Below are 129,100 nucleotides of genomic sequence, written 5' to 3'. Positions count from 1 at the left end.
TGGCAACTGCCAGTTCTCTGCATTTACAGATCTGTTTTTGAGGTTTTTGTTTTTTAAATTCCACATGTAAGTGATATCATATGGTATTTTTCTTTTCCTGGCCGACTTACTTCACTTAGCGTATTTTCGTCTAGGTTCATCAATGTTGTCCCAAATGGTAAAAATCTCATTCTTTTTTATGGCTGAGTATTATTCCGTTTGTGTGTGTGTGTGTGTATGTGTGTGTGTGTGTGTGTATACCACATATCTTTATCCATTCATCTACTGATGGGCACTTAAGTTGCTTCTAGATCTTGGCAATTGTAAATAATGCTGTGGTGAACAGTAGGCGCACATATATCTTTTTTATATATGCAGATTTTTTAAGTAAATATATTGGAAAATTTTTGGAGATTTGTGACAATTTGAAAAAACTTGTAGATGAACAGCAGAGCCTAGAAATACCAAAAAATTAAGAAAAGGTTAGGTATTATTGTAAGAATACAGCATGTAATATGTATAATGTATAAAATATGTGTTAATCAACTATGTTATCAGTAAGGTTTCTGGTCAATAGGAGGCCATTAGTAGTTAAGTTTTGGGGGATACAAAAGTTTCCTGTGGAATTTTGGCTGGATGGGGAGTCAGCACCCCTAACCCTGTGTTGTTCAAGGGTCAACTGTATGTATTTTTTGTAAGAGACTTTCCTAAAGGGACGTCTGGGTGGCTCAGTTGGTTAAGCATCGTCCTTTGGCTCAGGTCATGATCCCAGGATCCTGGGATCGAGTCACACATTTGGCTCGTTTCTCAGTAAGAAACCTGCTTCTCCCTCTGCCTGCTGCTCCCCCTGCTTCTGCTCTCTCTCTGACAAATAAAAAGTAAAATCTTTAAAAAAAAAGGGGGGGGGGCTGGGTGGCTCAGTGGGTTAAAGCTTCTGCCTTTGGCTCAGGTCATGATCCCAGGGTTCTAGGATCGAGCCCCACATCGGGCTCTCTGCTCAGCAGAGAGCCTGCTTCCCCCACCCCCGCCGCCTGCCTCTCTGCCTGCTTGTGATCTCTGTCTGTCAAATAAATAAATAAAATCTTTAAAAAATAAATAAAAATAAAAGAGAGAGAGAGAGAGAGAGAGAAGAGAGACTTTTCTATAAAGAGAAAGAAGGAAAAAGCAATCCAGGTTGGTAATACCATATTAGACAAACTAGAATTTAAGGCAAAAAAAAAAAAGTATTAACAAGATCAAGGAAAGCTTTATTAAAAAGGAAAATCCACCAAGACCACAAACAACTATGAACAACATAACAAACGTCCTAAAATTAAAAGGAAAATTAAAAAATTTTACACAGCTCTATCAGAAATGATGGAACAAATGGCCTGAAAGTTAGCCAACTTGTCTAATAGGGCTAGGAGGGCCCTGCACTCAGCCAGCACACACATTCTTTCCAAGTACTCGAGAAACATTTCCACCAGTGAGGATTAACATAATACTATAAAAAAGACACTTTTGTTTTCCGTACATTTACTCAAACAATAAAAATGCTATATTTAAACCATATTTTATTGCTTTAAAATACAGTAGAATATTGAACCATTCGATTTCAAGATATTATTGGACCAGGTGATCTTGTGGCTGCTGGGAGGCTTTGGACGGCACTCCAGGTGGAATGAGAAGGAGTAGGACCACACTCTTTGTCCAAGATGTGGGCCTGGAGCCAGAAAGGATGTAAGTAAGCATCAGTGAGAAGCAGAACAGCTCATGAGCAGGGAACCGATGAAGCCGCCTGCAGAACTTCTCAGTGAAGTTAAAAGAATAACAAAAAATAAACATGATTAATAAATCAATATGAGCTGCCACTACGCAGAAAGGGAGTGAGCGAGAGAGACATTTTGGGCCATTTCTTTGGCCCCATTTTCTACCCTTTTTTTTTTAAAGTTTGTTTATTTTTTAAGTCATCTCTACACCCAGTGTGGGGTTTGAACTCAAGACCCTGAGATCAAGAGTTGCATGCTCTTCTGGCTAAGCCAGTCAGGTGCCCCAAGTTTCTAGCCCTTCTCATATTATTCCTAATGCAGGACATTTGGGCTATCCTAGATTGGTTACTCATATTTACAGTAGTTCTACATTTGGTTTTAAAATCTCAAGGCATAATTTCTAAAGTCACGCATTTGGTTAAAAACGTAAAATATTCTATATGCTTTTCTGAGAGCTTGCTTCTTTTGGGGTTGGAGAACTTTTTTGGTCGGACCTAAGATTGAAGAAAGGCAGTTTGCTGCCCTCAGCCTGTGAAAAGGAGGCTTGTCTTCTCCAGCATGTATGCCTCAGAGCCCTGGTGCGGAGGGACCAGACCCAGACTCCAGGCCAACACGGAATGAATGCACAGTAAGGACACAGAGGGGAGAAAGCGGGGACGACTTGTTTAAATTGCGGTTGTGGCGAAATCTTTGGGGGAAGAAAAATTCAGGAGGAGTTTAAGAGCGTTATTTTAAATGTGTAAGATTTGTGATCGTAGCGTGAACTTAAGTGACTTTGGCAATGAACAAGGTGTATGGCACAAGGGTGAAAAGTTAATCATCATTCTCCTTGTAAATCAGACAGAGAATTTGTAATCAGGGTGTCCGTGACGGCCGCTTCCCAGTTAATTGTAAATGTTCTCATGCTGGAACTTCTCTGAATGAGCAAGCTTCTCTATAAAAGGAGAAAAGCAAGATTCTTAAAGCATCCATGGATGCCGAATCTCCTTCTGCTGAAAAAAAACCTGTCAGGGTCACAGTTATAGAAGATTGTTTCTCCGTTTTGGCTCAGAGCCGATAACCCCTCTCTCTGCTTTGCTAATAATAAACAGCAGTGGTTTGCAGAGAGGTTACTATACTGAATGCGTTTCCTAAATGGTTTCCTTTTCACCTCCCAGCCCCTCGCTTCAAGGACGAAGCAAATCTCCATCCTGCCCTCCACGCTTTATTCTCTCTGATGCTTCCTGAGAGCAGAAAACGTGTCTGTTGCCAGGGGGTAACACTGTGCTAGTAACACAGTGGGTAAAATAGTGCCGGTCCCCTATTAGACGCCATCAGCCCTAATCAGTAAGCCCTCAAAACCACTGCTCTGGGGTGCCTGGGTGGCTCAGTGGGTTAAAGCCTCTGCCTTTGGCTCAGGTCATGATCCCAGGGTCCTAGGATCGAGCCCCGCATCGGGCTCTCTGCTTGGCGGGGAGCCTGCTTCCTCCTCTCTCTCTCTCTGCCTGCCTCTCTGCCTACTTGTGATCTCTGTCTGTCAAATAAATAAATAAAATATTTTTTTAAAAAAACCCAAAACAAAACAAAAAAAAAAACCCACTTCTCTTTCAAGAACCAATGGCATCCCAGGAAAACTGCAGTTTACTGCGGCTCACAGCTCGCTGGAGGGCGAGCTCTTGCTCCATGTCCCCGCCGGCATGTGTCAGAGTGCGGCCTGGTGCTCTCTGTACTTTGTATGACCCAGGCTCCTGAAAAGTCCTGTGCTCAACGATCAGGCCTAATGAAAGGGACCATTGTGATGGCTCCTTCGAGGACACTGTTAAGCGACACCGAAGAGAAACCGACTTTTGTTGTTTCGTGTGAGGGCACAGTGGAGAGGGATAAGGTGGTATGGCTGGTACGACTGGTGCCAAGGACTTGAGTTAGTACTTGCCAAGTGCCAGGAGTCTCGCCCACCCTTGTGTTCGCACCATCAGTGCAAGAGTCCACACGTGTCAGTGCAAAGCGAATCAAGTCTTCGTATGAAGAGTTTTGACCTCATAAGACCCTTGCAAGAGGTTCACGCGAAGCTTTGTGAATTGCTGCTCTAGGCTTTCAGGATGTCTTAGCTGCTGCCTCTGGGGAGTGACAGTTCCAGGGACAGAAGACAACCAACGAGGAGAGAAGTAAACAAGGTGATTTCAGAACGTGATCGATTCTGTGAAGAGAATAAATACAGGGAATGGCGGAGACAGTAGCCAAGGATGGAGGACGGGCTGCGTTAGAAAAGGCCTCTCTGAAGAGATGACCTCTGACCCAAGAACTCAAGGGTTGAAGGGGGTCTGCCATGCCCAAGACTGGGGAATAGGTTTCTGGAAAGGTGATATAGCAAGGGCCCAAGTCCCAAGGCAGGAAATAGCTTGGCATTTAAGAAAGAAGGGCCCCTGGGTGGCACAGTCAGTTAAGCGTTGGACTTGTGGTTTTGCCTCAGGTCATGATCTCAGAGTCCTGAGATGAAGCCCAGTGCTGGGCTCTGAGCTCAGCGGGGAGTCTGCTCAAGTTCCTCTTTCCCTCCTTGTGCTTCTGCGCGCGCGCTCTCTCTCTCTCTCTCTCTCAAATAAATAAATCTTAAAACAACAATGACAAAAAGACAAAACAAGAAAGAGAGTAGTCGGTTCTGGATAACAGGAGTAATTTTTAGAACTCCTTCAAGGTGGATTCCATATTCTTCCCATTAAAAATTATAATTGTATATGCACTAACTTGTTTAAATTTTTTTTTAATTTATTTGACAGAGAGAAATCACAACTAGGCAGAGAGGCAGGCAGACAGAGAGGAGGAAGCAGGCTCCCTGCGGAGCAGAGAGCCCAATGTGGGGCTCGATCCCAGGACCCTGGGATCATGACCTGAGCCGAAGGCAGAGGCTTTAACCCACTGAGCCACCCAGGCGCCCCTGCACTAACTTGTTTAATCCTTCTTACAATCTTATCCCCATTTTGCAGATGAGCAAACTGAGGCATACTGACAGTAGGAAAATGGTGGCAGAGCTAGAACACCAGGAGGTTTGGCCACAGAACCTCTATTCTTTAGAGCCTCTTTTTGAGAAAACAATCACTCAATAGTTAAAAGCTTCCTTGTTAGTGCATTAAAAGCCTTTTTTTTTCTTCCTTCCTTCCTTTTCCTTTCCTTTATTATCCTTTCCTTTCCTTTTTTTCCTCTTTCTTTCTCTCTCTCCCTCTCTTTCTTTATTTGATGATTAATGTATCTAATCTATCCCTCCTTACTTTGGGTTTGGAGAACTGGAAGCCGTCAGAGCCTCTGACACATCACATCCATCACTTGAGGAACAATCGCTCAGTGGAGAGGAGTTTCTCTGAATAATTCCCCTGAAAATTTCTCTCTCATCTTGAGCAGTCACACATGCATTGAGTCTTTATGAAGTTTTGTCTTATTCTAAATGAGACATAAAGAGCAGTGAGCTGTGAAGCCAGTAATCCACTCCATGACAGGTTCTCTGTCTCTGCGACACAGGTTGGTCACTGAATGATTTGTCTAACTTCTGTGCGGTCCTGTCAGGAGGATAAAAAAGTCAAAGGCCCTGCTGCCAACTCTATGCAGAGAGGCCTGAGGTGGTAATTCCCTCTCCAGGAGGGAAGGGAAGTGGACCTCACTGTCAGTGCGGGTAGGAAAGCACAGCCTTTTCCTCAAAGGAGGGCAGCGAGACCACCCATGTCACATTCTTGAGATGTTTGTGCTGACCCAGCAGCATCTCTTTAATCTTCTTTGTGAAATCTTCTCTGCTTGCTTCTACTCAGGCCATCGTCCCCCACCCCCAACATTCCCTGGCTCCAATCCATAGGCATTGGGTGAGGTTGCAAACCTAACTCAGAAAGTCAGATTTGCTCCGTGGTTATAGACACTCTGTCACCTGGACTGCAACAGAACCACACTCCTTACCTAGAGACCAACCCCAGTCCACCAGGTTCTTGCTGTCTACACCTCAGTCCTAATAGCAGACTCTGGCTTCTGTCACCAAGGATCCTGCTTGGAGCTTCTGGAAATAATGTGGTTAAATCAATGCCTGGACCTGTCTTACCTTTCTTGCCTTTCTTGCCTCCTCTGGCAAGAAAGAAAACACAGACTACGCTTGATCAATTTTTTTTTTTAAGATTTTATTTATCTGACAGAGAGAGACACAGTGAGAGAGGGAACACAAGCAGAGGGAGTAGGAGAGGGAGAACAGCTTCCCGCTGAGCAGGGAGCCCAATGCGGGGCTCGGATCCTAGGACCCTGAGATCATGACCTGAGTTGAAGGTAGATGCTTAACTACTGAGCCACCCAGGCCCCCCAAATGCTTGATCAATCTTCTACGTCTGACTTTCGTAACGTGTAACAGACTGTAAGCTTCACAAGGGCAGAGTCTTGTCTGTTTCCACTCATCTTTGGATTCCAACACTGGTAAGATGCCTGGCACACTGCGTATCTTCAGCGATGATCTGTTGAGTGATTGAATTACATGAGAGGTTTAATTGGACGTGCGGAAACAGACACATGAATGTAGTGAAAAATGTCATTCACTTGGTCTTTTCTTTACGGTTCCACTGATTATGGCAGACATGTTGTTACATGTTAGGAACACAAAACCTCTGGCGAAGCCGTCTCACCAAAGGGACTTTCCCAAAGAGGCAGTGGCAGAGAAAGAGTCCTCTGTCCCATTGGTAGCATGAGTTAAGAGTCTTCTGCATGCAGTACTCTGTACTAACCCAGAGAAATGGAAATAAAGGGAGGACATTTCATCTCGGAGCCACAATCTAAAGGCCAGAGAACACGACCATATGCAAAATACTGAAATGTTATGTAATGACACATATAGGAGCAAGAATTTTCTTGTTAATATATCACCTATTATACCCAAACACTGCAGCCTTCTGAGTAATTGAGTGATTATTACTCATGGTGTCTCCATCAGAGTTTCCGTCTGGCTGCAAAGGGGACCCCACCCTCTGCTTGCGGAACTCCCCGTCATGCAGATCTCGGGGAGTCTGTATCCACTTCTTTGGCCAGATGCCCCTGTTAGTCTCTCTTTTAAGAACCCAGTTCTCAGGGGCGTCTGGGTGGCTCAGTGGGTTAAAGCCTCTGCCTTCGGCTCAGGTCATGATCCTAGGGTTCTGCCTCTCTGCCTGCTTGTGATGTGTCAAATAAATAAATAAAATCTTTAAAAAAAAAAAAAAAAGAAAAGAAAAAAAGAACCCAGTTATCTTCCTTCTACGGCTTCATCCCAATTTGCAATTAGATATTTATTTATTTATACTTTCTTTTTTACTGGACTGCAAGCTCCAAAAACACAAGAACTTCTTATTTTTAAGATTTTTTTTTTAATACTTCATTTATTCATTTGAGAGAGAGTGAGAGAGAGCAAGAGCAAGGGGAGGGGCAGAGAAACTGGGAGAGGGAGAAGCAGACACTCCACTGAGCGAGGAGCCCAACATGGGGCTGGATGCCAGGACCCTGGGATCATGACCTGAGTTGAAGGCAGAAGCTTGACCAACTGATCCTCAGGACTTTGTATTTTCATCAGGCGATCTTTCAAATGCCTTGCATTGTGCCAATACATATTTGTCAAATGTATGAATTAAGGATCATAGCCAGGGGCGCCTGGGTGTCTCAGTCGTTGAGGGTCTGCCTTCAGCTCAGGTCAAGATCCCAGAATCCTGGGATCCGCCTGCATTGGGCTCCCTGCTCAGCAGGAGGCCTGCTTCTCTCTCTCCCACTCTCCCTGCTTGTGTTCCCTCTCTCGCTGTGTCTCTGTCAAATAGATAAAATCTTAAAAAAAAAAAAAAAGGATCACAGCCAAATTCCAGCTTAAAATATGTTGATACCTAGCAGATAGGATTGGAGTAGCTCATGACCCCATTAGGATTGGAGTAGCTCATGACCCGATTGGTCACACAGGATTTTTCTCTCACATTGAGCTAAATGACTGTTTTCACCCATACCGGGCCACAGTCTGGTCTAGATGCTAGTTTACTTTTTTTTAACTTTTTAATTTTATTTTTATATTTTTTTAAGATTTTATTTATTTATTTGACAGACAGAGATCACAGGTAGGCAGAGAGGCAGGCAGAGAGAGAGGAGGAAGCAGGCTCCCTGCCGAGCAGATAGCCCGATGAGGGGCTTGATAGCAGAATGCTGAGATCATGACCCAAGCCTAAGGCAGAGGCCTTAACCCACTGAGCCATCCAGGCACCCCTAACTTTATTTTTAATTATAATAAAGACTCTACCTTTTTAAAAACTGGTACTTAAGGGGCTCCTGAGTGGCTCAGTGGGTTAAGCAGCTGCTTTCAGCTCGGGTCGTGATTCCAGGGTCCTGGGATCGAGCCCCGCATCGGGCTCCCTGCTCCGCAGAGAGCCTGCTTCTCTCTCTCCCTGTGCCTGCTGGTCTGCTTACTTGTACTCTCTATCTCTCTGTCAAATAAATAAATAAAATCTTAAAAAAAAAACAAACCGGTACTTAAATTTCAAGTGATTTATTTGCATACTTTATGTTATATTGTTTTCACTGAAATTTTAGAAATACATGTTTTAAACATCCACTGCTTTAGAAAACATATCAGAAATCAAGTAATTGATAAATATGTATCCACTAATCTTTTTTTCACTTGGTTTTATTTTCTATTTTTATTGAGATACAGTTGATATCTCAATTATAGGCAATTATATGTAACATGATGCAGCTGTGAGCTATACAACGGCCTGATTTGATAGACTGCCGTGTTGCAGTGTGATTACCGCCATAGCTAACGCGTCCATCAGTTCACATAATTATCTCTTTTTTTGTGGTGAGAACATTTAAGATCTAGTTTCTTAGCAACTTTGAGGTATATAATACAGTATCATTAACCATAAGCACAGCAATGTGCAGATTGCCAGAACTTACTCATCTTCTAACTGCAAGTTCTCACCCTTTGCCCAACATCTCTCCAACTCCCCTACCCCTCAGCCTTTTAAAAACAGACAATAATTTTATTTTTTTAAAGATTTTATTTATTTATTTGAAAGAGAGAGAGAGAGAGAGCACCATGGCTGGGGGTGGGGCCACAGGGAGGAGAAGCGGGCTCGCTGCTCAGCAGGGGGTGCTCGATTCTGACCTGAGCTGAAGGCAGATGCTTAACTGTCTGAGCCACGCAGGCACCCCAATAGTTTATTTTTTTTTAATTATTTTTAACAATTATTCTTGGGGCCTGGCTGGCTCAGTCAGTTGAGCATCAGACTCTTGATCTTGGCGTTGTAAATTCAAGCCCCATATTGGGTGTAGAATTTATTTAAAAAAAAATGAAGAAATAAAAAGTACTGATTTCTGTTCCTTTTTTATGTGGTATATTTGGATTTGCATCTTTAAATAACTTTAAAGTGCTGACATGCTTTTAAAGATTCATTTATTTGTGAGAGAGACAGGGGAGGAGCAGAGGGAACACTCAAGCGGACTCCCTGCTGAGCGTGAAGCCCGATGCAGGGCCCCCTCTCAGGACCCCGAACTTAGGACCAGAGCCGATACTGAGAGTCAGACGCTTAACCAAATGCGCCACCCAGGCACCCCAAAAGTGCTGACACTTTTAAATAAAGTGATGAGGGATGAAACATTTAGCCCTTTCCAGATTTTTAATACTAACCACACACTCTGAAGTTTGAAAACAAAACCAGAGATTGTGGCATTTTCTGGCCGTTAGAGGGAGCCACTGCTTTCTAGATCTTAAACTCTGTAGAGAAACTCCTTCTGTCATCTTTAAAGTATTTAAATTAAATTTTAGCTCAGCAAATTCCCTCAAAGAGAAAAGATCCTAAGAGGCAGAAAGAAATAAAATCAGTAGTTAATTGATTTACATTCCACATTCAGAAATGCTGGTTATTAGAATTTGAATTCATTTTCAAAATTTTCAGAAAGGTTTAAAGGGCCCCGCTGGGTTTATTAACAACACAATAGTCAGTTAGAAAGCCAGAGAAGGAACCGCTTAAAAGGAAAGAGTGACTAATGGAGCCAGAGCCCTAAAATCCTGGTGACTTAGCAAATTGCGACACAATGCCTGACTGGTTCAGTGGGTTAAGCGGCTGCTTTTGGCTTGGGTCATGATCTCAGGGTCCTGGGATTGAGTCCTGCATCAGGCTCCCTGCTCGACAGGAGAGCCTGCTTCTCACTCTCCCCCTGTTGCTTCCCCTGCATGCTCTCTCTCTCTCTCTCAAATAAATAAATAAAATCTTAAAAAAAAAAATCTATGCTGATTCCTCATGTTGGTCCCGGTCATTACTTCTCAGTCTATAATTGTGCTTACTCTTTCATTTCCTCCTCTAATTATAAAGGAAGCTGCAGTTGCTAAATGTTTGAACCAAAAGGTAGAACCTGTGGTGGCAGAAGTCTGGGCCTTCTCACTTCTCTGTGGTTGCTTTTTTGGTTTTTTCCACATTCTTGTTCTTTTTGTCTACCTTTCCTATCATATTATGGGTTTTTCTTAACCCTCTCCCCCACCCTTTTTTTGTTCTATCACTTCAACCTTAAACCCACCCCTTAAAGCATTGTGGAGCACTTCTCTCCAAGTCAGGAATGTTAGTGCAAACGAGCACGCCCCCAGTGGTCACTGCAATATAACGTAAAGTGAATTCCTCTTTTAAATAAATGTAGCATACAAGTTTTTCTAACTCATTAAAATAGATTTGAGATGAAAATGGAAATTTTTAATAAACAAAATTGACAAACATTTGGTTTTAATTTTCATAGAGACCTGTAAATCCACATCTTTCTAAATTTAGTATAGCCGAAGGATATGGGGAAACAAGTACTCTCTTCTATCGAGCATAGGACTGTAACTAGGCATAGCCTTTCGTTGACCCAGAGAATCCATGTAATCCCAAGGAATGAGGAGTTGATCCCAAGGAAGTAAAGATGTGCATAAGGATTTTTGTCCAGGGAAGTTTATCATGACCCTACTGTTCGTAGCAAAAAATTGGAAAGCACCTAAATGTCTAACAGTTCTTGGTCTGTTGATCTGTGTGATTCCCCAATCTTCTGGAAAGACCTGGAGTTTTTACTCTATACTTTATACCTGACCCTTGGTTAGATGGGTAAGGGCCCTGGAGATCCGTGGACCTGTCTGGTTTTCTCTCATTTCTGAGTACAAACAGCTTAGTGTCACCACTGTTTTTAATCTGCTGCTTAGAACTTCCAACTACTTGTAGTTATAATCCCCTCTACCGGACTAGAGTCTGATTAAATATGATAACTGTGTCTTTTATTTTTTTTTAAAGATTTTATTTAGTTATTTGACAGAGAGAGATCACAAGTAGACAGAGAAGCAGGCAGAGAGAGAGGGAAGCAGGCTCCCTGCTGAGCAGAGAGCCCGATGCGGGACTCGATCCCAGGACCCTGAGATCATGACCTGAGCCGAAGGCAGCGGCTTAAACCACTGAGCCACCCAGGCGCCCCGATAACTGTGTCTTCTAAAAAATTATTATTATTGTATTCCCCAGAGCTGAGCATCATGATTAATAAGTTCTTAGCAAATTCTTATTGAATGAGTGAATAAATGAGTGAGGTATTTGTGATCTGCCTTGAATGTGATTGGCCCTACTTCATGCTGTGGGTCTGTATCCCTCTGCAGAAAGAAATCATTTACACAGTAATACAATGGGGGTGGGGAATGACTATGATTCTTAGCATTTAAAATCTTAACTTAACAAAACCACAGTGGTGGTTTGGCCATCCATTCATTCATCAAATGAACTGAATACGTTCTATGTACCGGGCACTATACAGTACTACAAATAAAAACACAGAATTAGAAATTCAGAAAACCAACTGGCTTGAGTTCTTTAAGATCTCTCAAGGGACTGATGTGTAAGAGTAATAATTTCTCAATTCAGAAAAGAAGATATACCTAAAATACTAATTTCCTCTCTATGGGCATCCCCTTGTTTTATGTGAAGATACCTGTGAAACTAGATAGGCTACCAGAAAGTTTTTTAATTGGCATATCATCAGAAGTAAAGGTGTAGACTAATATAGAAAGCTATTTCTTTCAAGCCTGGAAAGACCTAGAAAATTTTATAATTTTCTCTAGTGAATTGATTATTTGCATGCCACACAATCATTATAAATTCTTACTATGTAATTCCCTTTTTTACATATTTCTGTATGTAAATATAGCAGTCCTCTACTATGTATTATTTCAGAAGTCTCTAAGATAACCGAGTTACAATTTTCATTTGAAGGACACATCCTGTTTGCTTAGATAAGTCTGGGGTATTTGTCTAATTTCAGCCGCCTGTGTGTAAGCCTTAACTTAGCGTGGATTATTCATGTAGATGGCTAGTTCATGCAAGTTAGGTTGATATGTACAGTAAAGATGGAATCCCCTCTCACTGGGGAAACTTCATTTTTTTTTTTAAAGATTTTATTTATTTATTTGATAGGCAGAGACCACAAGTAGGCAGAGAGGCAGGCAGAGAGAGACAGGAGATAGCAGGCTCCCTGCGGAGCAGAGAGTCTGATGTGGGGCTCGATCCCAGGACCCTCGGATTACGACCTGAGCCGAAGGCAGAAGCTTTAACCACTGAGCCACCCAGGTGCTCCTCACTGGGGAAACTTCAAATTCAGTAAATAGTGTTGGGACAGCTGATCATTTGGATAAAAATGAAGTTATATTCTCTACCTAAGACCATTCATGAAAATATATTCTGGAGGCATTAAAGACCCAAACAAAAAACAAAACTCTACATATATTGGAAGAGAATATAGGAGAGTATGTTTATGACTTTGGGAAATTAGAAGTCATTCTAAATGAGACCTCTAAATGCAAAATATGTAAAGGAATAGACTGGTAAGTTTGACTCCATGAAGTCTGATTCATGTGAGCAGCGTGTCAAAGTTGTCTGCTAAAAAAGGCATCCTCAGTGAAGTTCCAAGATTGATAGGTATGAATAACACCTACAACATGTTTAGGCAAAGTCCAGAAACAAGTGACAGATTAGGATATAGTATTTGCCATATGTATAGCACAGAAAAGGTTAGCATTTAGATCTATAAAGCATTTCTACCAAAAGGGAAACCTCAGACCAATGGGACTATGAAAAAAAAATAGGACAAGTTATTTATAGAAAAATAAATATAATTGGCCAATGAATATATGAGTAGAATTATCAAGAAAAAAATGATTATATTTAAAACACTGGGTTAACAATTTTCAATCATTATATGGACAAAAATTAAACATTCTAAAAAAATGTCTTGGTGTGGGTGTGGGAAAGCATACACGCCATTGGTAATGGGAGTATAATATTTATACAGTCATGTAAAGGGGCAATTTGGCAATAGTGAGTAACATAAAAATACATGTATGCTATGAGCCAACAATTCTAGCTATTAGTGTCTGCTTTGGAAAAACACTGGCCCTTGTGCATAAGAAAACATGTACAAACATGCCCGGTTACAGAGTTCCTCATAGGGAAAGTTCCTAGGGACTAGTTCCTCTAGTCATAGCTGAACTATGACTAGAACAATGGCTAACAAAGTGTACATTCAAACTACGTAAGCAGCAGTAGGAGGCCATTTCAAGAACGCCCCTGCAGTCAGTGCTGATCTGGATGGCATCCACCATGTCCAACTGGATGAAAAAGCAAGTTACAGATATATTATTGATGCCATTTTATGTAAAAAGAAAATCAATGACATCACGGAATGAAACTGCATATTGCCTAAGGAACACACGTAAATGTGTGTAAATATATGAAAGAAGGACTGAGAAGAAACTAACCTAATTGATAAGCCAGGTTGGCTTTGGGATGATGAGGGACAGGGATGTGGGTGGGGCTGGAAGGGGATTTGTCCTTGTCCCCTTTTTTAAAAGAATTTATGTATTATTTCAATTTTAAATTTAAAAATTAAGCCATTTTCTGGTGAATAACAACCAAAGACGAAACATGTCTGGTCTTTAAGGCATAGATTGATGCATAAAATATCAAAATTTAAATATGTATACATTTATAAATAGAAATTTATTTTTAAAATTTTTTATGCTTAACTTTTTGAAATAGATTTTACTTCTTTAATTGAGGGAGAACACTCCAGTGCTGGTGTTGGGGGGCAGAGGCAGAGGGAGAAGCAGATGTTTCGTCCTGGGATCCTGGGACCATGACTTGAGTTGAAGGCAGACGCTTGACTGATTGAGCCACCCAGGCACCCTTATAAATTTAAACACACACCTATATGCATATACAGCCTCAAAGAGATTTTCTTTTTGTACCAGCAATAAAAAGGGAGCTCCCAAACCTAAGCAGTTAAGTGTTGGAGCCAAGGGTCTCACAGAGCAAGGAAATGGGATTCGATTTTATTAGTGGAGAATGGAATTTAACCTCTAGGTAGCAGCGTCAGAAGCCGACAGATGTGGAGGAACCTGGTAGACAAGGGACATCAGGCTGGAAAGGGGTGTATGTGCGCAGAATTGACAAAGCACGAACAGCATGTGGCCCCCAGCGCCTCCCCCACCATACAAAAATACCAACTTAGAAAAGCAGAGAGTGAGGGAAATCTAAAAGACTGAACATTTCTTCTTCTTTTTCCGTCTATCATCTTTTTTTTTTTTAAGATTTTATTTATTTGAGAGAGAGAGAGAGCATGCGCAAGCAGGAGGAGGGGCAGAGGGAGAGGGAGAAGCAGACTCCCTGCCGAGCCAGGTAGCCAGATACAGCACTCTACCCCAGGACCCTGAGAACAGGACCTTCCTGAAGGCAGATGTTTAAATGACTGAGCCACCCAGGTGCCCCTTTATCCATCTTTTTTTTTTTTTTAAGATTTTATTTTTAAGTGATCTCTGCACTCAATGTAGGGCTAGAACTTACAACCCTGAGATCAAGAGACGCATGCTTCATCAGGGAAGCCAGCCAGCCACCCCCCTCCATCTATTTTTATTATTTATTTATTTTTAAAGATTTTATTTATTTATTTGACAGACGGAGATCACAAGTAGGCAGAGAGGCAGGCAGAGAGAGAGAGGAGGAAGCAGGTCCCCCGCGGAGCAGAGAGCCCATGCGGGGCTCGATTCCAGGACCCTGGGATCATGACCTGAGTCGAAGGCAGAGGCTTTAACCCACTGAGCCACCCAGGCGCCCCCATCCATCTGTTTTTTAAAACCAGAATATTTGTTGCATGACTACTCATTGAAGTCCTTAAGATAAACTGTTAAGTACCACAAGCACCTAAAACAATTCTACGTAGAAGAGACTGGAAACTGTCTAAATGGACTGTTTAAATGATCAAACCCAGCCAGATTTAAGTAATATTGGGCACTTAGTGAGTTTTCCTATTAAAATCCAGGTATAGCCTCAGCAATAATTGTAGGTAAAATTAAAATGTTATTTTTTTTTATTTGCCTGTCTGAGTTGTAGTGAGTTTTATGCTGTTGCTCTACTTAGTAAAAATCCATTACAATACGTATTGTTGATAGGTCTATTTCCCTCCATGGTTTCAGTGCCTGTTCCAGCCAAAGAGAGTAAGTTCACTATGCTGCCTGGACCCCCATCAATTAGAGTATCCTGAGCTATTTTTGGTTGAGCAGGTACTGCAAGGCCAGTCACTTGTACTTCTTTTTCTTAACTTTCTGTCCTTTATTTTGGGTTCTGGGGAACAGTTTGACCCCAAAAGTCTGACATAGTCTGGGTAAGTGATAGTGTTGGCTCACAGTGAGGAAACGGACTATCATGACTTTAAAACCAAAACTAAAACCAAGTGTTACGGTGACCTGAATTACATGACTGACAAAGAGAAATTGGCTGTTCCCTTCTAGATCTAGCCACATGAGAAAAAATGTGAAGACCTCTAGGTCGATGAGGCAGCTGCTCATCATGGAGAAGGCAGTGTCTTTTTTTTTTTTTTTTTTAATTTCTTTTCAGTGTTCCAGAAGAAGGCAGTGTCTTTTTTAACCACTTTGAAGATCAGTAGCAGAAACATCCAGATCCAGTTGTAATTGTTAGTTTCAAACAACTCAGAGACCAGCAACAGCGTAAAACTGAGTGTTCAGGCAGAGAAACTTGACCTCCAGGGCAGGAATTTTCTGACCCACTCAAAGCATCCACTGAGGGTAGCAACCACCACCCAACTTGCCTTGGGAGAAAAGCTTTAATACCACCAAAGGTTGCTCTCCAAAGGTACACTCCTGCAAGACAATACTACTTTTGTGAGATTGTAATTTGAAGCTCATGCCAACATATCATTCAAAGACCTCATCTCTGCCTAAGCTGTCAGATTTGCCAGTTCTAGGTTATACCACAGTTATTTGCTCAATACAAATTTATACCAGTCATGAGCTTGAAATGCAGAATTTTTTTAAGAGTTTATTTATTTATTTGACAGAGAAAGAGAGCACAAGCAGGGGGAGCAGCAGGCAGAGGGAGAGGGAGAAACAGGCTGAGCTGAAGGCAGACATTTAATCAACTGAGCCACCCATGCGCCTGAGAAATGCATAATTTTCTAGGAAATTGTATTTCCTAGAACAAAACTGACTTCAGGAGAAATGAGAAATCTAAACATTTCTCATTAAAGAAATTGAAATTTCTTTAGCAGTCAAAAAATTTCCAATACCAAAAGACATCTCCAAGCCTTAATCATTTCATAGACCAGTTTTACTGAGCCTTTAATGAACAGGTAATTCCAGTCTTATATACAAGATGTTTCAGAGAATAGAAAAAAACTACTCAACTCATAAAACCATTAAAACCTTATATCAAGGGGCGCCTGGGTGGCTCAGTGGTTAAAGCCTCTGCCTTCGGCTCGGGTCATGGGATCGAGCCCTGCTTCGGGCTCTCTGCTCAGTGGGGAGCCTTCTCCCCCTCCCTCCCCCCACCGCCTGCCTCTCTGCCTACTTGTTATCTCTGTCTGTCAAATAAATAAATAAAATCTTTTTTAAAAAAACCCCACCTTATATCAAAATGAGAATATATAAGGAAAGAAGAAAGACCAATCTCAAAAACCTGGACCAAAAAATCCCAAATTTAAAATATCAGTATAGGAGCACTTGGGTGACTCAGTTATTTTTCGGCTCAGGTCATGATCCTGGGGTCCTGGGATGGAGCCCCAAGTGGGCTCCCTGCTCAGTGGGGAGTCTGCTTCTCCCTCTCCCTCTGCCTCTCCCTTTGCTTGTGCTCTCTTGTTTTCATGTTCTCTCTCTCTCAAAATAAATAAAATCTTGAAAAAAAACCAAGTTTCTTGTGGGAGTTTTACTGCAATCAAATGTGTTTTGCTGAATGCACTATGTAATCCCTGTTTTTACTGGGAGGCAGTTTCCCTCAATGACATCTCAATCCAACTTCATCATTACTGAGTTCTTTTAGTTAATAGAACAGTCTCATTTCAGTTATTAAGGCTGACTCTTTCACTTTGAAACTTCAATTCGTATTCGGTTGAACGCTTTCCTTCCTCATGTCCCGGAGCAGGCTAAATTTGTGGTTCTGGTGACCTGGAACTGGAAATGGAACTGTGGGGCATGGCTCTGTCACATCCCACACCCTCTTTCCTGTTCTTACTCCTGGTTTGCAGAATTCCGGAATAGACCTTCCTTGGTCCTCACCCTGTATAATCCTCTCTCCTTTGAGTCTGAATAAAGCCTGGCAAATATAATGAGATATTATGCCCATGATTATGCTATATTACATGGCACAAAGGAGTTTATCTGAGTTGGCCAGTTCTAACCACAAGAGACTTTAAACTCAGAGTTTTCTTTGGCTGGTCGCAGAGGAGTAAGTCAGAGATTTGAAGTATCGGGGGGAACTCAACACACTATTGCTGGCTTGAAGATGAAGGGGCCATGTGTTAAGGGATGTAGGTAGACTTTGGGAGCTGAGAGGGGACCCACACTGACAGCAAGGAAATGGGGTCACAGTTCTACAACTACCAGGAACTGAAGGTGGACAACAATCTGAAGGAGCTAGAAAGCAGGTTTTAGGTTTTTCTCTAGAGCCTCCAGATGAGAACCCAGTTGGCCAATCTTCATTTGACCTTGTGAGAACTGGAGCAGAGAAACCTGGTCGAGCTTACTTGGACTTCTGACACACAGAGTTATGAGCCAATATATTTGTATTGCTTTAAGCCACTACATTTGTGGTAATTCATTACACAGCAATAGAAAACTATTACAAGACTCCTTTGGCATTGATGGGGGGAAAGAGGAGGAGGGGGAAGTGATCTTTCCTTACACAATTGGCCTTACAATTTGTTGTACTTTTATTATTTGGACGTACTCATGTTTTCTTTACATGAAAAATACCAGCTAGATGATGGAGATGTTTCTGTCCCATTTCTGTTGGTTGTTTTGTCCTCTCTATTTAATGTAAATTGGGTATCAGTTGCCTCCAGGTGGTAGTTATCTAAAAGCTAGTTCTCCAAAGGGGCTTAAGGCATGGTCCTGGCAGGAAGTTGTGGGGCCAGGGAGCGTGGGGAGGGCTTCTGAATAAAGCTCAACTTTTTTTGCTCCAACTCAGCACGTTCCACCAATGGACATCCTATAGTGTCTCTTGCTGCCAGGGTTCTCTTACCATAGCAGTGGCCATGCTGAGAGCTACCAGCAAAACTCCTTATATCCCTACCATCTTCTTCAGGGACCACTGACTTGTGAGAAACTCCAGAAACCCTTCCCCACCAAAGCAGGGGGTGCTACACAACCTCATTATGTTTCTTCTGCTAGTTGAGTGGCTCAACAATGTTCAGACAGGATGTAGTCACAAGTCTTAGATAGGACTGGGGGACCAGGTAGGGGAGTTATAACTCTTCATTCCTCCAGAAGGTAACCTGTTTTTCTCCTGGTCCGCCCTTAAAACTGTCAATGCTAAAAGTGATCAAACTGGTTGAGCCTGTATTGCCCCGTGGGAACCAGAATCTCAGGTCAAGAACTAGACCTTATCTGAACTTAGCCATGGAAAACTGAGTAACTGTTCTCAACAGGACAGTATTTCCACTCAAATCCCTGAGATATGTGGTAACCTCTGAGGACAGGATAAGCTATCAGTTATGCTCCATATCATCCTGCTACACTATTCCTGTTGCAAACTCAGTTCATCAGTGTCCTTAAAAAAAAAAAAAAAAGACCCAGTATAACTAAGTAGAGTCTATCTGAGTAAATACAAGGATGGCTCAATATTAGAAAATCTATCACTGCAGTCTTAACATATTAACAGATTAAGGAGAAAGGCCACATGATCATCTCCAGATACCCAAAGAGGTATTATATGAAATTGAACACTCATTCGTATTTTTTAAAAATTTCCAAAACATGAATGGAAGGAAACTTTTATAATGTATTAAAGGGCACCTACCTAAAACTTACAACAGACCTCAAACCTTAAAAGCATTTTTATTAAAGTCAGGAATAAGATGAAGATGTCCACTATCTTTGCTACTATTCCATAAAAGAATACTTGTTCTAATGGTTATAAGACAAGAAAAGTAGATATAAGAAAGGAGGAGACAAATTGATGATTTTTCAGGTGATATTACTGTTTTCATAAAAAATTCAAGAGCATCTACTGAGAAACTAACAGTATTTATAAAACAGAATACAGCCTTTTTCTTTTTCTTTTTTAAGAATTTATTTATTTGACAGAGATCACAAGTAGGCAGAGAGGCAGACAGAAGCAGGGTCCCCGCTGAGCAGAGAGCCTAACGTGGGGCTCTATCCCAGGACCCCGAGACCATGACCTGAGCCGAAGGCAGAGGCTCAACCCACTGAGCCACCCAGGCGCCCCCAGAATACAGCTATCAGATCAAAATACAAAAATCAATCATCACTGTCCTAAAGAGAAAATGATAAAACATTATTAAAGGATGTAAGGGGAGACCTGAAGAAAAGTGTCATGTTCTTTAGGACAATGAAGAATCCAGACTGAAAAGACATCAAACTAATCTACTGATCCAAAGAACTTTGAATCAAAATTCCAAGAGGATTCTTTTTTATGATTTAGACTAATTCTAAAAGTGACATCCAAGAACAGCCAAAACAATACTGAAAAAGATAAGACAGCTTTTCTTGTTAGATTTCAAAACTCAGCATAAGGCTTACTACCCTATGGCACAGTAATTTCTTTTATATGTATGCATATACATACATATACGGTACTTCCTGTTTACAGATTCATAAATTTATAGTCAGTGTTATAACAACATGGACTCAATAGATGTACACCAAGTTGACAGTTACAGCTGCCTCACAGAAGAAGGGGAATGGGATCAAGAATAAAAATAGGTGAATTTCAACTTTTTTAATATTCCATTTTTTAATACATCTGAAGCAGGAATGACAAATGTGAATTCTAGGCAGTGGTTACATTAGATATTAATTGTTCTGTGGGTGTTTCTGCATATTTTAACCTGACAAGTTCAAACAAACAAAAAAGTCGATTACTTCCCAAAATAGAAACAAAAATATCATCATTTGGTGGGATTTTGCTTTTTATTTTTTTTTTTTTGAAGAATTTTTTTTAAAGATTTTATTTATTTATTTGACAGACAGAGATCACAAGTAGGCAGAGAAGATTTTGCTTTTTAAATAACACTATTCATCTCCAGACATTTGGAAAGAGAGTTAGAATTTGAACTACTTCTGTACTTTTAGACAGCCAAGTAAATATTCTTAAGCTTTCAGCATTCTAAACATTCTGCACATCATTTCTGAGGTAAATCTTGTTTATTTTTCCTCATTCTTTAGGGATTAATCAATTGTCATTAATAAATGCCAGTATGAAGTGGTCTGGGACCAGGACTAAAGTCTATCGTGAATGTGCTTGCAAAGTTTAGGTTCCAAAGAATATTAAGATGCTCAAAGAGTCTGCATCTCTTGGAACAAAGGAGGGTATCAAGAGCAATGCTACTAAAAATTAAACACAAGTCTGCTCCCAGAAAAGCCTGGAGTAAGTATAAGGGCAGAATAATATAGGATAATAGTGGAATGCAGGGACAAAGCAGCAGCTGGTCTGTATTTTTTTAAAAAGATTTATTTATTTGAAAGAGAGAGAGAAAAAAAACGTGAGTCGATGGGGAGGGGCAGAGGGAGAAGGAGAAAATCTCAAGCAGACTCCCCCAAGAGTGTGGAGCCCAACTCAGGGCTCCCTCCCCTGACCCAAGTTCATGACCCAAGCCCAAACCAAGAGTAAGTTGCTCAACCTACTGAGCCACCCAGGCACGCTTGCATTTTTTTTTTCTTTCTCTTAATGGTAAAGTCACAAACAATAGGAACAGATTTTCAAGTGAGAAGATTCAGTGTGATTTCCCATTCCTCATTTCTTCGACTCCTGCAGTATTTGATATCATTACTTGACTTACCATTTTGGGACACCATTTCTGCAACACCATTATATGGCCTGTGTTGGGTGGCTTTCTGGTCATTCCTCTTGTTCCTTGCTGTTTCTACCCCTGCTGCCTTATCCCAGTCTAATGTCTTCTTTGAAGAACTTACCATTTCTTACATGTTGAGCCAGTCATCCCCTCAAAAGCTCCATCTCTAGCCTGGGCTTCAGTTCCACATTTTCTACCACTGAACTCTTTGCTCTGTGGTGCATCATTCAAAACCCAACAACCAGCCAATTTTTCATTTCCTCCAGACTTTTTGTCAGTGGTATCATTCACTTTGGGTGGAAATTCAGTCAGCTGGGTAAGTTGTATGACAGCTGGGGGTATGACTAACTTGTTCACTACCTGTGGCCTTGGGTAGTGCTTGTTACACATGGTAAGTTTTTAATACCAGTTCCTTGAAAGATAGAATCCTTGCCTCATCCACCTCTTTCCCCAACACCTTAAATCCTATCACTTCGTCCCTCATTTCTGTTCTCTTGTGTTTTCTCCATCTCTTGAGATTTTCTTTTATCCTGTGTCAAGCAGTTTCACAACTAGAAACCTCACTGTATTTGATATGATAAAGATGAGATTTTTAAATTTTAAAGCCAAATCAAATCCCTGAAGATAATAATGTTAACAATTAAATCAGCTGAGTAACCAGTATGTTTAAGAGAGATTCCTTTCTATATGCTAGGGAGTGAGAGAAGGGAAAGTTATAACTTTATATATTAAAAAAAAATCCCTATAAAAAAGGAACTAATTGCTTCCTGGCCAAAGAACCTTGCTTCGTTTCTTGTTGTTGTTGTTTGTTTTTACAATGACTTTTTACAGTGCTTTTGGGTTGAGCCATCTGATTCTTACATCTTCATTTTTTAAATTGCCACGCCTATGTGCCAAAGGGGCAAGGCGAGTCTTTCAGTATTTTCCCTGATATATAAATATATATTCTTAATAAGAACGAATGTAATCTAAACTAGTTTAACCCAAAGATTCCAGAAGCATAAAATGTAAAGTAACCGCTGTTCTTTGTCTCCCCCTCCTCCCTCCATCACCAGAGCCACAAGTCTTCTGTTTCTCCAACTAGTAACATTCATATGCATCGTGTTACAAGTCTATATTGTAGTAGTTTTAATCATACTTTTTAAAAAGAAGTCTTGAAATAACTCATTTGTATACAACTCCAGTAGCTGGCGGTGTGGGCTTAATATATCGCACAGCTGTTAATTTTGGTTTCGTTTCTGGTAGCGGCACTTAAATATGCCTGGTGCCTGCCGTTTCCACCGCTGCAGGGAGTTGTAAACACATGACAGACAGAAATAGCACAACGGCCGAAGACGTCCCTAGGGTCGCGCGCCAAACGAGGCGCGGCGCGTGGGGGGCCGAACCGCACCCAGCAGCACTGGAGGCCGACGCAGGGCTGTAGCGCGGGGGCCCCGTCGCCCCTCCCATCCTGAAGCGGAGCGCGCGCCGCGCTCCCGGGCCGCCCCTTCGCGGAGGCGGAGGGCTCAGCCCCCTCCCCCCATTGGCCGACGTGGTTGTGGCTGGGCGCGCGCGCGCGCGTAAACGCCCGGATGAGCCGCGGCTTCCGGCGCGCTCTCTTCGGGCAGTAGGGGGCGCGCATCGGGCGTACCTGGGCTGGCTCGGCTCTTTCTGGGGCTTCTGTGGCCCTGTGTGGCTGGAAGGAAAATAGAGCAAGAGCCGCAGCCTCGGAGGCAGCCCCGACTCCCCTTACTGAGGTTCTGCCGCTTTCGCCGCCAGGAGCCTCCTTCTCTGGACCTGGTGCGTGGGAGCGCCCCGGTGGCCTGGGCCCCGCGAGTGGAATGGTCGCTGAGGCCCAGGGCGTCGGGCTTCTGCGCGCCCCGTAAAGGGAACTTGGGAGTCTCGCGGGTCTCCGCTCCCCCCTACTCCAAGCGCGGAGAACCCCGCTTGGTGAAGAGCAGGTACCGGCCGGGAAGCGCGTGAGCAGTTCTGGGTTTGTTTTGTGACTTGGGTCGTCCCCTGTGCGCTGTCGTTTGCAGCCTCTATCCGGCTCGCAGCCTTTGTGCGTTTGGTGGTTGGGGGGGGGGGGGCGCGGGGCACGTGGGTTTGGGGAGGTTTTGTTGGTAGGACGCGAGGTTGTGGCAGCCGGGGAGGAGGGCGGGGTTTAGGGCCCGAGACTCGGGCGGGCCGGGGCCCGGGGGCTCCGCTGGTGGTCGGGGTAAAGGTCATGTGGGCGGGGGGTGTGCTGCGCTGTGGTCTGCTGTCTCCCGGCTCCCGGTCAGGATAATGACAGGTGCCTGTTCTGTAGCCTGCATGAGCCGGGCGCCGTGTCTGGGCGAGTTTGGGCCGGTTCTGTGGGCAAGTTGACTCAGCTTTTCCCTTTGGGCTGGTCAAGTTCGGACACGTTCCTAAGACGCAGTGGAAGGAGCTAAGCCCTGACTTGTCTCCAGCTGGGGCTATTTAAACCATGCTTTTCCCTAGCTGTGTTCGCCGGCGATTACAGATAGGTACCCGGGGTCAGCGACGTAGAGCACTTACTCTACCCTGATCTAGGTAAGGACCCGCTTGCTACTACTGGCTTTAGTTTTAATACATGCAGTACTTAAGGGCATTATTTATATTCTTTCTGTAGGACTCTGGCTTTTTCCACAGACGTTTCATTATTTAAACTTTTTATCTTGTGTTCTTTCTTTTTCCCACTTGTAGGCAAATGTGCAATACCAACATGTCTGTGTCTACTGATGGTGCTGTAAGCACCTCACAGATTCCAGCTTCGGAACAAGAGACCCTGGTTGGTATTTTTGTCTCAAGTGTAACTTGAGGTGATCTACTAAATTCCATAGACCCCATTTACAGTATTGTTCTCTAAGTGAAACTGTATGTACACAGCTTAAATTCTGCCATTTACTCTGGGGACAAATGTAAAAGCTGACTGTAAGAATCGGTATTTATTTTCTTAGTCCTTTATCACCCTGGATTTAAAATTGAGTTCCATTAAGCATGGATGCTGAAGTTATGTTTGTTACTGACGTTTTTTTCTATTTTGACTTGTCAGCATTTAACTTTTTAGATGTCTAAAAGTCATAAAAGCAATTCATGCTTGTAAAGATCTTAAGCATTACAGAAATGTAAAAAGTGAAAGCTTTTGAAAATTCTAGTCTTTTTTTTTTTTTTTTTAACCATGTCTCCTTTTAGATTTTTCCTGTGTCTCTATATAAGGGCAAATTTTAATCTGTTACTGTCTTGTTTTGTTAAGACAGGTGTGGTGCAAATTCCATCCATGTCAGTGAATCTATAGAATTCTGTTTAATGGCTCCCTAGTGTTCCAAAGCATTAGTGTACCTTTCTAAAAATTTATGCCTCTGCTATAGGTTTTTTCAGATAGGTTTTTTAAAAACCTATTTAGTTTTTGAGTATTACAAATAGTCCTGCTTTGTATGTGTATCCTATGTTATGTGACTCTTGTAAGATTTTGTATACAAAAGTAAACTCCTGGGTCCTAAACTATGCATATATTTGATTGCTATTCGTAACTTGCTAACAAAAGATTGTGAAAGTTTACACCACTGCCAACACTGAATATTATCAGTTTTTTAATATTATTAATTATTATTTTGCTGTTTTTGTGGTAAAAGATTCTATATCATTGTTTATATTTGTATTTCCCTGATCTCTCTTGAGATTGGGCATATTGTCATTTGTTAAATCATTTATTTCTTCTGGATTTGCTTGGTCTTGTCCATCCACTTTTCCTTTAGGTTTATTGTGTTTTTCTTAATTAGTAGTAGTTCTGTGTGTTTCAAATATATGTAACTTTTTTTTTAAAGAAATTCATATCCAGACTTCTTTTATTTTATTTTTAAAGATTTTATTTATTTTTTTTTTTTGAGAGAGAGAGCATGAGAGAGGGGAGGGTCAGAGGGAGAAGATGACTCCCCACTGAGCAGGGAGCCTGATGCGGTACTCAATCCTGGGACTCCAGGATCATGACCTGAGCTGAAGGCATTTGCTTAACCAACTGAGTCACCTAGGCACCCAAATATATGTAACTTTTATCATTTAAAAAGGTTGCATTTAATTTTGTTGTGTTTTCCCTATTGAGAATGTTTTTATGAAGTCAAATTTATTGACTTATTGGTTTTTGCATTTCATATCAAGCTTTGGAAGAAGTCTCCCATTCCAGGATTATACAGCTATAGTCCTGTATTTTCTGGTGGTATTTTTAATTTTCACATCTAGATCTTCATCTGGAATATATCTCTTTGTGGTGAAATGTAAGATTAAGAATGGTATTTTCTCTTATGGTTTTCTTATTGCATGTCTTTTAGGTCTTAATAAAAAACTGATGGCTTTCCATTGCAGATTTTTACTTTGAGTTGTTCTGTGAAGTTTGAACTTAATATAACATACATAAAATTTTAAGAGGGGAAAAAAGTAATTTTTTATCTCTCAAGAGAGAGTTCATTCTTTAAGTAGCCTGAAAGTAAAGTGTATGTGTAAGGATACCCACAAAAAGGTGTGATCAGAAGAGTTAATGATTGAATACCGCGCTTACTGTGTATTTTAAGATTTTTGGTTATTATTATTATTTTTAAAGATTTTGTTAGAGAGAAAGTGAGCGTGAGCAGAAGAAGGGTGCTGAGGGAGAGGGAGAAACAGACTCCACTCTGAGCAGGGAGCTGGATTGGGACTCGATCTCAGGAACCCGGGGTCATGACCTGAGGTGAAGGCAGATGACTGAGCCACCCAGGTGCCCAGTTTTTTGGTTATTAAATAATAGTCTGTTGATTAGTTGGAAATAGGCAATTTTCTTAAATCTGGTTTTGAGAGTTAGATGCCAAACCAAGATGCTGTTAGATTTCAAAGTTAGGCAGAGGACAGGGGTATTGAAGAGAGGTACAGAGGCACCAGTCTGTGTGGAGGTGGCAAACTATAAAGACACTTGAGCTTTAAAGATTTTGATGCAGCAACGGGGGGAAAGAGTATCTTATATTCCTGCCTCCTTGCCAGTTACTTTCTCAATACCACTTGCAAAACCTCTAGATCAGGATCAGGCACACTATAGCCTGTGGGCCATATTTGGCCTTCCACCTATTTTTGTAAATACAGTTTTATTGAAATGTAGCCATGGTCTTTGGTTTACATATCTATACTTCTGAGTTAGACCATCTGGCAGGAAAAGCTAAAAACTTACTATTTTGCTCTTTATAGAAAAAAATTGACCCTTGATCTAGTTGGTAGGTTCCTTGAATACAACGCCTGCTGTATTTATCATCCTCCATACCTAGCACTGTCTGGTGCATGGTAAAAGTTCAATAAGTGTTTTTCAGTAGATATTTGAAAAGTAGACCCACTAAGAGGCAGGATGATGTGGTAAGAAGAAAATGCTGGTTTGTAGTTGAGGGTTGAGAGTTGCAGCCTCAGATCTGCTCTTAATTATCCTTGCTAGTTATTTAAGTCCTCCAGCTTTCAGGAGCCTGATGTGTGGAAAGAAAAGATTGGGAAACAGATCTACCCTGAAGACTTCCCCTTTTCTCTTGGATTTTGGAGTTTAGTTTATGGTAATCTCATTGGAGTATTCCATTTATAGTTAAGTTTGTAAGGTAGTAAGCAGATAATAGAAATGGCTGGAGGAAAAAGAATTAATTTTCACTGCCTTGGCATGGATACTGTGTTTGATTGCAACTAATGATACTTGAGGATTCTGTGATTATTTGCATAGTAGTGAAATCTCAGCATTTTTTTTCCAAATTGCCTTGATAGTCTATGATACTCAGTTTCTATAGACTGTTTCATTTAGTGAAAACATCATGACTTAGTTTTTGAGTTCTAACCTTGTGAGATTGTTAAATATAACTCCTACCTTTACTGAAAATCTTCATGGAAATGCTTGCTCTGGGGCTTACAGTTGCGGAATAATTTTGGAAGTATAATAGCAGCTTTTTGTTCTTTGTAGGTTAGACCAAAGCCTTTGCTTTTGAAGTTGTTAAAGTCTGTTGGTGCACAAAAAGACACTTATACTATGAAAGAGGTAAGCTAAATTAAGAGTTAACAAGATAACTAATATCTTGCTAGTAACATGTAGTCATGGGGAGAAATTGGTTATATTGAGGGATTTTTTAGTAAGCAGTAATACCAAGTATTGTCATTTGGACTATAATTTGAAGCTGAAATTCTAATTGTACTTGAATATCATTTCTCACTAGGAACTGTGAGACAGGGAGGTTCTGTAGGGGTTCTTAGCGTTTTTGTGCTGTGGACCCACTTGGCAGACTGGTAGAGTCTTCTCAGAGTCCTGTTTCTAAATGCATGAACCAAAATGTATAGGATTACAAAGGAAACAAATTATGTAAAAGAGTTATCAAAATAGTAGACAATTTTGTGATATATGTGTTCTTTTGAGTGCAGTTTTTTTAATTAACACATTAAATAAAAAGATTTAGCAGCAGATGTAATAAATGTAATTTCAAATTAGTGAGTATAGTTAGTATTTTCAGATGTTTACAACAAGCATAGTATGATGTGAAAACACTTGTGATTTGTATTGGTGACAGAAATCACAGGTATTACTAATACTTTGTGGTTTGTTGCCTATATTCATAATAGGAAAAGCTAAATTTCAGTTAGAAGTTAGTGAAAATATAGATAGAAATTTTTTTTCCATCCAAATTAATGGACCCCTTGAATTCTATCCAAGGACTTCTTGGGCATCCATGGATCCCAGGTTAAGAACTTCTGCACTAGAAATACATGAGTACAGTATACTGATCTTTCTGGGATAGAGGTGAGCTGATTCATGAACATATGTTCTATTTAATGGATACATTTCAATGTAATGTTCTCTAGCTTTAAATTTGTGCACAGAAGCATGATTTTCAGTGAGAGACTGGGCCATCTTAGGCGAAATTTCATTGTGAATGAAATGTGCCTTTCCCCTATCTCTCCCACTTAGTTTATGGGGCCCAGATTGCTTAAAACACTGAAGTAACTTACCTACATGAGGATAGTGGGTCAGGAAGAGACTCTACACCATTTTCCTTTTCAGCCACACTTTTTTTGAACTTCCTTATGGGATGTTTGGTAGGTGTGAAGGTTCTCTTCTTCCTTTCCCACTTATCAACTTATCTTCAATCCATAGTCACCAGGGAATATTCCTTTAAGTTTGAGGCCTGCTTAACCAGTTAAATCTACAGATGGTAGGGGAGCTTGCAGGGAGGTGTTGAGATTAAGGATATTTTCAAGGTTAAGGATGCATTTAGGGCTGATGACTTGTGTTTGACCTCATTATCATCACATAATTAATTGGTTAAAGAAACAAAAAGCAAGCATTTAGTAGTAGAAAGGAGGAGAAAATCGATTGGGCCATTATAAAGGTGTAGAATGCTTATGCAAAACCATCTAATAGAAATATATATATATTTATTGTCTGAGGTTTCAGTTGCAGGATCTTTGTTCTGGGGCATATGGAAGAGTGATGACAGCTAGTATGGGATAGTAGGAAAAAAACTGGACTAGTAGTCAGAAGACCAGGTCCCATTTCCTTACCTCTAATACAGAAAACAATTCTATGAAATATCAGGAGAATGAGACAGTACTTGTAAAAGTACATCTAAAGTGTAAAAAAAAAAATTTGTGCATATTTAGGTGGTTAATAGGTTTGTATGTGGATGTCTTAAGATGTATCACTTCTTTGTCTTAGTGGGGCATACAGAATTTAACTGGATACGCATGATTCAGGGTTACTATTTTGATTATTATTGCATAGATTATATTGATATTTTCAAGAGTTTATTTTATTCACAGAATTCTTCCAAACTGTTGTGTAGATATAATTGGTCACTTTCCTGTGGTCCTCATTCATGATGACCTCAGAGGCTGTTGAGAGGTGTTTGGGACAGTTTAATATTTGCTAAGTGACTCCAGGTCACTGCTCTATTTTAGTTGATGTTTTGATTTTGCAGCTTTTTATTGCTCTCACTGGTTTTGCATTTTGCTGCCTTTTCCCTTCTTCCTAGTATGTATTACCTAGGTATCAGGGCAGAGTTAAAGTCTGTCATACACATACACTTTATTTAAGTGAGTTGGAGAAACAGTGTCTACTCCCATCAGATTAAAAGGAGAAGATTTAAGAGCTTTTTTAAGAGTACAAGAATGGTTGTTCTTTCAGTTATGGGTCTGGTTGCAGGTTGTTTAACCATCTTTAGATAAATGAGATATTGAATGTGTTTGAAACTAACATTTAATTTTCTTTAATGCTCAGAAATCCCATTTCTATTTCAGGTTATATTTTATCTTGGCCAGTATATTATGACTAAACGATTATATGATGAGAAGCAACAGCATATTGTGTATTGTTCCAATGATCTTCTAGGGGATTTGTTTGGAGTGCCAAGCTTCTCTGTGAAAGAGCACAGGTAAATTCTTCAGCTTAGTGCATTGTAAAAAGCCAGCTGGGCAAACATTTCAGTTTACCTCCATCTTCACCGTCTTTTGTCAGAGAAAAATTGTTGCTGTATATATAAAAGATGCTGAAATTTAATTTAGTAATATAGCATATTGCTTTAGAACCTCAGTTGTGGAATCTTATAAACCTGGGTTTGAGACCGAGCTCTCATTTACTAGCTGTGTGACTAGGTAAATTGACACCCTCTCTAAGCCTCAGTTTACCCTACTTATAGACATAATACAAATACCTCATGTCGAGGTTATAAAGAGACAATGTGTGTGTTTGACACATAGAAATCATTTAAATATTAGTCTCAGGGGCATCTAGGCGACTCAGTTAAGTGTCTCACTTTGGCTCAGGTCATGATGTCAGGGTCCTGGGGTTGAGCTGTTAGTCAGGCTCCCTGCTCAGTGGGGAGCATGCTTCTCACTCTCCCTCTATTCCTCCCCCGGCTCGTGCATGCTCTCTCTCATATAAATAAATCTTTTTTTTTTTTTTAAGGTTTTATATATTCACTTGATAGACAGAGATCACAAGTAGGCAGAGAGGCAGGCAGAGAGGAGGAAGCAGGCTTCCCACTGAGCAGAGAGCCCGATGTGGGGCTCGATCCCAGGACCCTGACATCATGACCTGAGCCGAAGGCAGAGGCTTAACCTACTGAGCCACCCAGGCACTCCATAAATAAATAAAATCTTAGAAAAAAGAAATTGGGATGCCTGGGTGGCTCATGGTTGGTTAAGCATCTGCCTTTGGCTCAGATCTTGATCCCAGGGTCCTGGGATTGGTCCCGCATCAGGCTTCTTGCTCATCGGGGAGCCTGGTTCTCCCTCTGCCTGCTGCTACCCTCCCCCCACCCAGCTTGTGTGCACGTGTGCACTCTCTGACAAGTAAATAAATAAAATCTTTAAAAATAAATAAATGTTAGTCACAGTTACTGTGTGTTAAAGAATATTATTATTGCAGTTACTGTCAAAGACAATCTTTAGACCACACCGTGGTAAAGGCTTACGTTTGAGCCTTACTCTGGAGATTCTGTCATATAGCATTATAGCACTTAATCTGCTGAATTTAACCCAGATAACATTTCTAAAATTACTCTACTGGGAACTGAAGACTTTTTACAGTCTTTCTTGCCTTACATTTGGAATTCCTTTTCCTATTTGGTTTAGCACAGTCTGTGTGGAGCCTTAGCATGCATGTATATCTTGATAAATGGGATGAATACTTTTCACCTAAAACAATTTTATTCCTTTTTTTCCCATTTCTAGAACAGTGGTTCATAGTAGCTTTTCAGTCTGTATTTATTAAATGAATGAAGGAAACTTCATCTTTTAATAGATTTTAAGATCGGGAAAGAAAATCCATTAGGTGATTGGTCAATGGTTAATAGAAGTCAAAATCAAGTTCCCCTATAGTGGGTTTTGTGTGACCTACTGCCTTTTTAGGCAGTCTACTTCTAAGCTTTAAGCACAGGGCTAAAAACTTTCTGTTTGAAAATACATGTATCAATCTGCTTTCTGCCTTCACACCCATTCCCTTGGGTCTTTTGGTAAAGTCCAAAGAAGGCACATTTCAGGAAATGGAGATACTAAGGTTTTCAGCTGGAGAGACCTTCGTGATTAGTAAGAGTAACTGTATATAATTATTGTGCAGTTAATTATCATGATGCTTTTTAGGATCTAGAAGTTTGCCAGTGATATAGTTTGAATACAGTGATTTAAAATTTAGTTTGTGTACAGTATAGTTCATACTAATATGTATTTAAAAGTCTGGTCAAGTCCAGTTTAGTACATTTTTATTTTAAAATGTACATCTTTTCTTTTCCTCCCTACAAGGAAAATATATACAATGATCTACAGAAACTTGGTAGTAGTCAATCAGCATGGTAAGTTAATTTTGAACACCATAAAAACACCATAAAAGTATTTTGAACACATTCTGTGTATGTGGAGTCATTTAACAGGAAGAAATGAACTGCATGAACTAAAACAACGTAATACTAAGGTTCTAATGCATATTTGCGATATGTAAAGTTAAATACCTTATTCCATCAATTTAAGCCTTGGGATGTCAGTATTAGAATTTGTTTTGAAAGATAATTTCTGTTTGTTTCTTTTTGGCGGTGGGGGAGGTTTCACAAACATGTATTAAACACTTTATTTTTAAATTATATTTTTATTTTAATTTCAGTATAGTTAATATACTGTGTTATATTAGTTTCAGCCTTGCAATGCGGTGATTCAGCAATTCCATATACATTAGCAGGTGCTTATCATGACAAGTGCTCTCCTTAATCCCCATCACCTGTTTAACCCATTCCCCTACCCACCTACCCTCTGGTAACCATCATTTGTTCTCTATGGTTATGAATCTGGTTTTTGTTTTGTCTCTTTTTTCTTGGTTTTGTTTCTTAAATTTCATATATGAGTGAAATCATATGGTATTTGTCTTTCTCTGACTGATTTCACTTAATGTTATTTTCTCTAGGTCCATCCATAGTGTTGCAAATGGCAGGCTTTCTTTCTTTTTTTTTTTTAATGGCTGAATACTATTCTATTGTGTATATATACACCACATCTTTATCCATTTATTTATTGATGGATAGTTACGCTGCTTCCATAATTTGGCTATTGTAAATAATGCTGCATATATCTTTTCAAATTGGTGTTTTTGTATTCTTTGGGCAAATACTCAGTAGTGGAATTACCAGATCAGTGATGATTCTGTTTTTAATTTCTGAGAAACCTCCATACTGTTTTTCACAGTGATTGCACCACTTTGCATTCCCTCCAACAGTGCATGAGGGTTCCTTTTTCTTCACATCCGCACCAACATTTGTTGTTTCTGAAAGGTAGATAATTTCAAGGCCATGCTTACTCAACATATGATCAAACCTTGAAACGTATTAAAAGGCTTGGGAAGTAATACAGATACCTAAGTAGGACAGTTTGAATGGATGAGCCCTTTTTTGTTTATTTTTATAATAGATAAAACTTTTATCAATTTATTCAGGTAAGTGGCATTTAATTTCCATACCTGTAGACTTGCAGTTCTTAACTGGTAATTTTTGGGTTACATACTCCTTGGATACTCTGATGAAAGCATTGAGTTTTTATTTCAGAGAGATAAACATACACAGTGATATGCTGATAAATGTTTAACAACCCACTTTTCTGGGGGAAAAGCCCTGCTTTTTGGTGTTTGCTGAGTTCCATGGTGTAAGTAACTCCCATCTTGGCCATTTTCAGGCTACATATATGGAGTTGGTAAGAAAGGTACACAGTCCACTTTGAGTACCAGTAGCTAGCTGGCTTCCAACACACCATAGACCTTTTAAAGCCCAGTCTTGAATTACAATTAAAAACTGTTCTTGGAAGCTTGTTTACTTCCTGAAGTGAACCGGCCACTCTTGTCCTTCCACTAGTCTGTATTGAGACTTTATTGTTATGTTGTTTTATTATACTTGTTTGTATTTCTTTTTCTTGTATCCTGATCAGGTTTGCATTATGCATCAACACTACAGTATTTTATTAATAGGATGTTTAATAAATGTGTTGAGTTGAATCCTCTTCCATAGTTAGGGCTTAAGACCCAGAAAAGGGCATCACTGTCTTATCCTAGAGTAAAAGTGACTGTTAGGCTGGTGATATGTTTTAATGTTTTACAAAGCTCTTTATAAAATCAAATGAAGGCAAATAAAACAACTATATTATTATAGTAGTATTTTCAGTTTTCTTAAATATTATCCCTGATGTGTTCATTCATTCATGTAAAGAAACCTTGGTAGATTACTAGGAAAATTATATTAGTGAGATGGTAACCTGTAGATTACTTAGGTTATTTCCATTCTGGGTTTGTTTCAGGTTTTAGTTAGTAGAATTAACTTCAGAACTCCTGTAACTGTTCTCAACCTGTCACACCTAGTACTTCCTTTTTATTACATCTGAGTTGTAACAGGTCTTCTATTAAAACAAAATATAACCTGTCTATATGTACAACTTAAAATCAGGGGGCGCCTGGGTGGCTCAGTGGATTAAGCCGCTGCCTTCGGCTCAGGTCATGATCTTAGGGTCCTGGGATCGAGCCCCGCATCGGGCTCTCTGCTCCGCAGGGAGCCTGCTTCCTCCTCTCTCTCTGCCTGCCTCTCTGCCTACTTGTGATCTCTCTCTCTGTCAAATAAATAAATAAAATCTTTAAAAAAAAAAATAAATAAAATCAGTATAATACATAACCCATAATATAAAGAAACTATTATGATAACGTGAATAATTCCAGAATATTAATGCATGGGCCTGATATACCTATTAAAATGAAAATGCTTCCAAGGGAATAACAGAGTATTTAGTTATGACCTTTGGCAACTGCATATTTCCTATCTGAAATTTTGACTTGGGAGCTCTAGGTCTGTACATCCATGTACAAATTAAACCCACCTACCTGAATGAGTTTCATCCACTTAATTCATTATCTTTCCTTCTTGATCTGTTTACCTTCTGAAGTTTCTCTCTTGGTGAATGGTACCACCCATTTATCCATCCAGGGCAGAATCTTGGAGTCCTTGACACCTTTCTCCCTTGCCTTTTATATCAGACACCAGGCCTTGTTGGTTTTTACCTTTTTAACTTCTCTGGAATTGATCTTTTTTCCATGCCTTAGTTTAGGCTTTAATATTTTGACATTTGTATTATTGTTGTAACTGTTTAGTACTGGCTTCCCTGCCTTTGCTCTCTTTTTCTTCCATTTTGCCAAAGTGATTTGTTGCTCCTCTGCTTAAAATGACCAGTTAGGAGTTCCTTATTGTTCCCTGGATAAGAAACTTGCTGTGAGCTAGCAGATCAGTTCTATCTATTGGATTAAACCTTTTTAATGGTGAGTGGCTGTAGCAGTGCGACAGGGCAGCTTCTGAAGTGTCGCTGGGAGGAATGCGATGATGCAGGCTAGAGGGTGAAAGTGCAGCTTGTTGCCTACCTTGTGCAGTTTCACAAGACACACAGGGGCCTTTGTCATCCTGTTTACATACCAGGAATAATTGACTCCCTGTAATTCCCCACAACAAAACATTGGTAATTCAGTTCTGGATGCTTTTTTCACAGGGTGTTCCTCAGTCTGGAATAGCCTGTTTCAGTCCTGCTGCTTCAAATTCTACTATGTGAAACTTTCTCTGATTCCTTTTTCCTCAGACCCTGCCCTGTCCCTACCAAATAATCATTGCTCTGTATTCTTCTCTAATTTATCTTATAATACTTCTTTTATCCCATTTATTATACTTTTATTACTCTTAATGAAAACTACTCTGTATTAAAATTGAATTATCTTAGGGCACCTGGGTGGCTCAGTGGGATAGAGCCTCTGCCCTCAGCTCGGGTCATGGTCCTGGGATCCTGGGATCGAGCCCCGCATCAGGCCCTCTGCTTAGTGGGGAGACTGCTTCCCTTCCTTCCTCTCTGCCTGTCTCTCTGTCTACTTGTGATCTCTGTCAAATAGATGAATAAGGTCTTTAAAAAAATAAAATAAAATAAAATTGAATTATCTTATTTACATCTCCAGTATTTAGCATGGGTTTGGCTCCTGGGAGATACACATTTACTGTTTGTTGAAAGGTTAAATTGTGTAAGGAGTTTGTCTTGGACTGACAAACTAGTTTTTTTTCCTATTTTGTGATTCTCTGTTGTTATGTTTTTTCCTCCATCAGAACCATCAGATTCAGGCACATCTGTGAGTGAAAATAGGTGTCACCTTGAAGGTGGGAGTGATCAAAAGGTAATCTTTGAAATGAACACATTCTAGTTTGATGTTTCTTGAAAGTTAGGTTATTTTAAATTATTTTTAGCTTCCTGGTGTTAAAAGTTCGTTTTTGTTTGTTTTTCCCCCTCTTGGATGCTTTAGGACCCTCTGCAAGAGTTGCAGGAAGAGAAACCTTCATCTTCAGATTTGGTTTCTAGACCATCTACCTCATCTAGAAGGAGAGCAATTAGTGAGACAGGTATATATAATTATTTGACACTTTCAAACAGCTTTTCATTCTTTATTCCCCAATAAAATTAATGCATGTAGACTTAATGAAATTGTGCTTTTTTTTTTTTTTTCTTTAGGTGAATTTCTGAGTTTCATTCTTATTTTTATGTGATTTATTTGGTTTAAAAATTGCTTTCTTAGCAACATTTTTCTGGTTGACTATAGCAGGTACAGTTTCCTGGGCTCCACTGGAATTCATAGTTAGCCAGCAGCCTGTTATTCAAGGTAATAGAGAACAAGTGTATAAACTCTTATTTTAAGTCCTTAGTTACATTACCAGTTAAAATATTTGTTGTTTCTAATAAGTGACAAAACACACCACTGAGTTTAAAATAAGCAAAATGATTAACCTCTAGACCTGAGGATGAGATAAAATAGCTAAAACATTTTTACAGAGAAAAGGTAGTGGAGGAGGCTGTTGCCTGGTTAAAAGTCATACTAACTAAAACTGTAAGATTCAGATCAAAGAAGAGTTCAGCAGATCAATGAGATAGAATAGACAAACCTGGACTAGAGTATACATGACGGCAAAGGGCGGTAAGGACAGAGGATGTTTTGTTAAATTCATGAGACTGGAACAAATGGTTAGTTATCTGGGGAAGAAAAAACAAGTTCTGTCTGTACCATATGCCAAAATGAATTCCAAATAAGTTTAAAAGAGAAATGAGAATTATAATGTATTTGAAGGATATTCACTTTAAACTTGACAGTGCTATACCGTTATTACATAAAAAGTTCCCCTATGGGGCGCCTGGGTGGCTCAGTGGGTTAAAGCCTCTGCCTTCAGCTTGGGTCATGATCCCAGGGTCCTGGGATCAAGCCCCGAATCGGACTCTCTGCTCAGCCGGAAGCCTGCTTCCTCCTCTCTCTCTCTCTGCCTGCCTCTCTGCCTACTTGTGATCTCTATCTGTCAAATAAATAAATAAAATCTTTAAAAAAAAATCCCCTATAATTGATTAAAATATCAAAATCCATATAGCCAAAAGGGCAAAAACCCAAGATTTTCATAGTAAATACAAATGACTGATAAATAGGAGGGAGGGGATGGATTTTAGTGGTTTTGCTTTATACACAATAAAAAATACAGAAGTGGGGCGCCTGGGTGGCTCAGTGGGTTAAGCCGCTGCCTTCGGCTCAGGTCATGATCTCGGGGTCCTGGGATCGAGTCCCGCATCGGGCTCTCTGCTCAGCAGGGAGCCTGCTTCCCTCTCTCTCTCTCTCTGCCTGCCTCTCTGTCTACTTGTGATCTCTCTCTGTCAAATAAATAAATAAAATCTTTAAAAAAAAAAATACAGAAGTGTCTTTCCTAGGCTATCAAATTAGCAGAGTTGAATTTTTGACTCATGAATTCTTTGACCATAGCAACAACATTCTGATTTTTCTTGCTCTTGGCTTTTGTGTTCCATCATGTAGTACTGAAAGAGATGGTAAAAGGTAAATTGAATTGTATCTCTTCCCACTTAGCCACTTTTGATACTTGAGATAAAACCCACACTTTTGGGGGCACCTGGGTGGCTCAGTCGGTTAAGCGTCTGTCTTCAGCTCATGTCATGCTCCCAGGGTCCTGAGATCCAATCCCATGTTGGGCTCCCTGCTTAGTGGGGAGTCTGCTTCTCCTTTTCCGTCTCCCCCTGGCTTGTACTCTCTTTCTCTCTCTCTCTCTCAAAGGAAGAAAGAAGAATCTTAAAACAAAACGCCACACTTTTTCCCTCAGCCTGCAAGTCCATAATCTACCTTTAACCTGGTTTTTGGCCTTTTCCCGCCACCTTTATTGTTTCCACTGTACTAATTAATTGGCTCCTCAAGTCAAAAATCCTTCCTTCTTTAAGGATGTTTGCGGACAGATTTTTTTTTCTGCCAGCAGTTCTTCCTATCTCTGCTTATATGATCAGCTCCTCGTTTTTAGGCTGTCTCTAACCAGCCAGAAAAGCGATTCTCTCTTCCTTTCCTTAGCTCCCTGCTTGTTTTCTCATAGTACTCATTATAGCTTGTAAATAATTATGTTTCAGTTGCCCTGATATTCAAAATTAAATTCGAAATTCTGGTGGCAGGGATGATGGCTGACTTCACTTTTGTATACCTACGGCCTAGCACTGTGCCAGACAGTAAGCAGGTGCTCAGATTTGTGGACTAAATCGCTGAATTATGATGAACAGTATAGGGGCATGTGGGTGGTTCAGATGGTTAAGCATCTGCCTTTGACTCAGGTCATGATCTCCAGGTCCTAGGATCCAGCCCTGTGTCAGGCTTCTTGCACACTGGGGGTCTGCTTCTCCCTCTGCCTCTCCCTCCTGCTCATGCTCTATCAAATAAATAAATAAAATCTTTTTAAAAAACGGTAAATTGTATATGGACCTATGTCATAGACACCATATTCTGCAGCCATTAAAAGTAATATAAAAGAAGATTTCAGAGAAAACGACTCCCAAATTGTACATTTTAGTGTGGTTCAAATATGTTTTTAAAAGGAAATTTAAAAAACTGGAAAATTATTACAATAAAATTTTAATGGTAGTCTCAGTGGTAGCACTACAATTGATATACATTTAAAAATTTTCTGTTTTTTTTTAAGATCTCTATAGTGAGTAATACTTTAATAGTCACAAAAAAAGCCCCAAATGTTATTTATGGAGGTAAAAATTATGAATCAGCATGGTTTAGGTTTCAACCAAGATCACCTTTTATAGGTAATACAAACATGACTAAGAACTTTTATTAAGAACTTGTGATCTAGGGGCGCCTGGGTGGCTTAGTGGGTTAAAGCCTCTGCCTTCAGCTCAGGTCATGATCCCAGGATTCTGGGATCGAGCTCCGCATCCGGCTCTCTGCTCAGTGGGGAGCCTGCTTCTCCCTCTTTCTCTGCCTGCCTCTCTGCCTACTTGTGATCTCTGTCTGTCAAACAAATAAATAAAATCTTAAAAAAAAAAAAAAGAACTTGTGATCTAGTTATGGAGATCAACACAGAATTGCTTAAAATATAGGATATAACAGTGGGGAATTAAGAGGAAAAGAGGTCTTCTGTCTAGGAAGGTCAAGAGAAGGAAATGGAGTGAGCAGAGGTGTGCAAGTTGTACTTGTTTCAGGCATATGGATTATAGTTTATTTAATCCCATAACCCTGTTTGGTACTTACGTACAAGGCTTCAGTCAACACCTTGCCACATACATCCTTAAGTGGTTATGCAGGTATTTCTCTTTCAATCTCTAGGATAGAGGTTGCCCACAAAATGTATTATTTTACATTTCTACCAACAGTGTATAAAAATGTCCTCTCAAATCTTTTGAAACTCTCTCTCATTTTAACTTTTCATAATTCTTATGGGTGAAAAATGGTATCTTGTTTTAATTTGCATGTCCATGGTCAGTAAGAGGTAGGAGATTTTTTTCATACGTTTATTAGTTCTTTGTATTCTGTGAATTGCCTTTTCATATCTTAGATTTTTTTTTTTTTAATATTTATTTGAGACAGAGAGCATGTGTGAGTAGGGGATGCAGAGGGATAGAGAGAAGCAGGTTCCTGCTTAGCAGAGAGCCCTGTACGGGATCTCCGGGATCATGACCTGAGCCAAAAGTAGACACTTAACTGACTGAGCCACCCAGGCGTCCCTTGACTTTTTATTTTTTAAATCAGGTTTTGTTTTTCTTAATTGGTGGGAGGACTTGTATATAATGGGTAGTAACTGTTTTATGTATGTTGCGGATATTTTCTCCTAGTTTGAGATTTGCTTACATTTTATTTTGCCGTGTAAACCTTAATTAACATAGTCTAATCTTGGTAAACTTTTTCTTGAGAGCTTTTCAGTGTTACACTTCCTTATTCTGGTATTACAAGAATATTCTCTTACAAGTATTTGGATGGTTTTATTCTTTGTGTTTGGCTCTTTAATTCACTTGGAAATTATCTTTATATTCAATATACTACATGGTAAGACTCATATTTATGTTCCTGACAGATTTGGTAACATTCTAAATCAGAGATAATTCATTATTTAAAAATAAAATAAACCATCACTGGTTTTGATTCCTATTAAAAATACAGGGTACTGAGAAAATTGTGGAATGTTAAGAATACCTTCTAAGTAGGGGGTGCCAAGGTGGCTCAGTCAGTTGGGCATCTGACTCATGGTTCAGGGGATTCAGCCCTGCTTCGGGCTCTGTGCTGAGGATGGAATCTGCTTAAGATTCTCTCCCTCTGCCCTTCCCATTCATGCTTGCTTGCTCTTTCTAAAATAGGTGGATCTTGGGGCGCCTGGGTGGCTCAGTGGGTTAAAGCCTCTGCCTTCCGCTCAGGTTATGATCCCAGGGTCCTGGGATTGAGCCCTGCATCGGGCTCTCTGCTCGGCAGGGAACCTGCTTCCCTTCCTTTCTCTCTGTCTGCCTCTCTGCCTACTTGTGATCTCTGTCTGTCAAATAAATACAATCTTAAAAAAAAAAAAAAAAGTGGATCTTTAAAAAAAAAAAAAGACCATCTAAATAAATTAAACATTTTTCGTTCTTTTCAGAAACAAATCTTATATCCTACAATATGCTTTTTAAAAAATTTTTTTATTTTTTTAATTAACATATAATGTATTATTAGCCTCAGGTGTACAGGTCTGTGAATCGCCAGGTTTACACACTTCACAGCACTCACCGTAGCACATACTTCCCCAGTCCATAACCCAACCACCCTCTCCCTACCCGCCCCCCGCCGCAACCCTCAGTTTGTTTTGTGAGATTAAGAGTCTCTTATGGTTTGTCTCCCTCCCCATCCCATCTTGTTTCATTTATTCCTTTCCTAACCCCCAAGCCCCCCATGTTGCCTCTCAACTTCCTCATATCAAGGAGATCATATGATAACTGTCTTTCTCTGACTTATTTCGCTAACCATAATACTACAGTATGCTTTTAACAAAAATTTAGATTAGTTCATGAAAGCTCTGCATGTATTAAATTAGTTGTGAAATGGGCACCTGGGTGGCTCAGTGGGTTAGGCCTGTGCCTTCGGCTCAGGTCATGATCTTAGTGTCCTGGATCCAGCCCTGCATCGGGCCCTCTGCTCAGCAGGGAGCCTGCTTCCCCCCATCCCTCTCCTGCCTCTCTGCCTACTTGTGATCTCTGTCTGTCAAATAAATAAATAATCTTTGAAAAGAAATAAATAAGTTGTGACTTAATGGAGATGACATTCTGAAAGAAGTTTAAAAAGCTTTTTTTTTTTTTTTTTAAGTTTATTTACATATGTACATAAGTTATCTCTATGCACAATGTGGGGCTCAAACTCATGACCTCAAGATCAAGAGTCACGTGTTCCTCCTACTGAGCCGGCCACATACCCCACTAGCTTGAAAAGATTTTTTAAAATGTAGTGGTCTGGGTGTACCTGGCTGGCTTAGTCAATAGAGCATGTGATTCTTGACCTTGGGTCTGTGAGTTGAAGCCCTATATTTGGTGTAGTGCTTACTTAAAAAAAACCAAACAGCATTTTTTTTTTTTAAGATTTTATTTATTTACTTGACAGAGATCTCAAGTAGGCAGAGAGGCAGGCAGAGAGAGAGGAAGAGAAGCAGGCTTCCCGCTGAGCAGAGAGCCGGATGCTGGGCTCCATCCCAGGACCCTGGGATCATGACCTGAGCCAAAGGCAGAGACTTTAACCCACTGAGCCACCCAGGTGCCCCAAAATACAGCATTCTGTCATAGCTCTCAGTTGGACAGAACCAGTAGAAGTGTTCGCTTTTGAAATAGTAGTAATTGACTGTTTTTCTGTTTAATTTCATTGAAATAAAGTTTTGGTACAAGTAGGTACTTAAGGCAGCTTATTTGCTAAATGAATCACAATATAGGGTTTTAATTAACTTGTCTGTCTTTATGTATCCAGAAGAACATTCAGATGAACTACCTGGAGAACGGCAGAGAAAGCGCCACAAGTCTGATAGTATTTCCCTTTCCTTTGATGAAAGCCTTGCTCTGTGTGTAATAAGGGAGATATGTTGTGAAAGAAGCAGTAGCAGTGAATCAACAGGGACGCCATCAAATCCGGTAATCTTTTCATTTTAAATAAAACAAGACTCTTGAGGCACCTAGGTAGCTCAGTCAGTTAAATGTCTGCTTTCCGCTAGTGTTGTGGTCCTGGGGTCTTAGGATTGAGGCCTGCGTGGGTTTCCCTGCTCTGTGGGGTGCCTGCTTCTCCCTCCCTCTGCCTGCTGCTCCCCCTGCTTGTGCTGTCAAATGAATAAATAAAATCTTTAAAGAAAAAAAAAAGACTCTTGTTTTTAAAATCCAGTTTTAGCAGTCCTAATAAGGGTTTGGATAAAATGCACTTATATGCTATGCAATTGCTGTCATACACAGTGCTCAATTTTTCTGTCCCATAAAACTACTAGGGCTGGGGCGCCTGGGTGGCTCAGTGGGTTAAAGCCTCTGCTTTCGGCTCGGCTCATGATCCCAGGGTCCTGGGATCGAGCCCCGAATCGGGCTCTCTGCTTGGCGGGGAGCCTGCTTCCCTTCCTTTCTCTCTTCCTTCCTCTCTGCCTACTTGTGATCTCTGTCAAATAAATTAAAAAAAAAAAAATCTTAAAAAAAACTACTAGGGCTATCTGGGTGGCTCGATTGGTTTAAGTGGCTGTCTTCAGCTCAGGTCATGATCCCTGGGTCCTGCGATCCCCTGCTCCGTGGGGAGCCTGCTGCTCACTCTGCTTGTGCATGCGTGCATGTGCGCATGCTCTCTCCCTCTTTCTCAAATAAATATTTAAAAATAAAGCTCCTGTATAGATCATCTCTACTCCCAACCCCAGGTTTGAGAGAAGGATGGGAGATAGTTGTGGGGTGTGTTGGTAAGATTAGTACCAGTATTAATAGTTGTTAATGTCATCCTACATATTGGAGAATGTTTGTGAGCCACTGCACCAATAGTAAATTCAAATAAATTGGAGTATAGGGTAGTCTGAGGATTTGTTGTTTTACTTTTTAAAAAACAAGGGAACAAAACAAATTTGATTCAGTTAGCTGTCTTAGAATTCTAAGGCAGGTTTGTTTTGAGTATTTAGAGTAACAGTATCTTTATTATTGTAACTACCAACAAATTAGTCACCATAGTCTAAGGTACACATTTGCCATACAAAGGCCTAGATATCGGGAAAGGTCTGTTTACTAAGGCTGTGGAATGTAGGTATGTTACTGCATGGATGGTGGGAGAGTTTTAGCACTTTCTGATTATTGATACAAAATCCCAAAGCATTAGGAGTAAAATTCTTCAAAGATGTTATTGAAAGAAGTTTGGTAAAAAATCTTTTTTTTTGCTAACAAGAATTCCTGACAAATGGAATATTATCTTTCTTTACAATATGAAAAATGGAACTTTTATTTTTGATCTGGCAGTACCTCCGTGTCATTATTTTGGATATTCATGATCATTTTGAAGTTCCTAGAAGGTGTAGGGGACTCAGTCAGTTGTGATAGTAACCTTATTCTTACTTTTTCTGTATTGTTAATTCTTATACATATTATGTTACATTTTTCTCTTCCAAGCAGTGATTTTAATGGATATAGGTGGACGCTCCAGAGTTGGGATTTACCAGAGCTGTTACTTCTGTAGGCCACTAGATGGCAGAGAGAGCAAGTTCTTCAGTCAGTCAGTCTGCCAGTGTTTTCTGTGCCAGGTTCTGTCTGGCACTGGGGTGGAGTGGTAGTCAGGGTAGATATGGCCCCTGCCCTCATCGGGAGACACATCATCAACAATGAAACAGGTAATTGAGACATTTAATAAATGCTATGCAAAAAAATACAGGATCTTGAGGGCAAACATGCCAGTCTGAAAATTGAATCCGTCTTCCATCTTTCTTACGGGTTTAGTAAATTGATGAACTAAGGCTATATTCTAGGCTCTGTATTTGGCAGTTTATATATTTCAGTAGCCTCAAATTCCATTTACAGATGGGAAAGATAAACTTGAGGGCCCAAAACAAGTTCCTAACTGGCCCTTTATAGGAAAAGTTTGCCAACTCCTGTTCTAGGGTGCTATGAAGAAAGTAAATTAAAAACTGTTTTTTAACATTTTGGCTAATGTTCAAAACAGAATGACATTAGCCAAAATGTTAAAAAACAGCTTTTAATTTACTTTCTTCATAGCACCCTAGAACAGGAGTTGGCAAACTTTTCCTATAAAGGGCCAGTTAGGAACTTGTTTTGGGCTTTGTGGGCCAGTGGTATTTGTTGCAGCTACTCAGTGTGCTGTCAGGCTTAGAGCAGCTGTAGACGACAGGAAATGGCTGGGCTCAGTAAAACTGGATTTATAGAAGTAGATGGGCTGTGGGCTTTACTTTGCCAACCCGTACCTCAGAAGATATTTGCTGAGACTTCAGTCAGTTTTGTGATTTATCCCCATATTCTAAACTTAGTGCACTAAATTCTAGTTAATTGACATATCCAGTTTGTTAGATTACTTTATTAGAGGCTGTCTCCTAGCTTGGTGTGTAATTTTAACCTGTTAATAGAGTCCTTGCTAAGAATTAGAAATGCCAGGGCACCTGGGTGGCTCAGTGGGTTAAAGCCTCTGCCTTCAGCTTGGGTCATGATCCCAGGGACCTGGGATCGAGTCCCGCATTGGGCTCTCTTCTCAGCAAGGAGCCTACTTCCCCTCCTCTCTCTGCCTGTCTCTCTGCCTGCTTATGATCTCTATCTGTCAAATAAATAAATAAAATCTTAAGAAAAAAATTAGAAATGCAGCTTGTCATTTTTGCTTTTACTACTGCTTTCCTAACTTCACTATAAAAAAGTCTTTTGACCTCAGTGTTTATAAAATATTTCATTTTTATAGATAATAGAAATATTAAAGATCATTTAATCCAGACTCCCCTCAGAGATGAAGTAGCTGTGGTTTTTACAGGTTAAATATGTCCAAGGTTAAATAGCTCCTTAGTGGCAAATCTAGAAGAATGTTTGTATCTTGATTCTTAGACCTTTCAGCTTTATATTCCTCTTTTTTCTAGTTCTACCTTTCAGCTTTGTATATGTTCCTCTTGTTAGTCACTACCGTAAATATTATGGGATTGATGGTCTTACTAGGGTTCTTACACTATGAAATGAACCACATGAGCTGATGCAGAATTCTAAAAATCTAAAAAAAATCATGTCTGAAAGCTCTTCTAAAGAAATTATTCTCAAAGTTCATTACAAAATAAATCTCATGGGGTGCCCGGGTGGCTCAGTCAGTTAAGCGTCTGCCTTCAGGTTAGGCTCCCTGCTCAGCGGGGAGTCTGCTTCTCCCTGTGCCTCTGCCCTTCCCCCTGTTCTCTCTTGCTTGTTTGCTCACTCTCTCAAATCATTAAAAAAAATAAATCTCATAATTACTATGTGGGTTGTAGCTACTAGCATTCTACCAATCTGAAGATACAGAGATTAAGATGTGTTTTTAACTCTTAAGGTGTGTATAACTCCGATATCTAAGACTCATGCGAGCAAAATTATGCATAATTTATGTTTAAAATGATAATTATGTATATAAATATATTTAATATGTAAATAGTAAAGATAATTAAAAGGAGAAGTGCTCTTTTAATTGTGATATTGACAGAAGCTTTAGCAAAAAAGGATGAGTGGGACTTAAAAACTATGAAGTTACTCACTCCAGTAAGAGAAGTAAAGTGTGCAAGGTGAAGTGCCAAGTTTGGTTGAGGAAAAAAAAAAATGTAGATCTGGCTGATTGCTCATATTGGGGGGATTTGCGGGAGAGGGAGTGTCTAGGTGGAGAGAAGATGACAATGTTAATATGGTCCTGTGTGAACCTTGACTGTCAAAGGGATTTAGTCTTTTGGACAGGGATTTTGAGTGGGGAAAATAATATTGATGTAATAGTAACCCAGAATCTTAATCTAGTGTCATTGTGTAGGGGGGATCTAAGGAGGAAATAGGACTGCAGGGATGAGCTAGGAAGCTAAGAGGCCAAAAGATAATGTACTTTTTTTTTTTTTTTAAAAGATAATGTACTTTAACTTTTTTTTTCTCCCCCTGATTTTAGGATCTTGATGCTGGTGTAAGTGAACAATCAGGTGATTGGTTGGATCAGGATTCAGTTTCAGATCAATTCAGTGTAGAATTTGAAGTTGAGTCTCTCGATTCAGAAGATTATAGTCTTAGTGAAGAAGGACAAGAACTCTCAGATGAAGATGATGAGGTAGTTTTATTTCTCTAATTATAGTCTAAAGTCCTTCAATATTTTCTATATTCATTGATAATTGAAATAATAATGTATTCTGATTTCACTTAATCTTTGACTTTTGATTTGTTCAAACTAGAATGTTGTTTTGTGGACTTGAGGCTTTTGTAGTTCCATGTTGTCTGATTTATATTCTTGTAACTATAAATGGCATAAAGTCAATGAACATTCTTGTAATAGTCTTATTTTAAGAAAAATTCACCTCTTTGGGGTGCCTGGCTGGCTCAGTAGGTGGAGCATGTTCTTGATCCTGGGGTCATGAGTTTGAGCCCCATATTGTAGAGTGGAGTTTACTTAAAAAAATAAAGTTAAAAAATATCCTCTTTTAATATTAATTTACTTTTTATAAGAGTGTGCACACAGTTAAAGTCACTGGAGATGATTACCTTCAACATTGCTAGCTATTTCAGTTACTTAATATCTCCATATTTATAAAATGCTTATATTGAATTTTTTGCCTTACTCATTTTAAACATCCCGTCTGTTGCCTTTTAACCATAGTGAGTCAGGATTTCATGGTTCTCCACTTTTCCACCCTCATGCTTATTCCATTTGACCTCTGTCTCAGAATTTCTCATATATAGTAATACATGCTTTTCATTCCTGGTTAAGGAAAAAAGATGATGAGTTGATGCTAATGGATTTGTTTTATTAGGTATATCGAGTAACTGTGTATCAGGCAGAGGAGAGTGATACAGATTCATTTGAAGAAGATCCTGAAATTTCCTTAGCTGTAAGTATACATCTGCCTTTTTAAGGAATTGAGAAAACATAGAGGTTAAGGTTAGAAAAATATGCCTAGTCTGCTTCCTGACATGAGGTAATTTCTATAAAATTAAAATGTTTTCAGAAAGTTGTAAAGTGTTTTGTTCTTTAATTTGTTATGTAGGAATCTGTTACTGAATTTTTTTTTTTTTTCTTAAGATTTTATTTATTTACAGGGGGCCTAGGTGGCTCAGTGGGTTAAAGCCTCTGCCTTCAGCTCAGGTCATGATCACAGGGTCCTGGGATTGAGCCCCGCATCGGGCTCTCTGCTCAGTGGGGAACCTGTTTCCCCCTCTCTCTCTGCCTGCCTCTCTGCCTACTTGTGATCTCTGTCTGTCAAATCTGTGATGTCAAAGCATCTGGCAGATGCTTAACCAACTGAACCACCCAGGTGCCCCTGAACTTCGAAATTTTTAAATCTAAAATTTCAAGTATGTATGGCCTAGAGAGTAGGATTATGTGTCTCTGGTGTATTTATCACCCAGCTTTAACAGTTATCAACATTTGCCAATCTTGTTGATCTGTACTAGGCAATGTGGTAGGTAAGATTTGCTATTTAGGAGTTCAGGACGAGGGGCACCTGGGTGGCTCAGTGGGTTAAAGCCTCTGCCTTCAGCTCAGGTCATGATCCCAGGGTCTTGGGATCGAGCCCTGCATCGGGCTCTCTGCTCAGCAGGGAGCCTGCTTCCCTTCCACTCTCTCTGCCTGCCTCTCTGCCTACTTGTGATCTCTCTCTCTGCCAAATAAATGGATAAAATCTTAAAAAAAAAAAAAAAGAGTTCAGGACGGGTGCCTGGAGGGCTCAGTCAGTTGAGTGTCCCGACTCTTGATTTTGGCTTATGTCCATGATCTCAGGGTTATGAGAATGAGCCCTGCAACGGGCTCAGCGCTCAGGGTGGAGTCTGCTTGTCCCTCTCCCTCTGCTCTCCTCCACCGCCCCCGCTCACCCATGCATGTGTGCTGTCTCTTTAACATAAATACATAAAAATCTTAAAATAAAAAACACAGGACCAAGGGGTACCTGGGTGGCTCAGTCAGTTGTGTCCAACTCTTGATATTGGCTCAGGTCATGCTCTCAGTGTTGTTGATTTGGATCCTTGCATCAACCCTGTGCCCACCATGAGCCTGCTTAAGATTCTCTCTCTCCCTCTCTAAAAACAAAAGTAATAATAAAAGAATTCAGGACTTAAAAACATTTTACATTATATGCTTCTTGGGGTTCCTGAGGTAAGTTGTGTTTTTTTAATTGAATATTAATGCTTTAATTTTTTGTCTTAATACTGCCTTTAATTATATTTGAATGGGAAATCTCATTTTTTTTTTTTTTTTTGCTGAGTTGAAAAGTTATCCAAATGCAAAAAAGATGAAATTGTAAGATTTTTGAAAAAAAAATTTGCTGTATTAGAAAATAATTCAAGTAACTGGTTGATTCATTTGGTGTCATACATAGATTCTAAAATTTATTAGGCTCTTTGAAGCATTCTCTCTCCCATATCACAAAACTTTTGTCTTTGGTTTTTCAGTTAGGTAGCAACCTAATTTGAGAACTTGAAAGAACTAATGTGGGAGAATGAAATCATCTCCATCCTTGCTGCTAATTTCTGAGGTCATTTGTGAGGCAAATTAGAAATGGTTAATCATGGCAAGGTTTACATGGAAATTATCCTTAGGCAAGAACCATGTTGTAGTTAAGAGAAGGGATAGGGATATGTTTGTTAAAGAGTCTGGGGATGGTAAGGGAGTTTATTATCCACATTGCATGATGGTAGAAAGGTTTGGGAAGTAAGTTGAAGTATGGGAGAAGCAGCAAGTACTTACAGAGATGAGTACACACGAAGTATAGATAAGTAAGGGGCATACATTTTGGGTAATGACAAGAATGACAGATTTTAGCTGGCAGTGATTGCTGAGAAAAAGTTTTGTGTTTCCTTTGTGGATGAAGTTAGGGAAAACTCAGTTGAGCCCAGGTTTTAGGGTACTTCTGAGGCGGGCTTTTTCACTGGCACATTGAGCAGTAGCTTCATCTAGATTGATTGGGTGGACGGACGTTGGCCACAGTATCCAGGGTTGAGACTTTAATTAAGGGAGTGAAGTGAGTACAGGCCTCATTTCAGAATAAAAGACTACATCACACTTTCAGCTAAATGAACCAACTGTATCTGTGTCCTTAAACAGAAAACTTTATTGGGATGTGGTTAAGATCACGGTGAATACATTTTTTGTTTTAGGATTCTTTGGCGTGGTTTGGCTAAAAAATTATGTACTTTATCTACTTTATAATCTCATGCTTGAGGAAAGATTGCTACATGTCAAATGTTTTATGTAAAACATGAAGTGCTGAAAATTGAACTCTGTGCTAGATTCTACCTCAGACATATTGCAGTTGCTAGTGTTGGCTGTGACTAGTTGTTAAACGGTTACAGAAACTGTCTTTTTTCATTGAAGGACTATTGGAAGTGTACTTCGTGCAGCGAAATGAATCCTCCTCTTCCACCTCATTGCAACAGATGTTGGGCCCTTCGTGAGAATTGGCTTCCTGAAGATAAAGGGAAAATGCCTGAGAAAGCCAAACTAGAAAACTCAACACAAGTAGAAGAGGGCTTTGATGTCCCTGATTGTAAAAAATCTTCAGTGAGTGATTCCAGAGAATCGTGTGCTGAGGAAAATGATGATAAAATCACACAAGCTTCCCAATCCCAAGAAAGTGAAGACTATTCTCAGCCATCAACTTCTAATAGCATCATTTACAGCAGCCAAGAAGATGTCAAAGAGTTTGAGAGGGAAGAAACACAAGACAAAGAAGAAATTGTGGAATCTAGTTTTCCCCTTAATGCCATTGAACCTTGTGTGATTTGCCAGGGTCGACCTAAAAATGGTTGCATTGTTCATGGCAAAACAGGACATCTTATGGCTTGCTTTACATGTGCAAAGAAGCTAAAGAAAAGGAATAAGCCCTGTCCAGTGTGTAGACAACCAATTCAAATGATTGTGCTAACTTATTTCCCTTAATGGACGTGTTTATAAAAGTAGAGCTTTATATTTAACTATATAACCCTAAAAATTTAGACAACATAAAATTATTTTTTTACACATACCAATGGAAGAAATTATCTGTACATGTAGATTTCTTCTCTGTAGTGTAATTTACCTACTTTGGGAGGGGCAGTATAAATACTTCTTTTAGAAAAATTTCACTTTTGTTTATATTTGGGTTTTAATGTAATTAAAATTGGACATATAGCTCATCTTTAACCCTTACTCTTTATAATCTTAAATGATTTCCACTCCCTTAAAATTTAGAGAAGTACCTGATTTTAAAAAATACATTTGAATATAAGTTATGTACATTCACGTTATGGTATGCAGTGATTATGCTACTTACAAAACATTCAAATCTGCAGATAGTTTCATTCACCATGCTTATGCATTAAATTGTCTAAATTTTTAGGTTTAGTATACATATTTATTGATTTACAAATAAAAATATTAAATGATTAAGAATTGTTTCAAGAATGTGATTTTTGGATCTTACAAACTTTTTTGTAGTAATGAGTTTTGTTAAAATAGAAATTATACTTGAATATCATCTGTTTGGGTAATCAAAGGTAAGTCTGAATGTGTTTCTGTTTTTGGAATGCCCAAGACTGCCCAGTATGGCAGTACACATACTAATGGACAGTTTGATGCAGTTGGGAACCTCCAAGGCATCGAATAAGACTCAACTTGAGAGAATGATGTTTAAAATGTTTAATACAGCTATGAAATGCTATTTTCTCGCTCTCATTCACTGTGTTTTCTCATGTCAGGTTGGCTTAAGTGGTTTCTCAACAAGTGATGGTGAATGTTTTGGAAGGAATGTAGGCAGGGAGGAAAGCTAGGAATAACCACCCTGCTACTTGTCAGCATGAAAAGCCCTGTTGTAATTTCCTGTAATTTCTCTGTATCATCTCTGAAGCTAAATTCCATGAGGTCATGAACAACTTGATTGTGACACTGAAATATAGGTGATCAATAAGAATTTCTTGAGTGACTCTCGAAGCATTGGGACCTGTCTTAAAGATGACTTCAAAGCAGGAATCTGTGGGCTCCGAAGTCAGACCGGGGTTAGCTATTGGCATCATTTTGTTCACCTTCATTTTCAATGAAGGTTTTTGTTTTTTTTTTTTTTAATTTTATTTATTTATTTGACACAGAGAGAGATCACAAGTAGGCAGAGATGCAGGCAGAGAGAGAGAGAGAAGCAGGCTCCCTGCTGAGCCCCGATGCAGAGCTTGATCCCAGGACCCTGGGATCATGACCTGAGCCAAAGGCAGAAGATTTAACCACCGAGCCACCCAGGAGCCCCTTCAATGAAGGTTTTAAAGATGCTAATTAGTGTGTAGTGTGTAGACATCTGTTGGTTTAGGGTGGTAACTGCAAGTTGTCATGGCATTGTGGAAAGGTCGTGGCTGCACTTGCTCGCTGTTTGGATTTTGTACTGGGGTTTGAGTTCGTCTTTACAGAAAAGTGTTTATCTTAAGTGTGTGGCCATATTGCCTATCATACAGACCCAGCTTTTACCTATATATAGTAGGGTTTGGATATTTACAAGTACTGCTTTAAAAAGATAAATATAGGGGCGCCTGTGTGGCTCAGTGGGTTAAAGCCTCTGCCTTCAGCTCAGGTCATGATCTCAGGGTCTTGGGATTGAGCCCCGCAGGCTCTCTGCTCAGTGGGGAGCCTGTTTCCCCCTCTCTCTGCCTGCCTCTCTGCCTACTTGTGATCTCTCTCTGTCAAATAAAATCTTAAAGAAAATAAATATATTAAAGCAGTAGCACATAAGGTGTTCAGAAGTGTTCAATTATAAATTGGACTGTTAACAGGAACTAATAAAACAACAGAACATAGAACGAGTAGTTTCAAGTGTAAGCAGATGGGGGACTCACCACATGTTCAGTAATTTATTATAGGTAATACATTTGAAATGATGTATTAAAATTGTTAAAATAATATTTTGAATAAGAGACCATAATTGGTTATTTTTAGGAGAGAGATGATCCTAAAACAAATTTTTATTCTCTTTTAAAGCTCTTCTTTAAAGATGCATGTTTTTAAAAAATTATGGACATTGGAGCACCTGGTGGCTCAGTTGGTTAAGCGGCTGTCTTTGGTTCAGGTTATGATCCGAGCCTCCGCCATCAAGCCCCATACAGAGTTCTCTGCTTGGTAGGGAGTCTGCTTCTCCCTTGTCTCTGACCCCTCGCTCAACTCACTCATGCTCTCTCAACTCTTAAAAAAAACACCCTGGGTGGCTCAGTGGATTGGGCCGCTGCCTTCGGCTCGGGTCGTGGTCTCGGGGTCCTGGGATCGAGCCCCGCGTCGGGCTCTCTGCTCCGCGGGGAGCCTGCTCCCTCCTCTCTCTCTGCCTGCCTCTCTGCCTACTTGTGACCTCTCTGTCAAATAAATAAATAAAAAAAAATCTTTAAAAAAAAAAACAAAAAAAACAAAACAAAAAACATTTTCCTCTCATCCTGTTTCAGTCCCACAGATCTACCTTGAAAATATAATTTTGATACCCTACTAACAAAGTCAACTTGCTATGGTAACATCTTTCACATTCCAAATTGCAAAATTTGTCTTTTCCCCCCATTTTTGTTATTGTCATGTTAGATGAATTCCATTTAAACATTTCTGTTAAGTTTTAGTGCTTTTATGTGTTAGTTTTCGTACACCTTTCCAGGTCACACCCTGTATTATGCCTTCTTCCAAGATCCCAGTAAAACCTACCTGAATTGACCTCACTGCCTTTGGTCTCTCCCATTTTTGGTTCATTTATAGGTAGTTTACAGATAGCTTCATGTTGGTCCCCTGATTTAAATACAGGAAAAAAAAAAACTTAAGTGATTCTATTTCTTGTTTAGTATTATCGCAAATGTTCTGTGGTTCATTTTAGACTTGTAGACTTCTCTATGAAACAGCTACTTTTGTTTCACCTCTGTACTCTTAAACCCTTTTACTGCAGCAAAGTTCATTTGCATTCTCTCTCATGAGTCATTTTCATCTTAATGGAGTGGGAAGGGCTAAATTCAAATAGCAGATCTGGTACTTGCTTTGTGACCTTAGAATTAGAGATAAATCTATAGAGCCTACAATAGGTCTGGCAGGTAGTAAAGACTTAAAAATAGTAGCTTTTAATACTTTTCTTGTATCCATTTATACCCATTACCACTCCAAAACCCAGCTGGATTAGCCTTGAATTAATCCTATCTTTTCCCCTTCTACATTGTCTCAACTCTTAGGTACTTTGTTCACACTTAACTGTATTGATAGGTTGCTTTGTATCTTCACTCCAAAAGCAGGTTGTAACATCTGTTTGTATCTCCCCCTCTCCCCCAACCCCTGGCCAGTGCCTAATACAATGCATTGTGTGCACAGGAGGCATTCAGTAAAGCATGATTGTCAAGGAAAACAGCTGGGTAGTTTTCTCAAAATTTTAAGAGGAAAAGACAGTTTTTAAAAATACCCAGAAAAAATAGTTTGCAGTGTTGCAATAATTGCTGTAAAAGGCAAAAGAGAAACAGTCTAACAAAACAGTGGTTTTCCAAAGTTGATACAGTATCAGAATTTAACAGAATTGGTAAGGCTTTGCTTAAAACATCCCTCTATATTAAGTTTTTCCACCTTTTCTCACGTTTATTATTTTTTTAATTTTTTTTTGATTTATTTATTTGACAGAGATCACAAGTAGGCAGAGAGGCAGGCAGAGTGAGGAAGGGAAGCAGGCTCCCTGCTGAGCAGAGAGCCCGATGGTGTCCTGGGATCATGACCTGAGCTGAAGGCAGAGGCCTTAACCCACTGAGCTATCCAGGTGCCCCTATTTTGTTCTTTTTTTTTTTTTTTTAAAGATTTTATTTATTTATTTGACAGAGAGAGATCACAAGTAGGCAGAGAGAGTGAGAGGGAAGCAGGCTCCCTGCTGAGCAGAGAACCCGATGTGGGACTTGATCCCAGGGCCCTGAGATCACGACCTGAGCTGAAGGCAGCGGCTTAAACCACTGAGCCACCCAGGCGCCCCTATTTTGTTCTTTTTTAAGAGCCAAGTGAGAAGACCAAATCTCTTTCGTTAAACACTTTTCTGACCACAAGGTGGAAGCACTACTCTGGGAGTTCTCCGCAGGCGTCCTTTGATGGTAGGTAGACCCCTAAGGGGATAGAATACTCGGAGACAACTTCCTGGGCTAGAGAGCAAAGACGTGGTGGAGTTCTGCTCTTGCTTGTTAAAATACAAACTTCCCACCTTGGTCCTTGAAATCCTTTGGTATTCATCCTTCAGAACTTCATGTCCGTGGTAAATAAGGGAAAATAATTTTTAAATTAACTTTGACTTAAGTAAGTGCTATTTCAGCATAAGCTCTGAAAATGTTTAATGAATGTGTTAAGAAGATATAGCAATTACCTGTGTAAACTGGTGTCCCAAACTTTGAGGTTCCAGTCTTTAAATCATTTGCTTTTCTTTCATTATAAAAAACAAAAACAGGGGCGCCTGGGTGGCTCAGTGGGTTAAGCCGCTGCCTTCGGCTCAGGTCATGATCTCACGGTCCTGGGATCAAGTCCTGCATCGGGCTCTCTGCTCAGCAGGGAGCCTGCTTCCCTCTCTCTCTCTCTCTACTTGCCTCTCTATCTACTTGTGATCTCTCTCTGTCAAATAAATAAAATATTAAAAAACAAAAACAAAAATCGTAAATAATAGAAAATTTCAAAAATGAAGTTGGAAAAACAAAAGCACATAATTCTATCATCCAGAAAATGGATTAATCATTTGTTATACTTCTTTCCCCTATTCTAATGTTTTAAAATTAAGTCCATTTTAAAATTGCATCTTGCTTTTTGTGGGAGTGGGGAGTAATGGACCCTCTAAAGAACTGTAAATAATTGAAGTCTAGCTAAAATGTTCCAGGGAGCTTCTGCCAAAGGGGTTTCTATATATAATGAATTCTCTTGAAAAGAGAAAACCTTTTTTTCCCATTTACTAAGTTGAGGTATTCATCATTTTTAGAAATTGGTACCTCTAAATTAGCCATTTTGTACTCAGCCATGTCCATTTAAATTGTCGTACACGTTTCAGAGGGCAAACTTGTATGTGCTTGGTCAGAAATTTGACATCAGGGGTTACAGTGATGAGGTTGGGGGCTGTTCATTTTCCAATTTCAAGTCTTTTTTAACTATGCCCTGTGTTTCAAAAGCACTTTGAAATCAACAAAATTTATTACTTGGGACAAAGACTTCTCCCTATACCAGCATTTCCCAAAACATTTTTGGTAATCAAGGAATATAAGCTCAGAGGGATGGTCCTAGGCTAAACTATTTAAGGAAATGGTTCTCTTGCTTAAGTATGTTTGGAAAATCCATTTCTTTCCTGCATGATGTCTTGGTGACTTTACTACATTAATGTGCATTCTGAAGTTTGCAATTTTTTTTTTAAATCAGAAAGCACATTTTTCATCCATCATTTGCCCCATGGTACAAAATTTAGATTTAGAATATAACATATAACAGGATGAGTATTTTTATCATAACTGTCCTGGATTGACTGGATTTTGAAGAGTTGTTGCATTATTACTGCCTCATAAAAAGATCATAAATTTGGTCTTATCCAGGCTTTATTTGGTGGTCATCAGTTCTGTTTGGCATGTGGACTTTGTTACACTTGCATATTTGTTTTTATGGTAATGGAAGGAAACTATATTTATTGCTTACATGAATATTCTTTATTAAGAATCAGGAGGGTCACCTGGGCGGCCCAGCTGGTTAAGCGTCTACCTAAATTTAGCTCAGGTCATGATCTGGGGGTCCTGGGATTGAGTCCTGCATCAGGCTCCCTTCACAGCAGGGAGCCTGCTTGCCTCTCCGTTTACTCCCTACCTCCACCCTGCTCGTGTGCTTGCTCTCTCTCAAATAAATAAATAAAATCTTTAAAAAAAAAAAAAGGAATATTCTAAATTTACTAATTTCAGAGGTAGTGATAGTCCCTTCCCAATAAACTTTTAGACAATTTGTGCAAGTTCTTAATTGTAGTACAGAAAAAAGTGACTGAGAAAACTTATAAATCAGCTGTGAAACATCTATAAAAGGCTGTGGAGTAGTTCATATGCTAAGGCAGGATAAGATGTTTTGTGGCGAGCAGAATATCTGCTTATTAGTGATAGATGTAAAGTCTCTGATGAAGTTCAACTCTTTCCCTAACCTTCTGTTTTAGGTATTGTGATGTGGTTTTTGTTGTTGGTGGTTTTTTTTTTTCTTTTTGGCTCTTCAGTAATCATTTTCTCCTGCCTTCCCACATCTGAAGTCATGAGGAAGTTATAAGGGATCTGTCATAAAATAGACAACTGTATTGTCACTGTAGAATAAAAAGCAAACTTAATAAGTAGTTTACCCTGTTGTAATGAGATCGTATCCTGTGCTCATTTTTTCTGGATGCCCTAGGAAAAGGTATTTCCAATCCAGTATCAGATATTTTTACTTTCTAAAGCTGGAGGTAACTTCTTTTAACAGTTTAAAAAACATTACAAAAGCAAATTCACTTCTGGAACAAAACACAACATTCATTTCCTAGACTTTCAAAAAGGCTAAGAGACTTTTAAAAATATTTCTGCTCTAGACGTGATAATTGAGCACCAAAATCAAAATGACACCTGTGGGGACTTAACATTTCTCCAAAATACTCCCTTCATTTAGATCCATTCATGTTAATATTTATCATAATTTAGATACATGAAGAAAAGCTGTTCAGGAGATTCCTTAGCTATTATTAAATGCTCATTCCAGCTAGCCAGGGTTTCCGTTTTCAGGTCAATTCTGTTTGTATCTGAAGCAAAAGACCTGGTCTTCAAAATATTTATGCCACCTAGTGTTAATTATCCTTTCTCTTCCTGGGCAAGTACCAGAAAGGACATCAGAATATGGCAAATTAAACAACAGCTTTTGATAGTCACAAAATCCATGAAACAGGGGCCTTCATTTAACAGGTAAGGAAACTGAATGTGGGGTGGGTTCGAACTCAGGGGCCTTGCCTTCTAATTAAAATTTTATTCTCATTCCATCTACTCTTCTCTATCGTATAAACATTTACCATGTTGTTTCCTCCATAAAAGGAATTGCACCTGAACTTAGAACCTGAGGATAATAATAACCTCCAGCCTAAGATGGTAAGAGGATAGTAGGAAAGATGTCATGTGGGGAGATTTGAGGCTCTGGTCTGAGTGTAGTTGGAATTGCATGGTGGTTTCTCCCCTTGGACACTTGGTTAGTGGAGATCCAATCATACTAGACCCTCACCACAAAGTTTACTTCTGAGCACTTTGCTACAAAATATGTGCCCTGAATGTGCTCTGTATTTTTTTTTAAGATTTTATTTATTTATTTGGCAGAGAGAGATCACAAGTTGGCAGAGAGGCAGGCGGGGGTGGGGGGTGGGGGGAAGCAGGCTCCCTGCTGAGCAGAGAGCCCGACGCGGGACTCGATCCCAGGACCCTGAGATCATGACCTGAGCCGAAGGCAGCGGCTTAACCCACTGAGCCACCCAGGCGCCCTGAATGTGCTCTGTATTACATTCAGGTTTGGTTTAGATTTGGCTTGGAGTTTGTTTTACTTGTCTCTAAATGATTTTGTTTGATAAAATTTCTGATTTCGAAAACATTATTTCCTTAAGGAATTGACATTAAGGGTTGTAAACCAGTTCAGGTTTTGGTTCATGTCCCTTTGAAAATTGGGATCTTAGAAAAGTTAGAACTCAGAATGTCTGACTGAAAAATAAGGCTTGATGGGAAATCGAGTTCTGTGTGCATTGTAGCATACCAAAATCATTTCTGTAATATTAATACATACTTTCAAGTATATAATAAATTACTGTTTATTTAAATAAAAATTATCCAGATATTCAAATTATTACCAGATTTTATGAGATAAAAGGACTACAAATGCTGTTTAGATAAACAAGTATGATTTTGTGCATGTGGATTAAGCTTGGCACAGGAATAGTTCCTAAATGCCCAGGTGGCTTCCATTCATTTGTGGTTCTCACGCATTCATCACATAGCAAGTGCAGTATAGTTTCATTTTCAGATCCTAGGGAACATTCGGTTTAAAGAACCAAGGCAACTCACATTCCATGAGCAATACACAGCATTTAGAAATCTGCTTAGGAGTTGCTATCTTTTTGGTTTGATGTTTCCCCCTTTAATTCTTACATAAAATATTTTAAGACAGGTTAACTCTCATGATAGTGGAGAATAGTTGCTTCAGTTGAGTACTAATGGTAAAAATTTTGTTTTTCAATATAAAAGTAGCTTATGTTGCTAACTGGTAACATAATACATTTACCATGAACCTTAGGATAACTGCAAAGCATAGTAAAAACACCATGTTTGAACTGATTTGCTGATACATATTTGAAAACTGTTCTGTCAGTGTTGTTACTGAGCTGGAGACTGCCAAAGCGTAGGGCCTCATTTGACAAAATGACTCAAAGCCCAACACGGTTTCTGGGAGAGACTGGGTATAGGCTCATGGAAGTCTTTGTTCACTCATTCATTCAGTTTCTACTATGTACTGGGCTCTGAAGATAGAAAAATGAATTTTTCAAACTAATTGAACAGACCCTCAAAGCTCACATTCTGTTAGGGAAAATAACACATGAGAGTAGATCATAATACGGTTGTAAGTTCATAATAGAGGTAACCCATTTAATTTGAGCACCAAAGAGGAAAAGTCCCCAGATGGACTGGGAGGAAGTGGAACGACTGGGAGATGGTCAGCAAAGGCTTCCTGGAGGAGCTGACACCTGCACTGAGTTATAAAGGTGCGGGAAAGGAGCGGTGGTGGGTCAGAATGGTGCTAACACGCAGGACACAAACCGTGCATTAAGTGCACAGAAACTATAAGCAAGTTCATTGTTTTTTGTTTTTGTTTTTTTTTTTTTTGAGTAGACCTTCTTCCCCAGTGCTGTGAGGAAGACAGATGTGAAGAGAAGGCTAGGCACAAGAGACCAGTAAAACTGTTGAAATGGTGCCAGTGAATTATGATGGCCTAAACTTGATGTTCCGAGCCATGGAGAGAAAGAGAATCAATCAACATTTATAATTCACATCAGTCTTTCGTGACGGACTGACTTGGGCTGAGGGAAGAGGAGAAAATATCAAGGATGAATCTCAGGTTTCAAGTTCAGTGATACCAGAGACAAGCACAGGGACTAAGAGCAGCTCCAGCAAGAAAAATATGTTCAGTTTCAACATCATTGAGTGTGAGGTACCCTGTGGGTCAAACCCAGGTGGATATGTACAGTGGGAAGTTGGGACTTGAGTTTGAAGCTCAGGCAAGATGCTAGAATCACACACCTGGAGGTCATCAGCATGACAGAACTGTGGCATCTGAGTGCAGAATGGAGGGACTTAATTGAACTGTTGGTTTGGGGCTCTGTAGATAGAACCTTGTCATCCCATCAGGCCCATGGTCAAGCCACTGAGACATGGTTGCCTCTTTCCACTATTTCCTTAGAACATTTGTGGCATGAAATATGTCCCAGTCCTATCATCATTTCTCCCTGTGCTGAGAAGTAATTCTATCTGGCACTTAACTGTATCTTCCCATATAGCACTCATGGCCAGGTTCTGTAGATGGTTCATCTACTCCATGTAGAGGTTTGTCTTCATTGCTTATATTCACCTGGCTCTCTGTGTACAAAATTTGCTGGGTGTTTTGTCTTGTTTTTCCTTGCAGGAACTTCTTTCTTGATTCTCAAGTTTTTCTTATAAATTCTAAGACAACTTCAAGATTAAGTGTAAGTGGACAGTACTTGAAAGGTGTCTTCCATTCGTCAAGATTAAATCATTCCTTTTGTTATCACCACACATTGCTTGTTGTGCTTTGAAAACAACCATTTCTCTCCTTAGGGAAGGACCATGGTGTTTCTTCAGTTAAGGTCCCAAAGAGGGAGTCCAAAGAGTTGCAGCAACCTGGTGTGAGTAATCCCTGATTCCAGGTGGTGATGGGGGTTGTGTTTCACCTTTTGCTTTATTTGACAAACATGTGAAAGACAGTCACTAAAAATAAGAACAGACCAGGCTTTGTTGCAGCTGAGTGGCTTGGCAAATCACTATACAGAGGAATCTTAGGACATGAAGGATTTGATAGTGGGATAGAATCCAGCTGTCCTCTGAAGGGAAGTAAAATATCCTTTTTAAGAGCACTGAAATTCTGGGATTTTTCTGGAATAACCACCTTCGTGAGGTATGGATTGTGTCCAGGGACTGTAACCTGAGAGGAAACAAACAAACAAACAAAAAAAACCAATCATCTGAGTGATTGCAGATGTTTCATGGTGCCAACACTAAAAACACCGACATCGACCACTAAAATGCAGCCTTTATGAAGCACACATAACCAGCCGCCAGGCCTCCCAGGCTAGGAACAGCTTCAGGCCGACTCACGGAAAGAGCTGTCCAAGGCCTGTTCCCTGGAGTTACAAAGTGAAATAAAGCGACCAGTCCTCTATCTGGAAATGTGAGCTAGGAGGAGGAAGCCGCAGACTGATGCTCTCCCCATCATTTTTATGGAGAGCAAAGGTAAAGATTTGACTGTTACCCTTTGTTCCAACTCTGTACTAATATCCTGATTGGGTATAGAGATTGTGTATAAGTGGAATTCTGTTCTCAATTCATTCCATTTTCCTTGCAGCTGATCTAAGTGTACAAGTTTATTGCTTCCTCAAAAGGCTTTGATTTTACCTGGCTTTCTCCCTGAGTCTGAATCTTCAGCTAGATTGATTGATTGATTTCAGTGGAACAAATCAGGAAAAAGAGGACAAGTGCTAAACTAAATAGAGATGATATCTACTGAGAAAGACCTTTTTTAAAAGAGGCTTTATATATGTATTTGACAGAGAGGAGGAGAGGGAGCATGAGAGACCAAGGGAGTGAGCAGGTGCGAGCCCCCCATTCGGGGTGGGGGAAGTGAGAGGGAGAAGTTGTCTCTCCACGCAGCAGAGAGCATGACTGGGGCCTCAGTCCCAGGACCCTGGGATCATGACCTGAGCTGAAGGCAGAAGCTTTAACCCACTGAGCCACCCAGGCACCCCCCCAATCCATTTTTTAATAGCACAAATTATGTTTCATGAAATGGGCATTGAAATGGTATTCCATGAAACTTGGAAGTACTTTGGCTACATTGTTTAATTATTCTTACTAATAATAAGGTTCATTCCATCTTTTATCATAGAACATATCGCAATAGGTTTTGGCTTCTATTTAAAATACTGCCAGTTGGGAAAAAACATGATTTTTTTGGTATGTTCCTATTATTCCCACCTCTCCCATTCCCTGCCAAATGCAAGTCTGATGATGTCCTTTCCTTCTGTCCTGATGTATCTTATTTCAGATTCCTTCTAGGCAAGTACTGCAATTTCTGAAATGCTTTAATAACAATAATAAGGGTTGTATACTTACATTTATTACATAGGACCCAGGCAAGAGAAGAAGATAATACTCTCCAAATTTGTTGGTTCTGTAAGGGCAGATATGTTTTCTGTCTTGGACTTCTACAATTACATTGGGTAACGGATTTCCATTCTGATCAAAAACTTGACCCTTTACACCTGCAAGACAAAAACAACATTAAATGTTAACACTACAATTTACGACCTGTGAAAAAATATTCTTGTAGTTATTTATTAAGCTGCTTGGATAATAAGTATTTAAGAGAAGGCAAACCTCTCCAAAAAATTGAGATATAATTGTCATAAAACATTAATGTCAGATGTACAACATAATGATTTATGTATATCTGTGAATGATCACAATATATCCAGTTAGCATAGTTCAATATTTTTTGTTTAGTTTTTATAAATGGATGTTAAATTTTGTTAAATTTTTTTCCTGCATCTATTGGGACGATCATATTATTTTTATCTTTCATTTTGTTAATGCGGTATATCATGCGGATTGATTTTGCACGTGTTAAGCCCTCCTTGCATCCTTGGAATAAATTCCACTTGATCAAGGCCTTTTTAATGTATTGTCTAAGTTGGTTTGCTAATACTTTGTTGGAGGATTTTTGCATCTATGTTCATCAGGGATATTGGCTTCTAGTTTTCCTGTAGTGTCACTGGGTTTGCTACCAGGGTAATGCTGGCCTTGGAAAATGAGTTTGAGGACTGGTATTAAATCATCTTTAAATGGTGGAATTCACCAATGAAGCCATCTAGTCTTGGGTTTTTGTTTGAATTAGTAATCAAAAACATGCCAAAAATCTCCTTAGTGAAGGGTCTGCTCAAATTTTCTATTTTTTCCTGATTCAGTCTTGGTAGGTACTTGCTTCTGTGGATTTCACCATCATCTAGGTTGTCCAGTTTGGGGGTATATATAATTGTTTAGTCTTTTATGATCCTTTTCATTTATGGGGTATCAGTTGCAACATCTCTTTCATTTCTGATTTTGAGTTCTTGCTCTCTTTCTTGGTGAGTTTAAGCTAAAGGTTTATCTTTTCAAAAAAACCAGCTCAGTTTTATTGATTTTTTTCTATTGTCTTTTTAGTTTCTATTTCATTTAATTCTGTTCAGATCTTTGTTTCTTCATTCTCCTTTGAGCTTTTTCTTTTTCTTTTTTTAGTTCGTTGAGATGTAAAGTTAGGTTGTTTTGAGATCTTTAAAAAAATTTAAATCCAGTATAGCTAACATACAGTGTTATATTAGATTCAGGTGTACAATACAGTGATTCAGTAATTCTGTGAGATCTCTGTTTCTTAATGCAGGCATTTATCTCTCTGAACTTCTCGTTAGAACTGCTTTTGCTGCATCCCTTAAGTTTTGGTATCTTGTATTTTCATTTCATTCATTTCAAGATTTTGATTTCTCTTTTGACCTACTGGTTGTGTGGTGGGATGCTGTTTCATCTCTGAAAATTTGTGACTTTTCCAGTTTTCTTCTAGTAATTGATTTCTAATTTTATACCACCAGGGTTGGAAAACATAGTTGATATGATTTCAGTCTTTGTAAATTTTTTTTTAAAGATTTTGTTTGAAAGAGAGCAAGAGTGAGAGAAGGCACCAGCAGGGAGAAGGGCAGAGGGAGAGGGAAAAGTGCTCCCCACTGAGCAGGGAGCCTGATGTGGAGCTCGATCCCAGGACCCTGGGATCATGACCTGAGCCAAAGGCAGATGCTTAACCAACTGAGACACCCAGGTGCCCCAGTCTTTGTAAATTAAGACTTATTTTGTGGCATGGCATATGATTTATTCTAGAGCATGTTCCATGTGCACTTAAAGAAAATGTGTTTTCTGCTGCTCTTGGATGGGATGCTCTGTATATGTCAAGTATCATTTTCTGTCTGGATGACCTATCCATTGATGAAAGTGGGATATTAAAGCCCTTGCTGTTACTATATTGCTGTCTATTTTATCCTTTAGGTCTGTTAATGTTCACTTTATATAGTTAAGTACTCCTATGTTATATCATTTTGTTGGATTGACTCATTTATAATTCTATAATAACCTTGTTTCTTATTGGTTTCTTAAAGTCTGTTTTGTCTGATGTAAGTATAGCTATCCCAGCTTTCTTTTGGTTTCCATTTGTATGGAGTATCTTTTCTACCCCTTCACTTTGACTCTGTTGTGTCCTTATATCTGAGGTGAGTCTCCTATAGGCAACATATATAGATGGGTCTTATGGTTTTTATTTTTTTTTAAATCTATCCAGTCACTCTTTTGATTGGAGAATTTTTTAAAAAGTTTTTTTTTTTTTATTTGACAGAGAAATCACAAGCAGGCAAGGAAAAGAGGCAGGCAGAGAGAGAGGGGGAAGCAGGCTCCCCCACTGAGCAGAGAGCCCGATGTGGGGCTCGATCCCAAAACCCTGAGATCATGATCTGAACCTAAGGCAGAGACCCAACCCACTGAGCCACCCAGGCACCCCTTGATTGGCGAATTTAGTCCTTAAAGCAATTACTGATAATTATGTACTTATTACCATTTTGATCATTGTTTTCTGGCTGTTTTGTAATTCCTTTGCTCTTGTTCTCTTCCTTTGCAATCTGTTGGTTTTCTGTAGTGGTATGCTTAGATTCCTTCATCTTTTTTTACATATAGCTTTTAGCTTTGGTTATCTTGACACTTACGTAAAACTGTAACAGTCTATTTTAAGTTGATAATAACATGATTGCATTCTATACCTTTGTATGTTTACTCCCTCCTGCCTACATTTTACATCTCATTACCTTGTATATCCATTAACAAACTATTATAGTTATTTTTGCTACTTTGTCTTTTTAAACTTCATAATAGTTTTGTAAGTGATTAACCACTACCTTTACAACATTAGATTGTTCTGAATTTTATTAAAGATTTACCTTTACCAGTGAGTTTTTGTGTTACTAATTAGTACTCTTTCATTTCAGCCTAAGGAAGTTTCCTTAACCTTTCTTGTAAGCCTGGTCTAGCGGTGATGAACTCCTTAACTTTTGCTTGTCTAGAAAACCCTTTCTCTCTCCTTTAATTCTGAAGGACAGCTTTGCTAGATATTCTAGGTTGGCAGTTACTTTCTTTTAGTATTTTGAATATATTGTGACACTCTGTTCTGGCTTGCAAAGCTTCTGCTGAGGGGAAAAAACAAACAAACAAACTTTGATAATATTATGGTGATTCTCTTGTCACTTTTCAGATTTGCTAGCTTTAACATCTGATGCTTTGATTATGACATGTCTTCGTGTGGGTCTGAGTTCATCTTATTGGGAACTCTCCAGCCATCCTGGATCTGGAGGTCTGTTTCCTTCCCCAGGTTAGGGACCCCTTCAGCCATTCATATAAGTTTTCTGTCCCTTTCTCTCGCTCTTCTCTTTCTGGGACCCCTGTAATGCAGATGTTGGTATGCTCGCTGTTGTCTCATAAGTTCCTTAAGCTATCTCTAATCTATTTCCTTCTTTTCTTTCTGCTACTCTGACTGGATTAGTTCCATTGTCCTGTCTTCAAGTTCACTGATTTTTCTTCATCTATTCTGATGTTGAATCTGTTGTACTCTTCACCTGTGTGACTTCTATTTGGTGGTGTCTTATAAGTACCTCTTTGTTGAAATTCTCATTTCATTCCTGCACTATTCTGAGTTCAGTGAGCATATTTATGGTCCTTATTGGAACTTTTTTTTTTTTTAAGATTTTATGTATTTATTTATTTGCCAGAGAAGGAGAGAGAGAAAGAGTGCATGCACATGAGCAGGGGCAGAGGGAGAAGCAGGCTCCCTGCTGAGCAAGGAGCCTGATATAGGACTCGATCCCAGGATCCTGGGATCCTGACCTGGGCTGAAGGCAGCAGCTTAATCAGCTGAGCCATCCAGGGATCCCTATTGGAACTCTTTATCAGGTAAGTCACTTATCACCATTTCAGTAAGGTCTTTTTGGGGGCTTTATCTTGTTTTTTTTTTTTTTTTTGTTGTTTGTTTGTTTGGAATGTGGTCTTCCAGTCCTGGAGAAGTGGTCTTTTGCAGATGAACCTCCTCATTCAACTCTGCGCTAGTTCTCAGTTGTTTCTCAACCCTTTGTGATTGTCTTTATGCTTAGTAGTTTCCAGTAGTTGAGGTTGTGCCCAGACCTATCAGTACCTAGAGTCAGACCGATTGTACGCCAGACCCTCAGACAGAAGCTTTTAAAGTATGCACATGAACCTCTTTCAGGGGAAGACAAGGATGGACGTGCCTCCCGGTTCCCTTTACACCAAGCCCTGGGGTGAGAGCCAGTTAAGAACTGTTTGCTAGGGGCACCTGGGTGGCTCAGTGGGTTAAAGCCTCTGCCTTTCGCTCAGGTCATGATCCCAGGGTCCTGGGATCGAGCCCCACATCGGGCTCTCTGCTTGGCGGGGAGCCTGCTTCCTCCTCTCTCTCTCTCTGCCTGCCTCTCTCCCTACTTGTGATCTCTATCTGTCAAATAAATAAATAAAATCTTAAAAAAAAAAAAAAAAAGAACTGTTTGCTAGCCATCAAAAGAAATGAAATCTTGCCACTTGCGATGACGTGGATGGAACTAGAGGGTATCATGCTTAGTGAAATAAGTCAATCGGAGAAAGACAACTATCATATGATCTCCCTGATATGAGGACGTGGAGATGCAACATGGGGGGTTGGGGGATAGGAGAAGAATAAATGAAACAAGAAGGGATGGGGAGGGAGACAAACCATAAGTGACTCTTAATCTCACAAAACAAACTGAGGGTTGCTGGGGGGAGGGGGGTCAGGACAGGGGGAGGGGGTTATGGACATTGGGGAGGGTATGTGCTGTGGTGAGTGCTGTGAAATGTGTAAACCTGGCGATTCACAGACCTGTACCCCTGGGGATAAAAATACATTATATGTTTATAAAAAAATAAAAAAAAACAAAAAACAAAAACTGTTTGCTAGTGTCCTGTTGGAGCCATGAACACAAACACTGAACACATGAACACTGGCTACTAGAACTACTAAGAGATATCTCCTGGGTGGTAACCCCAAAAACTGGGGCACCAAATTCATGCACAGACTTCCTTTTGGGAGTGACTGGTGACCTGGATGGAGGGAGAGTGCAAACACGGTGTTTGCCAGCCTCCATCTTTGGAGAGTATTTCAGTAGACCCCTAGAGGTGTGTTAAATTGGATGCCTGGCCCTCAGGTCAAAGCTTTAAGACCAGCAAACAGGCCTTTTCCACAAAAAACCCCTGGGCATCTTTCAGTTGGCTGGCTCTGCACTGGGCTCTGGAAGGCAGCCAGGTGCACCTTTGTGGCCCCTTTAAGAACTATTTCCCAGTTCGCTATAGCCTTGAGGGTCTTGTGGATGCAAGCCCTGTGACTTTCAAAGCTAGGTGTTTTCCAGGAATTGTTTGGGTGTGGCTTTTAAAATCTGGCAATCTGGCACAAAGGGGCTCAAACCTTTTGCTGCTTGGAGTTGTGAGCTCCTTCCATATGGTTGCTGCAGCAGGGATGGGGCATACGGCAGGACTGTGTCTCAGCCTCTCCTACCCATTGCAATATAAATTTATTCTCATTCGCCCAGCCTGTAGGAATGGCTCAGGTAGTTTCTGAGTTTCTTTCAGAAGAAACTGTCCCATTTATAGCTATGGAGTCCGTGTGTCTGTGGGAGGAGATGAATTCAGGATCCTCCTACATTGCCATCTTGAACCAGAACTTGGTAAACTTATTTCTGAGGTAACTTAAAATACAGGTAACAATCAGATTTACAGGCTAAATTTGTTTGTTGTCAAATATTCCATTTATAGCACCTGTGCTGAAACCTAAATCCAAGTTGCTTACTCAGTCACCAAACTACTACAACATTGCCCTTGGTAGATTCCGCTAAATCCTAAATTAAAAATTGCCGGTGTATTTACAACAAGTTGGGGAGGTGGTGGTGCCTGGCTGGCGCAGTCAGTGGAGTATGTGATTCTTAATCTTGGGGTCATGAATTTGAGGCCCACATTGGCTGTAGAGATTACTTTAAAAAAAAAAAAAAAAGGCAGTGTAGTAATTTACAATAAGATACTTACCTATGTGGGACTCAGTAGTTTTGTCTCATGGTCCAGATTAATGGTGTCTTATTACTAATAACAGGAGTGAACACTTATCGTTAGTGTATTTTAGGCTGTATGGCAAATGCTTAACACGCATGTTCTCCTTGAATTCTCACATTAATTCTATGATGTAGGCAATATCACACTTTCACAGATGAGGAAACTAAGGCTTTGGATTATTAAATAAACTTAAGCTCCCAGAGCCTGGCTGTAAATCCACACTACTCTCCAGAGCCCGTACTGAACCTGACACCATACTCCTCACCTCAAAATTTCAGGAGTACAGCTAATAAAAGATCATTGGAAATCTTTTAACTGTTCACCTTCCACTGTGTTCACTTAGTGACACATCATCATAATGACATGAGAAGAAGCCACAAGGAAAAAATGACCCTGAACTACCCCCCAGACCAATTATTTACGGAGCAGAAAAACACGAAGCATATATTAGTTTCCTTCAGAAAAGTTTAAAATGTAAAAGTTCTGACAGCAACAAAATCTTTGTCTCGAACAGTAAGCAAACTTCTGGTTGACCCCAAGCTGCTTTTTACTTTCCTAAATTCTTGACTCTTCATTCCTTCCATCTTAAACCACAAGGGGGCAGGGTTGATGTGCTTATATATTTTTAAGTAGGTCGTGCATACTTGGTTACAGGAACAAGCAGATAAATATTCTTTATAAAACCTGTGTAAATGGACTTGTAAGCCCTCCAAATTAATGATAGTTATGCTACAACGTGCATGTTACTTCACCATTTACAAAGCTCCTTCATTGGCATTATTACGTCAGCACAATACTTCAGAGCCCACCTTAATTCAGAGTTTGGAAAATAACCCTTACAGCTAGACTGAAATTCCAGAAAGACTAGTGCAGTTATGTGGAGCATATTTTTTGTTCAGCTGCACTCCCACGTTGATGTTGATAAAGGAGAAATTTTAGAATAGGCAGAGGAACACCAAATAAGGAAATATAATAGAAAGGCTAAATTACTATGTGCTCATGATGAAAATCTAGTAGCAAAATACCAGAATATTGATCAAGAGAGGACCCAATAATCTTAATAAATGCTAAGAGGATGTTGATGAAAAATTACTTCTTAACATCCCTTATCACAGGGTATCAGCCTACTTCATACATGTCTCACCCCTCTGAATTCACCAATAATCTTTTTTTTTTTAAAGATTTTATTTATTTGTCAGAGAAAGAAAGTACACACAAGCAGGCAGAGAGGCAGGCAGAGAGAGAGGAGGAAGCAGGCTCCCTGCTGAGCAAGGAGCCCGATGCGGAACTCGATCCCAGGACCCCAGGATCATGACCTGAGCCGAAGGCAGCAGCTTAACCAACTGAGCCACCCAAGCGTCCCCACCAATAATCTTTGTGTACCTGTGCTGTGGGGTGCTGGAGGTTGGGGAGAGAAAAGGAGGGTGGGGCATGTATGGGCCAAAGGACGTTCTTAATTATCCTTGCACTCAGCCCTGGACCCCGTGTGCTTCCGACTCTTCCCTCCATCTCTCCAGCAGGTAGAAAGCTTTGTGGTGAAGCATGCAGACAGTTCTAGGAGTTGTGTGGTTACGCAACCCTCCTAGACACAAACCCACACCCACTTTAGCCCTGCATTGTGGCCTCACTACTATGCCAATTTCTGAAACCATTCTGAATGGAATAAAAGAACTTGCACCCTGGCCATGCAGAGATGCAGCCTGCCTAAAGAAGCTCAAACCGTACGACTCTACCACCATCAGAAGCACTGTGTTTCTCTGGTGAGTGGTTTCCAAAGCGTGGTCCCTGGACCCACAGTACCAGCATGTCCTTGGGAAAGATACGCCATTCAAGACACACTACATCAAACTCCAGGGCTGGGCCTGGCCATCTGTGTTTTCACAAACCCTCCAGGGAGTCTGCCGTACAGGGGTCAGAACTACCACTCTTGCCCGGGGTTGGTCTGTCCCCCTGTGATAAAAGCTGGGCAGCTGTCAAAGGACCAGGCTGGGAAGACTGCCAGCACCAGGTGGGTCATTTGGCAGCTGCAGGGTGTGAGCGCTTTGAAGCTAATGGTGCGAAGTCAGCACCCCGGTGCTAGAAAAAGGCACAATGGCATGTCTAGTGTTCTCCGGATCGGCGATACTGTGTGACAAGTGACAGGCAAACCGGGCATTTTCTAGATGGGTGATGACATAACAGAGTAATAATCTGTTTTCCTCGATCTTTTGCGACATTTCCTGGTCATTCAACGTGAAAAAATTTGAAGCACTCTGGATTTTTCACCCCCTTATTAAAAGGAACACACAGCATGCTTTCTCTTCTATGAGCTGACGGGCATTGCATTTCTCATGCGCTATAGATATTCATGCAGAGAAAATTCTTAATCATTAGTTCTGGTACTCAAATGAGGCATACCAGGAAAACAAATAGGGGCTTGTATTTCCTCAACCCAAAGGTTTTACCAGATGCTATGTCTTGTGTTAACAGGAATTAATAAAAAAAAATCTTACCAACCTAGGTGCACCTGTTGTATATATTCAATCAGTGAGGCCTTGTTTTTATTCCAGAAGAATGGAAGCTTCTCCTCGTGAGGATATTTACAGCATGACAGCTCCAATGTAATTTCGAAACACTGGGCCCAGATGTAGTTGTAATCTTGCATTCCACCTAAACACAAACATTTAATTTTTTAAGGTCTAAAACTGGAATGCAGTCAAGTATCCTGTACCTCGGGGACAAGTGAATCAGACAGTTCCAAGGAAAGTACATGTAAACAGGAAAAGATGAATCTGACATATTCGCATGTAAACTCAGGACTTGACATTTTATTAGCCAGGCACAAACAGGCAATCCTAAATACTCCCATATGGGTAACTGGATCAGAGCGGACGCAAGTTCAACCATGTACCCACAGAGAGGGAGGGGGAGGGTCAGTCCTTTTTTTGTCGATCACACAATACAAAAAGGATTCATCAGCATACATTTCTTCGTAAATTATTCTAAAACACACATAGAATGATACTTTTTAAAAATTATTCACAAACCATTCATAAATACACTGTGTAAGCTAAGTACACTCATCTGGAGAATAATGGCTACCATTTAGTGACCGTTCACTAGGACTGGGTACCATTTGAAGAGTTTGTCATGGCAGTGACTCCCCATGTCTCACAGACGAGGAGACAGTCCCTGAGGGTAAGTGACATGCCAGTGAGTGTAGAGCCCAGCACAGGCCGTCCTGCTCAAGACCCTGTGCTCCTGCCCATGACATGGAGCTGCTCGGGGATAGAAGGAAGGGGGCCCGGCCGGCTCTCAGGAGAGAAGAGACCCATGCCCCCCTCCCAGTTCTCACCTCTGGAGACCCTATTTTCAGAGGGTTATAATCTTATTTCATATTTCCCAGATGCAAAACTTTTCATATTTTAAAATCGGAATTATCGATCTTAAACTTGATGACTGAGAAACACCATTGTCATTAGATTGTCCGAAACATTTTCTTTCCTTCCTTGGTAGTACAGTGTATTTTATAATCCGTGGCATCTTGGTTGCATTTGATGAAGTACAGTAACTTTGAAGAAAGTTACTTTCTGCCACATTTTAATTTGTTAAACTCAATTATCTGCCTAATAAAATATGTATTCTCAATTCCATCGGGAAGTAGTGAGTTGGGGAAAAAAACCCTCATGTTAAGAAAATAGTCAAATTATTACATCAAAATTTTATATTAAGTAATATCTATGTATCTATGTCTCTACCTGTATAGGTCTAGATTCTAGCAGGAAGAAATCCTCTGTCCTTTGTATTTACTTACCTTCTCAGGTTTGTATTTCTGACCTTGTTTTCACCAAGAAGTAAGAGAGGTAAGGAAGAAAGAAAGAAAACTGAAGTCCTTGGTTGGATGCTTCTCAGGTAGAAAGAACGTAAACGGCGGAACAGGTGTCCAAAGCGCACAGAGGTGGGGCTGCAAAGCGTGGAGTGCGCACGGCTCTGGATAAAGGGGGTCAGACCTGGGGTGCAAAACCTCCAGATGGAGCCGGAATGCTCTAAGCTCCTCACAGTGGCTGGCTCTGCCTGCTTTTCTTCTCCGGATACACCGTGTCCACCCAGGTCCACTTGGGAACAGTTCCCGACAGCAACATTAGGTTCCTGGACAGCAACGTTAGGTTCCTGGCTCATTTCCCACAACTCTGGAGCTGCCCCAAGGGTTACAGACTGCCCCCGAGGGACGGCTCTCCCCCTGGGTGGGAGGGAGCCCTCTGTCGCCTGTGAAGAGTGAGGAGCAGGGACCAGGCCTGTGGCGGGAGCCATGTCGGGGACAGCAGGGAGAAGCATGGGCTGCCGCGGGGTCTCACTGGCCCCACTGCTTACACGGCGGTCTCTGCTAACTTACGTTGCCTGGTGGAAGCTGGCAGAGACATGAAAGTACCAGCTTGGGCAACAGAACAGCATCGCTGGCGCCTCCACAGTGACACTGGGAATGGGTCTGTGTGCCGGGACGCAGCCCACAGTGTGCTTCGGACAGGGTCCGCTGACCCAGTCTCTAAAGAGGCATGCGCCCACAGCCGCGAGACCTGGTCCCCGCCTGCCCTCTCTCAGGCCCCCAACTAGCCCCAGTTCTCCTACACCTCTGGGCTCACTTACACGATTCTTTTCACAAGAACATCCTCCTCCCTGGCCCTCATCCCGTGATCCCTATATGGCAGTCTCCTTATTCCCTGCCTCACGGGCGAGGCCGAAAACTGGAGCCCCCCCCACCCCCAACATACCTCATATCCAGCTGGAGAAGCATTTTTGTTCAGTTTGCCAAGTGGCTTTAAAAATCATGATACCTCATGTACAAGTTCAGCTTATTTTACAAACCAGACGGCCTGGCAATACTTGGATCCCACTGGCACTTGGCCATAGTAGCTGGATTAGCAGCTGCCCCTGGTTGATGTGACATAGCATTACACTTCTCCAGGGTCTTCTCTGCTCCCGATTGTATCCTGGCCTTCCACCTCTGTGGCACGCTGTACCTTCTCTAAATCTCTCCTTTTTATTCTAATTACTCTGCCACCACAATTACTTAGTTGCACATTGCTCTTTCCTATTAAGCCCGAGGGTAGGGGCTGCGTCCTGGCAGCTTTCCTGGAGTAGTTCCCAGCTCATGTAGGTAAACGCTGAGCAAGTATCTGAGCAGCTCTTGGGCAGTCACCACTCCCCCCCCCCCCCGCAACGCCCCCTGCTTCTGGGACATTAGCTGACAGAGACATGACAGAAAGGACAGCATCATGCCCAACAAACTTTGACAACTGCTGGGGTCAACAAAAGCCCGCTGGCATCTCTGGAGGAAGGCAAGAAGGAGAATGCTGGAAGGGAAGAGAAACTTACCTTTGAGTGGATACCAAGAGTAGCCATTTGTGATTCCATTAGGAAAGTTCATTTTGTTTTTACACTGGTCTCCTTTCTTCATGGTGGGATTTCTAGAAGCGTAGGTATGTGCAAGGTATTGGAAAACATCATCATCAGGGGTTAAGCTACGGGAGTGTGAGGTCCCTGTCGCTGTGTGTGAAAGACAAAGCAAGACCTTTCTGTTGGTGTCAGAGTACGAGCACTTGGAAACGCATGGGGCGTTGTGTCAGCGAACACGCCATTGCTTCCCCTGCAGAAACCTTGCTTTCCCCGAGGGACCTCTACCCACTTCCATGGGTGCTCCTCGTTTGTAACGAACACAGAGTGGTACCACACAAAATAAACCAGAGGCGTAGTCCAACTCCTCCTGTATCAGCTTCCAAGTTAGATATCCTCTGAGTCACTCTCGCTAATTTCTCAAGGCTGGTGAACTTTCCTTGTATACTGTAGGGGTTAAATAAAGGCACTGCTCTCATTTTAAGTCCTCATCCCAGAGTTTTAAAAGGAGTCAAATGACTGCTCCTAGGATTAGCAAAGAAGGGTACGTTCTGGTTTTATTTTGTTTCAGCCCTTTTGCCTATGCGGGGTATTCTAACCCAATTTTACTATCTTCCTGATGACCCTCCAGTAACCCTGTGGGTTGTCAGGTCAGGCATACCGCCCACCTGCGGTTTATAAACGGTAGGACAGGTGGTTCAGAGGTGAGCAAACACCACCCCTGGCAGCAAAGACAAGAAGGCAGACTCCTCCCCTCCAGAGGCCAGCTTTGCAGCCCCGCTTGGAACTCAGGAGGCCAGGCCGGCCATTGTTTGCTCACCTGGAACACCATTGTCAAATGGGTAGCTGGCCACCAGGGCACCGCCGTGGAGGTTTGCAGAGAGGACAAACGTCTCCGTCTTCAGCCACTCCATGACGGCCACAGTTTCAGGCTGCCTCGATACATTGTTAAATTCAAAAGCATCGGGGAAATTTCTATTCAGGTCATAGAAGTTAGTATTTTCCCTTTAAAAGAAAGAATATTTTCGGGTTTACTGATGGTATGTGAGGGAGTGGATTCGTGCCGCGTGTATCCCTTTGGTTTGCGCCCCAGGTGTTCTTCCAGATGTGAACACAGTGAAGGTAGACATCATCCCAGGAGCCTCAGGTGGGCCACACTTGGCATTCACGCACTCTGCAGCCCCTCCGTATGACCTGCTTTCGCCAGTGGGATAATAGCTGCTGTGCAGTAAGCAGGACTGTGATAAGTGTTTGCATGTTGGGGCTTTTGCTCTTGGAACACTCTCTTTGGGAAGCCTGAGCCTCCGGGCTAGCCCCGTGGAGAGTCTGCCTGGGGAAATGAGGAACCCAGGTGACAGCTAGAATTGAGACTCCAGCCATGTGTCAGGACCCAGCTGAGGTTCCAGACAGGATGGTACAGAGATTGGCCAGCCTTGCTCTGGCTTGTCCAAATTCCTAACTTACAGAATTGAGAGTAAATAAAAAGGATTTAAATCCCTCAATTTAGGGATGTTTTGTTGCATGGCAACTGATAACAGAAACATGCTACTTTATACAAATGTATTTCTGGAAAATGGACTAGCCATGTTTAAATACGCTAGGAAAAACCTACAGTTGAAGGGAATCAAGTGGTGAGATTTTATATTTTTTATAAAAGCAAACAAATGTTTGGACAAATATAAATGTCTACTAGACATTTGAGAAATTCTAAACTTCCTGAGGCAGATTGCAACAAAATAAACTGTTTAAATCAAAATATTATAAGACTCCCTGTTCTTTTTTTAAAGACTTATTTATTTATTTTAGAGAGAAAGAGAGCATAAACAGGGGGAGGGACAGTGAGAGAAAGAAGCAGACTCCCCACTGAGCACGGAGCCCAACAGAGAGTTCGCGGAGCTTGATCTCACGACCCCGAGATCATGACCTGAGCCAAAATCGAGTCAGACACTTAACCGAATGAGCCAGCCAGGCGCCCTGATTCCCCCCTCCTTTTTTTAGTTCTTGTACTGGCTTAATAAACCAGCTGGTAATTACTGAGGGCCTAGCTAGACGCTGGAGATTTCACAGTTAGCAACATGAGCAACAGAATTCCTGCCCCCGGGTAGCTTACAGATTCGTGTGGAGAGAGACATTGAACAAGAAATCAGACCTTAAAATTTGCGCTATGAGGCTATGGACATTGGGGAGGGGAGGCGAACCATAAGAGACTATGGACTCTGAAAAACAACCTGAGGGTTTTGAAGGGTCAGGGGTGGGAGGTTGGGGCAACCTGAGGGTTTTGAAGGGTCAGGGGTGGGAGGTTGGGGGAACAGGTGGTGGGTAATGGGGAGGGCACGTTTTGCATGGAGCACTGGGTGTTGTGCAAAAAGAATGAATACTGTTACACTGAAAAAATAAATAAAATGAAAAAAATGAAAAAAAAAAATTTGCGCTATGAGGGTGAAGTGGCAGGTGCTATGAACCAAGGGCCCAGTATAGAACAGGTCAGGGAGGGAGTCTTTGAGGAAACGCTGTTTAGTAGTGAGAGGGGTGAGGAGTGGGAAACGAGGTCTGCCTCGCACCTGAGACGACATAGAACCAGATCGGTCCAGGAGATGAAGGAGATTCCAAGTGGCTGGGGAGTGTTGAGCGAGGACGAGCAGCAGGGTGGGCACAGGAGTACAGCGTCCTATTTGGGATTTTACTTTTCATCTTCAAAGCAGTGGCAGCCTGAAGCGTTTTCAGCATGGCAATGACATGACCCAGGCTGAGCTGGTTCACTAATGAGGCCTTGGGGTGCTGTCTGGCGGGAGCCTTGTTGTTCTAAATAGACCAGCCCATCCTTACCTTCCATTACTGTAAAAACAGTCGGGCTTTATGACTGCTTCAAAGCCATCTGGGTTCATGGAAGGCATGAAGTGCATCCGGGTGCTGTTGATTAAATTTGTGATTTCCAAGTCTTTTCCGTCATTGGTTACGAGATGTTCAATTAAATGGAGTAGCAGCTCCCGCCCCACAGTCTGTATGTGTTAAAGACAAAATGGGATATTATTAGGTCAGAGGAAAATAGTCCCTAAAGCCCAAATTCTCCAACGAGGGATTCTACTACAGTTTGGTATTTGAAACCAAATCCAGCTGTGATACCACGGGGTGGCTCTGGCAAGCGGTAATTAGTCACGGGGGGTGCTGAAAACTGTTAGCAAAAATTAAAAAAAAAATTTTTTTTTAAAAAACATACTGGTCTGTAAAGAATTTACTTTTTACAAAATGAATTAGGTGGGGTAAAGGTTACACTTACTACGTTTCCAATTTGTTTCCCTTCCAAAACACTTCTGGAGTGGAAGGGCAGAGGCGGTGTTCTGGAGGGCGATGCGGACACACACCACGGTGTGTGTCTTGGCCAACAGCAGGGTGACAACCACTGCATCAGACACGGTATACAAATGTCGATTTTAATAGGGAGGAATTCAGGTTTGTAACAAGCATAACTTAAGTAGGTTTCAGAGTTTAATATCCCCCTATTTCCAAATTCCCCTCTGGAACACTCGTGCAATGTTCGACGTATCTGCATATTTCTGATGGCCACATTCTTGCGTTACCGAAACTAGAATTATTCGCACATCATCCTCCTAATTTTTTTTTGCCGTATCTTCTATACTACTGCTTCATTTATGTTTTCTTTAAACCAGCTCACTTTTTACTTACAGAAGAAATGAAAAACCTTTGTGTTGTTGCCATTTTGCTAGATAGGTTTCTGAAGTACACTGTTAAAAAGCAGGACTATGAGGGGTGCCTGGGGGGCTCAGTGGGTTAAAGCCTCTGCCTTCCGCTCAGGTCATGATACCGGGGCCTGAGATCGAGACCCGCATCCCCGCATCGCATCGGGCTCTCTGCTCAGCAGGGGGCCTGCTTCCCTTCCTCTCTCTGCCTGACTCTCTGCCTACTTGTGATCTCTGTCAAATAAATAACATCTTAAAAAAAAAAAAAAAGCAGGACTATGAAAATAAAAATGGTCATATCCACCTGATTAACTTAGGTAGCACCAGTGACTGGGAAACTAGAGACCTATAGGAGATCTCATTTTATAATTCCCAATGGTGAGGACTATTTTATTATTATAAAAAAAAAGTCATCCACATGTCAACCTCATTATAGAAAGATTTGACTAGACTCGATCAACGTGTCTCTATAATCCTGGGTTCAAGGAATCTGCTTCTGAGAAAGGAATGCTGGCCTCTTACTTAGGATCAGCTGCTGCTGAGGGTTAGTCCCTGGGAAATGTGAGGCCGTGGTGATTAGGGGCTGGCTCTAGAAGCACTCAAGGAGGCAGTGAGCAGGACAGGAGTTTCCAGTTACAACTCCAACCATATGAACTCACTGCGGTACAATGGATGAGCAATCCTCCAACGGTCATTTCTCCCGATAGTGCCCCCACTGGCAAGGAAAGAAACCACATTTCATGACTTTGTTATCCTAATGAACATGGAATACTTGAAATTGGGACTCAGGAGATTCGGAAGATGTAAATTACATATTCACAGGTAGCCATCAATTTCAGAGTGGAAATATATTCAATTGACTTCACTTTTTCCCTCTTATTTCTATCTTCGTCTACTACCGTGATTTTTGTTTTTACAGTCAAAATTGTCAGCTTATGAGGCACCCGGGTGGCTCAGTGGGTTAAGCGTCTGCCTTCAACTCAGGTCACAATCCTGTGATCAGCCTTACAAATGCTTCTCTCTTCTGCCTCCGCCCTTGCTCACTCTGTCTCTCAAATAAATAAAATCTTAAAAAAAAAAACCACAAAAACACAAAAAACTGTCAGCTTGAAAAAGTCCTTACAAACTAATAACCAAAAAAGTCAAGTAAGCCACACACTAGGTTTCCAGTTGTCTGTTTTAGGAGCTCAAGCACTCTGGAAGCAACCTCATGAGCTATGTGCTGGCCACTGGAAGGGCCTTGGTGGGTCTTGTCTGTGAAAAGCTGGTTTACGTGTGGAAAGTGTGGCGATTTAAGGAGTGTTCTGCCCAGGGGTGGGTGAGGAGGAGAAGGTTAGAGAAAGGGAAGAGGCCGTGACCAGGAGTCACTTGTAGCTTCTGAAATTTCTAAACGTCAGTCGTGCCTGTCAGATGGTTAGTTCAGTTAGAGGGACGAATCAGGAAGAACCCGAGGCCCATCTGAGTCCCCAGGCAAGGACAGAGGAGCCATGTCAGAGTCCCCATGTGGCTCAAGATGTGACTTTCCCTCAACTTTCTCAACTGAACAATCTAAGCACGGCACAACTCAAGACGGGAGCTGGCCAAGACATTCGCCCAACTCAAAGCAAATGAGACAAAGAGGAGTCGAGGAGCTACGGTTAGGCTGCGGAATGAGACTGAGGCCCAGAGCAGAATGGAAAAGTTAATGTTTATCATTAACAGAGGGCGGGGGCTCGGGGAGATAAGTGTTCTTACCAGGTGCTTAGAAGTAGAAGTTTCTATTAACAGCTAAAAACTATGTATTTTCAATGATTACAATTTCCAAGTTTTCCCTCATTTTTTTCTTGACTTTGGAAGAATCTTCTGATAATTCCTTATTTTGAGAAAATATTTGTCAAGTTCACTGGTTACTTGAGTTTCACTTCGGTTTTATCCTAAGTAAATGAAACCTCATACTTATTTAAAGGGTAACATAGAATATGACACCCATTTTATTTTATATCCTTTTAATCTTTCTCATTCTCTTACTACAGAAAATCCACAGATTTCTAGAATGATGTCTGGCAAATATTAATGATGGTTATTTCTGAGTGATAGTATTCTGAATGATCTTTACTCCTTTTATTTTTCTGGCATCACTTTTTAAAGAACACCTTTATTATTTTTACGAAAACAATAAAATCACAATTCTTTCAAGTAAACAAATGTAAAATCGAGGTATTTTCTGTTTTGTCTCCATATTCCAAAACAAATCATTAAGTCCTTTCCTACAGAGGATAAGTAAAAAATACCTTGGAAATATGGTAAAGAACCAATAAAGAGTCTGGTAATTTAAAAAATGCCGAGGTTAAACAGCTAAAATTTCAGGGAGTTAAAGCCCTCTCTTTTTGTTGGGCTATATTTTGCTGCCTTCCTAACAGCAGATTTATGCCAAATATTATTCAAATTAATTCTTCCCAACCTTAGTATGAATGTTTCAAGCACTCATTCATGTTTTATGCATAAGCCTCCCTTCTTTAAAATTGAGTCTTTGAATATGAAACCTTAGAGAGAACAGATTTAAAAAAAAGAACACGGTCAAAGCAATCCCAATAGCGTAATCAGCTTTCCATTTAGCACGCTTGCTTCCTCTCTGTGAGGGTGTAGACTTCGTATGAGAATCCCTCATGAAGAGACTGAAAGACAGGATGAACACACCAGTTTTGGGAGCCTTTCACTGAAAGGCTCCAGTTAAAATCTGCCAGTTAAAATGGCAAAACCCAGAAAGCAGAAAATAAAATCTCCATCAGTTTGAGTTTACATTCAAGGTAGAATTTGCTAAAGAGATAAAAATGAGTGTTCTAGATCTTCGAAGAATGTTTTTTAACAGGAAAAAAATTTTTTGAAGAGTCTACAATCTAGGTAACTTAGAGAAAAAACCCCGCAGCTATCCCAATGATGGAATCTGTTTCTAAAAATGCTACACTATAATGCAGCTTCTCAGTGAAAAAAAAAGCCTATGAGCTCTGGGACTCCCCAAATGGTTATCAATTTAATTCATATGTCTGATTGCCTCGTTAAATCCTTCTTCAAATATCAGCCTAAATATTACATTATCTAGCAGACTTTTCCCTGGGTTCCCAAAGTCTGGATTCATGATCTGCACATGTGGCCCCAGAACTCTGCACGCTTGTGTTTCTCCTAAAACCACCCACATACACTACAATGACCTGACTAACCCTGACTGACCTTGAGTGACCACCCCAACCCCCCACTCCATCTTCTAAGCCTAGAGGGCAGGGATCCTAATAGGCTTTCTCTGTCGAGCTGGTATCTTGCCCTGCTCTGGGGATATAATGTACTCAATAAATGATTGCTGATTACTGCTGACAAATCCACCACAAGGTCAAGACTATTCTAAGGAAGAAATTTGGGGCACCTGGGTGGCTCAGTAGGTTAAGTCTCTGCCTTCGGCTCAGGTCATGGTCTCAGGGTCCTGGGATTGAGCCCCACATCAGGCTCTTTGTCAGCAGGGAGCCTGCTTCCCCCCTTCTCTCTGCTTGCTTCTCTGCCTGCTTGTGATCTCTCTCTGTCAAATAAATAAATAAAATCTTTTAAAAAAGGGGTGCCTGGGTGGCTCAGTGGGTTAAAACCTCTGCTTTCGGCTCAGGTCCTGATCCCAGAGTCCTGGGATCCAGCCCTGCATCTGCTTCTCTGCTTAGCGGAAAGCCTGCTTCGTCCTATCTCTCTCTGCCTCCCTCTCTGTCTACTTGTGATCTCTGTCAAATAAATAAAATCTTTAAAAAATTTTTTTTAAAATTTTATTTATTTATTTTGACAGAGAGAGATCACAAGTAGGCAGAGAGGGAGGCAGAGAGAGAGAGGAAGGAAGCAGGCTCCTTGCAGAGAGCCCCATATGGGGCTCGATCCCAAGACCCTGGGATCATGATCTGAGCCAAAGGAAGAGGCTTTAACCTGCTGAGCCACCCAGGCACCCCTTAAAAAAAAAAAAAAATCTTTAAAAAAAAAAAGGAAGAAATTTCTGAAAACAAGAGGACTTAAGCTGCTTAATGAGGGCAGATGTACAAATGATCAAGTTATTTCCTTTGAACCATTTTCAACATTGAACTGTTTTTCCAGGGCCATGGACTCAGGATATCTGGTCACCCTAGCCCAGCCTTTACCAAAAGTGGAGATGAAGAGAAAAAGCACAATTACAGGAGAAATAACACATGTTTAAAAAGAATCAGATTACCTCTTCTGAAATAAAAATTAATTCTACCACCAAAAGGAAAAAAATAATGCTATAAAGCCACACTGCATGACTGAGGACATTTTGCTATCATTTTTTATAATAGTAGAAAAAAGAACTTGGCAAATGGCATCTGGAAGGACAAGTTTTAATTTTTTTTTTTTTTTAAGTACATTTGGAAACTGTACTACATGTTGACTACACATCTCAAATTTTCCAACACAGGCAAAATTCAGACATTATGTCGTGGTGTTCATATAAACCATTAAGATACCCTCTAAATACAAACATCTAAGCATACAAACTACATCTCATAAATTGTCTCTTATATGCCTAAGAAGGTGTGTGAGAATAATTATCCATTATCCTTTATTTTTATTTTATTTTATTTTTTTAATTTTTTTTTAAGATTTTATTTATTTATTTGACAGAGAGAGATCACAAGTAGGCAGAGAGGCAGGCAGAGAGAGAGAGAGGGAAGCAGGCTCCCTGCTGAGCAGAGAGCCTGATGCGGGACTCGATCCCAGAACCCTGAGATCATGACCTGAGCCGAAGGCAGTGGCTTAACCCACTGAGCCACCCAGGTGCCCCTATCCTTTATTTTTAGGTTGAAAAATATGGTCACTGTTATCCAGGGAATGTTTTTGCTTTTAATTTATATATCTAGAACACAAAGAACTATACATTAATGTCACCCAAATCTGAAATTCGAAGTGTGATGTGGATACTTCAAAAGTCTACCCTAGGGACACCTGGGTGGCTTAGTGGGTTAAACATCTGCCTTCAGCTCAGGTCATGATCTTAGGGTCCTGGCATCAAGTCCCACTTCGGGTTCCTTGCTCAGAGGGGAGCCTGCTTCTCCCTCTGCCTGCTACTCCCCCTGCTGGCGCGTGCTCTCTCTCGTGCTCTTTCTCTCTCTCTCTCTCTGACAAAAATAAATAAAAATCTTTAAAAAAAAAAAAAAAAGTCGACCCAAATAACCCATCATAATAAAAGCAATTTAATTATGTTTGAGAAATTGGAGCTCGGAGGGGAAAAAAAAAGAATCTAAATTGGCAATTCAGTTAAGCATAACAAGCACATATTGAAAACCTACTCCCCATACTACTTAAGACCACGGCCCTGAGGTCAGGGGAACTTTGCGAACCCAGCCTATGACCTCTACTTTGCCTAGTACTGGATTAGCTGAAACTACAGGCAGTCAACTTTCTCCACACCCAGTCATGCCTCACTTCAGTATTTCCATTAGAGAGCAATTAGAGATGTCTTAGTAACCCAGAGATTAGCCAAGATTTTCTTTTTCTACAAAGTTTAAAAACCATGGGGTAGAAGACAGGCACAGACGCTGTGAGGAGGCCTTGAGGAAGGAAAAAGGAGTGGATTTTGCCAGGCTTCTCCCCTGCCCACATCGAGCCTGAAGGTATTAGATGTTCCAGTTTCGGGGCCTGGTAGATGACTGGTTATAGCTTACGACAAAGCCAGCCAGGAGCAGAAGGAGGGCAAGGGGGACAAAGCCCCCATTCTCAAACAGTGTCAGGATCGGTGCGGGGAGGGGATGGTAGGGAGCCTCATTCAGCGTGTGCTGGCATCACCCCTTCCAAGCAGAAACCCTCACTAGATTTCAGCTATGTCTGTGCAGCCTACTAGGAGCCTGCATAAGTCAAAACTAGGATCAGGGCTTCTACAAGGCAACGTGTCTCTGTGGGTGTGCACAGAGGGCTCAGATAAATGAGTAAAACACCTGCTAGTCTTAGGAAAATGAGAAAGATAGAAACACTTCTCTCACGTTGTTCTGAAAAGAGCATGAACACCAGGTGGCAAAGGCTTGTCAAAGGGCGCTGTTAGCTACCCTGGCTGACTCCACAGCTATCAAGGAGGGGGAGGCAGGGAGCACAAAAAAGGAAAGGACAGAGAGGGACTAGGATTTCTATCCAGCATTACGTAAGAGCTTGCCACTCTTTTACTTGTTGAATGACACCAACTCTTCTCATCGAGGGGCACTGTTAGGTGTCCATCCAAACAGATCATAGATGTACACGTCAAAATATAAAGAGTGCAAACGAACACTTAGAAGGCAGCAGAGACAGTCAAGGAGGCAGACCCATGGCTGGGAGAGGTCCGGTGTTTGGGCTCAGACTCAAGACAGCCTACCACCAAGCACACCCCCCCCACCAAGCACCTAGTGTAGCCCATGCTCATTAATGTTGGCTCGAGTTATCAAGAGCTTGGAAAGCACGGTGGAGAAGGTAACTTGCCAGTCTGACCAATGAGGCATGGTGAGCCGGTGTCTTTGGAAGGATGTGAGCCAACGACAGGGTGATGGGAGACAAGAAAAATATTGTACAAGAGGAGGGGTAACATCACTTCTTTTATAACAATACTTGCCTGCAAAGGGGCCATTTTAAGTTGACTTTGCTACCTGAAGTTTGCTTTTTTGCAACCCTTAGCATCAGCCAAATTAATCCATCTTCATGACTCCTAAGGGTTTATTAGCCAAAAATGTTTCACCTAAATACAGCAAACCTTTACATTTCTCTTCTGTTTGGAAGGAAACAGGGACTAGAGGCACAAGTTCAATGACACCTTATGGAAGGATGCAAAAAATCCAGAATGTGGGACATTCTGCAGGACAGACAGCTGATTAGGTTTCTATGAAGTCTAGAGTCATGAAAAGATCCTTTAAATGCTAGAGTAAAAGATCCAGGCGAATGGACCACGTGTGATGCGTGGTCCTAGACTGGATCCTGATGTAGACAATCTGGGGGACATCGGAGAAACCAGAAAGTGGGGTAGAAATGTAAAGACAGGATAAACTCTTATTGAAAGGGTAGCTAGTATTAACTTAATTAAATGTTACAAATAGCAAATCAGCATTGCTCATTTAATAGACGTGCACACATGCACACAAAAACATCTAGAAGGAGAACTAGTAAGAAATCAGCTACTTATTTTTGGAAGGTCAATATACAACAGTGGTGGTGGTGGTGGTGATTTATGTTTTTTTCTGAGATGCTCATGATTGATTTTATAATAACAACAGATCATTTTTAATTTAAAAAAGACCAGATTCTGAAACAAGGTATAAGAACATAAGGTAAAAAGCCATGGGGTTAAACAGCAGGTAGGATCAGCGGAACAGGGCCTTCCTAATGTGGCTGATGCTCACTGCCATCTAGCCGTGTGCTAAGTGTGGGAAACACACACTCCTATGTGGGGTGGGTTTCAGGTATGAGGGGAAACATTTTAAAAAGAGTGTGATCACTTCTGTCTACCAGGCCACACTCTGTGCATATGTGTCCCCTGGGGGATTCCCCACACGAGGCCCACAGACTCCTAGAAGATCCATACGTCCTGAGGTCAGCACCCAAAATCTGTGGCGGAATAGCAAGGCATCCATCTAACGAAGGTGAAAACCAGTATCTAAAATGTGAGCTGTATAGCTTTTTATAGTGAGTTCTCGAAAATGCTCTTTCAATTCCAAAAGATCTGAGAGCGGAAGGTGGCTAGGTAGTTGGACCCTCTACTCCAACAGTCTCGTCTTTGTGAAGCCATCACTGTCCCCAGCTCCTCGCGGCACCAGGAGGGCAGAAGGTACAAGATCTTATGTTCAGGGTAAGTTCCTCAGTGGCCCATGAGCCCAGACACTGCCACCAGCTGGGACACGTGGGGGATCACAGGGTCTCAGGTCCCTGCCCCAAGGCACACCGGGACTTTCCTCCTTCTCGACCTCAGTCCTGAGTATTCCTCAAAGACTCAGGGTGAACGACAGCCCCGATTTGATGGGGATGCCTTAACTACCCGGCAGCAAGAGGCCAGAGTCTGGGAAGGCGCACGTTAGAAGAAGCCAGCTCGGAGGTGAGTGAGGGAAAGGACTCTGGCTTGTCCTTCAAAGTTTCAGCTCGGAGGAGTATCTCTGAGCAGCACACTGGAACCTGCGAAGGGCCAGGCACTCAACAAATACACTCCTGCACTTAACACGTGCTCTCGGCCTCCTACTGAAGCTGGACTCCGCAGGCCTGGATCCACAGACGACACAGTGAGGGGCACGTCCGGGCTGCCTTCCGTGGCCAACAGCTGTCTTACCACAACACCGGGCAGACTCAAGCCTGACAGGCACAGCCCGGCCGCACTCAGGAAAGTCATGTGGGGACTGACCCTTCCTCCACTCACAAGTCAGGTCCCCCGACCTACACCTTCCTTAGAGGCGAGCGTCTGCATCCTCCTTCCACTGCGAGAAGCAGCCCCTGCCGGAAGGACAGGCTGGGCAGGGCGTGGCCTAAGAGGAGGATCCTGCTCGCACAGAGTCTGGGTTTGGGGAGGCCCAAGCCAGGACAGGAAGGCCAGCACCGGAGAGAGCCTGCTACCGCCTTTGCCAACTCCCCAGTGTCCTCACAAGTCACAGGGTTGTACCTAGGGGGCTACGCCTTTATGTCAACATTCCTTGAAGGTAAGCATGTTTTAGAGGGCGCTATACACATTGCCATGTGAATTTTCTTGACTGTGATGACTGGGAACTATCTTTCCCTTCCACTCGACTGCCCAGGCCCATGAGGTCCTGGCAACAGAAGATACCACAGCTGTCACATTCCCAGAATCCTCCGAGGGAGCGCGGTAAGAACTGGAGACGCGCCCTCAAAGGCCTGACAGGAATGGCTGGCAAGCAGGAAGGATAAGGGGGTAATGTGCACGACAAAATAAATAACATGACATCAAACAAAACAAAACAAAATGAGAGATTATCTCTGAGAAGTTGGAAAAGAGGCGAGACATTATTACAAAATTAAAGAGCATTTGTTGAGTAAGAGAACCTGAAGTTTGATTGCCCCGACTTCAATATTGAAAACACGGAGTAGAAGATTATGAGAAGATGACAAAAGCTTTCAAAAGCCAGCTAATTAGGAATTCAGACAGCTCTCTGGGATCTTCTGACTGTTTTGAATTCAAATATAACAGAGCTCCTTAGCTGGGTCACCTTGATGCCCACCAGGAGGGGTACTGTCAACCTTGGACGGGTTTCGGGGACTCAGCTGGCCGTGCAAGGCTAGGGTAGCTCCGGTGACCTTCTGGTCACTGGCTATGGTGGCTGCCAGGCCCAATTCCTTAAATTCTCCCAGAAGTCCTCACTGGAAGACCTTTCCAGATTTTTGGAACGATTTATACTGCTTCCTTCCTTAGTGTTTATATGGAACGCGAGAGACCTGTGGGGAAGTGTCCCTGGTGACATTTCAGATATTTGAGCCGCACACATACCTCGTCTCCGTGCATGTTGGCCACGTATTTGAACTCTGGAATCCCAATTCTGTGCTCCTTTGGGAAGCGCCCCACGACAAGAACCCACAGGTTTCTGCCTTTACAGGGAAGAAAGAGATAGCAAAGTAAGTTGTATTTGCAAATGACAGACGAACTCTGGGAGAACCAGCAGAGAATGCAAACTGCTGCTTCTCCCACCTGACCCGCGTCTCAAGATGCCCGAAGTGCGTGAGACTAACCCCTCACACTCAAAATGCTTAGTTCATTTCCAGATTTAGCACATCCGATTTAGCACAGATATTTCACTTATTATTTCAGAATGTGATTTTTAAAAATTGAAGACTGATTAGGCCACATGGGTCTGCTTTTTCCAAAACACGTGATACTTGGCTCTGAGTTCCTAGTGTTTTATAGAAATGACCTTGCTCATTCACCCAGTTATACATACTTCAGTTATAGTTGATGGTTGACCGGGAGGGTGCCTTAATTCTCAGTTCAAAGAAAGTGAAGAAGCAACAAGGAATAAAACATGGAATTCAGAAGGGAGATGGTTTTTAAAGTAACAAATCCGGAGTCTGGTGTCAAATACCGGTATGACACGGCTCCTTGAGTGTCCTTGATGTGCGCCAAGTCCTGTCAAGAAAACCGCAACCAGAATCCATCCTAAGGATGCCTCAAGGAATACTTCTAAGTCCTAACCCTGCAGTAAGGAGCATGATTTGGGCAAGGAAGGGCAGGGACTAAAAGATCACCGAGGATTCGCTCTGTGTAGACATTACGGTTGGTACTCGGGTACACATTATCTCAGTAATCCCTGGTCATGACCCAGGGAGATGGATTTTCAACCAAACCTTACAAATGAGAAAAATGATCTTCCAAACACTTAGGCAAGCTGCTTGTGATCACACAGCCAGTAAGAGGCTGTGATCTGAGCCCCAGAGGCAAGACGTGACCTATTTGACTTCGATTCGGGGGCTCCTTCCACTAAAGAAAACGGCCTGTCTCTCGGGAGGCGTGGATTCCTAATCAGTAAACCGAAGAGGTCCCTTTCAGTTCTAACATCGACTCTTTTAGCCATCAGCCTTTCTTAATACAAAGACTTTAAAATTAGAAATTGAGGAATATGTTCAAAATCTATCACACGCATATACGTTCAAATACCCGTGATATCGAGCCTTCTGTGGAATTCAAGAGCCCGGGGGTGGGAATATCACAGCAGCTGATGGGCTAGTGGGAAGCAAGTCGCCCTGGAATTTCAGATCCAGTCCCTTAAATCAGGGGTCCCACAGGCTGAGGAACTCACAGTTGCCATGAGGAATCCAGGAAGAAACAGATACTCAGCCTGTCTTTTTCACCATTCATTCTCCATTTATTGTAACAGTATTTTGGGTACATGTTTCATGAGAGGGTGATGCTTTAAATTTTGTAAACGCAGGATGTCTCAGAAACACCCACAAAATGCCGTTTATCTGACCGGACTAGAGTGGAGTTCTCATTCACTCATATGTTCACCCAGTGAGTACGACTCCCTCCAGCCACTGAGACGTGTGATCAGACAGCACAGGTCTAAGGTATACTCTCCACACCCAGGGAGCTTCTGATCTAGTGAGAGCAGCAATGTGCAAACGTATAACTGCGCTAGACGGTGACATACCCGGCCACAGAAGTGTATATAAGGTACTGCTGTGCGTGCAGAATAAGAGAAATGGTTCATTCTTTCCAAGGAGGGAGATCATGAAGAGCTTTACAGATGACTTCTGAACAGAGTTTGGAAGAATGATTCTAAGTCTGCCATGTGGACAAGTATAATCCATCCTGTGATTTCCCATCAGAACCATTTCATTATCCAGAACCTTCTGTTCCCCTGTAGGATTTCTCAGGTCATCTGGAATTTCAATTCTATGAAGTTAACATTTTCATGTGAGCAAAGTTTTGTTTGGGCGCCTGCATGGCTCAGTGGGTTAAGCATCTGCCTTCTGGCTCAGGTCATGATCCCAGGTTCCTGGGATTTAGCCCCACGTCAGGCTCACTGCCCGGCAGGAAGCCTGCTTCTCCCTCTCCCACTCCCCCGCTTGTGTTCCCTTTCTTGCCTTGTCTCTGTAAAATAAATAAATAAAATCTTTAAAGAAAAAATACCGCCACCACCACCACCACCAAAACCACGGGGGTTGAACTCACAACCCTGAGACCATGACCTGAGCTGAGATCAAGAGTCAGAAGCTTAACCAACGGAACCACCCTGGTGCCCCAAGGAAGAACTTTTTCTGAACAAGCTAAAAAACCTGGCTCTTTAGGTTTCCTTCTGCAGAATGCTTTTTTGTAGCTATTAATACTTTTAAAGCGAAAATAATCACAGATGTGTACAGAACATGCTTTAGTCCCCCCACAGGCAAGGGGGGAAATTCAATATCATCTGAACATAATACTTCACAATTGTTGTAACTGTATTAACAACAGATTTGCAACAGCTGGCCTGTTACACAAGGCTAGGACCTAAGACAACAAAACCTGACATGGAGATCCAATCCTAATTGGCTTAAGGAAAGAGGGAGACCAATAAAACCTAAGTAAAGAAGCACTTTATGTGCAACTCAGTCTCAATTTTAGCATGAATGGCCCCTAAAGGAACTGCAAGATGAGAAAATTTACCTTGAAATACCTCAATGGCGTGAACTTTGAGAATGAAAACCAACCAATAATTCTAGAAGATATTCACGCAATACTTCTGGAATGACAAGCTTCTTAAAGGGTTATTTTAACCTCCCTTTCCAACAAACACTGGCCGTCTCTGGCTTAGACCAAAGTAAATGCAGAAAGGACAAACTTTACTTTCCACAGTATGATTGCCAAGGTCAGGGTATTTAAACAAGATTTTTCTTTTCCCTATCAAGGTTGGAAAGGCTACCCTTCTTTCCCTCTCCCATTTTTTTTTTTTTTTAAGATTTTTATGTATTTATTTGACAGAGAGAGAGACCACAAGCCAGGCAGGGCAGGGGTGGGGGGGAGCAGGCTCCCTGCTGAGCAGAGAGCCCGATGCTGGGGTTGATCCCAGGACCCTGAGATCATGACCTGAGCGGAAGGCAGAGGCTTAACCCACTGAGCCACCCAGGTGCCCCCCCACTCCTCCCTAATAGCAGGTGTGCTGAAGAGTTCTGAAATGCTTGGCCTCTTTCTCTTCACTACAAAGTAAATGAAACCTAGATTCCAAATATTTTAGTATCTATATCATGTTCAGGAACTTGGACTTTGACACAAATCCCAGGGACGTGACACAGGTGCCTAACTGGGTTTGCTCAGAAGATCAGGAAAAGCTTTACAAATTTTAGAAGGATTCACAAAAATCCAAACACAAGAAAGCAGGCAAAACATGTCAGGGAATACTTTAGGAATTCAGGAAAAAGCTGATGGCAAAATGCAGAAGACTAAGTAAAGCTTCAATAGGTAGGAATGGGAGGAGTGTCATGCCCACATCAGAATCACCTGGATCCTTGGAAAAATGTCAACCCCTGAGCCCCAGCTGCTAAATCGAATTCTAGGGGTGAAGTTCAAAACTGCATTTAACAGGCAGCCTTGGTGATTGCGAGGCACATTAAACTTTGAAAGCTGGCTGAGGCTGGGGCGGTGAACATCCAGATAGATCTGGGAGGCCCTTGGTTTTTAAGTAAAACCATCTCATTTTACATATAATCATGAGTACGTGTGTATATTAACAAATATACCTTTATATCTTTTTAAACGGATGCTTATTTTTTTACTATTTGAATATATTACCACTGGTTCAACCACTGCTCTTTTGTTAGATGTCCAAAACTAGTTTTATGGGAACTCCAGCATACCCACCAAAATTACAGAATTTTGAAATCAGAAGACAAAATTATATAATTACAGCCATGTAAAAATAGACTGTTCATTTAAAGAGTACCACGCAAGGAGACCGCCCCATGACACATAAAGCCTGAAATCAACAGGTGGGTCTTCAGGGGTCCACAGTGATACACTTGGAGTGAGAAGGGTTTGACTGATAGGGCGATGAAATCAAAACACTTTTTTCCCACTTCCCTATCTTTCCAGTTTCTCATTCTACGCCACCAAACCCTATCACTCACAAAGTATAGGTCCTCTGCACCAGACCCCAGCCTCCGCACATCTGTATGTGACCTGCACAACACCTCCACGGGACGGGCACCACCCGCCACTCAGTGTCGAGGAAACTGATTTGAGCGGCAGACCCAGGGTCCGCACCCAGGTCTGTCTGATTTGAGAATCTGTCTTCTTCTGGTGATGCCAGGCTGCCTTTATCTCCCCAGAAGTACTAGGTGGGCCAGAGCCAGTGTCACCCTCGGGGAAATGTCCCCAGGCAGTCCTCTCAATGTTGTGTTGCCATGGTTCACACCAGGAACAGGGTCCAGGTGCCAGCTGGCGAGGACCAGTGGAGCTGGGACAGGAGCCCTGACTTGAGGGCTAGTCTCCCTGTCAGGCTCTCTCTGCTAAGGGTTCCAGGCTCCGCCTCGGTGGTCTGTCACTGGAGTGCAGCTGGTTAATGATGAGGTACGTTCCAGTTTTCCACGAGGCTTGTTTGTACTGTATGATCTGCAAAGCTCTGGTATCCAGAGGCATGAATCAGCTGCTCATTTCCCAGACTCCACAGGGCTCTGCGTATCCCTACAATCACCCCCGGAGCTAAGGCAGAGCCTGAGAGAGCTTGCCCGGGTGTCCTCATGTATAAGCGGGAATAACAGCTCCTTGGGCAAGGCTGTGGTAAGGCTGGTGAGCTCCTTCCTCCTTCCCTGCGGATGAGTCAAAGATCTGACACCACACCTTCCATTTCACTTGTGCACGTTCCCATTACCACACACGCACACACAGAGCTCAGCACGCGGAGCTTAGCCCCACATTAAATAATGGGCGAGCAGAACACAGCGCAGCACTTGAGTCCAATTAAACATTCCGCCTCCAAGTTCACATGGCCTCTGGCTTTGAAGTGGAGGAAAAGAGGTCCCTGCTACATGGCTCATTACAAAAAGCACATACACACACAAGTAGCAAACAAACACGTACAAAAAGCATGAGCAAGAGTTTCCTGACTGGCCGTGCCCACATAGTAGCATCATTCAGAGCTCACAGCATCTCTGTGTACTCACTTAACCCCTACAACTGCCACTGGGAGGCTCGAGGATGCCCCTTGCGGCCAACCAGGCACAGTCTTAGGTAACCTCAGAAGGCTATGGTTCTCCAAGTATGGACCAGCAACGTCAGCGTCACCTGTGAGCTCGTGAAATAGGCACTTTCTCGGGCTCTACCCCAGATGTGCTGAATAGGGAACTGAGTGAGGACCAGTGGTCTCTGTTTTAGTAAGAACCCAAGGGATCCTCACGTGCACCGAAGTTTAAACATTGCTGTAACAAGAGCTGGAGATTTGGGGTATTAAAATTTCTGTAGTAGAGTTTAGCTTCTCCTGTCTGATATGCTCTCCGTAACCCACCCACCCCAAACGATCCTTCCCTCCACTGACTGTTCATCATTCTTATGGTTGATAACCAGTGTTTTTTTTTCCAGACAGGGGCTCCCAGAACCCTAAGATCTTGTGGGGATGACCGAGAGGTGAGGAAAGTTTAAACACTTTGCTGTTGACTCAAGAGTCCGCTTCTCAATTTCTCCCTCTGCCCCTCCCCACCCCGGCTCATGCACATGCACTCTAAAATCAATCAATCAGGGGCACCTGAGTGGCTCAGTTGTTAAGCACCTGCCTTCAGCTCAGGTCATGATCCCAGGGTTTTGGGATCGAGCTCCACCTCGGTCTCCCTGCTCTGCTTCTCCTTCTCCCCTCTGCCTGCTGCTCCACCTGCTTGAGCTCTCTCTCTGTCAAATAAATAAATAAAACCTTTACTCTCTCTCCCCGACGTGTGTGCTCATAAAAAAAAGTTATACCATAGTAAGACATCATCGGCAAAGCCTATCTCTTCAAATTTTTTCCCTGGATACTCTCATTTTATCTGCCTGCATCATCAAATAGTATTTGTATGTGGACAGACACAATTCCAAATCTGAAATAATACTTGGGTTCTAGAAGTGCAGACTGGGACATGAATAGAGGACAATGGAACACAGAGGGACCTGAATACTTGTCCTGTGGAAACCAAGCGGGGCAGTCTCAAGCCAGGCGAGCAGAGGAGGTGCTTTAAGGATGCAGTAAAACCCAGGCCCAGGAAGAGTGGTAGCCCAGTTACCCGTTGGCACACAAGCCTGCCTGACCTCGGGAGCCAGGAATGGGACAGCTGAGCCTTGGCTAGCCCACGGCCAGGAGACCAAGCTGAGAGCAGCAGCCTGGACAGACCCTGTGCTCCCGGAGGCAACTGGACTCCTTTATAAATCCTGGTACAGACTTGGCAAAAATCAGACTCATCTTCACTGTGAAAGCTACTAGCCTGGACAGAGGCTTAGCCTTTCATTTGCCCATTTATTCATTCAATAAATAGGTACTGGATGCCTCGCCTGAGTCTGGTGTTTAGTCAGCTGAAACAATTGTAAATCACTGCTTATACTGGCCTGAAAGACACTAATGTCCTATTTTTTAAAAATATTTTGGAATGTCATAGTTCTTTTTTTTATCTCTACACCCCACACGGGGATCAAACTAATGACCCTGCGATCAAGAGTCTCATGCTCTACTGACCAAGCCAGCCAGCTGTCCCCTGATTTTCTGATTTCTGACATCACTTTCATTTGGGGGGGGGGAAAAAGTCCAAATGAAGCACAGTGTCTTATAAACTTTCCGTTATTTGGGGGGTTAATCAAACATGGAATCAAATCCCACGGTGCCATGGCGTATCCTGCAGTAGCTCCCCATGGCATTAAGGCAGAACCCAAGCCCCTCAGCATGGCACAGCAGACCTCTCATGGTCTGTCCACTTCCTGCCTCAGCAGCCAGCCCCAGCCACAATCCCATACACCAGGCTCCAGCCATTCTTGATGATGCTAGTCCCCGAAGGAGCCCACCATCCGCCTCTACCTTTACTGCATGCCATTCCTTCCGCACGGAGAGTTCTCTGTCCTCCTGTGCAAAACGGCCACTTCCACTGGCCTCCTCAAGGCTCAACCGAGAGCCTCCTTCCATCCAACACTTTTCTTACCCTTCTCTTCCCTTGGTGCTATCCCCTGCCAGCCTGAGTTACTCTCCCTCTGAGTACTTCTCAGAGTACTTCTGCAACCCCTCTCCTAATACACTGAAACCGCAGGTTTTCCTGCAAGCGAGGGATGGTATATCACTGTGCTTACAGAATCTCGTATAGTACCTGGCACATACAGAGAAGACTGACGCATGATGGGTGACTAGATAAATTAACAATTCAGGAAGTCCAGCTGGAGCTGGGGTCACCCCCGTCCAGAGAGTAGATGGCGTTTTCCAGTATTATGGAAAAGCCTGCAACTAGTCTACAAAGTACCATTTGGGTAGGATCTGGAAAGGATCCAAATTTCTAGATTGCAATTCTAGAGTAGATGGACCTTCTTGGAGTATTACCATGGGGGAGTGCAGATATCCAAACCAAGTATCTGGCTTTGTGTTGGATTATTCCAACATTATGGGGAGATGGGCTCTCATACGCGTACACATTGTCCCCACACACAGCACTACTGTCTGAAACCACACTGGGGCAATGTGGATATTAGGTTCCATTGTCCATCTTCCTGAACAGGTGAGTGGGGTAGTAGCGGGGTTTGGAGATTCCAGTTTCTAAATCAGGGATTCCTCTGATTGCTGAGAGACATTCCCTTTTTTAATTGAAAAGCAGAAAGGAAAAATTTGAAGATGCATTGAGTTGGGATAATTTTTTTTTTTTTTAATTCACGACTCCCAGAGAAGCACAGCAGTTTGTCTCATTAATCATTAACCAGCAATCCAAACAGAGGATCCTAGGAAATTCTTCTGCCTTTCTGCAGCACGTCTACCTTCGCTGATCCTCCCCCTCTATTCCCAGGTCAGAGACTGATGAATCTGTTTCCCCTTCCTCTAAGAATTTCAGTTTTTAAGCTATAAATTATATAAAGTTTTAAAAAATTGAGTTCTAAGAACTAGTCATCATTCTCATATCCCAACGACCATAATCTCCCTATGTTCCTTTCTAATCTTTTTTTTCCCCCTTTAATATAGAGGGAGAAAACTTGTTTTTACATCCCCAAAGTGAAAATCTCCTGAGGCCTCATACTATAAAAAGCTGAGAACTTCCCTTTTTGGTCCCTCGGGAGAGAAGTCAAACATCACCCCACCATTCTTTCAAAGAGCAGTGCAGCAATCACGGGAGCGAAACTGAGTATTATCTTAAAATGCAAATAGCACTTAAAGAGGTTTCTTCAATCTTGTTTGAAAAGATGCAAATAGGGTGCCTGGGTGGCTCAGTTGGTTGAGCGACTGCCTTCAGCTCAGGTCTTGATCCCGGACTTCCAGGATAGAGTCCTGCATCGGCTCCCAGCTCCATGGGGAGTCTGCTTCTCCCTCTGACCTTCTCCTCTCTCATGCTCTCTCTCACTCATTCTCTCTCAAATAAATAAATAAAATCTTTAAAAAAAAATGAAAAGATGCAATAATTACAGCTCTCACTACACATCGGTTGTGCATCTGAGAGCTCTCTTTCATGGTCAGGAGCATTCACGTTCCATGTCAATGTTCTAGTTCTTTCTCCCCAGTTGTTTTTATTTCTATGAGTTCCTGTAGGTGTCATAGAGCTGTGATTTGTGATGAGGTCAATTCAGATCCACTTGGCCCAGAAAAAGACCGTGTGCTGGAGGCTGGCTTATCCTTACTGCCTATTTGTTATCCTAGAAACTCATCTTTTAGTGGCAAGGAAGAATGGCAATTGATTTACTAGTTTCCTCATAAGCTACTTGGGAGGACTGAACTTTTTCCTTCCATCATCCCCACTCCCTGCGCTTGTGCTCTGAAAGGCTTTCATCTGAGAGTGAAGCGGCTCAGAGTCCAGACAGAAGGCGATGGCGCTTCTGACAGCAGGAGGAGCCCTGAGGTTGCCCATGAGAGGAGGTTCCTTCTAGGACTGACCTGACCAAAAACCAGGGCATCTGATGGACTGGCAGGATTAACAGAAGTACTGAGATTTAAATCTCACCAAGGATCAACAGTTCAGTAAGCATCAAAACCAATATTTTAGGGGCATACCACCTGCCTCAAAACAGCATTTTGGATTTTTTAAAGATTTCTATTTATTTACCTGAGAGAGAGAGTGCATGAGCAGAGGGGAGGAGCAGAGGGAGAGCCGACTCCCCAATAAGCAGGGAGTCCCATGCAGCCCGGGACTTGATCCCAGAACCCCAGGGTCATAACCTGAGCCAAAGACAGATACTTAACTGACAGAGCCACCCAGGTGCCCAGCATCTGGGATTTCTTAAAAGATACTCAGTATCCCTACCCTGGCACTTTATGTACTGACGCAGGTTCTAGAATCTTTAACCCCCGGTTCTGCCACTTACTAGCCATGTAGTATTGGGCAAGTTGCTTCCTCTCTCCTGCTGAATCCATTCTGTCATCTTTGTTACGGGATGAAGGGTACCCACACCTCACGGGGCTGCTGTCTCATATAACCCGCCCCAGGCTTGACAAACAGTGCTGGAAACATGGTAAGGACACATCTGTAAGAGGGCCTCAAGTGCACAGAACTGGCTGATGACAAACTTTAGGCTCTGGCTGATGAGGCAGCAGTGGCGTAATTAAAGAAAATGTTCAAATCAAAGTGTCCATAACATACGGATAGAGACCTTCTGCCAGGAGTCAGCAGCCACGTATGTTCCAGAAGATCTGTGGATCAGATCAGCTCAGAAAGACCAACACCCACATAAGTTTAAAAAAAAAAAAAGAAAAAAATAGAAGTATGGACCCAGAAAGTAGAAGGGCCTATCTTGAGAAAACATGTCCTTCAAAATCTGCTAGTAAAAAAACGGTCACAAACATTCCTATCACCAGACACCCAGGGGTTTTTAAGTCCAGGCCCTGAATCTCATTCAGAATTCCCAGGATGAGAAGCCCGAGGACAGGGTTGAGCCTGGAGGCTGCAGGCACACAGGGCCAGAGGGCACCTCAGCTAACTGTGCCGAACCATTCACCATAAACACGTCTTCCACATTTTCTGACACCACTTACTGTCCAAGTGATTGAAACCATAGCACAGATTTCACCTATCTCCAGTCTAACGAGGCTGGAAACCACATTAAGATTTCTGGTCTGGAGGGTCTCCAACTCACCCCTGAAAGAGCACAACCCACGAGCTTATAGATAAGGAATTTGTTCACTAAGGCATCAGTCAGTGACATAAACCTGGTTCAATATGAGCGAGGCAATGTCAACAAGAGGGCAGGGGACGGTCCCAGGTTATGAGACTAAAGAGACATGAACACTATATGCAACATGTGAGCCTTGACTGGATTCTAAGAAAAAACAAAAAAGTTATAAAAAGGCATTCTTGGGATCACTGGGGAACTTTAAAATGGAATGCATTGTTCACTGAGTAGTATTTTTCTTGGTTTAATAATGGCAGACTGTGGCGAGGTGGGACAAGGTCAGTTTTAGGTGACGCACGCTGAAGTATTCAGGGAGGATGTGGCAGGTCACTTAGCATCTCTAATAGTTCAGCAGCAGAGCTCAGAGAGACAAAGCAAATGTGGCAACAGACTAACAACTGGGTTCTACATGAAGACTGTGGGAATATTTATTTTACTATTTCTGCAATTTTCCTATAAGTTTGAAATATTTCAAAATAAAAAGCTGGGGGAGGGGAGGTTTCAAAAAAGGTAAAGGTAAAAATCATGGCCTGATCCACTGGCTTCTGTAGCTTATAGAGGTGAGACTCAGGACCAAAAAATGTCAGAGCTGTTCACCTGAAAAGTGAGACCACGAGGAAGGGAATGGAGGCCTGGAGGTGAGAAATTCACTGGCTGCCTCTTCCCGGTGAAAACATGGGACTATCCTCCCAAGAAACTACTGCCAACTATCTCAAAGCAAAGCACACTTGCTTCTTACATGGATAAAGAGAAAGAGAAATCATCCCAACATAAATGTAAATGTTAACTAAAGGACAAACATCTCGTTGTTTTTACTACAACCGGAAAATAAACCACAAAAATATTTTTAAATCATATGATTTATGTGACCATTGAGCCTTCGGATCACCAAGTCATTAAGCCAGCGAAGGCCAAGTGACTAACACAGGATAAAAATAAAGAATCAGTAACGCTTGGGTGTTGGGCAACTGGTTCCCCAAGATCGGATTTTGGATCAGGGGAAAAAAGGAATGTAAATGGTTGGAATTCTTCTCTGGGCCTCAACGTGATCACTATTCCCCTTCAGGCTTTAGTTGGAACAGAGCAGCAAAACTCTGGAGTTGGGGGGGAAGGCAGGGCCAGGAGCAGCAAAGTGTGACAAAGAAGGGCCTGTCACCAAGCCCTACACAGACTTCGGAGGAGCCCTACTTTACCCCATGCATGTCAGTGCAGAACCACACATCTGTGACCTTCATGGATCCTTTCAATTTAGCCTTAAAAACAAACAAACAAAAAAACACAGCATATATTTGCTGTCAACAAACTTGAGAAGCTAATGATTGAGAAGCTACTCACTTTCATTTTTTAAAATTATTTATTTGACACAGACAGAGCGCAAGAAAGCACACAAACGGGGAGCCACAGAGGCAGAAGGAGAAGCAGGCTCCCCGCTAAGCAGAGAGCCCAACACAGGGCTCGATCCTAGGACTCTGGGATCATGACCTGAGCTGAAGGCAACTGCTTAACGAATGAGCCACCCAGGTGCCCCACTCAAGCATTTTCAAAGAAGTAGTGACTATAATATTTATTTACATTTCTTTTTTTTTTTAATATTTTATTTATTTGACAGAGAGAAATCACAACTAGGCAGAGAGGCAGGCAGAGAGAGAGGAGGAAGCAGGCTCCCTGCTGAGCAGAGAGCCCGATGTGGGGCTCGATCCCAGGACCCTGAGATCATGACCTGAGCTGAAGGCAGAGGCTTTAACCCACTGAGCCACCCAGGTGCCCCGATTTATTTGCATTTCTGTTTCTGTTCATTTTTAATACAGCCAAGAAGAATATGGGCATACTTGAACACTATAGTTCTAGGTTGTACCTAGAACCGTAAGCTGGTGCTAATTTCTTTTCTTTTTGAAAGATTTTATTTTGGAGGTGCCTAGGTGGCACTTACCTTACTCAGTCAGGTAAGCATCTGATTTGGGCTCACGTCATGATCTTGGGGTCCTGAGATGAAGCCCCACATCGGGCTCCCCACTCAGCGGGGAGTCTGCTTGTCCCTCTCCTTCTGCTCCTCCCCCTGCTCAAACTCTCTTTCATTCTCTCTCAAATAAATAAATCTTTAAAAATAATAAAAATAAAGATTATATTTTTAAGTAATCTTAACACCCAACTCAGGGCTCAAACTCACAACCCCAGAAATGGAGAGTGACATGCTCCATGGACTGGGCCAGGGAGGCAGCCCACCTGGTGCTAATTAATTTCTCTAACAAAGCAGCATGTTAAATTTGCTGTTCCTATTGTTGCAAAGTGGATACAAATATAAACATTGACTTAAAAAGAACCAGTGCCCAGGCATTCACATCACTGCAACAGCCTACTTTCAGAAACTGTCAACACATTTCCCAAGCTCAAAGCAACCCCCAGTGGTGTTTTCAGCAGATCCACTCACGATGGTCACTCACTGAGAGGCATTATAGAGTGAGCTGCTTTAGTAGAATTTCCATTCATTTTGGGCTTTCCAGGGTTTCACTGAAAATTTGATTAGGATTACAAAGGAAGTAGCATATTTAAATTATATCATAACTATGGAGTCTGAGGAACAACTCAAAGATTTTAAGAAATCCTATTTGCTTAAAATACTGATATTTTACCCAACATCCAAGGTGTTTTCATACACTTCATCATATTACTTAACCCTCAGCAGGTAAGGCAGGTATTATCCTCATTTTGCTGGTGAGGGAACAGGTGAGGATACCTTGGATTTGAAGTATTTGTTTGTTTCACTCTGAGACTAAGGTTTGTTCTACACTGCTCTTCTAACGTAAAACAGAACTTTCTCTGGTACCATCTTAGATGCCATACATGTTTACCTTTCTTAAGATGAAGAACTTGAGGCATCTAACTCCAAAACAAACAAGGGGTTCATCTTCCTCACCCCTCTCCCCACCCTACAAAAGCAACGTGTGTGTGTGTGTGTGTGTGGTGAGTATATATTGTATATGTGGTGTGAGTGTTGTGTGTGTGGTTTATGTTGCGAGTGCAGGGTACGTGTGTGACATGTGTGAGGTGTGAGTGCTTGGTCTACGTGTGGGTTTTGTGTTGTATGTGTTATGTGTGTGATATACACGTGTGGGGTATGCATGTTGAGTGGGTTATATGTGTGGTGTGTACATGAGTGTTTTGTAGTTCTGTGTGTTGTATGTGTGATGTTTATGTGGTAATTGTAGTGTAGGTAAATGTGTGGTTTACACGTGGTGTTAGGTAGGCGTGCTGTGTGTCTGAGGAGCATTATTGTGGTGTGTGTTTGGTGTATGTGATATGTGCACTGATATACCACACACACAATTCACAATTCACAGCACACGTGCATTACATACACAACAAGCACCACATACAGCACACCACAAAACACACACTGCAAATACACAACACATATGCACCACACATGCATGACATGGGAACACAATAACCACACACCTCACACATTTAACATGCTTCTATACCACACATACACCACACTCACTGCAAAGACTACACATGTAACACACAAAACACACATGACACACGAGACCAACAATACACACATACCCACACAAACCACAAATACACCACATACACACACAGAACATCTACTCCACACAAAACCACAAGTGTACCGTACCCTCAGCACATATGAAACACCTACACGTCACACTTACATCAACAGTACACTACAGACAATACAAATATACCACACACACAAGCACACACCCCACTCATATGCCACACATACAGTACACATACACAAAAGCAACTCTCAACTCTCAAGTCACTTCTCTAATAGCGACATTCAGCTCTTCAGACTCATCAACGAGCGATGCCTTCTGGAATATCGTGTGTTTATTTTCTTTTCTGTCTACAGAAGCTTTGAGAAACTAACTGCTTACCATTCAAAATCAACGTCATCTGGGGTATTTATCAAAAGAAAATATGCTAATTCAAAAAGATAAATGCATCCTTATGTTTATTGCAGTACTATTTATAATAGTTAAGATACAGAAGCAACCCAAGCATCCATTAACAGATAAATGGATAAAGAAGATGTGGTATGTGGGGTACCTGCGTGGCTCAGTGGGTTAAGCTTCTGCCTTCGGCTCAGGTCATGATCTCAGGGTCCTGAGACTGAGCCCTGCATCGGGCACTCTGCTCAGCGGGGAGCCTGCTTTCTCCTCCCTCTCTGCCTACTTGTGATCTCTCTGTCTGTCAAATAAATAAATAAAATCTTAAAAAAAAAGAAAAAAAGAAGATGTGGTATGTATGTATATATATATATTGCTTAGCCGTCAGAATGTGATCTGGCCAATTGTGACAAATATAGACAGGCCCAGAGAGTATTAAACTAAGTGAAATAAGTCAGAGAAAGAGAAAGATCATGATTTCACTTATATGTGGAATCTAAAAAACAAAACAGGTGCCTGAGTGGCTCAGTCATAACCGTCTGCCTTCGGCTCAGGTCATGATCCAGGGGTCCTGGGAGCAAACCCCAAATCGGGCTCCCTGCTCAGTGGGAGGCCTGCTTCTCCCTCTCCCACTCCCTCTGCTTGTGTTCCCTCTCTTGCTGTCTCTCTCTCTGTCAAATAGATAAATAAAATCTTTTAAAAAATTAAAAAATAATGAATTAAAATAAAAACACGTGATCTCTCTCTCTGTCAAATAAATAAATAAAATCTTTAAAAAAAAAAAAAAAAAAGTTTATACCCCTTCCCCACTCCCCAAAAAACAAAGTCAATTTTATTTGCAAAGAAGGCCTATGCACACACAGTGAAACCAGCATTTATTTCGGAAGCTGATAGTTTCCCAGCTATTTCTCTGGCTGTGTATTTATAATCGGCAGATCCTAAGGCTTTGACAGGCTGAAGAGCGTGGCCTCACCGATGCCACCCCGTGCTCGTAACTGCACCTCGTACTCGATAGGCCTACAGCACCAACACGGAGGGTTCCGGCTCTGAGCCGCCTGCGGGAGTGGACCCGAAAGCGCGTGTACTATTTTAAGGTCGCACAAATCTCACAGGCGCACCTCTTCGGCTTTACCAAACTATATAACCAAGTTTCCATCTCAGGTCAGCTCCCACCTTGAAATGCGAGCTAAGAATTGCCCATTTCTGAAGAGCACGAGGAGGGAAACACCGCTGCTAAGAAGCCACCCAAGTCTACTTGCGCATTTAAGCACACCTTAGCTGGATCCTTGATAGTTTATAAAATATTTGACAATTCACGCCCCACCAGTTTCACAAGGATATGAGGCAGCTTGGCTGGAGAGCACATTGTTCACTGGAAAACTATTCTCGAGAAAGAGTAGGCCTAACAGGCTCAGGAAATAATGCTCCACATCACTGGGCATCAGGGAAATACAAATCAAAACCACAAAGAGACACCACCTCACATTGATCAGAACGCCTAAAATGAACAAGTCAGGAAATGACAGATGTTGGCGAGGATGTGGAGAAAGGGGAACCCTCCTACACTGTTGGTGGGAATGCAAGCTGGTGCAGCCACTCTGGAAAACAGCATGGAGGGTCCTCAAAAAGTTAAAAAGAGAGTTACCCTACGACCCAGCAATTGTACTCCTGAGTATTTGCCCCAAGGATACAAACACAGTGATACAATGGAACGTTACTCATTCATCAGAAAGAATGAAATCTTGCCTTTTGCAATGAGGTAGATGGAACTAGAGGGTATTATGTTGAGTGAAATAAGTTCGAGTAAGACAAATAGAGTATTTCACTCGTGTGGAATTTAAGAAACAAAACAAATGAATGTAGTGGAAGGGAAGGAAAAATAAAATAAGATGAAAACAGAGAGGGAGGCAAACCATAAGAGACTCTTAGCTCTAGGAAACAAACGGAGGGCTGCTGGAGGGAAGGTGGGGGGCCGGGGTAACTGGGTAGTAAGAAGGCCCTTGATGTAATAGGACAAATCACTACTAATACACTGTATGTTAATTAAATTGAATTTAAATAAAATTTAAATAAATAAATTTTAAAAATAATTTTTAAATAAAAATTTAAATACAATTTAAATTAAAAAATTATTAAAAAGGAGGGCACTTGTCATGATGAGCACTGGGTAATATATGGAAGTGATGAATCACTATATTGTATGCCTGAAACTAATATTACACTGCATGTTAACTAACGAATTAAAATAAAAACTTAAAAAAATAAACTTGCATGCACAAGCCCTATTAAAAAAAAGTCCCAGAGCTCCTCATGGTCCAAGAAAAAGTGGGCTACCTGCCATGTCCTAAGGCCTAGAATGGATTTCATGCCCATAAACGCATGATGCAAGTCAAGCCTCTCAAAAGGCACCTACATTTCCATGGGCTGTGACACAGGAGCCTGAGGGAAAGTCTCAGTAATTACAAAGCGCCCTTCCAGAGACCCTTTTTGACTACACTAGACATTCCCTCGCAATGGATCAACGTCGTCCTGGCTTCTCCCCCACCTGCTGCGACAGTCACAGCTCCGCACTCATTATCTGCAGCACGTGGTGGCCGGCCTTAATCTTTTCTGACGTGTGCCTCCACTTTCCTTAATTGAGTCCAAAAAATTCGTGGACTGAGACTGTATCTAAGCTGCGTGCCCAGCTCACTTCACCCCGTTCAATCCAGTGAGTGGGCTGACAACATGAGACAGACTCTTGAGAGGACGGGCAACGAGGTTTGCTAGGGTTTTCTCATCACTCAAAAGTCAGCAGCGCTCAGCCCCAGAATTACTAATGGGCACTACCCCTGAGAAGGGCCCAGACGTTACTCAGCATTAGGTGCCATCTGAAAGACGAACGAGGATATACCGTTCAAGCCGCCCTCCACATATGGCACAGAGGTGGGTGAGGTGGGCATGAATAGTGTGATAGAGGGAGGGGAAGGCTGGGGAGGTGCAGGTTTTACCATGGCTTCTGCCTTTGGGTGGAAGGGGAAGATGACAGGTGGAGGATGTGGACGGCGATAGTCATGTATGGATGACTTCTACCCAATGGAGGTAAACTCTGGTGGAATCGAGCCAGGCCTGGCATTCATCTTCTTTCCACTAAAACGCAGGAGGATCTGTGAATACCTCTCATATCGGCATGAGAGGGATTCAGAGAAATCTTGCTATGGTAATTTTATGTAGCACATTTTTGTGGATTTTTTTTTTTTTTAAATCATGTAAGATATATCCTACAGTGTGAGTTCCGTCATTCCCAAATAATTCTTCTGCTCCGTTCACACAGTGCTGTTGACGGCCAGAGTTAAGCAGATCAAAAGCAGACTAGAGTGGGTTGGTAGCCCTGCTGTGTTTCTCTAGGGGCTCCTGGCTGGTTCAGTGGATAGAGCATGCGACTGTTGATCTCAGGGTTGTGAGTTCAAGCCCCACATAGAGTGCAGCGATTACTTAAAAATAAATCTTAAAAAATCAAAAAGCCCAAGCATATCTCTAGACTACCTACAGTAGAATTATCTGTGTTTTCTGTTAGAACTGAAAATTCTTGGGCCTCACCCAGAACGGGAATGTCTAGATACAAGTTCAGGAGTTTGCATTTTCCACAATACCTCAGAGCTAACCAAAATACACACCATTAGAGAAACCAAACCAACCAAACTCCTTAGTGAAATGTAGAGATGTAGAGAACTGGATCGTATAAGCTGAACCCACAGTTGTGTAGCTAGGGCCCTACAAGCACGTCTGTCTCGACTCCCAGGCACTGTCCCCCATTGTGGGTTCACGCATCTGTCGTGTATCAATGGAAACCATTCATTCACTGGGTGGCACAGTATTTCAACGTGTGATGCAAACCAAATGCAGAACCGCTGCCTTCCAGAAGGAAGCGTAAAGGGAACCTTCTCTCTGCACACATGGGCCACATCTTCTATCTGAGGGGCCTTGTCTCTGTTTTTTACCACGAGGCAGAGCTCTGCCGGGAACTATAGAACTCAGTAACAGATGTCAGAGGGCTGCGCTGGGGTGCAGGGGGGCTACAGGGCACACTGTTCTGCTGTGAGGGGGCTCCTTCCAGGATGGCCTGAGAACACAGACACTTGGAACCCAGGTTTCTCAGCTCTGCTCCCACAGATCTCTCGGGACTGCTGCCTTGCTCAAACGGCCCATGTGCAGGTGGCCCCAGCTGAGGGGTTATGCTCACTCAGTGGACACTACCTGAGTCCATGCTGTGATTCTGCTCCTTCTTGGGGGATCATGGGCACCCAATTTAAGTCCCTGGAGTCTCAATTTCCTCCTGTGTCCAAGAAGACTTATAACCATACCTCGTCAGGTTGTTAGGACTAACGAGCTAAGCTTCGAAAAGCACTTGGAACAGGGGCGGGCACACAGCCAGCAGCCGTGTGTTTGATGAATGGATGGGTCTCTCTCAGTTCACTGGCGTAACGCACATGGGTGCAGGGCGGTGTGGTTCTCAAGGCCAAAAGAAGAAAGGTGCTGAGGTGATTCTGAGTGGATTGGCCCAGGCTGGTTCTCACTCCAGCCCTCTTTAAAGAAGCATCTGCTGAAGGCTTATTCAGTAGTTACCTGTATTTCAGTCACACAACATCCTCTGAAGTGGAGACCTGCTTCGTTAAGAAGTTGGGGGTGTCCCTACGGTGTCCGTCGTGGATCTGACCTGCCACCTAGAGAAAGCTGCCAAGTACAACGACCTCAAGAAGGTGGTGAAGCAGGCATTCGAGGCCCCTCTCAAGGGCATCCTGGGGTACACTGAGGACCAGGTTGTCTCCTGAGATTTTAACAGTGACACCCAGTCTTCCACCTTAAGTGCTGGGGCTGGCATTGCTCTCAGTGACCACTGTGTCAAGCTCATTTCCTGGTATGACAATGAATTTGGCTACAGTAATGGGGCGGTGGACCTTATGGTCCGCATGGCCTCCAAAGAGTAAGGGCCCCCTAGATCACAATCCCCAGTGAGAACAAGAGGAGAGAGAGCCCTCAGTGACTGGGGAGTCCCTGCCCCAACGTATCCCCCCAAACACTGAGAATCTCCTGATCCACTGTTTCCATCCCAGATCCCCTGAAGAGGGGGAGGGGCTTGGGGAGCCCTACCTTGTCATGTATTATCAGTAAAGTATACTGTACCCAGTCAAAAAAAGAAAAAAAAAAAAGAAGTTGGGGGTGGGGTGGAGAGTGTTCAACAACATGGGGCCAGTGGGGAATCTCCTTATTTCTGTTTTGCATTTGAGGAATCCTAGAGCAGCCAATTGAGGGTCCCTAATTTTATAAAAGTCATGGAGAGAGTCTTATGAAGACTCTTAAATGTTAATGGGATTTTATCTGTTTATTTTGGTTGCAGTTTCTAATTTTTAAAAATTGGAAAGTTAGGTAATTTCTTCTACCTTCCCCAAATTCCATTCTTCTAGATTCACTAAAGGTGAACCAATGCTTTCTCATGTCTCAAGTCTTTGTATATGCATTCTTCTCAGATTTATTAAACAAAAAACCCTTAAAAAATAAACTCTCTGGAAGAAACTCTTTTTAATCTAAAAAGGGTTAATTAACATACCTACCAGTTAGTAGTCCACTTTGAACCTCTGGTAGCCAGAATTAATGGAAATAAAGTCAATCATTAACCCAAGCTGGGGTTATTTTTTTTCCCCCAAGGTTGGGTTACTTTTAAATAGGCTATTATCCAAAGTCACTTTTGTCCCAGATGATGGATTAATAATCCTATTATATTACAACTAGAAATACCAAAGAATCCAATCTCTGAATCATTCTGTTTCGTGTATTTCCTGAGCAACCAGGACACAAGGTCAGCCAGGGGCTCATCCTTCTGCCTCTGTCCCTCCCTACACCCATGATGACCCAATTTATTCCACAGGCCACAGCCTTCTTTCCCATCACTTTACCCTTTTTCTTCCGGACACCCATTCCCTAGGTGTCTTTTTTTCCCTCTTTTTTTCCCGTTTTTTAGATTTTTAAGTAATCTCTGATTCCAACGTGGAGCACAAACTCACAACCCCAAGACCCTGAGACCCCGAGATCAAGAGTCACATGCTCTACCAACCCAGTCAGCCAGGTGCTCCCTAAGAGTCTTTACAAAGTCTTAATATTTCTTTCATTATTTCTTTCTTCATATTACAGAAATCATACACACTTTAAAAAAATTTGAACATTCAAAAATTACATACTGTATGTAGGATATGAAATCTATCCACACACACTCCATTCACAAGAATAGATTCCAGATGGAGTCAGGTGCCGAATGTAAAACTAAAACTATAAAAATATTGAAAAAAGTATAGACTACTTTTATGACCTTAGGGTAAAGGCAGGCTTTTAAAATGAGATATAAAACATAAAAGCATAAAGAAAAAGATTGATGACTATGACTTCACAAAAATTAAAAACTTGTGTAAGGCAAAAAATATTGAAAATATTTATTATTGTGTATATATTAAATAATAAAAGACAAGCCACAGAATGGCTGAAAATATTGGCCACATAGATCACAAAGAATGTCCAGAATATCTCAGGACTACAAATAAGCAGAAAAAAGAGGCAAAGGGCATGAGGAAATACAAACGGCCAGTAAACTTTGAACGTAAATTCAGGGGAGCGGGAGCTTATGTTTGTTCACTGCTGACTCCAGCATCTACCGCAGTAGCTCAGTGTTCATTTAATGTTAAATAAATGTGAAAACGTGCTCATTCTCATTTTCAATCACGAAAATGCAATTTAAAATGGAGGAGGTTTTGTTGTTTTGTTTTTTTACTGACTTGGATTGGAAGAAATTTAAAGTGTTGGTTAGGATTGCGGAAATGTACATATTCATGGGGTGCTGGCATGTAAATCATCTGTCTAACTGAAGGGCAATTTGCCAGTATCTCCCAAGCACAAAAACGGACGTACCTTTTGACTCAGCAATGCCTACCTTGCGGAATTATGGAGTCCATGTGCTTGTTCAAGGGTATCAATCGTAACACTGTGAGATGTCTGAAAGTTGGGAATACCCTAAATACTCATCAATATGGAAATGGTAAACTCCGAGGAAATCAAACCATGAATAGTATGACGCAGCTAAAGACGGTGAAGTACAATTACCCCCAACTTTTTCAAAGTTTGTATTATTCCACTCCGTTTTCATGAAAGACCTGGTTTTGCTAACTGAAAGAAATCTGAAGTAGCACTTTTGCTTTTATGAAAAAAGGCCAAAAAGAGAAAACAGTATCCGGCATTTCTTTTGCAGAGAGCTGTTAGAGGCAGGCTGCGGGAACAGCAGCGGGAGCCTCCCTCCCCCTTCTCTCACCCCTTCCACCCCCCCACCCCCCTGCCAATCAACATCTCAGCATCAAGCCACCACAGAACTGTGTCTGTTAGAAACAGGTGTCCTAAGGTATCAGAAAACCCTAGTGAAGGTATTTTCTGGTTCTGTGACTACTCAAAAAATTTTCCGCATAAATTAATGGTAATTGCTTCTTCTCTTTACGCTACTGGGCTAAGGAAAGGTGTCAAAGGAACACCCTATTTCTGGATAGCAGGGGGACCCTAAAATAAATACTATGTGTACCAACCCCCAACACACATAAGTGAGAAAGGCAAGTTGCGTAACAATACTTAGGGAGAGATACCCACAGAACTATGGGCATGTACATATATGTAAATGCATAGGAAAAAGTTTGGACGTGAATTTTTTTTCCTTTACAAAATATCCTGGACATTTTCCCTATCAAAAACATAAATCCACTTCATTCTTTTTAATAAAGTTTATATAATATTTCATTGACTGAGTATAGTATAATCTAATCAGTTCCCTATGGATAAACATATGGCTTTATTTTTCAATAGCTTTACTGAGATAATTTACATTCAATTAACCCACATCATGTGTACAATCTGATGGTTTGGGCACATGACATTATTTTTTTTTTAATTGTGGTAAAACATAAAATTTGTCATTTTAATTACTTTATGTATATAATCCAATAAACATTAGTTCAAGGACTCTCATTTTCATTTTTTACTGTTATAAATAATGCTGCAAATCTACATCCATATACATACTTCGGGCTGATGTGTTTCTCTGTTGAACAGAAAGCTCTCATCAGCTGAGGGCCAATGATAAAAATACGGGTTGGTCTTCTCCTAAGACTACTACATTATTTACATTATTGTGAAACATCATTTTAAACCTCTTAAAGAGGCAAATTTTCAAAGCAAATATAAAAGTGGAAAAACAAAACAAAAAATCCCTTATTATTCTATGTTCACTCGCGTCGTCGAGTATATAAATACCAGCCAATTAAGCAAAAGATGGCTTGTAATCCAATATCTGAGCATGCATTTGCTAAATCCCAATATGATCAGCTGGTATTTACCTCAGAGAGCTACAAAAACCCAATGAGGAAAAGCACAAAGACGCCCTCGGTGAATGGTGGCTTCACCTGCTCTCAATGCCAAAGCACGTATCACCGCAGTGCTTCCCACTTGCCCAAGGTCTCAATTTCCGTAACAGCAATGGTTGCGGTTACTTCCATAGCATTTCTTAGCTGCCAATCACATCCTGAGCCAATTACATTCCTATCTATTCATTCATTTACCCTCAACAACCCATAAGGTTAATACTATTATTCCCATGTTACAAAAGAGGAAACAGGCCCAAAGAGATTAAGAATTTTGCTCAAAATCACAATTACTGAAGAGCATAACAGAGGTTTAACCACTATTAAACTCTTATTGTCACTTTCAAATATCTGTGTATTTACAGATCTGGGTATAAAAATGATACTTCACCCTATTCTGATAGCTCCCCAATTTTAATACCTGTTACCAAGATCTCTTTCTTATCAAGATTTTTTAAAATTAAGATTACTTTGCTAAACTCTCAATTTTCACCCTACCACTTACTTTAAAAACGTATTTTTTGGGGCGCCTGGGTGGCTCAGTGGTTTAAGCTGCTGCCTTCAGCTCAGGTCATGATCTCGGGGTCCTGGGATCGAGTCCCGCGTCGGGCTCTCTGCTTGGCGGGGAGCCTGCTTCCTCCTCTCTCTCTCTGCCTGCTTCTCTCCCTACTTGTGATCTCTATCTGTCAAATAAATAAATAAAATTAAAAAAAAAACCAAAAACAAAAAAAAAAAAACGTATTTTTTATAATGACTGCCAGATCGGAACTTGTTTTAAAGGTGACTCTATAAAACAGAGTGAATGCGGGCGCCTGGGTGGCTCGGTTGTTAAGGGTCTGCCTTTGGCTCAGCTCATGATCCCAGGGTCCTGGGATTGAGCCCCGCATCAGGCTCCCTGCTGAGTGGGAAGCCTGCTCTTCCCTCTTTTATTCCCCCTGTTTTTGTTACTTTTCTCGCTGTCTCTTTCTATCAAATAAATAAATAAAACTTAAAAAAAAAAAGAGTGAATGGGAGGCATTTTTCAACTTCTCACTTATCACTTATGACCTAAGAGATCACGCTGTGATGCCCAGGAGCCAAAGATCTTTGGGAATTCAGATGCCTGGACAGTTACTTTCTCCAACTGGGCAACACTCCATTTCCCTAGCGTTTCCCCCCTCAAAAATGAAGGATTTCTCACTAGACAGTACTGTAAGTTTATGTTAGCTCACCAGACATCCCTTAGAGGACATCCAGTGTGGCCAGCCTACAGAGCAGGCGGCAGGGTGTGACTACCTCAGATTCTGTTCATTTCCCCAGTGTGAAAGGTTACTCTGTTTCCCGTCCTTAACTCACTTCCATCTCCAGCGAGTGGGGACCCCCGGCGACCAGCAATGACACCCTTACTTGTCTGACCGGACTGTCTCATTTACAGACCATTCGGGAGGGGTGGAGGCTGACATCCTGCATGGCCATCTTCTCCTCCCAGCCATGAGGATGCTAAGAGAACTCTGTCCTGCCCATCAGGTGGCTTGATGTCTATGCCCAGTCCTCACCCAGGATCCCACAGCCTTAGCATCTAAGGTATCTTAGTCTGTGCTCACTGGAAGATCCAAAGTTCTTGATGGCCAGGTTCTATCCCCTGCTCACTCCCCTCTCACCTTGTCCATCAGCTGAGCCCCTATGAGTCTGAACCTCAGTTGTGAGGGGGAGATGCTGGACTCAGGCAAACCAGGAGGGGTGGTTAAGTGTTTCCAAGCATTTGAGATACTTAGACTGTGTCTCCCTAGAGCATAGCAAGGATTTGGGCATGGGGAGGGTCAAGATTGAGATCTTTTGCCTAAACCAAATGTGGTCAACCATGACACTTTTATACAACCTCCTGCATTTGGTTTGATATACAGAGTATATTCAGTATTCTCTATGGGATACAATCTTGTCTTAACCAGTTTCAGAAGCCTCTGAACACCCTTTGTAAGGCACCTCTGTTCCAAAGGGCGGGGATTGATACTTCTTCGCATGTACCAAAGACCCTGGCACATTGCCTTGCTGATGGCACATCTTCAGTCTCTCTTGGTAAAGGTATCATGGTTGATGCAGTAATTTTCATGCTACCCACCACTAGTCACATGACATTTATTCCAATTTTTAAAAAATCCAATATAAAAAGTTAAAGATGAGGGGCGCCTGGGTGGTTCAGTGGGTTAAGCCTCTGCCTTTGGCTCAGGTCATGATCTCGGGGTCCTGGGATGGAGCCCCACACCGGGCACTTTACTCAGCAGGGAGCCTGCCTTCCCACCCCACCCCACCCCCGTCTGCCTCTCTGCCTGCTTGTTTTCTTTCTCTCTGTCAAATAAATAAAATCTTAATAAAATAAAATAAAATAAAAAGTTAAAAATGAGCTGCTCTGCATTAGAGAAGAGCATCCCAAGCTGTCTTTGATTTCCTTACCCACGGAAGTATTCCAAGCCACCTCGACAGGAGCCTCCAGGCTCTAGAGACCATTCAAAAACTGGAACAACTGGGGCTCTGACTTCTGACAGACCTGGGTATGAACTCCCAGCCCTGCCACATACTAGCTAAAGTGTCTTGGGGATGTCATCTTTCTCAAAGCCTTAGTTTCCTATCTGTGAAACACAGAGAACACCACTGAATTCCCATATTGACATTAGGATTTAAAACAGTGCATACAAGTAAGTATCTAGCACATAGTAGGCATTCAATAAAGTGTAGAACTTTATTACTAATCCTCAAATACCCTTTATCACTCCTTTTTAAACATTTTCCCAAGGACAGAGAACAGAATGTCCTATGGAAACATAATTCCCTCGGGGCTACAAATATTGCAATTTTAGTGAAGAGTTACGGGAGTCAAAATATTTTCCCTATTTATCATGGTTTCAAAAAAAAAAAAAAGGCCCCATGATGACAAAATCCTTCTAAAACTTTATTATCTTCCCACCAAGGCCCCTAGGCTGTGGTTTGTTTTTTCATTCACTTTACCTGGAATTCCTAGCCTCTCACCTGTTCACCTGATAACACTCAGAGCTTTGTTTAAGTATCAGCTTCCCTGATAGCCTCCTGGAGGTCAGGCCTCTGAACTCCATGGTCCTGTTACGGTGCTTTTCTCATTCAGTGACTGAATATCAAGGCCCCAGCCCCCAGCCCTAGCTCAGAAAGAGCAATGTCCAGGCCTTGTTCTTTGTACCTTTCTACAGATCCTGGTAGACAACAGGAGCTCCCTAAATATTTGAATAAATATATAAATGAATTACTAAGGCACAAATGTGGGTTAACGACACAAATCCACCAAGTTCCCAAGATAGAAGCTTGGGTCATCAACTGCTTCATCTTTGAGCTCTATTTGTTCTCAGCTCTAAAATAGGAATGTAAAGAATTCAGAGTTTTTACACAGCTTAAATGAGGAAAATTTGTAAAGGGCCCAGCACAGTATGGGTACGGGACAGGCGCTCAATAGACAGCGCTTGCATTTCTTTCATTTCCCATCCTCACGGCTCTTAGCTTCCCTAGAAAATGAGACCATGATTGAGTTCCCTCTCAGTACTGTTACTACCACCTGGAAATACAAATGGTTGTATTGCATAAGAACAATATCCCAACATTATTTTTTTAAAGACTTTTTATTTATTTGACAGACAGAGATCACAAGTGGCAGTGAGGCAGGCAGGGTGGGGGTGGTGGGAGGCAGGGTGGGGGTGGTGGGATGCAGGCTCCCCACTGAGCAGAGAGCCCAATGCGGTGCGGGGCTCGATCCCAGGACCCTGAGACCATGACCTGGGCTGAAGGCAGAGGCTTAACCTACTGGGCCACCCAGAAGCCCCTCCACATTATTTTTAAGTAGAAGGTATCTGCGCACTGTTGGTGGGGATGTAAAATGGTGCAGTCATCACGAACAGTATGGCGCTTCCTCAAAAAAATTAAAACCAGAGTCACTATATGATCCAGCACCCCCACTTCTGGATACAGATGTCCAAGGGAAATGAAATCACTCTCCCTAAGAGGTATCTGCACCCCATGTTCATTGCAGAATTATTCACAATGGCCAACACATGGAAACGACCTAAATGTCCAGAGATGGATGAATGGATAACCACATACACACACACACACACACACACACACACACACACACACAAATATTACTATATATAACATAGCCTATTATACATAGTATATATTAAATTGCCTATTATACATATTAAATTTTCTGTGATACATAATGGAGTATTATTCAGCCACAAGAAAGGAAATACTGCCATTTGGGACAACATGGTTGAAACCCGAAAGCATTATGCTACGTAAAATAAGTCAGACACAGAAAGATAAATATTTTCTAATCTCATTTTGATGTGGAATCTAAAAAAGCCAAAGTCATAGCAACAGAGGAGATTGGTGATTGCCAAGGACCAGAAGTGTGGGAAATGGGGAGACATTGATTAAATGGTACAAGCTTCCAGTTATAAGACAAGTAAGTTCTGAGATCTAATGTACAGCATGTCCCCATAGTTAACAATACTTTATTATATATTATATACTTTTCAAATTGCTGAGAGTGGATCTTAACCGTTCTTTCCACCTCCACAAGAGTACTAATGTTAGGTCAAAGAGGTGTTAACTAAACTTATTATGGCAATCATTTTATAATATATGCATATCAAATAATTTCTATACTTTAAGCTTACACAATGTTAGATGCCAATTATATCTCAATATGGCTGGGGAAAAAAAAGCATCTGTTTCTACATATTCTGGCGTTTCTCTTTGAATTCTAGGTGAACATTTATCAGTTTCTCTATAAGTTTAGCATACACAGAATTGCCTCCAAAACTCATTAAAAAAATTCTTCCCTCTCAGAGTGCCTGGGTGGCTCAGTTGGATAAGCAACTGTCTTCACTCAGGTCATGATCCTGAAGTCCCGGGATCGAGTCCCACATCGGGATCGAGTCCCACATCAGGCTCCAGCTCCACGGGAGTCTGCATCTCCCTCTGACCTTCTCCCTTCTCATGCTCTCTCTCCCTCTCAAATAAATGAATAAATAAATAATCTTAAAAAAAAAAAATCCTTCCCTCTCATGTGATTTGTGCTCTATGAGGGCAAAAAGACAGTATGTGTCATACACTGTTGAAATATTTCTAGTAAACTGTATTGTAAAATAATCTTTAAGGTTTAAATGAATAGTTCAGTCCAATTATGGGATTTAAATCAGAACTTTCCACACTGACCGTTGTTGGGAACTGTTATGTTTATGGATTTGATATTACATTTTATTGGTGTCCTGATTTACTCAGTCTGGTGGGTTTGTATTTTCTCTTTTTTTTTCCTCCCAGAAATAGCTGTTCCACCTTATCTCTTAAAGGGTATCTTTACTGCGACGCAAAATGAAATGTAAAGTTATCAGAAAGTTTCCAATCAAGAAAACAAATGTGTCATTTTCCGATCAAGCATGAATCCTTAGGATGATTATGGCTCCTTCCGGATGAAGCTAAACGTCTTCAACAAAGTGTTGATCCTCCCACCCTCACTTCCTCTTTCCCCTCCCGCCACACTGAACTTCCAACGCCACACTGAACTTCCAACGTTCCTCAAGGTCAATATGCTCCTTCACCACCAGGCCTTTGAACATGCTATTTTACTGCCTCACCTTCCCCCTTCCACCTGGATGCCCGCAGGACTCGGTCAACGTGCGTCTCCCACAGGGCCACTCACACCTGTATCTCCTGGGGGGGTCTCTTCCCTCCCACTCACCTCTCAGGCTGTCAACCCCACCAGAGCAGGGACCAAGTCTAACTTCTTTACCTCTATATTCTTATGCTAGCACATGCCACACATTATATTAGGCATTCAATAAATGTCCTTGGAATTAACAGGTCTAGAGAAAAACAATTTATTTAATTCCACTTCCTGGCTCTGGCTTTTCAGTTACAGCAGCATTCCACATGGTTGGTTAACCAAGACCTCATCAAGGAAAGAGTTAAAACGGCCTGTTTTACTCACCCTTTGCTTACCTCTGGGAACACCAGCAGTGGTAGTAAGGACCCTTAACCAAACACCCAGCACTACATTCCTGAAAAGTTCACTAATTAATGATGTTATCTTGTACCCTCAAGTCAGTAGTAGGTCAGGATGAACCAAGCCAAAAGCACTGTTTAAAGTAAATAAGAAGATTCATGAGGTACCCCAGGTAGCCTACAGGAGTCTGCACTCTGGATGGCCCCATAGTGAGGGGATCAGCGCCCTTGAAGGGCTCTGGACTGCCAAGACCTGAGTGGGCTTCCCTGGGTGGATGTACAGTTCACAGCTGGAGAGAAACACATAGCTGTGGGACCCTCACAGAGAGACAGCGAAGAAGCTGATGCTGACCTTTCAGGTCTTTGCCCATGTAGGTCACCATTATCCTGCTGTTCCTACACCATATTCTTTATTTAATAAACCTTAACTCTGGGGCATCTGGGTGGCTCAGTCGGTTGGGAATCTGCCTTTGGTTCAGGTCATGGTCCCGGGGTCCTAGGATCAAGTCCGTGTAGGGCTCCTCGCTCAGTGGAGAGTCTGCTCCTCTCTCTGCCTCTGCTCATGCTCATTTGCTCGTTTGCTCTCTCTCTCAAATAAATTAATTAAATCTTAAAAACAAACAAACCAACAAAAAAACCCTTAGCTCTGAGTAGGACTTCATGTTGAGTCCTTCTAGCAATTCACCAGTGGGTGGTCAAGGGACCCCAAAATAGCCTCCTTCTTGAGCTGCGGTATATCCTTCCTTGATGTCTATAATCCCAACTCTTCCTTCTCCTCCGACCTTATTGCTGATTTTCTTTTCATCTCCTTCACCAGCTTCTATCTTTACCAGACTCTAAATGGCATAATGCCCTACTGCTCTATTCTGGCCTTCTTTTAGCTTCACTTGCTTGTTAGATTATTTTCAGTTCCATGGGTTTTAATACCATCTATACACTGATAACCCTCAAGTGTTATCTGTCTATTTCTGTAGCCAACCTCTCCCCTAAACTCCACACCCATATCCAACTACTGGACATCCCCACTGGATGTCTACTAAGGACTTCAAACTTAAAATAAAAAGTTGTCTAGGGGCACCTGGGTGGCTCAGTCATTAAGCATCAGCCTTTAGCTCGGGTCGTGGTCCCAGGGTCCTGGGATGGAGCCCTGCATTGGGCTCCCTCTTCAGCGGAAAGCCTGCTTCTCCATCTCCAACTCCCCCTGCTTCTGTACCCTCTCTTGCTGTGTCTCTCTCTGTCAAATACATAAATAAAAATCTTTTTTTTAAAAAGTGTCTAAATCAGAACTCTTGATTTCAGCCCAAACTTGCCTTTTTCTAGTTGTCTCTATGTTGGTCAATAATACCTCCCACACTCCATTGGCCAAGCATAAAAGCTAAAGGTCATTCCTGGACTTTTTTTCTCCTGATATTCCTTTTCCCTTCCAATCTATTAGCAAGTATTGTTGGTTTTATTTCTGAGACAAATCTCTAATCCTTACACTTCCTTCCATTTTCTTAATCCAAATCACCACCATCACCATTTGCCTGACTATAATTAGATTATTCTCTCTGCTTCTATACTTGCACCTTTTTAATTCTCTATTCAGCAGCCAAAGTTATCTTTTTTTTTTATTTAAAGATTTTATTTATTTATTTGACAGAGAGAGAGATCACAAGTAGGCAGAGAGGCAGGTAGAGAGAGAGAGGAGGAAGTAGGCTCCCTGCTGAGCAGAGAGCCCCATGCAGGGGCTCGATCCCAGGACCCTGAGATCATGACCTGAGCTGAAGGCAGAGGCTTAACCCACTGAGCCACCCAGGCGCCCCAAAGTTATTATCTTTTTTAAACCTACCTCAGTTTATATATTACTGTCCTTAAAACCCTCCAATGGTTCCCTATTATCCTCAGAACAAAATCGAACATTCCATGCTTGAATTGACTTGCAAAGTACTCTATAGAGACCTGTCCCCAACACACTTCTCCAACTTCACCCAGTACGACTTAATAGCCCTGTCCACCTCGAGGCCTATGCAATTGTTGCCCACTTCTGCACCTGGAACTCGTGCGTGCTATAGAGCTATAGATCCCATAGAAACATTCTGTGCACTTAAAAGTACGTTTTTTTTTTTTTTTTTAAAGATTTTATTTATTCATTTGACAGAGAGAGATCACAAGTGGACAGAGAGGCAGGCAGAGAGAGAGAGAGGGAAGCAGGCTCGCTGCTGAGCAGAGAGCTCAATGCGGGACTCGATCCCAGGACCCTGAGATCATGACCTGAGCCGAAGGCAGCGGCTTAACCCACTGAGCCACCCAGGCGCCCCACGTTTGTTTTTTTTAAAAGATTTTATTTATTTATTTGACAGATAGAGATGACAAGTAGGCAGAGAGGCAGGCAGAGAGAGAAGGAAGCAGGTTCCCTGCTGAGCAGAGAGCCCGTTATGGGGCTCGATCCCAGGACCCTGAGATCATGACCTGAGCCAAAGGCAGGCACTTAAATAACTGAGCCACCCAGGCGCCCGAAAGTACATGTTCTTAAAACTTAAAAGATGACCAAGCCCAATAAACTGCTTAGTAAAGCCAAAATGTGGTATATCCCAATTTAGCTTTCTGTTTCTTAAAAAAGAGAAAGGAACTTACCAGTAACGAATGATAAACCAGCTAGGCTTATCTCTAGGACGGTAAGATTATTCAACTGAGCTACTAAGGGTAATAGAAAAAAAAATACAGTCTCCAGCTGAGTAGCCTTTATCTGAAATTTAACTCCATGTACATCTGGTATTATTAAGGTGTACATAAATCTTTCTAATTAAAACGGAATGGGGAAACTATTGAATTGCTGCATGTTAAAATGATCTATGCAGGGGCGCCTGAGTGGCTCAGTCGTTTACGTCTGCCTTCGGTTCAGGTTATGATCTCAGGTCCTGGGATGGACTTTGCGCTCAGCAGGGAGTCTGCTCCTCTCTCTCTCTCCCTCTGACCCTCCCCACTGCTTGTCCCCTCTCTCAAATATATTAATAAAATCTCTAAAAAAATGATCTGTGCGCTCTACACATCTCCAGGTGTCTATACCCACAAGAGGGACTACCACCCCCTGCCTTCAAGAGAATTTTAATGGGTGGCCTGAGTTATTAACAGTGGACAAGGGAATGAATATTTAGTAGACCTAAAAATTAAAGGGAAGGTTCTTCGACAGTCTATCTACTTGTGAATTTCCAAAACCTGTGTCTTTCTGAACCACTTAAAGCAAGAATAATGAAATACGTCAGCTGCGTTCATCTTAAATCTGTACAACATTCCGGAGTGTGGGTGGAGAAAAGTCACTGAATCAAAGAGTTTCCATATTCTGCTCAACTGTGTGGGGTAGAGGGCAGGTTTCATCACAGGATTCTTTTCTTCTCTTTTTAAATTCTCTAAATAGACACTTAAGTTACTTTTGCACTGTTCAAATAAAGCAAGGCATATTTACTCAAACTACATATTGGAGCAGCATGCGTATCTCCTATATTTACTCGCTCTTAATATATGTTTGATTGGGGGGAACGCAAGGGCTAGGGGGACAGAACCACTCTAGGCTTGTGAGGGTAATTCAATCATGCCTTTCACTGCCTGAAAGACACTCAGGTCCCTGCTGCCATCTCCAATGCTCTAGTGACTTCTCTGGAGCTATGGCATCTTCCTCTCCAATTTATGTTATTTGCCATAAAATAGCAGCAATTCAATAGTTTTCCCATTACTTTTTTTTTTTAAGATTATTTATTTATTTGACAGATAGAGATCACAAGTAGGTAGAGAGACAGGCAGAAAGAGAGAGGAGGAAGCAGGCTTCCAGCGGAGCAGAAAGCCCGATGTGGGGATCTATCCCAGCACCCTGGGATCATGACCTGAGCTGAAGGCAGAGGCTTTAACCCACTGAGCCACCCAGGCGCCCCTTCCCATTACTTTTTAATTGGATTTATTTCCACCTTAATAATACTAGATGCACATAGAAATTTCAGATAAATTTTAGACTTTCTATTATACTTAGAAATTCAGTTGAATACCATAAAAATACCACAAAAATACTTGAGGCTGCAGTACTTACTATATACAATTTATGTAGCAATATAAAGTTATATACCAAAGTTATATATGATAAATGTGAATACATGAAGGCACATATAAAAATATATATTCTGTATACTCACACAGTATAATGACATTCATGTCTCACTTACTATGCATGGAAATACTTTCCAGCTTTGACCCCGAGAGTGCTTGGCCTTTAATAAGGACACATCCGGGCCTAGGATATTAAGATGAACACAGCCTGATCCCTGCCCCCAGGGGCAACATAGCTAGAGCCCCCAAAGTTGCTCAGGAAAAGAGGTTCAGGGAGATGCTAAGTCCACCCAGGGGACTGGAGAAAGGTTTCCAGGAGGAATTAACATTTTGAACTAAGCCATGAAGAACTGAATGAGGGATCACAGGGTCTGTGACATCCATTCCCACTCTAAAAATGGGACATTGTACTACATTTCGTCTGACTGTATTCGTAACATACTTGTGTACTTTGTCAGAAAGGTATCTGAGGCATGCATTTGGATAATTGTTCATGTGACTTCAGTTTTGCTCAAGTGTGGTTCTAGTTTCCTCAGAGATTTCGATCAGTGGAAATAAAAAACTGGGAAAGCAACAAATGGAAAGTTCTTTACTTAAACAGAAGGGGGATCTTGTTGGTTTCTTTTACTAGACTCTGTGGAAGGGTGAACCCTCCCAGTACATAAGCACGACTGTTACTGCCTTTATACCCACCATGAAGGCTGTTATCTTCAGCACTGGGTAAGTTCTTGATAAGTCTGTGGAGCAGTTTGAAGGCAATTTGTTTGAAGTTGGCAGCCTTTTTCTGATGCAGTGGAGACTAAGCCCTCCAGCTGAGCTTGCTGAAGCTACTATGCCAAGGGTCACAGACCAGAAAATTTGTACTTTAAAACATCTGACATGCAGCAGTCCTTGCATCACCGAGATGAGAAACATTCTCAATGTGCAACTCATGTCTTCTTCCTTTTAACCAAACTCGAATTAGGACCGATGAACTCAGCAAACGACTATTCGCTATTACATTGAATCACCGTGGAGCCAGGAAGAAGACCAGTTGCTTCAAATCACTAAATAGGAAGATTTGCTTTAATGGCCCTTCTCCTAACCCAGGTGCCAGTTGATTTCTGAAATCATCTTAAAAAAAATTTTTTTTTTTACTTTAGAGTTCTTTTTAATCTTACTAAGTACTCTTAAAGAAAGGGACGTTTTAGATACACAAACTGAAAGCAGGAAACAGGATGAATGGCAGTTTTTAATCCTCAACTCAGATACCACAGTCACCACCACCGTGTTGCCTCCAGACACGCGTGCCTGTTCATGGATTACGAACAGAGATCAAACACCTTTTGGATGCTGGCTACATGAACTTGAATCTAGGTCTGTGATTTGATTTCAACAGCTCCCAGCCCCATCAGTTCATGCCCAATATTTTGCAACTCCTCCTTTACCATGCTGGCATACCACTCACAGAAAACACATTTATGTAGATAATTTCAAAACGATCAATATAGCATTCAGAGTATATAAAAGAGAAATAAAAGGGAAACAACTTATAATCAAACATGGTATTAGCAGGTAAAACCTGGGGCAGGAGCCACAAGAAGACATGAGAAAGTCAGATGCCTGTACCTATCCTTGAGAGTCACCATGAACGCATCTGTTACAAAGGCAGATGGATTCAGAGGGGTAGTCACTGGTGTGAAGATTTTGCGAATGTGAAAACCCTCTCAGTCAAGTTCAGAGCTATGGAAAAGAGAATTTTCCCTCGGTTTACATACAGTTACGTTCCTGGATAGTTCAGTATATATTAAAACTGTGGGAAAAGTTTTATTTGCACATAAAACAGTTTGGTTTTAGGCTCTGGTGTTTCACCTAGAGGGCATTAGAAAATGTGGGCGACACGGGGCACCTGGGTAGCTCAGTGGGTTAAGCCTCTGCCTTCAGCTCAGGTCATGATCTCAGGGTCCTGGGATCGAGCCCCACATAGGGCTTTCTGCTCAGCGGGGAGCCTGCTTCCCTCTCTCTTTGCCTGCCTCTCTGCCTACTTGTGATCTCTCTCTCTCTCTCTCTCTCTCTGTCAAATAAATAAATAAAATATTAAAAAAAAGAAAATGTGGCCGATAATTTTTTTTTTTACTCTGCATAACTATTCATGCATTGCTGAGGAGATCAGAAGACTGCATCAGTAGGGTTCCCCCTCCCGAGACTTTTAAGTTACCGCCTAAACCTCCCCCTCACATTTCCAAAATTCCCCCTAGGGGGCAGTACTGCTCTTAATGAGAATCACTGTTCTCTAAAGAGATGGCATTTTCGTGGGTGGATGTCCCTCCCATAAGTGTGCAAACCAGAATCTCAGACGTCTCCTTTTGCCTCACACTCAAAGAGTTTTGACATATAGAAAAAATTTATCTTTACAGCAAAAGATGGAATCCAAACTGCTTTAGATGAAACTGAATACCTAAAAGGGGTCAAGGAATTCCACAAAAGAGCACTTAACACATTAAAAAAAAAATTTAATATAGGACTTTTCTTGGATGTTAGAGGATGCGTGTCAACTTTTTCAGAATCAAGGGTCAGAGGCAAGATGGGGTGCGGGAAATACAAGGTGGAGGAGGTAAGAAATGGGGACAGAGAAAAACGTAACTGGAGAAATTTCAGAGTGAAAAAGTTTCAAAATTTGGCACAAGACACACATTGGTTTCATTTACTGATAATTTGGTTCCTCTGTCATTTACTATGTATAATTCACTTAATCTCAATTCTTCATATGTAAATTGGAGGATAATAACGGTATTTCATACCATTGTTAGAATGATCAGGTGATACATAATATGTAAAGTACAGGCAAACAGTAAAAGTTGCTTGATGTTATTTTTTAAAAAGTTCCATATGCCACTCGTCCCTCGAATATTGCTGTTTAGAGAGATTTGAGATCTCGAATCAAAATGGTTACTAGATAAAAGCAGCGTAAAATTCTATGTTACTTTTTGGATATTCTGTCTCAGTTTCCTCTTTTAACATATCATACTACAAATGTTGGGTAAATCTAAATCCGTTCTGTATTTTATTTTTATTTTTATTTTTTTTCGTTCTGTATTTTAAAAGGCAGTATCTTTAAGAAACCCTGAATGGTGATAAACAAGGCTGATAGCTGTAGATGTTTCAGAAAAGGACTTTGCATTTCAAACTTTTCAAGAACCACAAAGGTTTGCCAAGCCATTATAACTTTAAATCACAAATGTGTTTTACAGCTGAAATTCTCAGATTTGAATAGTTTTGATATTTGGTCCTCCGATGTCATATTTACATCATAATGAGCATTTTAGGGGTGCCTGGGTGGCTCAGTTGTTAAACATCAGACTCTGATCTCAGAGTCATGAGTTCGAGCCCATGCTGGGCTTTGCCCTGGGCAGGGAGCCTGCTAAAGATTTCCTCTCTCCCTCTGCCCCCGCCCCTCTGTGTAAACGCTCTCTCTCTCAAAAATAAATAAAAATAGATATTAATAACAATAGTGATAATAAAAATAAAAATGAGCATTTAGTACAGGATCCCAAGCAAACTAGTTTTATGATCACACTTGAGAAATGAACAAAGTATGACAGAAAACCAAATGTGGCAAAGTTTTACATACAATGTTCTTTTCTGAGGGCAAATCACCAGCTAAAATCTACCCCATCAAGGGCAGTAAACAATGAGAGCTCTGTGTGGGAGAATACTGTACATGCCTCTTCGGGCAGGAGTCTAAACCATTTCTAGGTAGATTATTAGAATGGTAGCATCTGAAATGGTATTGCCCCTGGCAAGGTAATACAATTAGTATCTGTTGAATATGTGAAGGTGAATGTTGTTGGGGAAAAAGCATGAGAAATAAATCTTCCCTTATACATTAAACAGTGAAAAATAGACACTTCAATAGTCTTTATTATTATGTTATTATTTTAAGAATACAACAGAAGATCTACCGTCTAGGCAAATTTTTAAGCATACAATACAGTATTGTTAACTGTAGGCTCGATGCAGTAAAGCAGATCTCCACAACGGATTCATCTTGTATGACCAACACATTGTGCTCTTTGACAAATACTAGAATAATCTTTTAAACCCCTAATGCCAGTACTGATTTATGACTAATAGATTTAGATAAATTGTTTTCTTCTTAGCTTACATTTCTTGTGAGATTATGAAAATCAATACAATCTTTTTGGGACAACAATTTGGTTACACGTATCAAATATATATAACTGCTTAAGACTTGGTAATTTGGAAATTTTTCCCTAACAGCAGCTACTGTATCCCTAGCAGTGGCTTTTATGTAGCACTTTCTATGTGCCAGGAATTATCCAACAACTCTAGGACACACTGCTACAGAGTAAAGGATCTAGAATTTGCACTTACTATGGTTCCAAAGCCTGTGTTCCGACCATTTTGGCCGTCTTCCCTACGAAGAGGTCTATTCTGGCATTGTTTATAACACGAAAAGTTTAGAAACAAATGTCCATCAGTGGGATAGAAGTTAAATAAAAACTAGGATATCCATTGGTAGGACACAAAGCAGGCATTAAAATCCAGTTTGTTTATTTTTTTAAGATTTATTTATTTGATAGAGAGGGATCACAAGTAGGCAGAGAGAGATGGGGAAGCAGGCTCCCAACTGGGCAGAGACTCCCCCCGCCACCATGCGGACTCGGGGTTCCATCCCAGGACCCTGGGACCATGACCTGAGCTGAAGGCAGAGGCTTAACCCACTGAACCACCCACGTGCCCCCAAAATCAAGTTTTAGAAACAACATGTTTGCATGGACAAACAAGATAATTGGCTTACTGTGGGGGAGAAGGGCACAGAACAGTACACATAGTGATTTTAGTCTACTAACTGTTTTCTTTGTAAGGTGTGGTAAGATTTTAATTTTCTTCCTGGTGCTTTGCTCTACCTTCCAAATTCTCTAAATGAACTTAAATTCCTTTTGTACTAAGAAGAAAGTTAACTACCAAACTCCTCTCTAGGTCAGCAGAGCCCAATCAAAACATATAATGCAAATCACATAATTTAAAATTTTCTAACCATACTAACAGAAGTGAAAAGCAGGTGAAATTTTTAAAATAATTTTAACCTATAGTTCTAAGTTGTCATTTCAACAGGTGATCAGCATAAAAACATCATTATTTTACTTTTTTTGTATTAAGTCTACAAAAATCACTTTTAGCACATCTCAATTCTCTTTAATCACATTCCAATTGCTCAATATCCAGGTGACTAATGACTACTGTCATGGACAACACAGCTACCAACCATGGCAGAAGCTATGCTTTCAAATCACATGTGCCCCAAACAGGACTCTGAAACCCTCCACTAAAACCCTCATTCTCCTTGTACTCATCTGCATCTGGGCCAAACTGCTTCTTTAAATGTCAAAGCCATGGGCTTGGGAGAATCATGGATCTGCATTTGAATCCTTTAACACTTACTGGCTGTGTGACCTTCAGCAAGTTAATTAACCTCCCTGTGCTTCATTTGACCTGTCTTGTAAACAAGGATAACAATACCTACTGGAGTCACTGAATTGAAATAATGTATTAAAACGTGTAATACGGAAAGCACTTGGTAACAGATTTTTATTATCTACTCCTTGCCCTTTGCAACCTTCTTTATTCAGATAAAGTAAAGGTTAGACTTAGCAGAAGTCTTAAAACGAAGAATTCTTAAAAACGGAGATGGTAGAAAATCTCATTTTAAATGGTCCTAAAACTAGAAAAAGGAATACTCATTCATGGCTGGGAACACAGCCTGGCAGTCACTCTGGAAAACAGTACGAAGTTTCCTCAAAAAGTTAAAAATAGGGGCGCCTGGGTGGCTCAGTGGGTTAAAGCCTCTGCCCTCGGCTCAGGACATGATCTCAGGGTCTTGGGATTGAGCCCTGCATCAGGCTCTCTGCTCAGCAGGGAGCCTGCTTCTCCACCCACCCTCCCCGCCCCCTGCCTCTGCCTACTTGTGATCTCTCTCTCTGTCAAATAAATAAATAAAATCTTAAAAAAAAAAAAGTTAAAAATAGAACTACCCTACCATCCAGTAATTTTACTACTGGGTATTTACCCAAAGAATACAAAGGTATACATGTACCCCTATATTTATAGCAGCCCGATTCACAATAGTCAAGATATGGAAGCAGTCAAGTATCCGCTGATTGATGATTGGATAAAGAATATGTGGTATGTATATTTATACACACACACACAAACACACAAAATGAAATATTATTCAGCCATAAAAAATAACGAAATCATGCCACTTACAATGACATGGATAAAATATAATGGTAAGCAAAATGTCAGAGAAAGAGAAATACCCTATGATTTCACTCATATGTGGAATTTAAGAAACAAATGAACAAAAGGAAACAAGACAAAATGAAGAAACAGACTCTTAATTATAGAAAACAAACTGATAGTTACCAGAGGAGCAGAGAGGGGAGTGCAGGATGGCTGAAATGGGCTGAGGGGGATTAAGGAGTGCACTTGTGATGAGCACTGGGTAATGTATGGAAGTGCTGAATCACTATACTGTACCTGAAACTAATATAACACCGTATATTAACTGGAATTAAAAACTTAAAAAAGCAAAAAAAAAAAGAAAGAAAGAAAAGAAGTGGCAGGAAAAAAAAACCATACATACATACACATACACAGTCCTAAAACTAACTCTGGGGGGTGTGGAGAAGCTTGTTGGGGGAAATCCACAATAAATATATTTGTCCTTTAAAGGGGGCTACCTAACAGTAGGCAATGAATGGCATACAACTTTGCTTATTTCACAAAGCTTTCACTCAGCAAACATTCAGTTCATTTAAAAAAAGGATAAAATTATGTTGCACATAAAAATGTGCCAGCATCATACTAGACAGAGGGGGTTGGGAGTAGGAAAAAAAGGGGGGGCTATATTTGCTTAACTAAATGGAGGGATGAATAAACCAATAAGTACTGTACCTTTTCTAATTTTTCTCAACTTGGTTGTCGGTTTTTAGAGTTGCTTCTCTCGTTTCACCTAAAATTTTACTAGGTCATTAGGTCATGGGGTTTCCTCCAAAAGGTTCAAATGAAATATGGTCAGTCTGTTATGGCTAATCTGGGTGAAGGGTATATGTTTGTTCAACTTTTGTGTGGGTTTCAAGCATTTCAAAATAAAAAACTTAAAAGAAAAGCACCAGTTATAATGGAAGGTAATCATCATTACGTATCAATGCTTTTAAAGCATCGTTGTTTATACTAGATCATCAGAACCATATAGATGCCCCCAAAAGGTAAATGACTAAGACAATTCCTATAACCAAGAGGATAAAACACTATACAGCAACCAATTTACCTCTGCAGACCTTGTCAGTTCATAGAGATATGTAATGAAAAAATGTGAATTGAGGAAGAAAAGCAGAATGGGATTCATGATTAAAACAAAAATCCATGCGATGTGCATTTACAAAAGCTAAAAATGTATTTGACCAGGTAGGAATATTCCTTTCTCTTCTAGGTAGATTGCCCAGGTTCATAATAAATTAAATAAATAACATCGTAAAGGCTGTTTGCTAAGCAGATGTATCCTACACCAGAAGGCGGGACAGCCAGGGAAAACTGCCTATCTAGTGAAAAGAGCACCAACAAATGAGCACTGGTTTTCAATGGTCATGAAAACATGCAGTGAGTGATACAGTGTACAGTTTAACCCACCACCTGGAAACTTTTTCCTAATCGGGATAGTTATGCAGAACAATATATTCAACACAAACATTTGATGACTAGTGTCAGATTTTATTTTTACAGGATAACGTCTCAGTCCTTTACCCACAAGAGTGCATACAAAGTAGGGGAGGGGGAAGCCTAGCTGCTTTCACTGTCATGGTCATCTGATATCACGCAAGATGGATCAGAGGAGCTGGTTCACATTATTAAGAGATTCTCCAATTTTCTTTCGTAAGCACTTTGTGCTTGAAAACATAAAAACTTGCCAAATCATTTAGTACTTAAAATTAACAACACCCTCATCATCTTGTGGTTTAAATGATGGCAGAACAATAACTCAAGGTATTTGCTTTATTAGTATAATTAGTATTCTTAGATCTTTTAAAATTGGTCTTCTTGAACCCTAGGGCGGGAAATGATTTCAAAAGGCTGAATACATAAGCTCATTCAAGATACAATTTCTTACACATCCAACCTTTGTAATTTGGATTATAGAGCCGTACAGAGTAATTCTGGCACCAAATCTTTGGCAATGCTGTTTGAAAACAAACCATTACACACATGACCCAGCATTTTTTATTTTGCATTGGATATAAGTAAATTTGTACAATAGGTCTTCTTTAACATAAAAACCATGACTAATTTTTTTCTTGAAAATATGGTAATTAAGAGACACTCCCCTGGTTCAAGAGCTCAGAGCTGAAATCTAGATAGAGTTTGAATACACCTTATAAAGAGAGGAGCTCCAAATAGCATAAACTTAACAAAACTTTTGATTTAAGCTATTTCAGGTAATCTCTTCCGGGGTAGCAATATAAAAAGATTAAGAAATAACAATGTTTGACAAAGTATTTTACTTATCCCCAAAATATCTACGCCTTTAAGTAGAAGGATCTGAATGCCAATCCTGATTATAAAATCAACCATCTGGTGATCCTGAGCAAAATACTTAATATCTCTGATTCAAATTCCTTGTCTATCAAAATGGGACTTAATATAGTTATTTATATTTAATATATTAATTTCTAAATTAAAACAATAAGCAATTAAATGCTAAATGTGAAAATGCTAGTCCCAATCATTGCTAACATATTTATTATCCAGCAATTGTCTTATCCAAATAGATCATCTAAAAAGAGCCTTTAATCAGTATCAGTCACGTCTTTGCATAACTTTAAGCCAGAGGGCTAATTACGCATGACACAAATCTTACCAACGGTACTATTTAACATAAAGAAACTTACAGAAACGATAGTTTTGCATCACTTTATGTCGTAGGGCTGATTATACACAACAGAAATCTCGTCAACAGAACTGAACTACTTTAGCTTAAAGGAGACTTTGAAAAAACCGAAATGATACTAACAGTCCAAATCCTATTTAAAGAAGCCAACAAAACGGGAAAGCTGCGATGGATAAACGGACACCTTCCTGACAGAAGTTTATCCACCAAGAAAAAAACAAAATACACACCTCAAGCAACTAGTGCCTGCAAGATGGAAAAAGAACACGACTCAATGAATGACAGCAGAGACGTCTCCTAAAATTCAGGTCTTCCTACTACATCCCTTGCAAAATAAAACAACACAACACACGAAAGCAGAAACCAACCAACACGCAAGGCACCAGCTTGCCCTCTTGGAGCTCCTCTGAGTAGCTCCAAGGAAAGGGGACAGGAAGCTAGGGTGTATTTAATGAATGAAAGCGAGGACTGGGGGTTTGGGCAAGTGCACGAGACGGACCTACCTTTCACAGACTTCCCAATACTGTGTAAGCGAGCGATAGAACTGTAGTTTCGGGCCACGCTCTTCAGAAACGCTTCCATCTCTTCCTGGTGGTGGTAGCCGAAGTCCAGCGCAGCCCCCAAAGGCAGCAGCAGCCCTAGCCAGAGGCGGACGAAGTCCATGTTCTGGAGATAAATACAAGTAACAAAGCTGAGAACAGAGACGCGAAGGGCTGTGGACGTGCCCAGCTCGGCTCAGCGCTGTACTGTCAGGTCTCCCGACACCGCCGCTGCCCGCGTCCAAGGAGGTGAAAGTGGGAAGCAGCACCTTCGGGAGTTGGTGCGAGCGAGCCCGGGCAGCCCCGAGTGCCCTCCATCCCACCGCCCGCCCCTTCCTCCCTTCCTCCCTCCCGTCCGTGAGTCGCCGCCGGCCGGCAGCTGCCCGGAGTTCCGCGCGCCCTCAGCCTCACCCTTGCCCAGGCGCGTACCTCCACCCGCCGCCCGCCGCCCGCCCGGGCCCGACGTTATAGCCGGGCGGGGGGACGGGCGCTCCCGGACCCCGCCCCCGGCACCTGACTGACGTGCCGCCGGCCCACTCGGGCGCCGCGCGGGTCCCTGGTGGGCGGGGCCGAGCGAGGCGGCCGGGGCGGCTCAGCGCCCTTCGCACCTGGGCGGACTGGAACCCGCGCGGCGCGGGCTTTCCGGGGTGCGGCGGCCCGTGCGGGTACGCGGTCGGGGGCGGCGGAGGGCGGTGTAATCTTTGAGTCGCCTGTCGCGGTCCCAGGCTTTGCCGGCGCCCCGGGTTGGAAGCGTGTCCTCCCCTCGGCCACGGTTCCGGCGAGGGGCACGCGGGCGTTCGGGTGTCTCCAGCGGCCGCAAGTTTGCAGCTGTGGAGCCGGTCCCTTGGCTCAGCTGGAGCCCCGGGACGCCGTGAGAGCTCGGCGAGTCCGAGCCGCTGCGTCCCAGCTGTGCCAGGCTCCCCGACCCTGCTCCGGAGACACGTGGGATTCAAGAGAGAAGAACGCGTGTATGTAGAAGTTTTCGATTGCCGACTGTGCAGTACAGGAGAATTTCCGACAAATTTATTTGGTGCGTGAAATTGGCTACATCAGTTAAATTTAAAACTGGAAATCGCATGGAAGAAACACAGCCACTATTTGTAAATCCAACACTCCCTCCATCAACACCCCCTAGGCCAATTTTAGTTCTCTCTTTCTTAAATGCTTCTTCCTGGAAGGATGGGGTGGTCTACATTTGCACTAGGGATAACAGAGATCTCACCAAAACCCAAAAGGCGGTTTGTGGTGTGGGCCAAGACCTCACACACCTGTCACACATTACCGGTCAGAGAGACTGGAGATTTGTGCCAAGGGTCCAGTGAACATAAAAAGCTTGAAAACCCCTGATTTGGAATTACATTCCTCTTTAACAGATTAA

General features: G+C 41.7%; 2 protein-coding genes across 5 annotated transcripts; one reads left to right on the top strand and one right to left on the bottom strand.

The window, feature by feature from the left end:
- The first annotated feature begins 22,392 nt into the window (after positions 1-22,392).
- On the top strand, positions 22,393-49,941 carry MDM2 (MDM2 proto-oncogene). Of its 4 annotated transcripts, XM_046012582.1 has the most exons (12): positions 22,393-22,990; positions 23,511-23,582; positions 23,736-23,820; positions 26,986-27,060; positions 29,310-29,443; positions 31,311-31,360; positions 35,168-35,235; positions 35,362-35,458; positions 41,344-41,504; positions 45,481-45,636; positions 46,334-46,411; positions 48,889-49,941. In XM_046012582.1, the coding sequence occupies exons 3-12, from the start codon at positions 23,740-23,742 to the stop codon at positions 49,450-49,452; spliced, it is 1,464 nt and encodes a 487-aa protein (XP_045868538.1). In that variant the 5' UTR covers positions 22,393-22,990; positions 23,511-23,582; positions 23,736-23,739; the 3' UTR covers positions 49,453-49,941. The 4 variants fall into 4 exon arrangements, with proteins under 4 accessions (XP_045868538.1, XP_045868539.1, XP_045868537.1 ...); XM_046012583.1 differs by lacking the exon at positions 23,511-23,582 and having other exon boundaries at positions 22,393-22,829; XM_046012581.1 differs by lacking the exon at positions 23,511-23,582 and having other exon boundaries at positions 22,394-22,990.
- Positions 49,942-57,313: 7,372 nt separating this feature from the next.
- Positions 57,314-128,178, bottom strand: CPM (carboxypeptidase M). Its single transcript, XM_046013091.1, has 9 exons — positions 128,134-128,178; positions 127,687-127,849; positions 85,521-85,618; positions 75,189-75,361; positions 73,183-73,367; positions 72,345-72,515; positions 69,489-69,641; positions 60,921-61,069; positions 57,314-59,733 (listed from the first exon to the last, which is right to left on the bottom strand). Exons 2-9 carry the CDS (start codon positions 127,844-127,846, stop codon positions 59,491-59,493), a joined length of 1,332 nt encoding a protein of 443 aa, XP_045869047.1. The 5' UTR covers positions 127,847-127,849; positions 128,134-128,178; the 3' UTR covers positions 57,314-59,490.
- Between the last annotated feature and the right edge of the window lie 922 nt (positions 128,179-129,100).

This window comes from Meles meles, chromosome 7, assembly GCF_922984935.1.
Source record: "Meles meles chromosome 7, mMelMel3.1 paternal haplotype, whole genome shotgun sequence".
NCBI lineage: Eukaryota > Metazoa > Chordata > Mammalia > Carnivora > Mustelidae > Meles > Meles meles.
The sequence above is the reverse complement of the archived record's forward strand: the minus strand, read 5'-3'. Positions and strand labels throughout refer to the sequence as shown.

Coding starts and splice junctions, on each gene's coding strand:
- MDM2 (XM_046012583.1), top strand. CDS start 23,740: ATGTGCAATACCAACATGTCTGTGTCTACTGATGGTGCTGTAAGCACC. Junction 31,361..35,167: donor GGTAGTAGTCAATCAGCATG/GTAAGTTAATTT, acceptor TTCCTCCATCAG/AACCATCAGATTCAGGCACA. Junction 41,505..45,480: donor CAGGGACGCCATCAAATCCG/GTAATCTTTTCA, acceptor CCCTGATTTTAG/GATCTTGATGCTGGTGTAAG.
- CPM (XM_046013091.1), bottom strand. CDS start 127,846: ATGGACTTCGTCCGCCTCTGGCTAGGGCTGCTGCTGCCTTTGGGGGCT. Junction 61,070..69,488: donor TATACAACAGGTGCACCTAG/GTTGGTAAGATT, acceptor TTTGTCTTGCAG/GTGTAAAGGGTCAAGTTTTT. Junction 59,734..60,920: donor CTGGGTCCTATGTAATAAAT/GTAAGTATACAA, acceptor GTTTCCTCTCAG/GTTACAGTCCCTGGACACAA.